Source organism: Panthera pardus, unplaced genomic scaffold (assembly GCF_024362965.1).
Source record: "Panthera pardus isolate Hobbes unplaced genomic scaffold, ASM2436296v1 HiC_scaffold_20, whole genome shotgun sequence".
Lineage (NCBI taxonomy): Eukaryota > Metazoa > Chordata > Mammalia > Carnivora > Felidae > Panthera > Panthera pardus.
The window spans coordinates 87,738,581-87,845,994 of NW_026526766.1; the positions used below are offsets into that span (position 1 = coordinate 87,738,581).

Sequence of the window (107,414 nt, forward strand, 5' to 3'; positions counted from 1 at the left end):
GCAGAATCCGAAGCGGGCTCCAGGCTCCGGGCTGTCAGCACAGAGCCCCACCCCGGGCTGGAACCCACCAACCCGGAGACCATGACCTGAGCTGAAGTCAGATGCTTAACCGACTGAGCCACCCAGGCGCCCCGTGTCTCTAGCTTCTTGATAAAAGGTGGTGAGAGAGGGAACCCACTACTGAATTCGCTATTGAAGATCTCCCTACAAATCCCAGATTGGAAGCAAAGAAAGTCTCCACGCAGAACTCAGGGACAAACGTTGACCCTCAGGCTCTAGCGGTCGGATGAAATAATGTGGGGCCATACAACACAGTACTTGGAAGTTTCCGTGTGATTCTCAGCTCAACCTGGAACAAACGACTTGATTTCTCAGAGCCTCGGTTTGCTTACCTGTAAAGTGGGGATAACGGTCCTGCCTACCTCCTACCTCGCCAGACTGCTCCAAGGGTTCAACGCAGTAATGCAACACAAAAGGCCTAAGCACCTGATAAGGGCTCAATAAATCGTCTTACTGCAAACATTTCGTCTGACACTTTAGTGTGAGGTGCCTCCACAAAACCAAGGGCCCTACGACAAGCCCCGAACTTGGTATTTTCCACCGAGTCCCCGCCGCTCCCGAAAGCAGGCCGATCGTCGGCGGGGCACGGTGCTGTGGCCACAGCGTAAGACTCCCCGCCCGCAGACAACCCGGATCCCCCTGCGGCCGCGGTCCTGCAGGCCCCAGGTGGCTTTCAAAACTCCGCGGGGCGGAGGTGAGGCCCCTGGGTGGGTGGGGGGGGGGGAGGGTTTCCTGCCCGGGGCTTTTGCCATGGCAACCGCCACAGACTCCTCCACGGGGGGAGGGGGAAACTCCACCTCTTCCGGCTAAACAGAGAGTCTGCGTCCGAGAGGCCAACTGAATCGCCCCAAGGTGGCCGCTCTCGGCCCCTCGGCGACCTCCCGGGCCGCACGCTCCAGGCAAAGGCCCACAAGCCCCCGGCGGCCGGCCTCCGAGCCCCGCTTCCAGGCCCTTCCGGGGGCCGCCGCCCTTTGCCCCCGGAAGTGGGCGGGAGAGGAAGCGGCTGGTGATGCTGGAACAAACATGGCCGCCCCGGCGCCCGTCGGCCCGTCGGGCTCCTGCCGTCCTCCGCTGGCCGCCGGCCTCCGGCTGCTGCCGCTGCTGGGGCTGCTGCAGCTGCTGGCTCAGCCCGGCCTGGGCCGCGTCCACCACCTGGCGCTCAAGGTAAGGCCGGCCAGGGCCGCGCGGGGGGCGGAGGCCGAGGCCGAGGCCGCTCTCCGGGGCTGGGGGCAACTTTGGCCCACGGTGGGCGGGAGCCGCTGAGCGCTGGCCCTCCGCCCCTCCTTGCCCCAGGCGCCGCCTCTTGCCGAGGGAGGGTTCTGCGGGGAACTGTGGTCACGGCGGGGGTCCTCGGACCGTCTGGAAGGGGCTGGAAGGTTGGAGCTGAGCCGCCGAGGGGAAGGGGCTGAACTGCGGCGTGACCCCAAGGACTCCGGAGGCCGCCCTTGCTGACTTTCCTCGCTTCCCGGCCGAGAGCGACCAGCTGTCCAACTGTTTTCCCCGATTCGCTTGTCCGCGGTGCCCACTCTTCCATCCTCTTGTGCCCCTTGAAGGGACGCGAAACCCTAGCCTCAGTTTCCCGGTTTGGCCTAGGGCGCTCCCTGGACTGATGAAAGCGGGAATCTCCTGGAGGAGTTGCAAATCGTTGTTTTTAAGGAATTTCAAATCTGGCCTGAAATACACGACCAGCGTTCAAAACGTGTTTCTGATTAGAGGGCCTGCCCTTTCTTCCCCTCGCTCCTGTCACTGTCAGTCTAGGGAAGAGACTTACACAGGCCTAGAATGATCTTACTGTACAGTTCACCGCTAAGAGTCGTCTGAGGCTAAAACGTGCCTCCAGGCGATTCAGCAGGTTAATATATCTGAGGAGTAGAAAAATAAATCGTTACGACCCACAGCCTTGTACGTTATTTTCACAACGTACAGTTTTCTAAGAAGTTGTGGGATTGTAAGCACTTTGTCTTATAAGAACACATTACTTGAAAACCACGAAGCATTGTTATATTGTGACGGTAGAGTTTGAAGAGTGTGGAATCCAGGTGAAAAAGCCTGGCCAGACCCATGCACCCATACTTTGGGTTATCAGCTTTTGCTGTTTGTTAAGTAAAAAGTATCCTGATTAAAATGGTTCCTAAGTGCAGGGAAATAGGTGAGTCTTGGCTCCTTTTGAGAATCTGTTGAAAACTATAGGACCTTTCCCCAGAAAAGTGCAAGAAGAAGTGTAGACAACACATTCAGGGGGAATTTCTGCGGCTTTATAAGCCCCAGATGATTATCCATAGGCCCTAGTCCCCAGGCTTATGACTGTGACTCCAGATGTACAGAATTCTTTCTTTTATAGTTCAGGATCCTTGGTGTTAGATTAAGTGGTGGAACTGGATTCATATAGGTTATAAATTGGAGACAAAGCTAGTAATGGCCGCAGTGGACCGTGGCTCTTGGTTCCCAATCCAGTGCTCTTTGTAGATGTTTGGAATTAAAGTGTCAGGTGTTCAGCACCATTGGGTAAATACTGACGGTATTGACGTAGGTGAAAACGTACACTAACCTCAGTGGTGGAAGCAAACCGAATTGGTGTGATCCTGGTGATGGGTTTCTTCCTGTTGTGCTAAATTACTTAATGTTTTTCATCCGTGTACGTGATTCGTAAGTACTGTGGTAGTTATTCCATAATAATACTGTAGTGGTTTCTTTCCTCTTTGGATAAATATTCTGACTTCTTCCCCCAAGGAAACAGAAATCACCTGAAGAGAGCCTTTCAGAGCAGCACCATTAGATGGTCTTGTTTTGCTTGAGACGGCATGAACAAGGAGACTTGATCAGGATATAGACCTAGAGTGGCAAGAATAACGTGAAGAAGTCACTGAGCATTATAAATATGCATTGATCTGTTTGAAAACTTCATGGAGTTTTCATGGGGAAAACTTCATGGAGAATTTCAAACAGACATCAATAGCAGCCAGAATGAACTCCCATGTACCTGTCATCCAGCCTCAATAACCATTAACCCGTAGCTAATTCTGCCCCATCCCCATACACATGACTTCTCTCTTGACATTCTTTTTTTTTTTTCAGTTAGAAATGAGTCTTTTCATTTTTTATTCACTTTTTTTATCCCATATTATGCTTTTCTTTCTTTTTAAAATTTTATTTATTTATTTATTGGGTGCGGAGGGAGGGGGGAGAGAGAGAGAGAGAGAGAGAGAGAGAGAGAAAGGGAATCTTAAGCAAGCTCCATGCTCAGTGTGGAATGTGATGCAGGGCTCGAGCCCACGACCCTGGGATCATGACCTGAGCTGAAATCAAGAGTCAGATGCTCAACTGACTGCACCTTTGGGCGCCCCTCTTCCTTCCCTTCCCTTCCCTTCCCTTCCCTCCCCTCCCCTCCCCTCCCCTCCCCTCCCCTCCCCTCCCCTCCCCTCCCCTCCCCTCCCCTCCCCTCCCCTCCCCTCCCCTCCCCTCCCCTCCCCTCCCCTCCCCTCCTCCCCTCTCCCCTCCCCTCCCCTCCCCTCCCCTCCTCCCCTCCCCTCCTCCCCTCTCCCCTCCCCTCCCCTCCCCTCCCCTCCTCCCCTCTCCCCTCCCCTCCCCTCCCCTCCCCTCCCCTCCCCTCCCCTCCTCCCCTCTCCCCTCCCCTCCCCTCCCCTCCCCCCCTCTTCTCTCCCCTCCTCCCCTCCCCTCCTCTCCCCTCCTGTCCCGTCCTTCATTCCTTCATTCTTCCTTCCATAGGCTCTAGGCAAAACCTGGGGCTTGAACTCATGACCCCCAAGATCAAGAGTCTCACGCTCTACCGACTGAAGCAGCCAGTGTTCATCTATCCTTTAAGTTGTTAATCGGATGTAGAGGCTTGATCATGTTGAGGTTTGATTCTGTCGGCAAGACCGCTTCATAGTTAGCGCTGTGTGCTTCCACTGGGAGGCGTAGTGTACGATTTTCTTTCTGTCACGTTTGCCCCATCGATGCCCGATGCTTATATCTCTGTGTTCATTTGTGTCTTAGTCTTTTCAAGCTGCTGTAACAGAATACCACACACTGGGTAGCTCATAAACAACATAAATTTATTTCTCACAGGTCTGGAGGCTAAGTCCAAGATCAAGGTGCTAGCTTTGGTGAGGGCCGTCTTCCTGGTTCCTAGCGGGTGTCTACTCACTGTGCCCTTAACGGTGGAAGGGGTGAGGGATGTCTGTGGGGTCTCTCTTACAAGAACACTAATCCCATTCATGAAGGCTCAGCCCTCATGACATAAGTACCTCCCTCCTAATACCATTACCTTTGGGGATTAGGATTTCAACATACGAATTTTGGGGGAGAACAAACATTCGGACCGTAGCAATTTGGCATTTGATCTTTACATTGTCTGGTGTCAAAGTGTAGGACTGTCTTGATTAAGTTATATGTTTTATTGTATAGTAGATCTGGTTGTATTTCTCAAATTTGGCACACAAGGCAAAGTGTATTAAGTGCAAACAAGTATTGTTCCTTAGACGTTTATTTGCTCGGGAAACATTTATGGATCACATGTATTAGGCGTAATCCCTACCCCCAGGCTGACCGGGCATGGAAGTTTCAGACCAGCAAAGAAAATAGATACGGTCCTCCGTATTCTGCGTTGTAGTATAGACTTCTCTATTGATGGAAATTTTTCTCAAGTATTTTAATACTTCTTGACTTCATAAACCTAAGATACGGGATAAAATTAGCTTTTCCTGGATAATGGGTGGTTTCCATTCATTTATTCACTAAACGTTTGTTTTCTGACTCCTAACTTTGAACAGATGGAATGTTTATTTAAAAAAAATTTTTTTTTTATTGTTTATTTGACAGAGAGAGAGACAGGGTATGAGTGGGGGAGGGACAGAGAGAGAGGGAGACACAGAATCTAAAGCAGGCTCCAGGCTCCGAGCCGTCAGCACAGAGCCCGTCGCTAGACTCGAACTCGCAGACCACGAGATCATGACCTGAGCCGAAGTCGGCCGCTCAACCGACTGAGCCACCCAGGCGCCCCTGAAGTTTCTTTAGGTTGGGAGTGACCGAATGTACATTTTAGGTAGGTTTCTGTGGGCACGTGATCGGGGGGCAGGACCGGAAGCAATAGGAGCCAGTGATGACTCTGGGTACAAGATTAGGGCTGAGCGTAGGGCGCTGTGGGGAGGAGGGGGGAGAGGGAACAGACCACTAGCCGTTGAGAAGGCGAATGCTGGGCAAATGTGGAGGTGAAGGAGGAGGTGACACCCAGGTTGCTCGCAGAGGTTATGAAGGTGGACACTGGTGCCACCACCTGACAGGCCATAGGAGGAAGATGAGATAACCCTGTTAACATGACTTCGCAGCCCGGCGGGGAACACGGGAGCGGCGTGCGTATTTATCCTCAGACTGTAAACACACGTCCTCTGCCTCCCACTCGAATTCGAGGTAGAAGGATTAAGTTTGGGGATCTGATGATCCAACCGGCATATTTTGCAGGGTGTGAAGGGCACTTCCTGCGTAATTACCCATTTGCGTAGCTGAATTACTCTTGTCCCTCCTATTAGACCAAGAGAGTGAAGCGCCAGTTTGGCTTGAGCACATGCCGTCCTGTGGTTCGTGGGCCTGGCCAGAAGGCAGCGGGTTCCCATTTCGTTTGGGCTTGGGTAATGCGAACATACGGACTGATCCGCGTCCCGTCCTCATTTTTCATACGTTCTCCTGCCTACTTTCATGCACCGAAGCGGAACGGTCTATAACACTCGGAAGGTTCTTTTAACACCGGTACCTGGCATTTTTAATTAGCCTCCTAACTTCAGTGTATGCTTTAAATGGCTTCTGTTTGTTTGTCTGTTTTTAATGTTTATTTTCGAGGGGAGCCAGAGAGTGCGTGGGGGAGGGGCAGAGAGACCGAGAGGGAATCAAGAGAATCTGAAATAGGTTCCAGGCGCTGAGCTGTCAGCACAGAGCCCGACGCGGGCTCGAACTCTCTAACTGCACGATCGTGACCTGAGCCGAAGTCACACGCTTAACCGTCGAGCCGCCCAGGCGCCCCTTTAAATGGTTTCTCACACCCGCCTCTCAGGGTTTCATCCCTTTTAAGTACAACGATCTATTGAGTATCTGTTCCTCGGTATGTGTGTATATGAGCACATAAGGTGCCCTTTTGCAGTGACTGTCGTCACTGCACGTGTGCTGGTTTGCTTTCTTCCGAGAATACTAGCACGGAAGAATCAAGTATTTGATCGGTAGAGTTTCTTAATAAGACAGCCCTGGAAAATTCTAGTGACCGCTTTGTCTTTTTTCCACTTTTCGTGCCCCTGCCCCTTCCACGGCTGCTGTTATACATTTTTGCTGCTGCTGCTGCTGCTGCTTCTTCTTCTTCTTCTTCTTCTTCTTCTTCTTCTTCTTCTTCTTTTTGGTCTCCCCCCAGTGCACCCTCACATGTAGTTTACTACTTTTTTAACTTGTAGAAAAAAAGTTGGGGTCAAAAAATACTCTCTGGACTAGCCAGCAGGTTTTCTTTTCCTTCACCTCTTTACTTGAAGGATGACATCTACATGGGCCAGGTAGGTAGGCGCTGAAACACTTCACTGTGAATGATTAGGAAGATGGATAGATATGCTGCGGTGACAAGTGTCCCTCCAGAATGAACGTCTACCTGGAACCTCAGAATGTGGCCTTGTCTGGAAATGGGGTGTTCGCAGGAGTGAGTGGTTCAGATTAGGTCATGCTGGCTTAGGATGGGCCCTAATTCCAGCACGACTGGTGTCCTTACAGGAAGAGGGGACACACACAGAAGGAAGAAGGCCATGTGAAGACAGAACAGAGATTGCGGTGAGGTATCTGTAAACCAGGAAACTCCAGGGCTTGCCAGCAGCCTCCAGAAGCACAGAAGACACGGGGAGGATTTTTTTTCTTAGAGCCTTTCCAGGGAGAACAGCCATGCCCAGGCCTTGATTTTGGACTTGTAGCCTCCAGAACTGTAGGAGTAGAAGTTTCTGTTGTTTTAAGCCGCCCAGTCTGTGGGTATCCTGACAGCAGCTCTCGAAAGTCATCAATATGTAGCAACCTTACTTCAAGACTCTACCTTCGTGGCAATGTGTTATTACTTTGTGTGTGCGTGTGTGTGTGTGTGTGTGTGTGTTTAATTTTTATTTATTTTGAGAGAGAGAGAGAGAATCCGAGCGCAAGCACGGGAGGGGCAGAGAGAGGGGAAGACAACAGAATCCGAAACAGGCCCCAGGCTCTGAGCTGTCAGGACAGAGCCCGACCGCGCGGCTCGAACCCACGAGCCATGAGATCATGACCTGAGCTGAAGGTGGACACTCGACTGACTGAGCCACCCAGGGGCCCCACGTTATTACTCTGTTTTTGAGTAATAACTTTCAGAGAACATCTTTAGCAGTTTGACGTAGCGGTGATCCCCGGTACGTAAGTCCAGTCCCTCTCTGTACAAATACTCGAGAACCCGGTCGCATTAGCCTTCTATGGTGGATCTTCCTTAAGCCAGTGGCTACAGCCCCACTGCACAGACTGCTTTGTGAGGCCCCCTCACCCCCAAGAGTTTCTGAAGAGTTTTGGGAAATTAAGAGAGCATCTTCCTCCTCCGTGCCATGCCCCATCTCAGGGCGGGGCCGTCCCGGTAAACCTCAGACCCTTCCCGGGCAGCCTCCGGAACCGTGGTCAGTATGTAAAATGAATGTGGGTAGCCTTGTCTGTCCAGAGTATTGATCAGGGCGGTATAGAAAAGGATGCAGTGTGTTCTTGCAACAGCAGTGTGAGGTCAGACCCGTTACGTGGGCCTTGTGAGCGTTGCAGAGAGCTTGGTCGAGGCAGCCAACAGCCCATCCAAGGCAACGCAGAGCGAGACACGAAGGAGCTGGGACGAACGTGACACTGAGGTAGATGCCGTTGGCACATTCATTGTTGTCTTAAATCTTTTTTTTTTTTTAAATGGTTATTTATTTTGAAAGAGAGAGAGCAAAGTGAGCAGGGGAGGTACAGAAAGAGGGAGAGAGAGAATCCCGAGCAGGCTCCACACTGTCAGCACAGAGCCTGACACAGGGCTCGAACCCACAAACCGTGGGATCGTGACCTGAGCCGAAACCAGGAGTCGGACGCTTAGCCGACCGAGCCCCCCGGGCACCCCGTGTCCCTCTTCAGTGTGGCTCCAGGGCTCTAGTATGTGAGACTGCCGTGTTCACAAGACGGTGGACCCTGCTCCCGTGTCCAATGTTCTAGGCTCACTTGGAAATCAGGTGTTCTACAGAATCTAAGTTTGAAGTGGTGGTGACAGCAACTCGGTATTAAAGTACCCCCCGTAAGCCAAAGACTGGGCTGAATATTGGATGTTTTTGCTCATTGACTCCTCATAACAGCCCTTTGAGGTAAACGTTACCGTTCCTACTTTGTAAATCGGGAAAACAGAACTTGGGTTACAGAAGTGGAGGTGACGGAATCTGAACCCAAGACCGGGGCTCCTCCCGTCTTCCCACTTGCACTGGGTGAGCAGCCCTCAGTGACTGTCCCCGAGGAAAGCCCTGGTTGCCAAGACCCCAGATTTCTGTGTTTCCGTGTTTCTGTTTTGCATTCTCTTTCAGCTTTTTGTGGTTTTTCTCTCGTGTATGCTTAGCTGTCACAATTTTGCTTCTTTGAGGAAATTGGACTGCATTCCTTTTGTGAGTTGCTGCCTAAATACAGTGAGCCAAACATTCAGATATTAAGCTTCTTACGGGAATGTTTCCTAGCCTTAATAGTAGGCAGGCAAGGGACGGGATGCTAGATGGTGTTATTCTTGTTTTTCTCTGGAGTAGAGAAATTGATTGTGGGTGCCTTTTGCTGAAAGGTACTGTGGCTTACCTTTGAGATGTGATGTTTGTTTTAATCTGAGGTCCCCGATTTAGATGCTGCTGGAAGCCAGCTAGAAACTGTGAGCAGGCTGGCTCCAGGGGACCCCGGGGGGCACGGCCGGCTGAGGGGCACCTGTTCCTTCTACAGGGGGCTGCTTCTCTGGTTTTGCTGCACTGGAATGTGGCCCAGACATAGTGGGTCTTGTGGGTTTTCTCCCCCCGCCCCCAAGAAAACCTAGAAATTTCGCCTTTTATGTGAAATTAGCCAGCAACTAATTGAAGTTAAAAAACCAAAAACCACCATTTTAGCCAAATAGAACACATTTACGGGCCCACACAGTCTTATTGCCAGTTTGTGAGCTGTTTAAAACGAAGTGGCCGGGTAGGTGACCTTGAGCCAGCTCAGTTAAGTGTTACTGTACTTACCCTCTCAAGTTCAGTTCATGAGAACAACTAAACTGAAGCATCATTATTCTACTTGCTTTATATGTGAAAACAATTTAATGTGAAATTGTTGAGGAAGTTAAAGCAAAAACACTGCTTATATCCTGATATTTAGTCCAAGGAACGGGATCGTCCGTAGAAAACAATTATTGTTACAGGGAGGAAAAAAGGAGAAAGCACACCAACATAGTAGTTTTCATTAGGGATTATGAGTGGCTTTTTTTTTTTTTTTTTTTTATGTTTATTTGTTTTTGAGAGAGAGAGAGAGTGCTTGAGTGTGTGAGCAGGGGAGGGGCAGAAAGAGAGGGAGACCCAGAATCTGAAGCACACTCCTGTTTCAGATTCTGTGTCTCTCTTTCTCTCTGCCTCTCTCTCTCCAAAATAAACATTAAAAAAAAAATTTTTTTTTTAATAAAAAAAGAAATAGGTGCCCCAAATTCCTGAAGTATCAGGAAATGCAGCTGAATTAGTGTCCGCAAAATGGAATGCCTGACGTCAAGGTTCGGTGAGGATGTAAGGAGGAAGCTCTCCTATACCTTGGAGATCCCTTTGGCAGTTTCTGGCAAATTGAAAATGTGCACATTCTGTGTCCCAGAATGTTCACGCCTGGGCGTATATGCATGTACTCCCGATCTCAGCACAGATATGTGTAAGAAGGCACGTACAGGGATGTTCACGCCAGCATTGTGATGGCAAAAGGTTGGAAATTCCCTGAATGTGCGCGGATGGGGAAATGGATATACCGATGTTCCTCGACTTACGATCGAGCTATGTCCCGATAAACCCACTGTAAGTTGAAAATGCCTTGATACGCCTACCCTCCTGATCATCAGAGCCTAGCCTGGCCCACCTTCAACTCCCGGAACACTTACATTCGCCTACATCTGGGCAGAATCACCTCACACCGAGCCTGTTTTATACCAAAGTGCCGAATGCCTCGTGTAATGTGCCGAATACCGTCCTGAAAGCGACAAACAGAACCGTCGTCCGTGTAGGGGTCGGTTGCGCTTGTGACCGCGGGGCTGCCTGAGAGCCGCGGCCGCTGCCACCGCCCAGCATCCCGAGAGAGGATCGTGCACACCTCTAGCCTGGGAAGAGAGCCAAATCCAAACCTCAAAGTCCGGTTTCTACCGCGTATGTATTCCTTCTGCACCATCGAAAGGCCAGAAAATTTGAAGCTGGACCGGTCTTCCTGTGATGTACGTGTGGTGAAATATAAGCCGGTAAAGTGGGACCCGGAGCATGATAAATGTATCAACACAGATGGGTCCTCACAAACAGCGTTGTCTGAAAATGCAAGTTACACATGTGCTTCTACGTTATGACACCGCGTATCCAGAGTTTTAAAACACTGAATGATACTGTATGATGTTTACGGATATGGATAGAGATATCTAGTAAAGGTACGGTTGTTATTTTTTTTTAAACGTTTATTTATTCTTGAGAGACAGAGAGAAACAGAACGAGCAGGGGGGTGGGGGGCGGAGAGACGGGGAGACACAGAATCGGAAGCAGGCTCCGGGCTCGGAGCTGTCAGCACAGAGCCCGATGCGGGGCCGGAACTCGAGGTGTGAGACCATGACCTGAGCCGAAGTCGCGCGCCTAATGACTGAGCCACCCAGGCGCCCCCGTAGTAAAAGTACTTTCAAAGGGAGAGCAGGAAGGCACCGAATCAGTTCATGAGCACAGGGAGGGGGGGATGAGAGGGGACGAGGGTTCGACAGAGGGACGAAGGCATTTTTCTTTGTCACCAGTGTTTTATTTTCCCTTCTTCACACCCTCCCTTCCTGTGAATCCAAAGCAGCCGCAGCATAGGCATCTAATAAGCCTGGAGAGCGGGGGAACTGGGTATTTGTTGTTACTCCTTTTACTTTTCTACAACTAGGAGGATGGGGAGGCTCTGGAGGCCGCAGGCTCGCTTGTCCGGCTGACCGCTGACGCCCAGTGCCCGACACGCGGTGGGGCTTCAGCAGGCGTTTGTCGAATGACGGAATGAGTGCATTTCTGTGTCCCAGTTTTTCTCAAGTGAACACTTGTTGCTAGAAAAGGTATCGTTGCCATGTTCGTTAAAGTAGAAGTTCTCTGGGTCGCCTGGGTGGCTCGGTCGGTTGAGTGTCCAACTTCTGCTCAGGTCATGATCTCATGGATCATGGGTTCGACTGCTCAGTGCCTGGAGCCTGCCCCTCCCCTGTTCGCGCTTTGTCTCTCTCTCAAAAATAAACAAACATTAAAAAAAAAATTTTTTTTTTTAAGTAGAAATTCCCTGAACCTGGGTGGTGGGCTTGTGAGCGCTCAGCCCTACACGCCTGATCTTGTTATGGATGCCACCAAACAGCAAGATTATACATTGTGGCTGTGCTTATACCTTTCTGACATGTGTGCGTGTGTGTGTGTGTGTGTGTGTGTGTGTCTACACACACACACACACACACACACGCACACAGAAGATTTGAAGCGGGCTCCATGCTGACAGCAGTGAGCCCCGAGGTAGAGCTCGAACTCACAAACCATGAGACCCAGTTGGTTTATTTATTTTTAGTAACCTCTACGCCCAGCGTGAGGCTCCAACTCTCCACCCCAAGATCAGGAGTTGTACCTCTTCCAACCCAGCCAGCCGGGCGCTCCTCTAACATGGTATTTGGTTGCTGAGTACCAGTTCAGAGCTCTGATATCTGAAGTACGTGTTTTACATTTTCTTAGATCAAAAGGAAAACCCCGAACCGTTATTATGACTTATCCCTGAGTGGTAAGGTTGCAGCTACTTTTCTACACGGTTCACTTACGTTTTCTCTGACCACGTACAGGCTTTATAATTCACAATAACTGATGGTAAAGTAGGTGAGGAGCTTCCGGGGTGGCAGGCCTGTGGGGGTGAGGGGGGAGTGGCGGGGAAGCTTTGCGCCCCTTCCTTCCCGCATTTCTTTCATCTGACTCTTGAGTTCTAGTCTTTTGTAATAACTCTGTTCTGCGGGGCGCCTGGGTGGCTCAGTTGGCTAAGCGTCCGACTCTTGATTTCAGCTCAGGTCATGATCTCACGGTTCGTGAGATCGAGCCCTGTGCCGGGTTCTGTGCTGACCATTGAGAGCCTGCTTAGGATTCTGTCTCTCTCTCTCTCTCTCTCTCTCTCTCTCTCTCTGTCCCTCCTTCCTTGCACGTGCTCGCTTGCTCTATCTCCCTCTAAAAACTAAACTGAAAACAATTTTAAAAACCAGTGAATTAGTGAAGTAACAGTACATTAAATTCCATTAAAATAGATTAGAGGAAAATCTCCAAATTCTGAATGGTTTTCACACATTGGTGAAACGGAGGTACCTTTTTTTCCTTTGGCTTTGGCTCTTTTTTTCCCTAATGTAGGGGAAATTTTTATATTTTTAAAAATATATTATTAATTAAAACAGTTGTTTTTAAATTTTAAGTAGGCTCCACACCCAACACGAGGCTCGTACTCACAACCCCAAGATTGAGAGTCGCACACTCTACCAGCTGAGCCAGCCAGGCACCCCTGTCATTTATAATTTTTAAAAGTTACATTTGATTGTAAAAACGATCCTAAGTCTCACTCAAAGGTAAAATAAAAATGATTTTTTGAATATAACGCTTCATTTTCGGAGGCATAGTTTATAGAAAACCAGATTTTCATTTGGGTAAGTACACATTAGAACAGCACAAGTTACAATTACCTTTCGTAAAGCATTTGAAAGAGGGAAATAGTTTTTAGCATGTGACAGGTGACCTTTTCCTTTTTGCTGATCCAAAAGCTTGTCTAACACAAGAGGATGACGGGCGTGGTGAAGAGTCCTCTCTTCTCCCCATCCCTGTGGGCGGGTTCCTCAGACTTAACCACTCTCACCCTCCGTGGGTCCTTCCACGTTTTTCTACGTAACTTTAAACATCTTCGTCTGCACATTCCCCACTTGTAGGTTTCTTTTTTTTCTTTTCTTTTCTTTCTTTCTTTTTTTTTTTGGCATAATCACACTTTATAAAAATCTAAGGTCAGGGGGCTCCTGGGTGGCTCAGTCGGTTAAGTGTCCGACTTCGGCTCTGGTCATGATCTCACGGTTTGTGGGCTCAAGCCCCGCGTCGGGCTCTCTGCTGTCAGCACAGAGCCTGGAGCCTGCTTGGGATTCTGTGTCTCCCTCTCTCTCTCTCTGCCCCTGCCCTGCTCACACTCTGTCTGTCTCTCAAAAAGTGAATAAACATTTAAAAAAAATTTTTTTTTTTTACTTTTTAGAAATGTATTTATTTTGAGATAGCACGAGTAGGGGAGAGGCAGAAAGAGAGGGGGAAGAAAGAATCCCCAACAGGCTCCGTGCTGTCAACACAGAGCCCGATGCGGGGCTCGAACTCTCATGAACCACGAGATCATGACCCGAACTGAAGTCAAAAGTCGGATGCCCAACTGCCTGAGCCACCCAGGCGCCCTGCCCTGCCTTTCGGTGACTTCTAAGCCAAAGTCCAGCCACAGCGGTGTCTTGTTGTCCTCAGTCCACCGAGCTCCGTGCCAAGGTCCAGAACATCCTTCCCGCTGACGTCTGCATGGCCTGTGCCCTCACTCCGGTGCCTTCTCAGTGAAGCTCGGACTGATAGACCGAGGCCTTCACAGTGCGTGTGTTCTCGTCTCCTCTCTCCACTAGACGGAAGCTCAACAAGGCAGGACTTTCTGTTCACCTCGCTCAGTGCCCCATTCTCACAGCCTAGGGCAGTGCCTGTTCAATGAATGGCCTTGGCTCTTTCTTTTTTTTTTTTTAATGTTTACTTATTTATTTGCGGGGGGCGGGGCGGGGGTGCACGCAGAGACAGGGAGACAAAGAATCCCAAGCAGGTTTCCACGCGTAGCCCGGAGCCCGATGCAGGGCTCGATCCCACGACCCGAGGATCATGACCTGAGCCAAAATCAAGAGTCAGACTCTTAACCAACTGAACCACCTGGGCACCCCATCTTTTTCTTTATTATATTACAGGCTCGCTTTATTTATGTATGTATGTATGTATGTATGTATGTATGTATGTAGGCTCCCTGCCCAACAGGGGGCTTGAACTCACGACCCTGAGATCAAGTGTTTGCTCTACTGAATAAGCCAGCCAAGCACCCCTCTCTTGCAGTCTTTTCTCAAATGTTGGGATACGCGGGCCTACATCCTTCTTTTTAACCACTATGATAATTCTTCATTGTAAAGAGGACTCAGCATTGATAGAAATCATTTGTTTGCTGACAGAAATGTATACTGCATTTTGACTGCTTGATTTTAGCTGTTGTAAACAGAGCTGCTTTGAATATTCTTGTAGAAATATCTTTATATTTCAGCTCTAGTATTTCTGTGGGGGTAGATTCCTAGGCATGGGATTACTTTAAATGGAAGGTACCAAAGAGCCCTGTGTGTACAAGGTTCTGTCAGTTCACGCTACCGCCAAGTGGCGTGTAAGTGTTTGCTGTTCATTTGCACACGTACGTCACAAGGCATCCCGTTGTAGGTCTTAACTTCTACCAACCTGATAAGAGAAAGGTGCCATTTCGTGTTGACTCCTGGTGACGCTCAGGATCTCAAGCGTGTTTATTGTCTTTTAGTTTCAGACTTTCTCTGTAAGCCAGAAATTTTAGGAAAACTTATTTCAATGCGAGTTTACTTCTCGGCGTGTATACACTCTTAAATGCGAGGAAAACTTTGGTGGTGGTAAAAATAAAGGTGTGTGCAAACAAAACAGGAAGAAGAGGGGAAACGTACGCATCCATAATCATGCCCTGAAACCACACATTTTAAAGTGTACTTTTTGGGTAAAGTTTTGGTTTAGAACTTTGATAGCGATACGATGAAGTTTTAATTTTACAAGTAGTTTATTGAAAATAGAGACGACCCATTTAGAATAATCTGAAATAACTCAGAATAATCGGCCGGTGCCACATTTTCTCTAATTGGATCCTCTGTAACAAATTAACTACCCGTTTTTTTAGATTGTTTCTTCATCACTGTTGTCAGAGTAATGCTTAGGTCCTTATTTGCTTTAGTGCCTTGGAGATTGTAATTGTGTTTCCACTGATTTCAGATAATAAAAGTCAACTAGGAGAGCAGGAGTTTACAACCAGCCATAGAGATAAGTACCTGAGAACAGTCCTGTGTTTTATGTTCCTGTAAACGTCTCGTGGATGAACAGTCTTGTTTACCTAACTTGATAAGCAGTTTATTGTGGTTAGGAATATGCCATATTATCATGGTTATGTTTTTTAAAGACGTTCTCATCAAACATACACTGAAATATTAATGGATGAAATGATAGCACATCTAGGATTTGATTCTGTTGAATCCAATCTATTGATTGGAGTGAGATCCTATTTAGATGAGATTGGGGGTGGGGAGAAGTACAGAAGAACAAAGTGGACCGTGAGTCGATGGTTTGAAATTTCCTATAATAAAAAATGCAAAACAAACAAAAGATAGACTGGTTGGTTGGTTGTAATAAGTATGAGGCGGCCAAAACCATAGGTTGGGGTTTAAACAAACCTGAGTTTGAATACTGGCTCTGTCGCCTACTGACGTTATGATTTTAAGCAAGTTTTACCACTCTGAGCCTCTATTTCCTTGTCTATAAAACGGACATAATAACACCTGCCTTGTAGTGTTGGCGATAAGAATGAGTGGCGGTAGGGGTGCCCGGGTGGCTCAGTTGGTTGAGTATCTGACTCTTGGTTTCGGCTCCGGTCATAATTTCAGGGTTTGTGGGATCGAGCCCTGTGTCAGGCTCTGTGCTGACAGCGGAGGCCTGCTTGCGATTCTCTGCCCCTCCCTCCATGCTCGCTCACTCTCTCTCTTTCAAAATGAACAGATAAACCTAGAAAAAAAAATGAGTGCTGGTAGATAAAGCTCTTAGCATAGTACTGGCTACAAGGTCAAGTGTTTGCAGTCTCTGAAATCCTTGGGGAAACAGACATTACTGCTGTGTCAGTGCTAACAGAATTAATGGGGGCGGGTGCTTCTGGCTGCCTTAGTTGGAGCACGAGACTCTTGATCTCAGGGTTGTGAGTTCGAGCCCCATGTTGGGTGTAGAGCTTACCTTAAAATCTTACCAAAAAAAAAAAGTGTGGTTGTTGAAAATGTAATCAAATCTTCTTTGTGTCTGATATTGTCATTCTCACCCTACTCTGGCACCCGCCCTGCCTTGTGTCTCCTGTTTGCTTCCTCATCCAGTCAGACTGACCTCGCTGCTCCTCCTAGGAGAGTGTCTGGAGGGAGAAATGTCACGATTCTGACTCACTCCTGCCTCCTCCCCAGACGCCGGCTGGAGCACTCTGGCATAGGAGTTATGGAACAGATGGGGCATTTGTCCCAGAGTACCCAGGTCTGGAAGGAGTGTTTTTTTTTGTATCCCTCTGCACTCAGAACCGACTATTGGCAGTTTTTTCTGGGACTGAGTATTTTTCACGTTTGGGGCCTCAGCCATTAGTGGTATCATGTGAATGTTGGTTTATTTACACTGCATCGAATCAAATGAAGTTGAATGAACAATTAGAATGGATGACCTTCCTGGTTCCTTCCAGTTTCAAAGTGTCCATGTGTCTACGGTTTGTATAGTAAAACAGAGTTTGTACAGTGCCTTCCACACACACCTTATTTGACACAGTGACGCGATAACTTAACACAGATGGGGGTTAGGTTAGGTGCAGGTTGTACACATGATACTGGCAAATGGTAATACTGAACATTTTTTTAATTTTTAATTTTTTTTGTGTTTATTTTTGAGAGAGAGAGAGAGGGAGAGAGGAAGAGAGAGAGAGAGAGAGCATGAGCAGGGGAGGGGCAGAGAGGGGGGAGACACCGAATCGGCAGCAGGCTCCAGTCTTCGAGCTGTCAGCACAGAGCCCGATGCGGGGCTCGAACTCAAGAACCGTGAGATCATGACCTGAGCCGAAGTCGGACGCTTAACTGACTGAGCCCCGCCAGGCGCCCCGATCCTTTGCCCATTTTTAAGTCAGGTTATTCGGGTTTTTTGGGGGTTTTTTTTTTGTTTTGCTGTTGAGTTGAGTTCCTCATGTATTTTGGGTATTAGCCCAGTATCAGATATATGATTTGCAAATATTTTCTCTCCTTTCAAAATGTTGTCTCTTCACTCTCTTGTTTTCTTTCCCGTGCAGAAGCTTTTCAGTTTGATGCAATCCCCATTTGTCTGTTTTTGCTGTTTTTTTGGTTGCCTGAGCTTTGGGTTTTACCCAATGAGTCATTGCCCGGACCAGCATCAAGAAGCTTTTTCATATGTTTTCTTCTACTAGTAGTTTTACAGTTTATAATCTTACGTTTAAGTCTTCAGTCCATTTTGAACTGATGTGTGTGCATGGAGTGGGAAAGGGTCTGGTTTATTCTTGTGCGTGAAGAGATCTAGTTTTCCCAACGCCATTTGCGGTGGGGACTGTCCTCCACTTGGTCAAAGATCCGTTGGACATACGTGTGTGGATTTATTTCTGGGCCCCTTGGGTCCTGTTCCGTCGGCCTCTGTTTTCGTGCCATTGTCACACCGTTTGGATCACGGTGGCTTCGCAATAGACTTTGAAACCAGGCAGTGTGATGCCTCCAGCTTTGTTCTACTCAACTTTGCTTTGGTTATTTGGGGTCTTCTGTGGTCCCATAGGAGTTTGGGGTTGTTTGGTCTACTTCTATGGAAAATGCCGTTGGCATTTTAGTAGGGTTGACGTTGAATGCGTAAGTTGCTTTGGATAGCATTGACATTTTTACAATCGTAAGTCTTCCCATCCATGAACACAGATTATTTTTCCATTGATTTCTGTCTTCAGTTTCTCTCATCATTGTTTTTATGGTGTTCAGGGTATATATAGATCGCTCACTTCCTTTGTTAAACTTATGCCTAAGTATTTTATTGCTTTTGATGCTTGTAAAATCTTTTTTCTCTCTCTCTCTCAGATGCTTTGTTGCTAGTGTATGGAGATGCCACTGATTTTTTTTTAAGTTTATTTATTTTGAGAGAGACAGAGACAGTATGAGTGGGGGAGGGGCAGAGAGAGAGAGAGAGAGAGAGAGACAGACAGACACTGAGCATCCCAAGTAGGCTCCGAGATGCCAGCACAGAGCCCGATGCGGGGCTCAAATGCACGAACCGTGAGATCGTGACCTGAGCCGAAACCAAGAGTCAGACGCTTGACCAACCTCAGTGCTATTGATTTTTGTATTCTGCAGCTTCAAGGAATTCACGTATTAGTTCTAACAGTGGAAGCTTATTGTTTTCTATATAAAATAGCATGCCATCTGTAAATAGTGACAGTTTTACATCTTCCTTTGTAGTTCGATGCCTGTTATTTGTTTTTCATGCCTGATCGCTCTGGCCAGGACTGCCAGTACTGTGTTGAATAAGCATGGTAACAGCGGGGAACCTTATTTTGTTCCCGAGCTTAGAGGACAAATCTTCTGCTTTTCACTGTTAAGGATGATGTTAGCTCTGGGCTTGTCATTTATACGGCCTTTTTTATACTGAGGTGCGTTCCTTCTGCACCTGATTTGTTGAGGGTCTTTATCATGAAATGATGTATTTTTGTTGACTACTTTTTCTGCATTTATTGAGGTGATCATAGGATTTTTTTCTCCCTTCATTTTGTTATTGTGATGTATCACATTTATTGATTTGCATATATTCAGCCATCCTTGCAATCCTAGGGGTGAATCCCGCTTGATCATGGCGGATGATCCTTCCGTGTGCTGTTGAGTTCAGTTTGGCGGTCTCGTGTTACGGAGTTTCTCGTCTGCGTTCATCAGGGATATTGGCCTCTGCTGTTCTTGTCTCGTAGTGTCCTTATATGGCTTTGGTTTCAGGATAAAGCTGGCCTTGTAAAATGGCTTTGGACATGCTCCTGCTTCTTCGGTTTGTTTGGAAGAAGTTGAGAGGGGTTGCTATTAATTTTGCCTTAACTCTTTTTCCTGTTTGGTCTCCTTACTCATTATTAGTTTGTTCAGATTTTCTCTTTCTTTAGGAGTCAGCCTTGGGAAGTTGTGTGTTTTTAGGAATTTGTCCATTTCTTCTAGGTTGTCCAGTTTGCATTTAATATCATGTCGTGATTACCTTTGCATACTGGGAGGCAGTAGGGTGAAAATGGCTTTCGCGTCAGATCTGTGTTGCAATCCCAGCTTTACCACTGATAGTCTCTGTTGTCTTGGGCCACGATTTCACCCCTGAACCTGTGTCTGCGTCTCTACCGTGGAGCTGCCGCCCTGAATTACACTGGGCTGGGTGAGGATGGGATGCCCTGGGAAAGCCCTCGGCCCGTAACCCGTTTCTCGAAAGGTGTGGAAAATGTGGAGTTATGATGCTGTAACGAATGTTTGAAAGGAAACTTGGAGATTTTAGAGGAGTATTTCTCAAAATGTGGTTTCTGCATTATAAGTAGCCATAGTGTATGTTAAATATGATGATTTGTGTATTTTTACCATAATTTAAAAAATAATGGTACCAGGGGCACCTGGCTGGTTCAGTCGGTTAAGCGTCCGGCTCTTGATTTCGGCTCAGGTCACGATCTCGCAGTTCATGGAATCGAGCCCCGTGTTAGGCTCTGTGCTGATAGCGTGGAGCCCGCTTGGGATGCTCTCTCTCCCTCCCTCCCTCTGGCCCTCTTCCACTCGCGCGTGCACACGCACGCTCTCTCTCTAAATAAAAAGCAAAAATAAAATGATTCAAAAACATGTATTTTGTGGCAGTGTTTTATCAAGTGAAATGCTAATATAAAAGTGAGAAAAAGCAATAAAGGAATGTAATGTTTAAATAGAAAAACAACTGTTCTAAGCTTGGTATTGAAACATTTTCCCCCAAATACGCAGAAAATATCTTTGGTGGACTGGATGAGTTAAGCATTTTTTTTTTTTTAAACCAGGCTTCCATTTTGCCACGTAGCATCTAAATGCTGGATAAATTAGAACAAGCATACTTGTAGGACTTAAACCTTCGTGTAGAATACACATGCTAAAAAATAGTCATTATTGGCTCATAACTTGGTGAATTTCCACAACGTAAATAAACACACTTGTGCAACCACAAGAGTGTCACCAAGCACTTCCGGAAGCTCCTTCCGACCCCCTCCTGTAGCCGCTGAAGTCTCTTCCTCCCAAGGATCCCCCTCACCTGACTCTGTTCCCGTAGACAATTGCCCTGTGTTTGAATGGATCGTACCTACGGCGGCCTCGTTTAGCTTAGTGTTCTGTTGTGAGGCTCCGCTCGGGGCAGGAATTTGTTTATTCATTCTGTCTCTGGGGATCCTGCCAGAGCCTGAAACCGCAGTGTCCTGAGGCGTCCGTCCTGTGGAGTTGAACTGATTTCTCTCCCGTGCATCTAGGACTGTGCTAGTCTTGTGCCTTCGGGAGCATTGAGAAAAGAGGCACTCACATCATTCTCTTAGAATCCTGAAAAAGGATGTGAGCTTTGGCATTTTGGGTTTTGTGGTCGAGCCTTCCAGCGGATGACTTCTAATATCTTCTCTGCTTCTCTTGTCCTCCCTGGGAGTTCCCGTGTGCCGCAGGCTACTCTGTCCCACCCGGGAGTGGGAGTCCAGCGACGTTCTCTAAATGCACCGCTGGCTCCTAGGAAAATTAGGGAAACTCCTAGAGGCCAAAAAAAAAAAAAAAAAAAAGTGGGGGTGGGGAAGCTGCAACCTCTGGAGCCAAAGCCTTGGGTGCAAGGAGGCAGAGGGGGTGGGGTGGTCAGGGTGTGGCTGGAGCTGTGTCCCTCTCCTTAGCCCCTAATATTATAGGACCCTCAGAGCTATAGTCCTTGAATTGATGAGTGGGCTAGGAAACATAACCCTCCTAATGGCAACAAAGTAAGTGTTTTAGCTATCGTGTAGGGGGTTACAGTTTATGATTTTTTGAAAAAAATGTTAATGTTTATTTATCTTTGAGAGAGTGCAAGCAGGGGAGGGGCAGAGAGAGAGGGAGACACGGAATCCAAAGCGGGCTCCAGGCTCCGAGCCGTCCGCACAGAGCCCGACGCGGGGCCCGAACTCACGAATGGCAAGATCGTGACCCGGGCCGAAGTCCGACGTTCAACCGACCCAGCCACCCAGACGCCCCCAGTTTATGATTTGAATGCTGTAGACTGATCCACAGCCTCTCCTCCGAGGCGTTTGGGGTTTGCGATTTTAGACTCCCTCTGATGTCCGGGAGACCCAAGTCTAGAGAGAAAATTAGCACTCACGCGAAGAAAGAGCCGGCTGTGAAAGCCCACAGAGAACACCGGAAGCAGAATTAGAGCCCCCAGAGCATCTCAGTGGATTGTAACGTAGTTTATGTGTAAAACTGGAAGAGACAAAGGGTAGAATTAAAAAACATGAGCCAGAAGCAAACAGTAGCAAAAAGGACTGTGCAGATTGGAGGAAGAACCGAATGCAGGATTTAGAAAAGTGCTCGGCTTAGTGCCTTGCATCTAGAAGCTTCCTAATTCATAACTGTTAGCTTCTGAAGGTGCTCAGATTTAGGCACGTGATTCTCAACATAAAACTCCTGACTTACCCAATATGCACTGTCTTCATGGAGCCTCCGTTTTAGAAGTGTTCCCTAGAGCTTTTGTTCTTTTGGCCTTAAAATGTATTGGTTGACATTGGAACCCCAACTTTGAGATGGCTTCAGGCGGCCGTGGTAGCACCTGCCCACGTGTCGCAGTTTCAGCAGATCTCAGGGCTGTCCTGTGTCCGAGACATCGCCCTCCACCCGGCCAGTGTCTGGATTCCTGCTGCATAAGGCTTTGTTTCCTGAAACCCCATCGTGTGTGACACCATTTTAGATGCAGATGTTAAAAAATTGTATCGTAGGTCAGAAAAATAATGTCAGGTGTCCTTCATCGTCCCGCAGTGGGAGGAGCCGGGTAGGTGCATAAAACTCTCATAGGAAGATTTATATAAATGAGTGTATTCTCGGAGCACCTTTGGCCACTTTTCCCCTCCCCCCCTCCCCTCCCCCATCACGTTTTGAGTGCCTCCTGATGCCAGGCCTTGTGGCAGCGGGAAGCTTGTGAGGATGACTAAAACATTGTTCCTCCTTCCCGGGCAGTCACATTCCGCTTGACCACCAAGTCTGCCCCTGGGGCCCTTACAAATGCACGGGGATGAATGGAATCTATTGTATGCCTCTTTCTGCAAAACTGTTGATATCTTATGAATCTCTGATGAGTCTGCTTCAGCTTTTGGAGCAGGAAGGTATATGTATTGTACATATTGCCAAATACATGGAAACGTGAGCTAGCTAGCTAGACACTGTAGTTTTTCAAGCAATAAATCGGTTAAATAAATCAAGTTAACTTCTCCCTTTGACTCATTCCACCACGGCAAATCTTTCTAGGACGATGTGAGGCATAAGGTTCATCTGAACACCTTTGGATTCTTCAAGGACGGGTACATGGTGGTTAATGTCAGTAGCCTTTCAGTGAATGAACCTGAAGGAGCCACGGACAAGGACACAACCGTAAGTGCCTTCCAGGAGGTCAAGGGCTTTACCCGTTTCCGTTGTGTAGATGAGAGCTTCACCACCCCCCCCCCCTTAAATATGAAGTATCCCAATGTAGAGAAAATTAAACTTGGGGGCGGGCATCAGATAGTTTTATTTTTTAACACTTAAGTTGTAATTCTTGAATAATTTTTCGTAACTGGGGTTGCTTCTTACAAAATGAATGCTCAGAAGACCAAGAGAAGGCTAGGCCAAAGAAGCGCCTTTTCTGCTCCTTGAGTAAGCAAGGTGTGGATGCCAAAGCTCTGCGTGGACACTTACCTCTGCCCTTTCCGCCCCCTCTTAGATTGGATTCAGCCTGGACCGTACAAAGAACGACGGGTTTTCTTCCTACCTGGTGAGCATCCCTTGCATGACCCGGTTCCCCTCATCACTTTGAGCCCAAGACGCTGGGCGGGAGCCTCCTGCTTTTGTCAGTGCTGTGCTCCTGGCGGTGGGGGCTGCTTTGACTCCCTGGCATCTCTGAGCACCCGCAGCTGTGTGGTCTGGGGCGGAGCACGGGTCACTTGCTTGCCTTGGTCCTGAAAACTTTCTGTTCTTGTTCTGACGTGAGTGAATGAGATGATGTACCCCCGGGGCTTCCTTTCTCAGGATGAAGATGTGAATTACTGTATTTTAAAAAAAAAGTCCATCTCCGTCACCCTTCTAATCCTAGACATCTCCAGAAGCGAGTAAGTAATTGCAGTGTTCCTTCAGTCCCATCCTAGAGGAGACTCAGGGGGAGTTGCGTAGCTACGCTGACGTTCGCGGAGCGTCTACCGGATACTGGGCCGAAGGCGGGACGTCAAGAACATGATGGGGGGGACAGAGGCGCCGCCCCCGAGAAGCGTGCAGATTAATGACGGAGACCCAACGGCAATACACGTGGTCACAGCAATAGAGACAGGAAGTAGGGCGGAGAAACGGGACTTAGAGAAGAGGAGGGAAGGCTTCAGGCAACCGTTGGCTCCTTGGCAGGACGGGGTCTGCTGAGCGGGGAGAAGGGAGGGGATGCACGTTCGGCAGGCCGCGCATAGTGCCCACTGCCCCTCACATGCCCTCCCAGAGTTCCCTTTAACATCTTACTTGGTGTTTTACCCCTCGCTCCACTTCCCTTGTGCGCCAATTCGTTGAACACATCGTAGACACTAAGGGGGAAAATACGTTCATCAGAGCCGTGTGGTCGCTAGGAATGTAAGCTTCGGAGTGAGAATGTCAGGTCCTCGCCCGGCTGCTTCCGGCCTCACCACTCTTGGGCGAGTTATTAACCTCCCCGAGCCCCCATTTCAGCAGGTGTACAAAGCAGACAGTAGAATCCACATCAGGGACCTCGTAAGGACTACCTGAGATGATGGGTTTAGACCCCGGGACAGTGTGTAACACGGGGCGCTCAAAGGGCCCTAGCATTCCTTTGAACTTGTTTACTTTTCTCTTATTTGAATTTAGGGTGAGAGTAAGATCTCCATCAGACGCTGGGACCCAGCTACCAAAGATCATCTTCAGCAAGGATGAGAAAGTCCTCGGCCAGAGCCAGGAGCCTGGTGTTGACCCTGTTCCGGCGGGCAACCAGACTCAGCAGAAACAAGGTAAACTATAAGGTGGAGAAGAGCATTTTCTTTACCACCCTGCTTCGTAGATTCTTCTTTGTCCCCAGGTAAAAACCACACACAGTCATAGCATTATTTTATTTTGGAGCTTGTCCAAAAATAAATAACCATCAAAGAAAAAGGTGGAAACTGGGGGAAAGGAGAAACAGAACAGTAATTTCTCTGATCTTGTTGTGTTAGAATTTTAGTATTTCTGTTTTCTTTTTCTTTTTTTTTTTTTTTAAGTTTATTTTTGAGAGAGTGAGAGAGAGCCCTTACACAAGTGAGGAAGGGGCAGAGAGAGAGAAAAACCCAAGCAGGCTATGCACCAGCCCAGAGCCCACTGCGGGGTTCGAACTCAGGAACTGTGAGATTGTGACCTGAGCTGAAGTTAGAGGCTTAACCGACTGAGCCATTCAGGTGCCCCCGTATTTCTGTTTTCTTCTGAGCTGTTTCCTGGGTGGGTCTAGAACATTTGATTTTTATTTCTTGTAAAAATTCTTTTAATGTTTATTCATTTTTGAGAGAGACAGAGTGCAAGCAGGGGAGGGCCAGAGAGAGAGGGAGACACAGAATCTGAAGCAGACTCCAGGCTCTGAGCTGTCAGCACAGAGCCCAATGCAGGACTCGAACCCACGAACCGTGAGATTGTGACCTGAGCCAAAGTCGGAGGCTTAACCGACTGAGCCACCCAGGCGCCCCTGATGTTTAAAAGTCATAGTCATGTTTGTAATTTCCTAAGCATCCCTGTTCACTCAACTTTAAGATAGTTCATTCTTACCAGCCATCCCATTATATGGATACTGTAACTTGCTCAAGCTTTCCCCTTAAGGAGACGTGTTTCCATTGTCACGCTATTATAAATATTGCCGCACTGGAGGTTCTTTATTTTAGAACTTTGGTCATTTCTAGAACTTTCTTTAGGATGGGTTCCCTGAACTGGAATATTCGGTTCAAAGGATAGGAGTACTGAGAGAATATTGGTACTGTTTTCAGCTCCTTTCCAAATGAGTTGTATGAATTGATACTCCTTTTGGAAAATATATAAGAATAGTGCCCACCTCACCTTGTCCTAGGCAGGACTGGGATTTTGGTGTGTGTTTGTTTGTTTTGGACCCAAAGTAAAAGGCAAAAAGGACTCCTGTTTGGGTATTTACTCTTAACTACCGAGGTTGCACTTTTCCTCCATATGTTGAGTAACCAGTTTATATTTATTGCCTCTTTTATTAACTGTCAGGTTTATCTGATAGTTTAGTTCTTAAAGAGAACTTACTCTTTATTATTGACACTTTTTTTTCTCAGTGTGTCCAAACTCTAATCCCAATTAAAACACATACAGAAACATTGCCTTTGCGTGATGGTGCAGTTTAGTGTCTGTGTACATTTCCTCCTCGTGCTGGTTTCTCATGCTCACGTACACATTCGCTGCACGGAAAGTATCCTTTTCCTACTGTTATTTGGAAACTCTCTCCCTATAGCGAGGTTGAGATCCTGTCTTCCCCATGAAGATATCTTAAATAAAAATAAGGCCCAGATGCCCTCTCTGTTCCGTGAAAGAAGCCATTAGCAATCTTAACACTCCCTGCTGTCGGGAAAAAGCATCAATTATGCTGCTGTTACTTGCTATGAATTTTTCCGTATGTGTAAATAGATGTCATACACACACACACACACACACACACACATATATATATACATATCTTGTTGTTTATTTTGAGAGGGAGAGAGTGTGTGTGTGCATTCAGAAACAGGGGAGGGGCAGAGAGAGAGAGAGGGAGAGAGAGAAGATCCCCAAGCAGGCTCCACGCTGTCAGCACAGAGCCCGATGTGGGGCTGGAACTCAGGAACCATGAGATCGTGACCTGAGCCAAAATCAAGAGTCGGATGTTAACCGACTGAGCCACCCAGGCGCCCCGTGTGTACGTATTTTGAAACAATGATCTGTTTTTAAATGTGATTACTTAGAAAATGAGGAAGGTCACTCCGTGTGGCATCTCTGGCAATAACATACACTAGATTATTCAGAGATGAGTTTCCCTGTTGGGACTGAATGTTATCCTTTGTTAGAGAGCATTTATGGGGCGCCTGGGCGGCTCAGTCGGTTAAGCGTCCGACTTCCGCTCAGGTCATGATCTCGTGGTTCGTGAGTTTGAGCCCCGCGTCGGGCTCTGTGCTGACAGCTCGGAGCCTGGAGCCTGCTTTGGATCCTGTGTCTCCCTCTCTCTCTGCCCCTCCCCTACTCGTGCTCTGTCTGTCTCTCAACACTAAATAAACCTTAAAAAAAAATTAAAAAGAGACCATTTATAAGCTCCAATTTGCTGCTTCTGCAATTGAAGAATCGTTTTAGAATCTGAGGAGTTGGCATTCTACAAGATAGCATACGGCCTCACCTTGTTTGTTTGATTTATTTGATACTAGACAAGCTAGAGCCTCGTAACGTGATACTGTAATATATCTAAGAGCTGAATCATGCAGTAACATCTTTTAAATGTTTCTGCTTCTAGACGGTGGAAAGTCTAAAAGAAGTACGGTAGATTCCAAGGTAAGAACTGACCACCCACTGCTCAGCTTTTCTGTGTGTATTTGTAGCCGTGTGTACATGTGTGTGGCTGTATATGTAAGTGACCGTATGCGGGGATACGAATGTGGGTATGAACGTATAGACGTACACGTAAGCAGGTACACACAGGTGCGCGTGCCTACTCCACGGGGCGTTGCTCTCTGTCGGGAGAGCTGTTACTACACTGGAAGAATAAGCATGACGGGTGCCGGGCGCCGGCCTGTGGGAAATAGAAGGTGTGCCTTGAGCGGAGAGGGGGATCTTAGTTAATGTAGGTCCAGACAATAGAGGCTGTTTATTGATGCACCCAAAATAGGAAGTCCTCAGGAGTTCTTGGTCAGGAGAGACTGATACGGACGGTGTTTGGGGCGGACGTTGCCCTGCAAGTAATGTGCAGAGGAGCCTGGGAGTGGGGGGGAGTGGAATCAGGAGGACCCGGAAGAGCGCCCGCCGTGATAACACACGGTGCCCTGACAGCGGCGCGAGGGTCTGCAGCCAGAGCAGAGCCTTGGAATGGGAAGCAAGGGCTGGGGGCGAGGCAGGGGAGGGAGGTGTTTATCTTCTACTGTTTGTAGTAGATGAAGAGATAGTAGAAATCGCGGAAGGAAAAACTGGCAGCGTTTGGGTTTGGGGTATCTTGAATTTTCTGCGAGGGGGCACCCGGACGGCAGCGCTTCGTCGGAACCGATGCGTCGAAGGGTGACCGTCATACGGTTAAGCGCACACTTTGAAAAGTTTCGCCCTAAGCGTCCACCTGTGAACCCGCCACCACGATCGAGACCGTGCACCCATTCACGGTCCTGCAGGTTCCTCCTCCCACGCCCGGCAACCGCCGGTCCGCCTCTGCAGATCAGTAACGCAGAGCTTTGTAGAAGTGCCTTATGCAGCCCGCGCCCCGGTTGTCGTCTTTGACTCCGCGTGACCGTTTTGAGTTCGGCCATGTTGTTGGCTGTATCCGGAGTCCCTTCCTTTCCGGTGCTGAGAACTTGCCGGTTGCGCCGATGGCAGTAGGCCGGTGGTTTGAAATCGGGAATGGCGTCCAGGTGGTGTGTCGGGGTGTGACCTGGGCAGGCATCCGTAGTCGTGCTGAAGCCGTAAGAGCAGAGATGTGCTCGGGGGTGGGGGTGGGGGCGAGATCGGGAGGGCGGGGCAGGGAATAGGGGGTTATCGGGGAGGCAGAAGAGACCGCAGAGAATAGGAAGTAGGTGAGGAGGAATTCCCATTCTCTGGGAAAGGGGATCTCAGACATCTTGAAAGGATGGTGAATTTTATTTTCAGAGAGCTTTTGAAGGTCAGCCAACTCCGGATTTTTTTTAAAAGGATGTGTTTTTGGTTTCGTTTTTCCATTTCCATTTTTATGAGCATACGTTTTTTGCCAGTGTCCTCCTAAAACAGGCGATTGTGTTTTGTTTTTTGTTTTTTAGGCCACGGGAGAAAAATCCTTTTCTGTTCACAATAGCGATGGGGCAGTTTCTTTCCAGGTATGTATTCTCTTGGAGTCATCTCCGTAGGATTTATCCCTACAGCGTAAATGGGTGAATTTGTGAAGGAAGTTTGAGTTTAGGAATGATAGTTTAGGCATGCTACACATCGGTCACTCGAACGCGGTAGCTCTTTCCCTGGCAAACCTGCAAGGTGGACACGGTTACCCACCGCTTGCCAGATCATGTCTCTGAGAATGAGCCACTTTGTGAATGTCCGGCGTGAGTGACAGGGTCCAGATTCCAGCCCACATCTGCCCGGCTGTCCCCACACCTCTGCCTCTTTAATCCCGTGCTGCCCCCTATTCAGAGTGTTCTAGAAGCACAGAATTCTGTACCTAGGAAGACCTGTGGTGATCATGGACGATGCTGGTAGGACTTGAGAGATGAATTCACCGGGGCCCCTAGGCCTTGAGTGACCGGCCCGGCCGGTCCCACTGTTCGGTGCACGAGAGCACGTGTGGCAGCCTTACAGCCTTGGGTGGGGTCCAGCGCCCACTTACTTACTAGGTGGTGACCTCAGACAACTCAGTTAACTCCTGAATCTTGCTCTCCAATCATCTGAAAGTGAAACATGATGGAACCTATCTCATAGAGTTCTTGTAAGTATCATTTTTAAAGATATAAAAGTGCTTTGTGAAACACTATGCAGATAATCTTTTATCGTGAATTTGTAAGAATCGCTGTCTCTTTTCTAAGCAGTTTTCATTAATTGAGCTCTAATTTGCTTCGAGTGAAACGCGCAGGGCTTACACACGCAATTTGATCAGTTCTGGCAAAGGCACGCACCCATGTAACCCACTCTCTGTGGAGATTTCCGGTATTTTTATCACCTCAGCGCCCCCCATCCCTGCATCCACTGTCCTGATTTCTTTCAGCATAGATCATTTTGCCTCTCTAAACAACTTTATATGTTCTTTAAATTTAGTACCCCCAGGTTTTAGTAGCTAATTGAGAGCCCGTGGACGCTCGTCTGCTCAGAACCCTTGGCGGCTTCCCATCTGCCTCAGAGCAAAAGCCTCGAGCCCTTCCCGGTCTGCAAGGCCACGTGGTCTGGCTGCCGTCTTGTCTGTGACCTCGGCTCCTGTTTTCTGCTCCAGCCGCGGAAGCCACCTTGCTGCTCCCTCCCAGAACCGATCAGGCCCGAGCCTCTGCTGTGGCTGTGCCCCCTAGTGGGAATGCTTGTCCCTCAGAATCCACATGCTTAACTTCTTCCTCTTTCAAGCCTTTGCTCGAACATCATCATCTCACCAAAGCTTCCTCCGTTCGCCCTGTTTTAAACACGGCTCCCTTCCTTCCCCTGTCCCTGCAGGCTTCCCCTTAGCACTTCACCTTTTGCCAACCTGCTGTGTACTCTGCTTATTTATTATGCTGATGTTCTGTTGCTCCCGTTAGAAGGTAGCCCTAAGGGAGAGGTTCTTTTAAATCTGTTTTATTACTGATGTATGTAAAGTCCCTAACCTCGGGCCCGGCCCATAATAGGCTGTGTCCGTTAGTAATCATGGAGCCGAGTAACTGGGTCCCAGGCGTGGCGCTGAGCACTTACACGTTGTCGTTACCCCAGTTCATCCTTCGAGCACCTCTGTGAGGTAGGCACTGTTATCATTCCCCTTTTACAGATGAGGAGACTGAGGCTCAGAGAGGTTAAGTAACTTGTCCAAGGGGAGGATTCAAACCCAAGTTTGTCTGACTCCAAGGCCCATGTGTTTAACCACTTTGTTCACTGCCTCCTTAAGAAAATACAAAAGGTACTTTCCTCTTTTCCTTCTCTCATTTTAAAATGCTTGCTAATACAGTAAGCTTTTTGAAATTTCTTTAAGCCGTTTCTTTTAAAATCACCAAGGAAAGAAAACGTGGTGGGATTTACACATTTGTCACTTACTGACGCTCTGTGTCAGGGTGGGTGTCGTGGGGAAGCAGCTCGTGTGATGGTTAAGAACGTTGAGATAGCCAGTTTGCAGGGTTCTCGGGATCAATGCGACAGGCAGTGGATGGCCAGTCTGCCTTCTCTCTGGCTTCCCTTCTCCTCGTAAGAAGTCGGTAGATGACCCCTTGCCTTGCTGTTCGCTAATTTTGGACAAGGCAGTCACTGTGAGCCTTTCTACCCCATCCACGGAGCAGGAATGATAGTTTATCTGCCTAAAGCAGGAAGGGGACCGTTAGGCCTTATTCCTACTCTAGAATGTACATTCGTGCTTGATTTTGTTTGCGGGTCAGGTGCCTCCTGTGATCGGCCATGATATTTCTGCTGACTTTTTTAGAAATTTCTATTTCTTAGAATCTTCATGGGCATCTTACTTTTGGAACTAAAAGTTACCAAGACGTTAAGAGTTTTCTGGCTACCCTGCGTGGACTAAGACATACACTCTGACGTTGACAGCTGAGCTTGGGAGATGATTTAACAAAGGAATAATTCCAGCTTGAATACCTTCGGTCTCTTATTTCCGTCTTCTTGTCAGATACCTGTTTTTTCCCCTATCCTGTCTAAGTGGACCTTTGTAACCATCAGCGGGGGCCAGAAATAGAACAGTGCCAGCACCCCAGAAACCCCGTGTGACCTTCACATCCCTTCCCAACTGTTAGGAGAGATGTTATAGCCCCGTCAGTTCCTCGCTTCTCCTTATGGTTTATCGTGTATCTGTGTGGCCCTTCAAGAATGTATCTTAGGCTTGTAGCAAAGTGCTTTTGACCAAGGAGTCGTATTTTCTAATCTTATCTACAAAATGTCTTTGGATTTACGTTAAACTCTGTTTGAACACCTGAAACATGCAAGAAACAGGAAAGTGTGCAAATGTAGAAAATACGGCCTGTGTCCCCGTTGTCTGAAATCACAGGTACACATTTTAACGAGGGAGTGTTGGTCCCCTGCCTTTTCAAGTAGCAGGCGGGCCTCCTTCCTTCTTCGGGAGTTTTTTGTTTGTTTGTTTTTGTTTTTAACCTAAAAGAGCAAGGCGACACGTCGACTGAAAAGTAGGTACCTGCATCGTAGGTCATCCCTGCGGCCCCCAGCCACACCTCCCACAGCTGGGGAGTCTGTGACAAAACCAGGGTGGTGGGGAGCGGACCGTAGACCCCAGGTAGTGGGCACGCGGGTACTCACCAGCCACTCCCGTCCCCTTTCCTGTCGCCTGGACAGAGACCGAATCGCAGAGGAAGAAAACACCTGTTTGGTCTCTGCCCTGGGGGAATTCGGTTAGGTAATTCGTCTGTCTGTGTTTGTTTCCGCCCTTAGCATCCCTGATCTCTTCCTAAGATTGAAACACGTCGCCGGGGATCTGGGCACATTCTGAAATTTCTGTCCTCTCCACTTACAGTTTTTCTTTAACATCAGCACCGATGACCAAGAAGGCCTCTACAGTCTTTATTTTCACAAATGCTCCGGGAGCGAACTGCGGTCTAGCGACGAGCTCTCCTTCAGCCTTGATGTGAGTACTGCGCAGAAGGTGTTCCACGTGGGTTTTGTCAGCCGCGTAAAACGTGAGGCATTTGTTTCTTTGTAAGAGTGGGTTTTAACAACCCTTAAAACGGAGTCGGAGAAAAAAATGGCCGGAATCTCACCTCTGCAGAGGATTCCTAAGCTAGAAAATACAAAGCAGTTTGGGGTGTTTTTACACTTTACGCCGTGCGTTAGGAGTGTGGCTATCTGCCGGTACTTTCTTCGGCCCGAGCGAAGCAGCTGAGGCGACAGACTTCTGGCTGTGGGGTGATCTGTTCTTGAAAAAGAAAAAATTAATCTCACGTTCGTTGCAGATTGAGATCACAGAGAAGAACCCTGACAGCTACCTCTCGGCGGGAGAGATCCCTCTCCCTAAATTATACATCTCTATGGCCTTTTTCTTTTTCCTTTCTGGGACCATCTGGATTCACATCCTTCGAAAACGACGGTAAATTGTTACTTCTTGAGCCATCCAGCTTAGAGTGTGTTGCGATGTGTGTAATTTCACCTTTTGCTGGCTTCTGTGCCTGGGGGGCATTGGCTCTAGCGACCCTGCCCTCCTCAAAGGGCATCTTCCCTGAAACAGGGAGACTTCGCAGCGTGTGGAGGGGCTTGGCATGCCGTGGTGTTTTCTTCCCCTTGCTTTGTTTATTTCTTTATGTTTAAGGTTTGTTTTTAACATTTTCATTTATTTTTGAGAGAGACAGAGCATGAGCAGGGGACGGGAAGGGACAGAGGGAGACACAGAATCTGAAGCAGGCTCCAGGTTCTGAGCTGTCAGCACAGAGCCCGACGTGGGGCTCAAACCCACAAACCGTGATCTGACGTTCTGAGCCGAAGTGGGGCACTGAACTGACTGAGCCACCCAGGCGCCCCCCTCCCTCTTTGCTTTGTTTAAACAGCAGATCCAAGTATTTTGATGATTCAGGGGCTGTTTGTTCATGAGGAGGAGGAGAGTGGCAGGGAGCCACAGCCTGGCTGAGAGCGTAGCATTACTGCCCGGTGCTCGATATTGCCCGTCTACCGGGCAGAGGTGTTGGCTTCCAGAGACTTGTCACTGGAGGAAAAACTTCAAAGCCCACCTGCCCGGCTCTTGGCCTCTCTTCTGAAACCCGAAGGCTTTATCTGCCTGTACTCGGTTCTTGAAGGGAGCAGCTGCACGTGTGTGTGGGACCAGCGTTTAATTCTGTCTCCTTTCCCCCCAAAAACAGAATAAAATACTACTTTTCAGTTAGAGAACAGTATGAGCATTTGTTACATAAGATCTGTAAACTAAGTAAAGGACGGTATGTGCATATGGCGTTGTAACGTGGCGTCATTTAAATTCATAAGATAATTAGGCGTCCCAAATACTCAATACCTCTTTCTGTGGAGCATTGGGCAGAAATCGAGACCTCTTCAGTCCCCGGGGGCCTGTCTTCTGGCAGACATGCTCAGCTGGGGTAGCGAGCTCGGGCCGGGGCAGTGCAGGCTCCGGTTTGTTTTAAGATTTGGATTGATGGAAAGAGCCACTCGTCTACTTGTGAAGGACCGTGCACGGTTGTGTTTGGGGTAATCAGTCAGGTGGCCATTCATAAGAAAACAAGAATCTTAACCAATTCAGGCTATAAAAAGGTTTTTCAGTGAAGTGTTGATTCTTCCTTTATTAGAAAAACCAGGACTGGGACTCAGAGACCCAATTCCAGGTGTAAACACGGGCCGCTCCCACCTCTGTGTCTCGCTTCACTCCCTGGGCCACAAAACTGGGATGGGGTCATTGCCCTGCCTTCCTCTGAGTGTCTTAGAACCTTAGGTGTGTTGTGTGATTCCCCCCCCCCCCCCCCCCGCTTCCCCCCAAATCCTGTGCGCCAGAGGACTTTGCAAATCAGGGCACTATGCAAATGCGAGGTGCATACGAAAGACCTGAGCAGACAGGTGCTCAGGGGTATTTCAGTTTCTGTTTATTTAGCGATGAGACCGTCCCTGTCGCTGGTCCGCTTACATGAGATGACGGTGAGTTTTAACTGTGGTCAGAAGAGGCGCACCTGCTGCGCGTAGCACGTGTGTAGTTCACGGCACTTCGCGTGGAAGGGGAGGACAGACAGCCGCTCGCTTTCCAGTGCCTGCTCCCTGCCCAGTCCAGCGCTGGATGCGGGTTCTGTCCGCTCACTTTCCACCTCCTGGAGGTGGGCGATGCCCCATCTTCAGCAGAGGTTACTGGGGGCCGAGAGGGGTGAAGGTTGGCAGGGTAGAACCCGTGTTCGAGCCAAGTTACTGGGGCTCTCTCTCGAGCCTCTTATCCCTCCCGTGTCATCACCGCCCCGGCCGCTGGCGCTTCGAGCAGGATTGCAGGTCGAGGGGGCCGGGGTGTGTGAGCGAGCGGTTCTGCGCTCTGGTGTAGGTGTCGTCGCCACGCTGGAGTGGCAGACTCGTCTGGCCTTGACTTCCTTTTTGACCTTGGAGTAGGTAGGCGTCGGAAGGGAAAGGAACGGGGGGAAATGGGCCGGAAAGGGAGCGTGCGTCAGTTTGTGACACACCCTCCTTATCGGTCTGTGCCAGGCCCCTGTTCTTCATTTCCCCTTCGTCCCGACCCCCGACCCCTCTCTCGTTCCTTCCCGGCTGCTCCGGTGCACGTGATGTGTGTTGTTGGGCGTGGGTGTGTTTACTGTTCCTGCATGTTTGTGACTTTCGTAAACCATGCCAGCTCTAGATTGCCGTTCGTACCGTTTGTCACGCAGTAACAGCTGTTTCAAGGCCTGGTCACACTGCCGTGTGTCCGTCCGGTTCGTTCATTTTTGGCTACCCCATGGTGCGCATCCCCACGTTTTACTCACCCATCGCTTCGGTGAGGGACCCCTCCCTCGGCCTCCCACCCCCTCCCTGGCCTGTCCCCTTATGGCTCCGTGCAGCCTCTGAGGTGCGCTCCCAGAAGGAGGTGCGCTGGGCAGGGGGTAAAGTCTTCCTTGATTTCGTTAAGCGCCCGCCACCAGATGGCCCGTACCAGCTTCTACTCCTGCCAGCGGTGCAAAGGGTCCCTGTTTCCCCAGACACCACTGGCATCTTATTTTTGGGTATAAACTGGAGCTTCATTCTATTTTGCATTTCTCTGACCACTAGTGACGTGAAATCTCCTTCCGGGGCCCTGTTAACCATCTGGGTTCCCCTCCTTGTGACCGTCTCTATGCTTTGCACATTTTCTTTGGGTTTTCTGTCATTTTCTTGTCGCTTTACATGCGTTTCTTGCATAGTTTGGACATCGATCCTTTGTCTGTCCCAGACATGGCAAATTTCTTCCCCCAGTCTGTTAAACCTACCTGTGGTATTCGTTGTTGAACGGAAGTCTTTCATATTAACGGAGTCAAAGCTGTCTAATCTTGGGCGGGGCTTCTTGGAAGAAGCCTTTTCCTACTCCAGGGTCACAAAGGATGTAAGTTATGTTTGGCAGTGAAATCCATCTGGAGTCCTTCTTTATGTAAACGTGAAGTGGGGACACGGCTGCACACACACACACGCACGCACACGCACACACAGGGTTGGGCGGATTTTCCCCATGCCAGTTATTAAATGGTCCATCCTTCTCCAGCCGGTTGGCTGCCCCTCGTCTGTCGTAGGCCAAGCCTCCATACACGCAGGAATCCGTTTCCAAGCTCTCGGTTCTGTTGGCTTATTTGTCGGACGCTGTACCCCTTCCACACTTTTTGCTGCTGTGGCTTCGCAGAATGTCTTGCTGTCTGAGAGCGTGACTCTCCTCCGTAGCTCTTACTCAAGTCTCCGTGTACTTTCATAGTTTTAAATCTGTCTCCAAAAGCGTCTTGTGTCCCATTAGGTTAGTTCCTAGGGTGAGGTCGGAAAGGGTAGAGGAGTTGAATGGCTGGCAGCCCGAAGGTGGGCGAGTACCTGTGTAGGCCTGGTGGTGGGAGCGGGCGCTTCTCCCCACTGGCCGGTCCCAGCCCTGAGGGCGAGGGGACGGGGCACCACCCCAGGGCTCTCCTTTCCGCCCTGCCCCCCTCGCCCGCCCCTACAGCTGCGCCCGCGCCCCTTCTGCTCTCCCAGGGAGAGCTCTCGCCAGGTCCCTAGATCCCGCCGCCTCGTTCTCGCCTCTCTGGCCTTTCCAGGGTGGTTTCTGGGCACGAGGCTGGCCAGCTGTGTGGATTTCCGTCTTCTCGGGAGCTGGAACTCGTCCTGTCTGGCTTCGGTGCCTGACGCTGCTGCGGTCACAACAGAGACCTGTGGCCTTGGTGCCTGACGCTGCTGCGGTCACGGCACAGACCTGTGCGCGAGAGGCGACTCTGGGGCTCCGTCGGGTCTGTTTCTGCTGGTGGAAACTAGGTCTCAAAAAAGGCTTCGTGGGGCGCCTGGGTGGCGCAGTCGGTTAAGCGTCCGACTTCAGCCAGGTCACGATCTCGCGGTCCGTGAGTTCGAGCCCCGCGTCAGGCTCTGGGCTGATGGCTCGGAGCCTGGAGCCTGCTTCCAATTCTGTGTCTCCCTCTCTCTCTGCCCCTCCCCCGTTCATGCTCTGTCTCTCTCTGTCCCAAAAATAAATAAAAAAAAAAAAAAAAAAAAAAGGCTTCGTGTTTCTGGTTTGCTTAGGTTGTATTTACTGCTTCCTTGTAAATGTATCTGATGACTGTCTTTTAATTCTTTCTTTTCTGTTTTTATAGGAATGACGTATTTAAAATTCACTGGTTGATGGCAGCCCTTCCTTTCACCAAGTCTCTTTCTCTGGTGTTCCACGCGGTACGTATTAATATTTCGGGTCATTCATGAAATGATGTGCTGTGCCTCTAATCAGGAAAAATGAGTTGGAAGGAAGGGGGGAAACAGTAGATTAAAGAAGTCCTTTTGTCACGGAGCCTCCTTTGGTACGGGAGGGACCATCACAGGGATGAGTCATTACACCCTTCCTGACCTGGCCCGAGACCTCTTCTAATACTGCGTACGTTCCCAGAGTTTTCCTAGAACGCTTCCTTGCTTCCTTGCTTTTATTCCCCCCCTTTTTTTTTAAGTCCTTTCTTGGAATTAGAGTGCCACCTGCTGAATTATTTCCACGATTTTACTTTTCTAAACATCTTTCCATGTTCCCGTTTGATTTGAAGCCCAGTGTTAGCATAACTTCCTCAGGGGGAAATGATGCCCTAAATACTGAGGCGTGTGAATCGAGCTCGCACTTTGCATAGTTAGTCCAGGTGCGAACTGAAGCGAGCCTGCCCGAGGGAGGAGTGCCACAGCCTGCCGGGTTTCTAGGCCCATGAGGCTCCCGCGGCTGCGCCTTTGAGGGCGACAGTATCCAGACATGCGCTCTCCTGCAAGTACAAGGGTTGTCGTAGGCGTCGTGATGTGTCCACTTACAGTCTCTAGAAATGACAGTCGTTTGGATAATTTCCCATTTGGATCTAAGTTAAGAGACTCTTTCTGGGGCACCTGGGGGGCTCAGCCGGTGAAGCGTCCGACTTCAGCTCAGGTCATGATCTCATGGTTTGTGAGTTTGAGCCCCGCGTCGGACTCTGTGCTGACAGCTCACAGCCTGGAGCCTGCTTGGTATTCTGTGTCTCCTTCTCTCTCTGCCCCTCTCCCGCTCGTGCTCTGTCTCTCTCTGTGTCTCTCTCTCTCTCTCTCTCTCTCTCTCTCTTTCTCAAAAGTAAACATTAAAAAATTTTAAAAAAATTCTTTCTGGAACCTTCTAGATGATAAATGGCAGGATCCTTGAGTCACTTTAGTATCTAAGTAGCCATTTGTGATAGAATGAAGAAATTGCTGTCAGCGTTTGTGAGTTGTGCCAGGAAGCATTTTGGGTGTGCTTCTGAAACCTGCCACTTTATTTACTTTAAAAAAAAAAAAATTTTTTTTTAATGTCATTTATTTTTAAGAGAGAGAAAGCAGGCACATGCCAGCTGGGAAGGGGGCAGAGAGAGAGAGGGAGAATCCCAAGAATTGCTAACAGCGCAGAGCCCGACTCGGGGCTCCGCCTCGCGGACCCGTGAGATCATAACCTGAGCTGAAAGCAAGAGTCGTTGCTGAACCGACTGAGCCCCCCGGGCGTCTCTGAAACTTGCCACCTCAATTAACATACATTGGTGGCTTTAAGTAGCTCTAAATTCACAGATTTCTTCCAAACGAAAACAGCTGAACCTAGATAATTCCACATGCCTTTTTTTTGCTGACCGGCTGACTGACGTATGGAATAAGCAGCTGGGGTAGGCAAGGGGAAGTTCTCAGCTGGGATCCCATAAAAACCTGTGGCCTTTGGGCGGTGGAGATTTTAAAGACCAGAACAGGCAGCCGTTTGCCCCCCGTGAATCCCCTGCCCCAGAAGAGGGACCTGGCCTGCGTGTTGGCGTTGAAACCTCGTGGCTGGTTTCTCATGCTTCCTGACGTTCCTGTCCTTAACCGTGGATAGACGAGTGAGGGATCAGGGCGTGAGATGGAGGGGACATCCCCCGTCGTGAGGTCCTGTGATGGCATTTCCTGTTTCACTGTGCACACGAAGACGCGTGGTAGGTGGACCTTTCTGAAAGACACTTCTCTGGTTGCAGATCGACTATCATTACATCTCCTCCCAGGGCTTTCCGATCGAGGGTTGGGCTGTCGTGTACTACATCACTCACCTGTAAGTACGCAGAGGGACCCGCGAACCCTTGTCGCGTGAGATGATGCGCAGGAGAAGTTGGGGAGGCCGTGGGAGCAAGAGCCCTGCCCTCCCGTGGCGGCCTCTCTGGGTTCCTGCCGCGCCAGGGGTGTGTGGCACGCGGGTGGCTGTGCAGACGACAGCCCGGGGCCGCTGGCCTGCTCCCGGGAGGGGGCTGCCTCCGTGGGGGGATGGGCTGCTCAGGTAGTGGGGTGCACAGCGAACTCAAGAGGCGTTTCCTGAAGTTGGCTGCCTCTCTTTTCCGAGACACGCACGCAGTCGCGAACGAGCTGTGCGGCGGAACCGGCAGAGAAGGTCTGGAGAGACCGTTGGCATCTGAAATGCTTTCTTTTCCAGTTTGAAGGGGGCACTGCTGTTCATCACCATCGCGCTCATCGGCACCGGCTGGGCTTTCATTAAGCACATCCTCTCCGACAAAGACAAGAAGATCTTCATGATCGTCATCCCGCTGCAGGTAAAGGGACCCGAGTCCCGCGTGTCCTGGTGGTGTCCTGGCGCTTCTCAGGGCTCAGCTCCCGGCCTGTCCGGGAAGAGGGCGTCGGCTCACCCAGAACCCCAGCTCGGGCCCCTGGGGCTTCTCCGTCTGCCGTCTGGCCGACCCGGGCCTCGGGTCGTTGCCCCGAGAGCTGTCCGCCGTCACTCAGCTGGCGAGCGGTGTGTGGACGCCTGTGCCTTGAGTAGGGAGCTGCTGGGAAGTCCGGGAAGCTGCCGCCTGCCTTCCTGCGCCAGGCTCCCCTCTGACAGAATGGTCCTCTTAGCCTTGCCCAGGCACGTAGTGATTTTATTAACAATGATTTTAAAACCGTGAACGACACCGGTGAGGCTTCACAAGGTAGAATACTAAGCGGACCTCAGGACAGCTGTTCATCAAGCCCTTCCTGGTTCGGGACCCTGGGCTGAGGCCAGCCTTCCCCGGTCGTGAGCCCCTGGGGACAGGAACCTTGTCGCCTGCGTAACAGTCTTATTGGAGGCAGACACTGGGCTTGGAGAACTCACGAGAAGCAGAGAGGGCCTGGCAGGGGTGCAGGACTGCTCTGCTCGACCGAGGAGCGTGCGTTTGGTGAAACTGTTCTCGGCCGCCCTCCCTGGGGAGCACGGTGTGGGTGTGGCGGGCGAGGGGAGGGCGGGCACCTCCCTGGGCCCCCAGGTCCGCCTCCTCACCCTGGCGACTGGTGCTCTGGCAGCATTTGCCCCAGAGCCACCTCCACGTTGATGACGCGGGACCTGTGTTCGCGCCAGATGAGTGGCGCAGACCAGTTGCTGTAGATTTCCCAGGAGAGACTCATCACCCGAGTCGGAACGATCTGGAAGGCTGCAAGGTAGAGAAGGGCCTTGCCTAGACATTTAAGGAGAGACCCGTGGCCGGCGGAAGAGGAGCAGTGGACGCGGGTGGTCGGTTGCCGAGCGAACAGAGAGGCTGAGGATCTGTGTGGGTCTCGGCTGTGGAGCTCCCAGGGCCCCCTCGCCGGCCCCGGGCCAAGTTGCAAGCGCTGCGCGTGGCCTCCCCCCGTCTCCCCCCGCCAGACTCCATCCCTCCAGGCCAATCTTGCGTCCTCACCCCACCCGAGCCGGGATGTGACGGGCGCGGCCTTCTGGCTCTCGCACCCCCAAGGGAGCTGAACACAAGGTTACATGGCCGGCCCCTCTGAGGAAACGGCATTTAAAGAGTTGAACGTAGGGAAGTTAGGCATCGATAAGCACGGAGGCCAGCCTGGGAAGGCTTTGAACGGCAGCCGGAAAGCTAAGACTCTTTCTTCGTGGCCACGGGGAGCCGGTGCACAGCTCTGAGCGAGAAGGGAGAGGTGCACAAAACGTACGCACAGACCTTGAGGGACATTTTTGGCACTTCGTGCCACACCAGGGAACGTTGTGTCGCGTGTCAAGAGTGTCGGCTGAGGACGGAGGGGAGTTAGGGATTTAAGGTGAGAGGGAAAGCCTTTGTTTCCACTTTGTCTTCAGAGGTGGAGTCCCACGTGCAGGTGCGCAGGATAGAGGAAGGCCCGAATTTCAGAGTAATTTTTGCATTCGTACCAAGTAAAGTATGGCTTCTGCGACCATGTCACTAAAAGCTCCTAGAAAGGAAGACCTTACTTTGAGATGTCCCAAATAGCAGCGTGGCAGATTTTGCACTCTTTGTCAAAGTGTGCAGGGTGACCTTTACGGCAGGCGAGCACAGTGTCTGGGACAGAGGACTTGTGATCTGTGCATCCACACCTACCGGAAGTCCCCCAGAGAGCATCTCCTAGGTTCTGCAGGGTACTGCCGTCCCAGGGTAGCCAGGCCCTGGGGCCTCTCGCAGCGCACTCGTGCCGGGACTGAACCCCCAGGGCCAAGTGGAGCGGGACGCGGTCGCCGGTGCCCCTCAGGGGGAAGAACTGAGCCATGTCCCACGTGGAGGGGACCTGGGTGGGGTTACTTCTAAGGAAGAGCAGCGTGGCCTCCCAGGCACCGGGCCCAAACCTGCCATTCTCGTCGCCCTGGTCTCTGATAACACCCTCTGGTACTTAAAAGCCTGTCTCTGAGAAGCGGCAGCAGCTGCCCAGGGAGAACCCGGGCCTGAGGAAACTGGGCGTCGTGGCTGAGTGCGGTGCCACCCGTTCAGGCCACCGCCTGGCCCTGCTCAGGGGGCCTGAAAAGCAAAGCAGAGGGTCCCAGTGGTCTGTGCTGCGTCACAAATCCCCCCCCAAACACGGTGGCGATAAGCATGTATTCTCTTCGTGTTCGGTGGGGGTCAGGAACTGAGGCGTGGCGGGTCCGACGGGGGCCCTCGCGCAACGAGTGAGACCGTGGCTGGGGTGAGTCACCTCAGTCTTCACCTGCCTCCCCTGGGTCGGGAAGACTCGATGAGGCGGGGCGAGAACAGCAGGGGCTCCTCCGCCTTTTTTCCTCTGCCTGGTCTCTCCACGTTGCCAGCCTCCGGGTTGCCAGAGACAGACTTCCCCCGAGAGGCCCAGCCAGAGGCGGCGTCCTTTGTGCGACCTACCTCGGAAATCCCACGGCCTCACTCGCGCCTGACTGTCGCTCAGGGCAGTCGCACGCTCAGGAGGAGGGCACAGACACCGCTCCTGGATGGGAGGGTGGAGTGTTCTGAAAAGCATGTGGCCCTGGAGGGAATGCGGTGGCCGTGGTTGGGGGCCCGCCAGCCCGAGTGCCCACCCCCCTTGGGGCCGCTGTTGTGGAGGCCTGCCCTTGCCTTAGGGCCTCAGCGACTTCTCGTGTCCGTAGGTTCTGGCAAACGTGGCCTACATCATCATAGAGTCCACCGAGGAGGGCACGACGGAGTATGGCCTGTGGAAGGATTCTCTGTTTCTGGTAGACCTGCTGTGCTGTGGGGCCATCCTCTTCCCCGTGGTGTGGTGAGTACCCGCAGGAAGGGGGGGGCCGCGGTGCACCCCGAGGCTGTGCATCCGCCAAGTCCAGACCCCCGGATCAGCCGTTCCCAAACCGGTCCGAATCACACGGGGCATCGGTTTAACAAATGAGCTTCCTGGGTCCTCAGGCGGACCTGAATCTGCCTCCAGGAGCAGGAGCCTGGAGTTCGGGTGTTGATCTCGTCCCTCCGTGGAATCCGATACGGCTGATCTGGCACCTTGGCTTTTAGCACAGCTTGGATCATAGAGAAGGGTCTGGAAATGAGAACTCAGGGGCGACATAATGGCAGCACGAATTTGGAGGGAGGAGAGTTGAAGAAATCCTGTAAACAGCTTTCTTGCCAGGTAGGCGGAAGGTGAGGAAGTGCGTTAACGTAAACCAGCGAGAGTTCCCAACGTGTTCTCATGTCAGAGGTCTTCAGAATGGCGGGCTTCAGACGCACATGTTGTGCTTTGATCATGTGTGAAGAAATGTTAGTGCCAGTGGCTGTTGAGAGAAGATATCCTCATTAAATCTTAATGCCACGTGAAGGAAATTACCGGTTCAGTAGGAAGCAAGGAGAGGAAAAAAGGCTAGCAAAAATTAAACACCCTTACAGTGATCTAGGTCCGTGGCTGTTTGAAAGCGGTTACTCCTTTTGGAATAAAGTCTTAAAAAGTGGACTTACCTGTGTTGTGTTAAAGGTAAAGTGGTCCACGCTGCAGTAAACTCCTATTTTTCAAGATCCTGGGGCTTATCAGCTTATTCTGTCACTCCGATTACTTAGAATATGGTACCAGCGGAGGGTCATCCTCATTCCAGCCGGTCAGACTCACTCTTGACCCTTATTCCATCGTACGTGACACATTGTGCATACATCAGTGTAGCCGGCAGCTTCCAGAAGATGGGGGGGGGTCTCCCCGATCTCCCCCACCTCCCTGCGTCGTGCCCGGGACCAGGTAGCCCAGGCATCCGTAGCGGGATGACCAGCACCGTCTTCGGGTAGAAAGAAGCGTCTTTCTGTCCGGAACAGAGTGCAAGCCCTCCTCTTCGTCTGCCGCCTTCAGCAGAAAGAAAGGACCTGGAGGTTTGGGGAAGACGCAGGGGAGCGATAGGGCTGCGGGTAGTCATTTCCCTCGCCTCCTTCGTTGTGGCGCGAAGGGGCAGATGTCACACGGCGATACTCTCGAGAGTGCATCTTCTGAAAGTTGCCGTAAAACGAAAAGCGTCGAGCACTAGAGGTAGCTTCAGGAGCGGCACCGATGACTTGGGAGCTGGCTTTGTGCTGGCTCACTTTTGAGTGGTGTGCCATTCAGATCTCCCAGGTGCGCAGGTGAGGGGGCGGGCGCAGAAAGCCCTCAACCGGGGTCAGGTGGAGGGTGGGTGGCCCCATCTGTGAGCCCCCACCGCCCGCCTCTCCCCCCAGGCCGTCCTCATCCTTTGAAGACAGACCTTCCCGTAGCGCCTTTAATAATGTTCGTGTTCCCGTCCGAACAGCGATGATGGTAATTAGTTACCTGGCACATCGCAGCAAGAGAAGAGGCTCCCTGGAGGCTGCCACTTGGCAGCAGAATTCCAGACAGTGAAATACTGAGTTTGCAGGAAGCCATGTGCTCACAGGCTCCTAGACCTAGACCTGAGAAATCAGCCTCCGGCCTCCGTGTGCGGGGGTCCGTGTTCTGTGGGCAGCAGGTGCGCTCCAGGGCGGTGTCAGGGAGTGGGGGTAGTTGGGGAAGTGAGAGATTTTAGGTGGAGAGAGAGGTCAAGAGCGTCGAAATGATCGCATTTTGCTTTTTCTCCTCACACCCAGGCCCCTGGCAGACCTTCCTCAGCCATTAGAGGGCGTCCTTAACGCTCGGGCTCGAGTACCGTACGCGGCCAGGTGCCGGGTGTAGAGGTCACGTTGATTCGGGAGAGTGCTCCGAAACCATCTAGTCCAGCCCGTCAGCTTATGACTGAGGAATTCAGGGTCTTGAGTTACTAGTGTTGGAAACACAGAAGAGTGCAGATTGGTGTGAGCTAACCTTTTGTTCTCCAAATGTTCATTTTTAGGTCAATCAGGCATTTACAAGAAGCGTCAGCCACAGATGGAAAAGGCAAGTTTCCTTGTGCCCCTTTGTGCTGCTGGGCCTTCCCTGAAGCCCCTGCCCGGGCGCTCCCGGGAGGCGGAGGGGCCGCTGTCTCTTGGGGAGGAGTCTGGGGGAGCCCCGGGGGCTTTATGAGAGCAGCCGTTGGGGGGGGGGGGTTGTTTGCTGGAGAGGCAGGTGGTGAACGTTGCGGAGGTCAGTTGTGTAAGGAGGCGTGGGGGCGATTGCTGCTTGCTGAGATGATTCATTGCGTTTCCACGTGTGAACGTGGTTTTCACCTTCTCCGAACTGAGTCAGGAAGAGAAAATCTTGTCTGGGAAGGACCGGATAGCACTTCGCTGTGAGAACAGGAGGTATGATGGATTGGGGATGGCTCTGTGTAAAGCACCCCTTCCTGCTGATTTAACACGCTTTCAAAATAGACGTGTCGGTATTAATTTAAAAGGAGGCTGATGCCAGAGAGAAGCTCTGAAGCTCTCTGGCTTTTAAACGGCTGTGCCATCAGAGCCTTCTGTAGCTCCTCGCTTTTCCAACCGAGCCTCCTAAGAAAAGAAGCCACAAAGAAAATGTTTTGTGTGGTTCTGCGCGTATGTGAATAGTACCCGGCCACAGGCCGCTGTGGCATAAAGGGGGAACCTCAGGCCACGGGGACCACGGAGCAGTGCTTGCTCTGCTCTGAGCTGCCTCCGGGTCTGGGAAATCGTGTTCTTGAAGGCAGATCATTCCTTTGGTGGCGTCCGTAAAGTTTTGTCGCCGATCTGTGTTTCTTTTATTATAAAAATAACGTGGATGCATCTCAGGAAAATTGGAAATCGAGTGATAGGTACAAATCTTATTTCATACTTGCCATAAAATTAATACTGTGTTATTTTCTTTAAGTTGAACTAGACCCGATTTCAGGGCTTCACCCCCGGGTCCAGAGAGATCCCGGGTTCTTCTGTGGAGCACGCCCCCCGGGGCATCTGTGGCTCCTGCAGTTTGGGCCCACAGTGGTTGCTGGGGAGACCCCCGCCATCCGGCCCGCGTAGCGCTCTGGCTCTGGGCGGCCTGGCGTGTGGGGGTCCTGCCTCGGCTGGGAGCCCCAGTCAGTGCGGAGTCCAGCCTCCCCAGCCCGCCCGGCCTCTCGGTGGGTGCAGGCTCCACTCGCAGAACATGCCAGCTCGTGTTTTCTTTCTAGGCCCGGGAAATAGCTCTGATTTTCTCCCCTTTTTTCTTCAGAGGAACTGGGTTCCCTTCTCCCTCTGGGACAGATTCTTGCTAGTGAGTTTCAGCTTGAACTTTGCCTAAATGTGTCGCTTTCAGCCTGACTGCAGCGCCCTTGCCCTGAGCCAAGGAGCTCAGAGAGCGCTCTGCCTTCTTGGAGTGGGGGAAAGGGAAATTACAGAGAACAAAACACAAACTAGAATCTTCCTAAAGCGCCCGCCGTAGACGGAAAAACCCAAAGTAGAAAATGAAAACTCACCTTCTGGGAATAACTGTTCTTTGGGGATAGCCTTGTCTTTTTCTCCTTTTTCTGTGCCTGTCATAGCAAAAGGTGGCTTTGTTATTTTTTTTATAACAGCAAATTGGTCGTTCTCTTCTTTTTAACACATTGAGGGCACCTGGCTGGCTTGGTCTGCGGGGAAGCGACTCCTGATCCCAGGGTTGTGGGTTCGTACCCCACATCAGGTTGTGGGCAGTACTCAGAATTTTTTTTTACACACTGAGATGAGACATTCTACTTTTTCATCTTGATGCATTTCAGTATTTCTGAATTTGTTTTTCTTACTCCTTGGCTGAAATATGTAAAAATTCCAAGGGTGATGTCTTTCGGTTGATGAGTTTTGTTAATACTTTTCTTCCTAGTCTCGCCTTTTCCCCTTGTGGGTTCCTCTGGCCCTTCCTCACCAGCTCCCTTCCCCCCCCCCCCCCCCCATCATCCTGCATCATCCTGATCCCTCCAACTGCCTCTCTGCCTTCTGCGCCCAGCTCTTACCCCCAGTTTGGGGGTAACCGTGGTAATGAATTGCATCTGTGACCGTTTATTCCCCGAGCTCTTCATCAGGTATTTTGCCTGGGGTGGATAGCACAGCAGGTGACGCCCAAGATGGGGTTGGAATTGTCCCCAAGCAAGCATCTGTAGTAAAGGGAAACCATCGAACTGGAATGCTCTTGTCATCGCCTGGTTCACACGCAGTTTCTTGTTTTTTCCACCAGGTGACAGCATGGGACCTCTTCAGCAGAGAGCGGTCCCATGAGCACACCAGGGCTCTCCTTCTTGGGATGGCAGACTGTTGAGAAAGCACCCATTTCTCATCAGCAAACATCACAAACCCTTTGAGGGGGGACAGAGTAGGTTAGATGGGGGGGTGCCTTGATCCGCATTCTTTCCCGGAGTTGATCTGTAGGCGGTGGCTGCTTTTTAGCTAATCTGCAATTGTGTATTTCATTCGGTACTTTGAGAAATGGTTACACCTGTAACAGTTCTGGAGTCAGGGCGGCCACGTTCCCACGGTCAAGTCCCCCCTGCAGAGAACTCTCAGGAACAGCATCCCCCCCACCCCTCCCTGGCACGCCACCCAGGTGTGACTGCAGAGCAGGCCAGGTCAGAGCTGGGCAGAGGCTGGAGTGGGGACACGGGCCACCGCCCGACCGCAGCTTCCCGGGTGCTCTGAGTGACCCCCCGTGCTCCTCAGTCTGCCCTTCTGAGATCTAGCCCGTCCCAGAGGCAGCTGGCAAAGTGAAGGCCACGGGCAGTAATGTCTCCTGCTAGATTTGGAAGCATTTTTGCTGGATGGAGGCTGAGGCTCCGGGTCCTGTTTATAGGCTTGTTAGGCCATTGACTCAACACACAACCTTGACAGTGACTTGGGCGTAAGACTGTCCGAGTAAGTGCAGTTCGGGCCGACTTCGGCGGAGGGAGCGCTGCGTGTGGGCCGGTGGGTGGCTTTCGGAGTGCTTGTTTGGGTGGTGGTTACTTCTTCGTCTCTGGAGTCCTCCTGACTGAACCGGGGGGGAAGCGTTAAGGATGCAGTCGCCCGCTGGCCTTCAGCTGTGTCTTTGTCCCTCTGTCACACGCTGGTGCTTCTCTCCACTCCCGTGTCATTTAGAGCCTCTGCCGCGCTGCTGCGCTCCCCGAGAGGAAGCTTAATTGAGTCGCACGCAGACGCCCGAGCTCGGATTCTACTGTGTTCTGCCTGCCAACATTGACTGGCTGTCACTGCCCTTGAGCCTGGACCTGCTTCCTTCTTTCTCCAGCGTCCTTCCCTTAGGGGACTGGCCTGGGGGTAGATGTTGTTCACTGAATTAACAGTCTCTGCTGCTACTGCTCTTATCCGCGCACACCCCCCCCCCCCCCCCACTCCAGGTTTCTAAGGAAGATTCAGAGGAAGGGTTCTGAGGCCTCTGGGCTTTTATGTGAGCTTCAGAGGCCTTTAAACAAATGGTGATGGGCTAGCTGTAGGGCTTGTAGAGGAATGGCTTCATCCTGAGCTGCTGCCATGCTCGGGAAGTTGCTGTGGCCGTGGGAAGTGTTTTTCAGGGCAGCCGTCCTCAAGAGGGCCCTCAGGGTCAAAACAGTTTTCATCACCGGACGCGGTCATCCTTTTTTGCTGTTGATGTTTGCACTTGATGGTACAGGAGGGACGGTGGGTGAGACAGCTGGTGCCTTAGCGCGACTCAAGGCGGTAGCACAGGACTGTGTTAGTGGCCGTTGCTCTCGGCATCAGTGCTGCTCGCAGGGGGTGGGAGAGGCTCGTTCCACTTAAGAGCGGCCTCGATGAAATAGTAAAAACGACTGGTGTTATTAAACCTCAACCCTTAGGGACGCCTTGGTTCAGTCGGTTGAGCATCCAACTCTTGATTTTGGCTCAGGTCATGATCCCAGGGTCATGGGATCAAGACCCACATTGGGCTCCACAGGAGTGCGGAGCCTGCTTAAGAGAGGTTCTCTCCCTGCGGCGCCTGGGTGGCTCAGTCGGTGAAGCGGCCGACTTCGGCTCAGGTCATGATCTCGCGGTCCGTGAGTTCGAGCCCCGCGTCGGGCTCTGTGCTGACAGCTCAGAGCCTGGAGCCTGCTTCGGATTCTGTGTCTCCCTCTCTCTCTGACCCTCCCCCGTTCGTGCTCTGTCTCTTTCTGTCTCAAAAATAAATAAAGGTTTAAAAAAATTCTTTTTTAAAAAAAGAAGCTACTACTTGTCAAGTTTTCATGTGGAATCCAAGACTATTCACAGTTATCTGGAAAGGCCCGCGTCTGCACAAGGCCGTATTTTCTTCACACCCTTCAACCAAAACAGCTCTTGGACAGCACATCGACTGCAGAAGCAAATACCAGAGTCCAGCTGTGTTCCATTAAGCCAGACCCTAAAGAGATTTACAAAAACAGAACACGGTTCCATGCTCCTCGTAAATTGTTTTTGAGTGAGTTATTTTTTATTAAAAAGATATTTAACATGAACACGTACTGAATTCCTTCTTTCAATTTTGCATCGATTATGAAATACTTCGAAATTTGTTTCATTTTCTAATTTGGTGAATAATGACAGACGTTACCAAAAAAAACGTTCTTTGAGGTCCTCAGTAATTTTTAAAAGCGTGAAGGAACCCTGAGGTCAAAAGTTTGAGAACCGTGTGTTAGAGATGAGGCTTGTTGAATCTCTCGTCACGACAGTCACGACCGAAAAGTCTGCCTGGTTCTTTTTTCCTGTGCCTACAGAGTTTATTTCAGGCTTGGCCAGATTCTTCGTTCTGGGCCTCTCGTGCCAAAAAAAAAAAAAAAAAAGTTTTGTTGGGTGTGTTCATGTAAACAGACCTAATGAAAAACCCATTGATGAGAAAGGAAGAAGAATTCCCCTCGCCTGTTTTTGTAAATAAAGTTTTATTGGAATGCCCCGTGCCCACTTGTGGAAGCATCGCCCGTGGCCGCTCCCTGTGCTTCACTGGCAGGGTTGAGTGGTTGGGGCAGAGATCATCTGGCCCACGAGGGTGCTCTCCAGCCCTCTGCAGGAAAAGTTGGCCATCTCCTGGCTGTTGGGGACATTGAAGAGACACCATTTTTAAAAATCCTAGGTGTAATACGATGACGTTGATACACTGACTGCTCACTCTTTACTGGGTGCTGTGAGAGCTATAGAGCTCGCAGAGGTCTAAGAAATTACTGTTTTTAAGTATTTACCGAACTCCGTCTTTGTGTCCAGAACGGTGTTCTTTGTTGCTTGGGGCAGTAGCTTTTGCATCATTATCCACTGTGATCTTTTTTACCTTATTACTCTGATGGGAATCTGTGCTTTTCTCTAACAAGATGGCTTTTAACATCAATCACCCTCAGTTCACCAGCAGGGCTTTGGGTTAGACGTTTCGGCCTGGGCTGATGTTTACGAGCACTGTCTTCCCTGACTGCTTTGACCCGGTTCCTGGTTATAACTTCAGGTGCGTCCGATCTTTATTTACGTTTTCCAAGCAGAAACCAAGGTGCCCTGCGGCCCACTGATGCTCCAGGCAGTGAGGATTACTATTAGGTTAGACCTGGGGACCCTAAGTCAGAAGCCCTAGGCTGAGGAAGGAGGTCGGGAGAAAGGGGAACTTCCCAGCTGCACTGTGATCTCCCTTCCCCAGCATGCGGGGATGGCTCTAGGACCGGGTGCAGCCTGGGAAGCAAGGAGCTCCCCTGGAATTACACTGTGCTGTTGTCTGCACTGCTGTTGAGGACGGCATGGGGATTACCCCCCGTCCGGAGCACTCTTTCAAGATGATAAGAGTGGAGAGGCAGAAAAAATGAGACGCCCGAAGTTTCATCCTTCCCTTTGTCCCTGGGTATGTAGCTAGAGCGTAAGCTCGTAATCGTCTCCTGTCCCTGAAGCTGTGGCAAGAGTGTACCGTAAGCAAGTCTTCTGCTCCAGGAAGGCGCCTTGCTGGCAGGCGGAGAACGCTCTCTCTCTGGCTGGTGTGGTGCAGGGGCTTAGAGAGCTCATGCATCTCAGGAGTGAAATAAAATCAGATAAAAACAGAGAGGGAGGCAAGCCGTAAGAGACTCTTGACTATAGAGAACAAACGGGGGATTGCCGGAGGGAAGGTGCATAGGGGGATGGGCTAAATGGGTGATGGGGATTAAGGAGGCTACTTGTTGGGATGGATGAGCGCTGGGTGGTATATGTAAGTGATGAATCACTAAATTCTACTCCAGAAACCAAAAAGAGAAGGAGAGGGGGAGGGAGAGAGGGAGGGAGGCTTGCGCATCTCCTAGGGCACGAGGTAGGGTGGCATTCTGTCCTGCACTCAGGGCCACCTTAGGTCACGTATGTGTGTGGCCAGCCATCTAATTGGCATGTTTTTCACGGGGCATTTGTGAGTGCGTCACAGGAGGGGGTGTGTGGTCGCCAGAAACTTGGTGAGATTTTGTGCCTGTGTGCATTTACCCGGGGAGAGGGTTCATGGCCTTCAGCAAATTCTCAAAGCTGTCTGTGACCCTAGAAAGGCTAAAACCACACCTAAATAGACTATTATGAAGAAATAAAGAGAGAGAAAAAGGATCTGATTAGACTGGCTTAATGCAATGATTCTTTATTTCTTTTAATCACCAGATTCCCTCTCTTCATTACTTTCCCCTCACAGATCACCCCAGATCACCCCTTTAATGGCATCAACATCACAGCTTCAGCTCAACATTTCAAAAGAATCAACCTTTGTCACCACCCCGAGTTAGTAGAGTCTATAACCAAAAGCAATGAGGCCTCTATACGCCCCGGCCTGAGAAACAGCCACATTGTGGACACATGCCGTTTTTTAAAATTAAGCCTTTAAAACATTCGGCACCTTGCTGTCTGGGGAGGCCCTTGGCCGCCCAGCAGGCCTGGTTTGCGATCTCAGTTGGTGTGCCCTCTCTGCTTCTGGACGTGGTTCTCCTGCCTCGTGGCCTTGGCTTGCATTTGACCTCCGTGAGTCCTGAGACAGCAGTGGAAACCACGTCTTCCTGGCTGATGACTGCGGTATTTAGGGAGACCCGGGTCCCTTAGGGAGAAGGTGTTGTCTGCTGTTGACCAGGCTGTGGCATAAAGCCTGTGACCAAGCAGTGGGACGTCGGGCCTTCTTCCTCGCCCAGCTCATTGCCGGCCGCGAGTCTGTGCCGTGGGCAGCTGGGGACAGCCGGGGGCGGTGTGCTCCTTGGCCAGGCCCAGCCTCAGCCGTGACGTCAGACTAGCGAGGCTCCCGGTATCGCGCAGGCTGCAGGCTGGCCGAGAGACGGGAGGGGAGTCAGATCAGTGCGGGTCTTCAGCGCCCCACCCCCCCGCCCCCACAGGGCCTCTGATGTGGTTCTAGAGCCCACGGGCAAAAGCAGAGGCTCAGCAGATGGGACAGCAGAAATCTTAGAGTTGTTAGCCTTCCCCTAGAGCGCCGTGGTGGTCGGCCAGTCCGTTGGGCTGTTTCTGCTTCTTTCTTTTTGCTGTTGCCGTACGATAACGTTTGCTTCCAGTAGGACGCAGAGCCCTTAACCGTGCAGTCTGGTGAGCTTCGCCCACTCCTGGATCACGGTTTTAAATGCATATTGGAAGCATGTCCTGTACCACTTCTCACGTGACCCTCAACAGTTTGAAAATCAGGGTGTCCTCGTCTGCAGCGTTCTTGTCTTATCAGGGCCGTCCCCATACTTGCTCCCGATACCGTCTGAGACGGATTCGTGGGATCTCCTCTTAGGGCAGGCCACGGGGCGCCTGGGGAGCCGCTCTCTCCCCCAGATGGATGCTTTCAGACCAGTGTGGGCCCGGCTCAACGTGCAGCCTGGCTTTCGGGCCTGGGAGCGACCACGAAGATGGGGGCCGCTGCTGTGCCCTCCCCTGCAGAGGGACTTGGGCTCGGAGCTGAGGCAGACTGTGGAAATGCTGAGCTCGAGGGTGAGTCAGAGCGACGCCGACACCATCCAGCCTTCGCCATCATCCTTATTTCTTTAATTTTTATGTTCGACTCAGAATCCCCCCCCCCCCCCCCCCCCCCCCCCCCCACCGAAGCACGCCAGGGAGGAAGCAGGAGAAAAGGGCGTGGGGCAGGCGGGGATGGTTTTAAGCCTCACGGCTCTCCTTATACCCAGGGAAGGGTCGTTTGGGAAATTTTTCACCCTTTAAGAGACTGTCATGGGCCTTTGCGTCTGTGTGTCTCATAAATCCTCTGGCATTAAGTTCTCGAGATGGACTGCTGCGTTTCCTGAGCATTGCCGAGCATTTTGAGCCGTGGGCTGCCAGGGGATCCCAAAGCTGTGAATTGCCTTTCTCTCGGTGCAGAGCGTGGGCACGGAGAGCACGGTCCCTCGAGAAAAGTAGACTGGGTTGGGAGTCCTGGCCTCTTCACCTACGAGCTGGGTGACCTCGGTAATTTGCTGGACTTCTCCAGGCCCCGAGGCTTTTCCTCTGTGAGGCAGTGGTAACGGCAGCTCTTCCTTCGTGGAGGCCGTCGTGAGGTTTGCACCCGGCGAAGCGTGAGAGGTGCCTGGTGTGTCTGTGATTCCCTCTCGGTCGATGGTGACGACCAGTGTTACGGTTCCACGACCCCCCAGGGGAGTCCCCTGGGAAGGAAGGGGACCGTCTGTCTCCTTGCCGGCCTCTTAGTTCCTCTTGGGTGTACAGAGGCGAGGTAAGAGTCTAGGGAAGGGACCGCACCTCCTCGAGCCGGGCACATTTGCTCTCGTTCCTGGTCACAGAGGTGGCTGCCTTGGTGAGCGTTTCAGACAGCTGGGTGCTTCCTGTCTCCTGGCACCTGTTCCAGTCTCATCGGTAGAAAGTAGTTGCCAGCATCGGGTCCCTGGTCCTCCGTCCCCGGGAGGTCCTTCGGAGTCCTTCCGGCCAAGCCCTGTTCCGTAATAGGGGCGGCCGGGCCTGGGCACCGGGAGAAGCCCTCAGGGTGATTCCGATGCTCGCCCCGGCGAGAACCCCTGCCACGAAGACCTCCTCCTGCCCGTGAGCAGACCGGGGCCCGGGAACGGAGGGACGGGCCACGGAGGTGCAGGGGCCGGAACGCAGGGCCCTGGACTCCCGTCCGAGGCTTTTTTCCTCCCGCCGGGCTCGCTCTCTGACCGTCTCTGCCGTTTGTCGCGGTGGGGCCGGAAATGGCCAGCCCGGGCTTGAGGAGCCCCAACTCCCGGGGAGCCCGGCCTGCTGCGGCCGCTGAGCGGTAGGCTCAGCAGCCTGCTCCGCTCCAGGGGACAGCTCGTTTGGAGCAGAGCAGGAGGCGACTTGGGAGTCGGGGCTGTGACCTGTGCCTCTCTGCTCGTTGCGCAATTGCTGGTGAGGTTTCGCCGTCCGGGGCCGGCCCCTCCCCGCTCGGTCCACTTGTACCCACCGGGGCCCGGGCTCCTGGCAGCCGCCGCAACCCCGCCGATGGCCCGCTTGGTATCGGGTGGATACTCCGTCATCCTAATCCTGGGACCTCAGACATTGAGTGCTTGCCGGCTGCTCTTTGCTTTCCGACGGCTGCCTCGTCAGTTCTGCCGACAACCCTAGGAGTAGGTGTGGTTATCCCCGTTTTACAGACGAGGAAACTGAGGCCTGGCAGCTCTTTTCAGCCCACGGGTCCTGCCCCCGTGCTGTGATAAAGCCACCTTTTTGCGCCAAAAGGAAAAAAAAAAGGGGGGCAAAAAGAAATGGAGGCCCAGAGAGGCTAGGAGGCTCCTCTGAGGTCACACAGCCAGGACGCAGCACAGTTGGGATTTGAACCCAGACGTTCAGAGCTGCACTGCCCTCGCTTCTGTCTCCCTGCCTTCGCCGCCTCGGCTGTGACTAGAGCACGCACGGGGGGGGGGCCGGCAGACTTGTCACCAAATGTCTCCCGTGTGACTGGCAGTGGTGTCCGTCGTGACCGTGGGTTTTGCAAACAGCCTCGAGCTTCGCTCTCTGTGGCTGCATTCCCTATCGCCGCTTGTCCCCAGGTCTGTTTGTCCGTCCTAGCGAGTGTCCTGCTGTGGGACAGTGCCTGGGCACGGGCTCATCTCTGAAGCACCTCGTGGCCGGCCTCGGCCCAGGGTGTCTTAGGCGGCAGGGGGGACGTTAGAGCGGCGTCTTCCGCGCCCTTCTCACACGAGGGTCCTCGCCCTGCAGCGTCCTTCCCCCTGTGCTGCCTCTCACCCGACCCCAGACTCTTCACCCTGCTGGGAGGGAGGGGTCGTCAGACTTCCCTTGTCCCTCCCAGGCGGGATCTGCCTCCCCCCTCTCAGGGAGACCTCCACCAACTCGAGGGTTTGGGCCTCAGTTGGGCTCTCTTTCTTGGTTCTTAACATCCTTTCTCCAGAGAAGTTGTTCTCGAATGTGGATGTGACCGAGGCAGCCGCTGCTCCAGACCCTTCGGGGGCTCCCCGAGGCCCTCGCCACCGCCAGGGAGGAGAGCCGGTGGTGTCTCTTTTCGGCTCTCCCCACGGCCCGGCCCCCGGCCCCCAGCCTCTCCACAGTGCGGCCTGCTTCCTCCTCCCCGCGTGGTGCTCTCCCCCCTGAGCCGTCGTATCTGTTCTTCCCGAGCACTCTGCCCGCTGGCTTCTCCGCTCTTGCTCCCTCCCAAGCCCCGCTCAGACCTCTGCTGCGACACCAGCTCCTGTGGGAACCCTCTCTCTCGCCCTCGTGCCCCTGGTCTAAGTTGGGAGCCCTTCCTTGGGCGGGGCCTCCACAGCCATGGCCTGTCGTGGCCCCTTGGAATCTAGGACTCAAATCTTGATGCTTCTGTCCATCTGGCCGACGGTTCTTGCCGAAGTGAAGGCAGGAGTTTCATTTGTAGGATTTCTTTCAGCCAAGGAAATTCGCAAGACACTTTGCAAGCGTTCTTACTTAAGTGGTCTCCTTGTTAATACTGTCCTTTCTCAGTGATTCCCAAGGAGAATCGAGCATTCATATTCCAGAACTAGTTGGCTGGTTTGGGAGGGCGGCCATCCCCTTGCCCACGTGAAAAAGAAATACAGAAGCAATCCTCGTTCACACAGACGTGCGAGGCTTTAAATTCGTGGTGGTTTAGCCTTCTGACACTTCTTAGTCCTAACGCTTGGTCCTCAGCGAAACTCTGCCAGCCTCTAGCCGGGCAGGGGCACCTGCTTGCGTCACAGGCTCGCATCACACTCGCTGCCCTCGACGCGCCTCGCATCGAGTGTGGAGCTCCTCTGTGCTGCGAGAGGCTCGGGGCCTCTCTTTCCCTGAGGGACAGCAGCCGCCCTGGGGACAAAGGCCACAGCCGCCCCGACTCGGCCTGGCCCAGAGACAGAGTGAATGGCAGAGTGGGTAAGATTTGATTTTAAAAACAAGACTGCCAGATAGGTTGCTAGATAAGAAAGCTTTTGCTGATCAGCCTGCTTTAATGTAGCTTCTTTAAAGGTTGCGTGCGTACGTGAGTCCGTTCCAGCTCGAGACGTGGATGTCATGGCCGCTCAAATCTAACGTGGGGTTAGATTTTCTGTAAAGATTTTCTGATGCTCCCGTGAGGGAGGCATTCGGTTCCTCCCAGGAGGTTCTCGCAGATACTGTTCGTTGGTAATCGTGTTGAAGGTTAGCATTCCAGGGATTTCTGTTGGAACCCTAAGCTTGACTGCCCCCCACTAATCATGAGCCAGAGGAGGGGGGAGGGGAAGGGGAGCCTCCTCCACCCACGGTGCCATTGTTAAACGGAACCAGTAATTGAATGCTATTAAGCCAAATTAATTTGCCTCCTGCAGGAAGGTCTATGATGAATGAAAGGCTTGCTAATCAGGGAGGGAGCCAGGCTGCCCTCTGCGGTCATCAATATTTCATGGCCGTGGGCGGTGGCAGGAAGTTAGCTGTCCTGGCTCCCTGACCTTGAGCGATCCAAAGGTAGGACACGGCCAGCAGGGTTGTATTTAAAGGGCTTGTTACAAGTGAAATTTGCAAGATGCGCCCGTGGGTTCATGGAATTTATACCCTCAGCTAGTGGGAGGTGCGGGGACCCACCCGAGACAGGCCCTGGTCCCTAGTGGGGAGTGCAGCCGTGTCGACCACGGTGGCAGAGCCGAAATGTTTAGCAACGGCTTTGGGGGGTAGGGGCCGATCTGTAGTGTCTGCCGATTTCTGTGGTGTCCGCACACCCCCAGCTTGGCGAGTTCAAAGCTGCTGAACCCAGACTGGGGAGATGTACACCAGCAGACTGCCGGAGCTGGGGACCCCAGCCTGCTGCTCCCACAACTCCCTGATCCTCCCTGGGGACCGGGGGGAGAGCCTCCCAGGCTGTTGCGGCTGCAGAAATGTAGATGTGCCCCCGGCAGCACTCACCTGCATTGGATTTGGCCTCTTGACAGAGGGCACTTAAATGTCACTTGCTTTGAAAGATGAGAAAAGAAGTTAACGTGCCTTTCATTTTGTTCTTTCTTCTCCCTAGCTGCTATTAACTTAGCAAAGCTGAAACTTTTCAGACACTATTACGTCTTGGTGAGTAAAAAAAAAAAAAAAAAAAAAAAAAAAATCCTAGATCTGTAAATAAGCCCAGGACAAGGAGTAGAGCAAACAGACTTCCCAAGAATTGGCAAAAGCCCAAGAAGTGCTACCTGGAGCCGTGTGGGTTTCATTTTATCCAACCGAACTGTGTCTTTTGAGAAGAGAAATTGAACAGCTGAGTCACTTCTTTTTAAATGTTAGTTTTCGGGGCGCCTGGGTGGCTCAGTCGGTTGGGCGACTGACTTCGGCTCAGGTCATGATCTCGCAGTTTGTGAGTTCGAGCCCCGCATCGGGCTCTGTGCTGACGGCTCAGAGCCTGGAGCCTACTTCGGATTCTGTCTCCCCCCCCCCCCCCCCAACCCTCCCCTGCTCACGCTCTGTGTCTCTCTGTCTCTCAATAATAAATAAACATTAAAAAAAAAAATTAAAAAAAAATGTTAGTTTTAAATTTGGCTTTAAATACTCAGAGAAGTAACACATGCTTGATGTTTTCCTACAATGCAGGGACTATAGAGACAGAGCAAAAGCCCTTTCTGACCCTGACCTTCTCTCCCTCCCCTCCCCTCCCCGTAGGTCATGACTGGTCCCAGTTTGGTGGTCATTTCTCTAGCTGCTCTTCAGGCATATGCCATACACGGCCGTCCTTTGGCTTGCTCGTTTTATCCGTTTACAAAAACGAGATCACGCCTACAATCTGGACGTGAGAAGTCCCTGTGAGCGGACGCCACAGGCGGGAGTTGCTGTAACTTCTTAGGATAACAATTTCTTGGAATATACGAGGCGTAAGCTCGCCCGGTGTTCGCTTCCTGACTCGGAAAAGAAAGTTTCTGAGTCGTCTTCCACCTGTGGTTGGACCTTTCCTTCCCTGCAAGCGCAGCCACCCCGGGCGAGGTCCCAGTGGCCATCTCGGTGAATCCTTGCCTCGCTCTCCATCACTAGAGTACTTAGTGTTACTTAGTGTCGTTGGTACTTCCTCTCCGCGTGGGCCTCAGGCGCTCACAGCGTCTGCTCAGGAGGCTAAAGCAGCGTTGCCATTACTCCTCAGAAACATTCCTCAGAGCCTGGGAATAAAAAACCTTCGGGGATGGAGATCAATGGGGTGTGTGTGTAGAAAAGGCGAGGGAAGGGTGACTGGGGAGTTCAGAGCAGCCACACCAAATGTTTTGTCCCCCCAGCGTTGGGTGGGCACCTGGCGATGAGAAGCCATCTCTGCCCACGTGTTTCTTGGTTTTGGTTTTGGTTTTTTTTTTTTTAATGCTCATTGATTTATTGTGAGAGCGAGTGAGCGGAGGAGGGGCCCAGAGAGGGGGAGACAGAGGATCCCGAGCAGGCTTTCTGCTGCCGGGGCAGAGCCCGATCCCGGACTCAGTCTCACGAGCCGTGAGATCGTGACCCGAGCCGAAATCAAGAGTCGGACGCTTAAGCGACTGAGCCACCCAGGCGCCCCTCTGCCACGTTTATTCATTAGCCTCAAACGGTTGTGCTCGGGTAATTCTGTTTCTCCTCTGTGGTTCCTTGGCGAAAGCCAGTTGCTGGAAGAAGTGCCGTGATTTCTGTGTTGATTTGATTGCTTATTTCTTTTTTCTCCTCCTAGATCGTATGTTACATATACTTCACCAGGATCATTGCGTTTCTCCTCAAACTGGCCGTTCCGTTCCAGTGGAAGTGGCTGTACCAGGTGGGTGCACGACTCGGTGACGTGGAGACTTCCTAGAGCCACTCGGTGCCAAAGGGCGCTGTAGGAAGCGCAGGGATGTGAGGGGCTCTGAAAAGATACCTGTGACAGCAGGTTGAAGCAGGGCGTCGTACGTGTCCTCTCGGGGCAGCGTGCTCCTAGCTGGGGCGCGGCACACCTTCCGGGGAGACCCTGCCCTGGCGTTTGAGCGGCCGGCGAGCCGGGGGTCGTGGGGGGGCTGGGCTGGTTCGTTTCTAGTTCCACGGCCTTCCGAAGAGCAGCGTGCTGATCCCTTTGTGGGGGTGGGTTTTGATTTGCAGCTCCTGGACGAAACGGCCACGCTGGTGTTCTTTGTCCTAACGGGATGTAAATTCCGTCCGGCCTCAGACAACCCCTACCTGCAGCTCTCTCAGGAGGACGACCTGGAAATGGAATCAGTGTAAGACATCTCCTTTCTCGCGCCTCCTCCTTTGCCTGGGGACCCGACGTAGCGCAGAGCAGTGCGGTGTGACCTGGGGCAGCTTCTCCGTGCGTCGTGTGGCCCCAGAGACGGTGCCTCTGTATTTAGCAGAAGGACGTGGACGCCTAAGCCCCGGGCTCTCCCACTCCTTGCTTGTTGACCGACGAGCTGTGATGGGCCAGGTCCCTTGAGGTGTTTGATGATTAGCCTGAGGCCGAGTTTCAGGGGTGCTCCCTCCAGCCAGACAGGTGGCCTTTCGACTTGTCCCGGTTCAAAGGCTGAGCCTCTGCCCGTGCTGGGCCCTGCTGGGCCGTCAGGCAGCGTAGGACCGCTGTGTGTGCTCAGCCCCCCTCTGCGGGAACAGTGACCGGAAGGCAGATCCCAGACGGGCCCCAGACAACAGCTCTCTGTGGAAGAAGAAATACCTTTTTACAGATAGCAGAGGGGAAAACGGTAGGACCATCGGACGTTCTAGGAAGAGCAGAATCTGAGCAAATAACTTGGCCGAAGGGGCCCAGATGAAAGTCCCGTGAGCGGCTGCGTGACCAGCAGGCCGTGGTGGATTCATCCGTTCCCCTCACGGCAGGGCTTCCCCGGGGGCCACAGCTAGAAGCTGAATGGCTGGGTCATTTGATGTCCCCCCATATCCTTTCCATCAGCCATTGCATCGGAAGCAAGGATGCACTGTGAAGGTATTTTTGATTCGTGGCAAAAAAAATTTTGAAAGAGAGAGAGAGAAACCGCACATGCAAGCAGGGAGGGACAAAGTGAGAGGGAGACACAGAATCGGAAGCGGGCTCCGGGCTCCGAGCCGTCAGCACAGAGCCCGACGCGGGGCCCGAACCCACGAACCGCGAGACCGTGACCTGAGCCTAAGTCGGACGTTTAACCGACCGAGCCACCCAGGTGCCCCACATGGTGGACGTTTTTTTAATTTTTTTTTTTTTAATGTTTTATTTATTTTTGAGACAGAGAGAGACAGAGCATGAACGGGGGAGGGGTCAGAGAGAGAGGGAGACACAGAATCTGAAACAGGCTCCAGGCTCTGAGCTGTCAGCCCAGAGCCCGACGTGGGGCTCGAACTCACGTACCGCGAGATCATGACCTGAGCCGAAGTCGGCTGCTTAACCGATTCAGCCACCCAGGGCGCCCCACATGGCGGATGTTTTTTTAATTTTGTTTTAGGTTTTGTTCCTCTGTGGCAACACGTGATGGCGGTGGTGACCGTTTTGGCAGAGGGGTCTGTGTGTGTTCAAGTCGGGGCAGGGTAGTGGGGACAGGGGGCACGAGTCAGGTGGAGCCTGGAGAGGGTGTGGCCTTTATCCTGGCGGCTTTGGGAAAGTCGGGATGTCGAGGGTTGTCCGTTGGTTGCCTCAGCTGCCGCTGGCGTTCTGAGGGAGGACCACTCTGATGGCGCCGTCTTCTGTGGCCGGCCAAGCGTGAGCCGTCCTGTCGTCGTGAAGGGGGCTGCTCTTCGGTGGCCGAAAAGCCAAGTATGTACCAGCCAGAGAGTCAGACCACAGAGGGAGGTTTCGTTGAGGGTGGTGCCCCTGGAAAGGAAGTCGGGGAGCCGAGTGAGGCCAAGTGCCTTTAAGTCAGCAGAGAAATTGTCCTGGGGCTTCCCTTTGGCTGAGAGAAAGTTCTGCCGGAGAGAAAGCCCCGTGGGCTTAACACGATGTGACAGAGCGGAACGGGCCCGAGGTGGAGGGACGCTGCCGTGACAGCCTGCCGTCCGCACTCACCCGCAGCTGGGTGTGAGGGCCGATGGCAGCTTCTCGGGGACACCGCCGCGCCCCAGGCTGCCCGCTCCCTCTTCTGCTTGGAGCTGCTGTTCTGAACGGCACCTCTTGAGTCTTCCAGAAACAACCGAAGCCAGAGGCGAGCAGAGCCACTGTGTTTTCTAGAAGGTCAGGAGCTCTCTGCCATCCCCCTCGGAGGGTGTTTCCTCAAGAAAGGAGCTTGCTCTGATCCTCACCACAGAACAGATATCGCTTCCTCTTGGTGGGAGGGACTACTCCCTAGGCCCTCACACACCCGAAACCAATCCTCCTGACGAGTCTTCCCCCCTGGTGGCACACGAACTCTGCCCTGGGCCACTCACCGACCTTATTGCCTTGCGATTCCGGGTAGTTTCTTTTCTTCCTGTTTTCGCTTCCTTTCTCTGAAGTGCGGTACATCTGGGAGGTGAGTCTTGACGGTTGAGCCCAGGACAGGCCGTGCTCCTCCCGGGGTCGAGTGCTCCCACCCTTCCTCCGGCTCAGGCCTCGTCCGGCTTCTCCCGCTGAGCCTGCAGAGTGAGGGTGCAGTGAGAAGTAGCCGACTTTCTGTCTTTTTGTCCTTTTACTTCTGTGCACACCTCTCACTGGGCTAACCAGAGCCTTGCCCATTTTGATAAGAGAATTTATCCTAAAAAACTCAGGTTAGAAAGAATGGCGTGCGTGTGGTTTTCGGCGTTCAGACTTGGCCACAGCCCCCTGTGCTTTGCATGTCCTTGAAGATCTGAATTATTTTCTGCTGTCTTGAGAAGTCAGAACGGAAGAAACATTTGGTGTGGGTTCCAGGGCCGGGAAGCTGCCTCTCTGGGGTTCCCATTGCAGAATGCTGGCCTCAGGGTTGCGGCCAACCTTTTCCCACTCAAGTGGGTATGTAACAAAAGTGGAAATGGGAATTCGAGACTAGTAGAATTGTTTCTCGACCAGTCCTCCCCACGTTTCGAGTCCAGAAAAGAGTTTTCAGTTGGGTTGTACTTTACAGTTGGGTTCCAGAAACGGATGTGTCCGGGGGCCACTTAGGCCCAGGATCGCGGTCTGGTGCAGCAGAAGGGGCAGCCGGTGCCCGGGGCTCCCTCTTTTATCTTGCTTGTGTCCAGTAGGCCTGTTCCGCTGCAAATGCAGATAGGGTTCTGCTAGGAAAGGAGATGTAGAAGGGAAGTGGGAGGCGGCCGTGGGACCATCCGCTGTCTCCAGCTCTGTTACACTCCCCTGCTCCTTCTCTCAGGCACATCCCTGCCCCACTTTCCTCTCTGTCCTCCACGCCTCTCCCGATCCCGCAGGGAGCACATCAGCTGGGCTCCACACCTGCCACCGTCACTCGGGCCTTGAGGCCGGTGGCCTCCCCGAGTCAGGAGTGGCCACTTGGGCTCGAGGAAGTGCTTCCCCGAGCAGGCACCGGAGGCCACGACAGCTCCGGGTGGCTCCGTCAGCCCTGCAGGCGGTTTGGAGCCCTGCCCCCAGGGAGCTCCCGGTGTCCCTCGGGAACGGTGTGCCGGGGCGCAGACCGCACCGCCACAGGGGGGTGCGCCCGGAGCCCAGAGCAAGGGCGACGAGGAGCTAGTGAGGCAGAGAAAGAGCGAGCAGAGGTGAGAAGGACAGAGCCCGCCCTCTCCCGACCTCACTGTCCCCGTTTGGGAAGTGAAAGGTTACGGGCGCGCAGCGGCCCCGGAGGCTGAGCCTGCCTTCCCAGAGCTGCTGTTGGGGCTGGAAGTCACTGCGGCCCGTTGCCTGACCTGAGCTCGGAGGGGCCTCTCCTCGCCGTGCACCGCGTCGCCGAGCTCTGCCGGCTGTGCTGCGGGTGCTGCTCCGGGGGCCGGTCACCTGGTGGCTTTTCTGCCGTCGTCCCCCCTTCGGCATTTGCGCTCAAAGTGGGACCCGCAGGGAGGTGCCCGCGGAGCCCCGAGGTGGCCGGAGCCTCACCTCCCGTCCCTGCGTGCGGGGCTTTCGGGCGCCTCCTTTCTCCTGCCGCAGCGTCTGAGCCCCAGTCGGCGGGGGCCGGCCAGTCTCGCCTGCCGCACCTGGGCACCAGATGTCCTTCTTGCTTCCCAGCGGTTTGCTGTGCGACAGGACACGGAGGCCCGCCGGCGTCACTGCCATCCACTGTCTTGACCTGCTTCCGCCCGCCTCCCGTCACCTGCTCTCGTTCCCCCTGTGCCGGCACACACCCCGATTCCTCCGGCCTTGGGGCCTTTGCCCTCTTCTCGGCGGGTGGGCGCACCCGAGCCCAGGGTCGCCTCGGCCGTCTCCCCACTGACCACTCCCCAGTCCCCGGCCCCGGCCACGTGCCTCTGGCCGTCTGCCCCCCATCACCCAGGCTTGCGCCCCCTGCATCCCTTAAGGGCCTCAGCGGCACAGCCGGCCACCCGGTCACCACCGGCAGAATATGGCGGTTGACCTCAGCACCTACCTCTTCTCAGCCCACCTGGAGTGAGTGGCCACTTCTCGGGGACCCGATGTCGTGTCTCCTCCCCCCGCCCCCGCTTACCCCAGCAGCCCCGCCTTCCTCCGGCCCGCACGACAGAGCAAGGGTTTTCTCGGCTGGTTCACCAGCCAGAAAGCTGCATCTGATGAGGGAAAGACAGGGGGCAGGTGTGTGTCCCAGGCCGCAGCCCGAGCCCCACTCGGGTCCCGCGAACGGGCTGCGCTCTCTCTGCAGCCAGGGCCGTAGCCCCACGCGGCTGCTGTCACCTCGAGCAGCTCTGGGAGACACGAGGCTGTTTCTTGTCAGACCTCCGGCGTTTGGAAAGGCCGTGCTGGGTGTGGAAAGCCTCTGGTTCCCCTGGGCCTGCAGCCACTCCCCCCGTCCGTCCCAACCAGAGACAGCCGGTCCCTTGAGGAGCAGCCGTGCGCGCGCGCGCCTGTCGCCGGGGAGAGCCGTGCCCTGCCTCCCTGGCCGACGGGAAGTGACGCTGGGTCACGTGGCCAAGTGAGCCGGTTTCCTTTGTCCGGGGGCCGCATGTACACTCACTGACCGCCTCCGCGGGAACCCCCCGGTTCCCCCGAGGTCTGCGTCTTGGCGGCCCGCCTTGTCCTGACTTTGCCAGAAGTACAGCCAACCCGTGAGTCTGAAGGACTCTTGTCTGAGAAAAGTCCCAACTCTGGGGACGACTGGATGGCTTTGAGGCTCGGTCACAGCAGCAACATGGTGGCAGGAATGAAGGGTGGGAAAGGGTGGAAATTTTCCCTTCCCCCGTAAAATCATTTATTTGCCTTTAGCTCCAGCTGGACCGACTCTAGATATGCCACGTGTAGGGCCACCGAGTTACCATTTGTAGGTGAGAGGATTTGCTGGCTGGTGGAGGGGGGTGGGGACGAGAGTCCTTGGACAGACTGAGTTGCCTGAATTTATTTTACTCACTGGGAAATTCTCGTTGGTCTGGGCACATAGGTGCCTCGTTGTTTTCTAGAGTTCCCCTAGTTTCTTCAGCTTCCAGAGGTTTCCTATGTGCTCCTTGCCCCCCACACGTAGCCTCCTGGGTTACCAGCATCCCCCTCTAGAGCGGTAGGTACGTTTGTGATAGTCGATGAACTTCAGCCTGACGTGTCGTCGTCACCCAGAGTCTGTCACTTACCTCAGGGTTCTCTCCTGGTGGTGTGCATCCCGTGGGTTTGGACAAACGTGTCATGCCATGTATCGGTCTGACGGACTTCGAGTGGTTTCACTGCCCCGTGACCCCTCTGAGCTGTGCCTGCCACGTGGAGCCGTGTCTCTGCGTGATGTCTCCTGCTCCGAAGCCGCCCGGTCCCTTCCTGGGTCCAGAGAGCATCAGAACCTGTCCAGCTCACAGACTGTGAGGCGGGGGGTTGTCCTGTCGTTGACCCCACCCTCTCGAGAGATGCCGTGACCCACTCCCTGGAAAGGGCCGCTGTGCTTGGCTCGTCACGCTCCCGAAGCTGATGTTCTTGCGTGTCTGACCTATGCATTCGGCACAGGGCTCCGTGATGCCTGCTCGCCTCTAGGCACCGGCAGAGATGAGGCCCCTGTCCTGGGGTCACAGCGGGGAAGCAGAGCCACGTGCTTGTTGAGAGCCGTGCAGCCTGGCCCCCCAGGTTTGTAGGCAGCCGCCGGTTCCCCATCTCTGACGGCCAAAGAACCTTTGGGCCAGAAGGTTCCTCTGCACCCGTGGTTGTGTCTCATGACTCAGAAAGGATCCGCGTGGCCGGTTGTTCCGAATGACGACACCTGATGAGCTCTGTGTTCGCAAAGTTCTGATACAGACGTTGCTCTCGTCATCCGTGTAGATCTGCAACATAAAAACTCGTGGAGGCCGCGACAGGGAGAGAGAAGGAGAGAGGCCGTCACTGACCGTAGTAATAACAGCTGGTGTGCATTGATTGGGTGCTTTGGACAATCTCGTCTTTCTCTGATGACGGTTCTGAGAAGCGTGAGTCATTTCTTATACTTGAGAACAGGGAGGTCAGATGACTTGGCAGAGGTCACACAGCCAGCCCGGAGCGGGGTCAGGACCCAAACCCAGGCCGGTCTGTTTCTAGAGCCGACACACGTAAACCACCCGGCTGTGCTGTGGTGACGATGGCCTTTTGCTCCAAGACTGAGATTTTCCCAATTTTTTTTGTTCTCCTCATTCAGAGTGACGACGTCAGGGGTGATGGAGAATATGAAGAAAGTCAAGAAGGTGACCAATGGCTCGGTGGAGACCCCAGGCGACTGGGAAGGCACCGCGTGATGGAGCAGCCTGGCGGCGGGGACTGTCGAAGAGAACCTTTAATTTATTAATAGTCCTAGTGGTGACCCGGGGCGGTCGGCACCTCCCGACGGTGACACCACAGAGCACGTGGCCGGGAACAAAGCGCCACGGAAACCTAATTTTTTACTCTCTTCTATGGAAACTGGACCTGTGGCTGGTTATAGGCAGCTAGAAATCTCCTTCAGGTGGGAATGGTTGGGGGGGGCAGTGTAGCCAGGAGGAGGATAAAAGGAAGACTCTGTTTTTAATTTATATTTCTTTCTTTTTTTCACCGGGAACTCTCCGGAAATAGGTAGTCACGCCCCAGGTGTGTCACTGCAGAGACCTTGGGGGAGGGGGCAGGGGGGCGGCGGTGCGAGGCCGGAGCTGGTCACGGCTCGGGAGCAGGGTCGCAGGAGCTGAGCACGGGCTGAGGATACAGGGACAGAGAAGGGAAAGAGAACGTATCGTCGCAGCTTTGGGGGACAAAAAGGAATGAAGTTAGGTTATTTTAGAAAGCAAAGCCCAAGCCCAATTTAGTTATATGGAGCCTGCCCCAGGATTCCTGGCCCTGAGTGTCGCCCCAGACCTTGATCCCAGATTCTGAAAGTGACCAGGAACCAGCAGCTCTAGAGGCCCGGTGGTCGTCTTCCCAAAGGGGCTCTGTCGTCTGAGGGCTGAGTGTCACTGTTAGAGTCACGGCTCTGGGACCGTGGTGGGAAGTGCTTTTCTTGATTGAAGGGTGTTTAGTGTTGTCTGACGGGTGGGCAGAAATGTATTTTTCAGCTCAAGAAGCATCATCCAGTGGGGTTTCCTCAAACAGCTGGCTCCTCTGACCGCCCAGAGCAGGGCCACCTCGCTTCCCTCTGTGCTTGTGTTCGCGTCTGTCTCGTGTCATCAGAACCCGGGGAGAAATGGGGAGGAATCTTCCTTAAGGAGCAGCTGGGGGCAGAAAACGTAGTGTTTAAGCAAGTACTTAAGTACAACTAAGTCGTCATCGTTAAAAAGCTTTTGCTGTAAACCGGGTAGGCTTTCTAACAGGAACGGAACAGACTCGTGCCTGTATCCCCGGAGCGTGCATGCGAAGAGAGCAGGTGTGGTTGAGCAGAGCTTTACCCTCAGGGACTGGCGATGGCGATGGCGATGGCGAGTTCTTCCTCAGACCCCACAGAGGGCCCCTCCCAACTCCCAGAGCCTAGAGATGGACACAGGTAGCCGCTTCCCGGGGGGACCGATGGTGCAGCTGGTAGCGAAGTCATTTGGATAACGGGACAGGCTCGGAACGTCCGCTGTGACGCAGGGAAGGAGGGCTTGGCAATGATTTCCCAACGTGGTTTTGGTCGCACGGGCCTGGGGCAGGAGGCTGAAACGCGGCCTCGTCGGGAATGCTTCCGGGGTACCGGGACCCCTTGCCTGCCTGGGCCTCTCGGGGGTGGACAGCGGCCGTCTGCCGGGGTGGTTTTCTCACCCCTGGCTTGGGGGAGTCCGTCAGAAGCCGCAGGACTTGGGGGTGGCACTCAGGACCCCAGGCTTGGGCACCTGAGCAGAGTCCTCAGAAAGCAGTTGTTTTCCATCTCCTGGGCCGCTTTCTCTCCCGGATGAAGGGGCAGGAGAGTTTTCACGTGCTCACTTTAGTCCCCTCTGTGGTCTGTGAGGCTCTTCCTGCTCGAAGTTCTGTCGTGGCCAGGCCTGTGGTGCAAGGAGGCTCCTTCCCGGGCCGCTGCCGCTGCTGACCCTGCCACAGATTATAGGGAAGGGGCCATGTGTCTCCCCACCTTCAGGAGTGAAGAAATCTGCCCGAAGTATTTACTTAAGGGACCTTTTCTCTTTTGCTTCCTTCCTTCCTCCCTCCCTCCCTGCCTCCTTTTCTTTCTGTCTCTGTAGTCAGGTTGGGGCTACAGGACAGAAGAAGCAAGTTGCAGGGAGGACGGGAACATTAAGACTTTGCTTTCGTGGCATAAACACGGTTCCAGTGCTTCTGAAATGTGTCTTGTGCTGTGGCCCAAACCCCCGTAGGCGCTTCCCTCTGAGGGACGCGTCCGCTGTTTGTCCTGCGAGCAGATGTTCTGGAGCAGGCCGTCGTAGACTTCTTGGCAGGACCCAAAAGTGCAATGAAAGCTTCCCCCTGGAAGGGTCCCCGTGGAAGCGAAGCAGTGAGGGAGCGAGGGAGGAGGAGAGCGGCCGTGGGCACCGCCGACCTGACGGCCGTCCCGGAGCCGGCCGTGGCGCCCGCCTCCCTCTGGCAGAGCCCGAGCCTCAGCCACCACGGCGGGGCGTGAGCCAGCGCGTTGGGCTTCTCTGTGCGACACGTGTGCCTCTCGGCTCGTGCACACCGCAGCTGAGTGGCCGCACGTGACCACCTGACCCCTCCGGAACCGGAAGGTGCAGGCGAGATAAGGCAGTGATTTAGGAACAAAGGCTGACAAGTGGGTCGTCTGCCCGCAGCCCATGTTGTAACTGGCAGGTGTGAAGCGAGGCCAGGGATCAAGAAGAATCAGAACCCCCGCCCAAGATCGGGAAAACTGGTTCTCCCGCATTTTTACAAGTCATTTGTGCTCTCCATCCTGTTCTGTAAAAATATCCTGTCTTTGTCCGTCACGTAGTAGCTGTGGCCGGCGTTCAGCTCTGCCCCCGAGGGAAGGGCACCGACCGATGGGTTCCAAGCCAGGCAGGTGCGCCGGCCCCTCCAGCAGCCCGGGATTCTCGGCTACGCGGGCTCCCCGGGACGCGGGGCTGCAGCGGTTAAGCCCTTCGGTATTCCAGGGATCGGGCCGGAGGGACTGGGTGCACGTCGTGGAGTGATCGGCAGTATTTATAGCTTTGTTGTGTGCTCCCGCTGCCCGTTTCTGCCCACGCGTGCTACCCGTGCTTCCTTTGAGAGCTCTGCTGTGGACGGGAAGTGCGGCCGGCCGCGAAAGTTCAGGAAGGAAGGGGGTCTGTTTTCCTCCAATGAGATGTGTGCGTTTTGCTAGAAAGCTACTACTTCGATGATAAGAACAGTCATCGATCTCTTAGTCCTGGCTCTTAACGGTGGCCGGGGACTCCACCAGCCTCCTTGTCGGTTCCTTGCTGCTTTAAAATTTCAGTAGCAGCGCACTTGAACCTGCCGAATGCAACTCGAGTGAATCGGAGGCCCATTCTCCCCTTAGGAGGTGCTTCCTCTAGTGTAAAAAATGGTTTCTCAGGTCATAGCCTGAGTCCGTTCCGTTTTCTTCCAAGAAACCACTTTGGAGTAAACTATCCAGGTTTGGTTTGCTTTCGCCCGGACACAGCCAGCCAGCCAGCCCCAGCAGCGCGGTCTCGTCGTAAGTCTGCTCCGGGCGCCTGTCGAGGCGAGATTTCTGCGCCTGCCTTACGATCTCATCGGGATATCTGCTCTGTCCTGTTCCACAGCTGCCCTCCTTCCTCCCCCTCCCCCTCCGCCTCCGCCTCCCCCTCCGCCTCCCCCTCCCCCTCCGCCTCCCCCTCCCCCTCCTCCCCACACCTCTCTTCCTCCCCCCTCAGCCCACAGCTATCAATTCCACAGAGGCTCCGTCTGCGAATACGGGCCGAAGGCTTTGGTGCATTGCAGCATTTGCTCCCGGTAGCTGTGTGAAGGATGTACTTCCTGAGCTAAGGAGAATTTTGTCCAGAGCGTGGGTACTATGCTGTGTTTTATGCTTTGGACCCCTGCGCTCAAATGTATGCTTCTTTAATGCTGAAGAGTCTGTTACCAGGAGCCAGTCCTTACGGACCAAGAAGAGTGTGAAAGATGCCTGTTTGAACTGCGAGTGGCGTTCTGGCCGTCTCCCACATCCTGTGGCATCTTCTCCGAGGAAGGTCCTTAGCACGTTCGGCGGTCCGATGACGTGGTTGGTCCTGCTCCGTAGCGCCTGTGGAACAGCGGAACCAGTTATGGCTCATGCTGACAAGGCGCCGAATTTCACGGGAGGCAGACCCCAGCCCCCTCCTCGGCCCATTCCCACACTCCATGCTCCCCGCTTTGCTTCCCCCTGACCCGCCCCGGCCTTCTCACAGACTGAGAGTGTGCTGAGTGCACGGCGCCCCTGGCCTCCTGCCCGTTCCTCCTGTTCAGGATTCCGTAAACGAGTAGCTTCCGCACGAAAGACGTTAGGCTTTGACTTGCTCCTTCTTGGTCTGTTGGGAAGGTATTCATCTGGACCATACCGTATGTTCCAAAAGATCGCTCTTTACTCCAGGTTTCTCCAGGGTGTCTTGGGCTGGAGGTCTTTAAAAGAGACCCGCCTGAGTTGATGCTAATACTTGGCACGCCTGGAGTGTGGTTCCTGATTGGCGTACTGACCACTCCAGGGTCCACAGGGCCCTTCTCTTATAGCCTGGCGTTGCAGCTGTGCCCCGCTGTAGGGTTTGTGCTTGCAAAATGCTTCTCGGTGGTTCTCTGCTAGGGTATGGGACATGTACATCCCCTGAGGCACCGTGTGAGGGAAGCAGGCTGGCAGAGAGGGACCAGGCGTTCTGGGAGCAGGGATCTGGTCGGGCTGCACCAGGGACTGTTGGAATTCTGGGGGCAGGAAGTCTGCAGGCAGGCCACCTGGGAAGGAGGAGTGCTGGACAAAGTCAGCAAGGGTCAAAGCGAGACAGAAAAGCTAACTCACTTCCAAAACAGTAAGCGGATTTCGAGGCAAGCCTTGAGGTTTTGCGGTGGACAGCCAAGTCAGACGGGCGGGGGGGCGGGGCAGAGAGTCAACCTTCTTAGCATTTAAGACACTTAACACAAAAGGATCCCCAAATCTCGTCCACGTGGGGGCGGTTCTTGACGCCCTAAGCAGCTTTTGCCCACCGTCATTTGGATTTGCCTGGTCACGTGACCCCCAAAGAAGTCAGACACATCCAGTCCAGAAGTAAGTTTCATTTGGGGGACAAAATGTCTGTAAATATCATTTGCTTTTCAGGTTAGATTGGGATGCAGGAGTTTGCAGTATTTTTTTTTTTTTTTTAACACTGCTGATCACGGAAAAGTATTTATGTAAACACGTAACGGGTGGGGCTTCCAATCAGGGTGACGTCTGGGATGGATTCTCTTGCTGTGATGCAAACATAGTACAATAAAGATTCTCTGACGGAAAGGTACGTTTGTAATCCTGGAGGGAGTCGCTGACTCCTGGCTGCTGTCTCTCTTCCTCCCCCTCCCTCTCATCATCATTTTTTGGGATTCTTGTTCATTAAATTAGTTAACTGCCTCCCACCTGCTCGCACCGCCAACAGTGACTCCTACCAAGAGAAGTTCCATGCACCTCAGCAGACCCCGCGGCTGTGGTGAGACGCAGACGTGTGACTGCAACCCCAGGGGCTCGGTTTCGGAACAGGCTAGAAATCCCTTGTAGTTTCCGGGACGCCCCTGCCTCCACGGGGCCCGTGAGCGCCTTCCAAATCGGGCCCTGCGGCTGCTGCCACTGGAGGGGAGGGGACCGCGCAGCCTGGGGGCAGATCCCTCACCGCGACGGCCTCCGGTTCGCCCTTCCCCGCACAAGTTATCCCACGGCAGGATCCCAGAAATCCAAGAGTTTAGACTCAAAGTGTTTTTGTAGAAGTCGTGCCCTTAGTTAACCACAAATGTTCTACGTTGAGGCGTGACTTAGAGTAAAATTCACCCTTCAAGCGTATGGTTGGAGGGATTTTGACAGGTGTGTATACACTTCTCTGGCCTCCACCGTAATCGGGATGGAACGTTCCCTTGTGCCCCTTCTCGGCCGGAAGCGCCTCGTCTTGGCCACTGCCACACCACGGCTTTGCCTGTCCTGGAGCTTCGTGTGAATGGGGTGCGTCCGTCTGTCCTTCGTGTCCGGCTTCTCCACGTGGCACACTGCGTTGTGATTTATCCATCCAGCGCCCTGGCTTTAAAGCCACAAGAATTGGGGCCAGAGAAGGCTGTGCCCCCTCCCCACGCCTCCTGGCTCCGGCCTCGTTGGGGTGGTGAGGATCACGTCGAGGGCTCGGCCCAGTAATGGCTCTGTTGGTTTCTGTTTACAGGAACGTGAGAGTGGTCCTCATTCACCTCGGCGGAGACAGAGACAGGGGCCTTAGAATCAGTGTCATTGGCCTCGGTTTTCCAGTTAGCGGCCACGCTTCCCTCCCCGCTCTCGTTCCTGATCCCCTGGGGGGCTTGGCTCACCAACAGCGGGATGAGCAGTAGGATGGGGCCTCTAATGGGGGTCCCAGGAATCGGGCAAGACTCTCAAGGATGAGCGATGCCGGGGCCACCCGGGAAGGGGCAGCCGAGGGGAGGCGTGGCAAGGACCTTAGGGACCACCCAATCCAGGCTTCTCATGCTTGAGCAAGCATCAGAGTCCCGGGGTGGGGAGGAGGGCGGGGGGCAGAGTCTCCCGTGGGACCTGAGAAGTAACTGCTGGCAAGCTCCCAGGTGAGGCTGCCTCCGCCGGTCCCAGATCACACGTCGAGAACCGCCACGGCAAGCCAGCCAGCTCCCTCCTGGAGACCTGCCTCCGCCACGGGTAGGAGCAGCTCTCGCACACAGCCCCGGCTGCAGGTGCAGTCAGCAGCCAGAGCGCCCCGGGCCCGGGCCTGCCGGTGGGGCCGCGGCGGTGAGCACGGAGGGGTACCGGCAGGGACTGACAGCCGTCAGCTGGTCAACATCGGCTTCCTCCTCCCCGGCAGCCAGGCTGGGGCTTTCCCGGTTGGAAAAGCAGCCGTCTAGGCCGGAAGCCGCAGAGCCTGCAGCTCGGGACCTGGGCTCGGCTCAGGAAGGCCTGTGCCCGCGCCCTGTTCTGATGAGCCGCGGAGCAGGCTAAGTCAAGAGCCTCCTCGCTGCCTCCCGGGCCCGGGACCCTGGCGAAGCCCTCCCAGGGCCCAGGTGGGCCGCCTCCCCTCTGCAGCTGCCGGTGGGTGACCTGTTCTTCCCGGGGACTCGGTCGGGCCCTCGGATGGATAGCCACACATGCCCTCCAGCCGCGGAACGATGAGGCAGGTAACAGGTGTAAGGAAAGTGCGGACTTCCCTCCTGCAGACCTGCTTCTCCTGGCATCACGCGCGCGCACTGGGGCACTCCTGAGAATTCGCAGAGCCCCCGGGGGCACCTGCTCGCACCCACCCGCCCGCCCCCACCTGCCAGGAAGCCGAGTTCAGGGGGCTGGGGTGACCTGCTCAGGACCGTGCCTTATACGGGGGGACGCTGACCTTCACGGAACGAGGAATCCGCTCACTAGAACGGATGTGCAGGGACGGAGCCCGAGGCTCCCAGGCTGTGCACCGAGAGCAGCGTGAACGACCCTCGGGGCTGAGGGTCGTTCTCCCCACACCGCTGTTTGCAGGACACCCACGGGGAGAAGCGTGGGCCGTGCCGGGAGCCCCCCCCGCCACTTCCTCCCTGTCCTTTGGGACAGGCCCCTTCCAGTCTGCAGCACAGCTCAGGCTGAAGTCTCTCCACCCAAAACGCGTCTCCAGCTCGAAGGCCGAACCGCTCAGGCGTGCCTCACCTTCCAGTTCTCCCAACTCCCCGCAGGCCCGTTTCCACTGGCCTAAGTCACCTACAACCCCTTGGGGCTCCGCTACTCTCTGCAGCGACTTGAGCAGCCGGTGAAAGGTAGGACTCCTCCCCTCTTGAGCTGCACCCTCGGCTCCCTGTGCACCTGCCAGGTTCGCCCTCCTGCCGGTTCCCTTCTCCCTCCAGCTGGGCGCCCACAGCACTCTGGGGTCCTCAGCCTGTCCCCGAGCTCCCCCTGGCCATCTCCTCTGCGCTCCCGCTCTCCAGCGCCCAGGAGGTTGTCTCCAGCCTGGAGCTGCTCTGGGCCCCTGGTGGCTTGTCCTGCTGTCTCCCGGGCTGTTTTAAAGGCACCTCACGGCCACACGTTCCAAATGAAATTGCCACACCTCTTCCTCAGTCCAGGCCCAAAACCCGGGCCTGACCCTTGGCCCTTCCCTATCCCCCAACCCATTCCTGCATCCACCTGTCTCCCCACTGCCCCCGCAGGGCCCCCTCACCCGCCCCCGGATTACACCACCAGGCGCTGCCTTCCAGCTGGAGGCCTGGCCTCCAGTCTGGCCCCACTTGGCTGCCAGCCCTGTGCCATGCCGCAGCCCAGCGACCTTTTAAAAAGTGCCCGCCTACTGGTTCAGCAGAGAGACACAAGCCAGCGAGGAGGATACAAGATCAATATAAAAAAGTTAACCACATTTCTATGCACTTGTAGCGAACAACCCCAAAGTGAAATTAAAACCATTCCATTGGGGCGCCTGGGTGGCTCAGTCGGTTGAGCGTCCGACTTCAGCCAGGTCATGATCTCACGGTCCGTGAGTTCGAGCCCCACGTCGGGCTCTGGGCTGACAGCTCAGAGCCTAGAGCCTGTTTCAGATTCTGTGTCTCCCTCTCTCTCTGGCCCTTCCCCGTTCATGCTGTGTCTCTCTCTGTCTCAAAAATAAATAAACGTTAAAAAAATAAATAAAAAAAAAACTGTTCCATTGACATGGGCGCCTGGGTGGCCCAGCCGGTTGAGCATCTGACTCTCGGTTTCAGCTCAGGTCATGATCACACAGTTCATGGGTTTGAGCCCCATGTTGGGCTCCACACTCACAGTGTGGAGCCTGCTTGAGATTCTCTCTCTCCCTGCCTCTCCCCTGCTCACATGCTCTCTCCCCTCAAAGAAAGAAAGAGAGGGAGGGAGAGAGGGAGGGAGGGAGGGAGGGAAAGGAAAAGAGTCGTATAAAAAACCAGTTCCTTTTATAGTAGCATTGGAGAGAGTAAAATACTTAGGAATACACTTAACAGAAGTGCAAAACTTAAACTCTGAAAACTGAAACATTGAAAGAAATTCAAGGAGATCCAAATACATGCAAAGCCGTCTATATCTGTGGATCAGAAGACAATATTGTTGGGGCACCTGGGTGGCTCAGTCAGTGGAGCATCTGACTTCGGCTCGGGTCCTGATCTCACGGCTCGTGAGTTCAAGCCTCGCGTCAGGCTCTGTGCTGACAGCTCAGAGCCTGGAGCTGCTTTAAATTCTGTGTCTCCCTCTCTCTCTGCCCCTCCCCCGCTCTCTCTCTCTCTCTCAAAAATAAACATTAAAAAATGAAAAAAAAAAAAAAAAGATGTTCAACCTCACTGGTCATTAGGGATATGCAAATCAAAACCACAATGATACCAAATCACAGCCATTTGGAGAAATTGCAACCCTTGTGCACTCACTCCTGGGGGGATTATAAAATGGTGCACCCGCTATGGAAAATGGTTATGGCGGTTCCTCAAAAAATTAAACACAAAACTACCATATTATCCGGCAATTCCACTTCTGGGTATATATACCCAAAAGAACTGAAAGCAGAGACTCGGATAGATATTTGTACCCTCATGTTCACAACAGCGTAATTCACACCAAAAAGGGGAAGCGATCCAAGTGTCCATCGGTGGATGGATGAATAAACAATGTGGTCTATACGTCCAATGGGATATTACTCAGCCTTCAAAAGGAATGAGATTCTCGTACATGTTGCAACATGGATGAACCCTGAATATGACGCTAAGTGAAATGCCTTTTCAGATCTTTTGCCCATTAAAAAAAAAAAGGTTTATTTTTGAAAGGGACAGCGGGGGTAGAGGAGGAGCAGAGAGAGAGGGAGACAGAGGATCCAAATTGGATCTCAAGTGTGCCGACAGCAGAGAGACGGATGCCGGGCTCACACTCACAAACGGTGGGATCATGACCTGAGCCAAAGTCAGACACTCAACCAACGGTGCCACCCAGGCTCCCCCCTGTTGCCCATTTTTAAAATGGGTTATCCTTTTATTGAGTTGTAACATATCTTTACGTATTCTAGAAATTTGACCCTTATCACATACGTGATTTCCAAATAATCGGGTTGTCCTTGCACTTTGTTGATATGTCCTTGAAGCACATAAGCTTTAATTTTGATCAAGTCCAGTTTATCTATTTTCTTCTTTTATTGCTTATGCTTCAGTGTCATATCTAAAAAACCTTGCCTAAATACAAGGTAGTGAAAGCTTAGTCACTTCCTTCTTAGAGTTTTATAGTTTTACGTGTATGATCCATTTTGAGGTAATTTTAGTATATGGTGTGAGGTAGGGCTACATACTAACTTTCTGCATGTGGATGTCCAGTTATCCCTGCACCGTTGGTTGAATAAAAAGATGATTCTTTCCCCACTGAATTGTTTTGGCATCCTTGCCAAATATGAATTGACCATGAACGTGTGGGTCTTTTTTGGACTTCAATTCTATTACATTGAATAGAATTCTATTCAATTCTATTACATTGAATACTATACATCTCTACTTATGTCAGTACCACATTCTCTCTCTCTCTCTCTCTTTTTTTAATGTTTATTTTTGAGAGAGAGAGAGCCAGAGCATGAGCAGGGGAGGGGCAGAGAGAGAGGGAGACACAGGCTCCGAAGCAGGCTCCAGGCTCTGAGCTGTCAGAGCCCGACACGGGGCTCGAACCCATGAACTGTGAGATCATGACCTGAGCTGAAGGCGGGTGCTCAACCGATTGGTGCCCCTTGAGGTTGCATATCTTTTTGCATGCTTATTGGCCATCTGTATATCTTCTTCAGACACATGAATATTCAAATTCCTGGCCCATTTTTATTTTAGTTCAGTTTGACTTTAATTATGGCAAAATACCCATAACATAAAATTTACTATCTTAACTATTTTTTACTGTGGAATTCAGTAGTGTTCAGTACATTTGCATTGTTGTACAACCAATCTCTAGAACTTTTCATCTTGAAAAACTGATACTCTACACCCATTGATCAACAACTCTCCATTTTTGCCCCGCCACCCCCACCCCTCCAAACCCTGGAAACCACCATTCCAGGTTTTGGCTGTATGAACTTGACAACTAGGGGTACCTCCTATAAATAGAACTCTACAGTGTCTGTCACGTTGTGACTGGCATGTTTCACTCAGCATGATATCGCGCCTTTGCCCATTTTTTAATTAATTAAAAAAAATTTTTAAGTAGGCTTCACGCCCACCATGAAGCCCAACACAAGGCTTGAACTCACGACCCTGAGATCAAGACCTGAGCTAAGATCAAGAGTTGGACACTTAACCGACTGAGTCGCCCGGGCGCCCTTGAACTGGATTTTTTATTACTGTTGAGTTGTAAGAGTTCTTTATATATTCTGGTTATTAATCCCTTATCAGATAGAGAATTTGCAAATATTTTCTCCCACTCTGTGGGTTGCCATTCATTTTCGATAGTTTCTTTGATGCACAAAAGTTTTAAATTTTGATGAAGCCTAATCTATTTGTTTTTTCTTAAATTGCCTGCGCTTTTGACATCATATACAAGAAATCACCGCCACATCCGTCAGGAAGCTTTTCCTCTACGTTTTCTTCTAAGGGTTTTATAGTTTCGGCTCCTGGGTTAGGTCTTTGATTCATTTTCAGTTAATTTTTGCATGTAGTGTGAGACAAAGGCCCAACTTCACTCTTTTGCATGTGGAGATCCACTTTTCCCAGCACTGCTGGTTGGAAGAACCGTCCTTTCCCCACCAGATGGTCTCGGCATCTGAATTGGCGGCCGGCAAGCACAAGAAAAGATGCTCCACATCATTACTCACCAGGGAAATGTAAGTCAAAATTAGTGAGACACTGACTCACACCCACTGGTGTGGCTATTAAAAAAAAAAAAAACATAAGAACAGGTACTGAGGAGGATGTGGAGAAGTTGGAGCTCTCATCCATGGCTGATGGGGACATAACATGATGCTCTGGAAAAATCTGACAGTTCCTCAAAAGATTAAGCATAGTCACCGTGTGACTATTCCACTCCTGGGTACACAGTCAAGAGAAATGAAAACAGATGTCCACCCAGAAACTTCTACATAGTTGTCCATAGCAGGATGATTCCTAGCAGCCAGAAAGTAGAAATCACCCAAATGTCCATCACTGATGAGTGGATAAAAAGAAGCGGTCTACCCAAAGGATTATATTCTTCATCCATAAAAAGGAACGAAGACGTGACATCTGCTACAACTTGGATGAGCCCTGATAGCATTATATGAAGCAGAAACAAGCCAGACGCAAAAGGCTACCTCCTGTATGATTCCATTTATATAATACATTATATATCTCTAAGTCTGTAGAGATAGAAAATACGGGGGAGGGTGTTGTTTTTTAGTTTATTTATTTTTTAATGTTTTGTTTTTGAGAGAGGGGCGGGGCAGGGAGGGGCAGAGAGAGAGGGAGACACAGACTCCGAAGCGGGCTCCAGGCTCTGAGCCATCAGCACAGAGCCCGATGCAGGGCTCAAGCTCACAGACTGTGAGATCACGAAGCTGAAGTTGGATGCTTAACCAACTGAGCCATCCAGGCACCCCTAGTTTAGTTATTTTTGAGAGAGAGAGAGAGCATAAACGGGAGGGGCGTAGAGAAAGAGGGAGAGCGAGAAGCCCAAGTAGATTCAGTGCTGTCAGCACAGAGTCCGATGTGGTGCTCGAACCCATGAACGATGAGATGACCTGGGCTGAAACCAAGAGTCAGATGCTTAACCGACTGAGGCACCCCGGTGCCCCTGAGACAGAAAATAGGTTAGTGGTTGCCAGGGAGAGGGGGTTGTGAGGGGTAAGTGCTAAAGAGTACAAGGTTTCTTTTGGAAAGTGATGAAGATGCCCTAAAATTGTGACACTTGTGCAACTCTATGAATTTACTAAAAACCATTAAATGTACACTTTACATGGATGAATTGTATGTGATTTATATCTCACAAAAGCTATTAAAAAATACAAGGGGGGGCACCTGGGTGGCTCAGTTGGTTGAGCATCCGACTCTTGATTTCTGCTCAGGTCATGATTCATGGTTCCTGGGTTCAAGCCCTGCGTCAGGCTCAGCACTGACAGTGCGGAGCCTGCTTGGGATTCTCTCTCTCTCTCTCTCTCTCTCTCTCTCTCTCTCTCTCTCTCTCTGTCCCTCCTGGACACTTTCATTCTGTCTCTCTAAATAAATAAACTAAAAAAAAAAATACAGTGGGGGCTCCTGCCTGGATGGCTCAGTTGGTTAAGCACCCAACTCTCTCTTTTTTTTTTTTTTTAACGTTTATTTTTGAGAGAGAGGGCACGAGCTGGGCAGGGGCAGGGAGACAGGGAGACATAGAATCAGAAGCAAGCTCAAGGCTCTGAGCTGTTAGCACAGAGCCCAACGTGGGGCTCGAACTCATGAACTGAGAGATCGTGACCTAAGCCGAAGTCGGACGCTTAACCAACTGAGCCACTCAGGTGCCCCAAGCATCCAACTCTTGATTTTGGCTTAGGTCACGATCTCACCGTTTGAGGGATCGAGCACCAAGTCTCGGGCTCCTTGGGATTCTCTCTGCCCCTCTCTCTGCCCCTACCTCTGCTCATGCTCGCTCTCTCTCTCTCTCTCTCTCTGAAAATAAATATTAAAAAAAAAAAAAAAAATGATCCAAGCTGAGAGGTGTCTGGCGACACAGAGCCTGGGTCCCCAACCCCGGCTAGGTCAAGCAGAGCTTCAGGGAGGAAGTACCATCCTGTATAGAATGAATTAGCTCCATGAAGCCCGTGGTGGTGGACAGGTGTTCGGGCAGGGGGAACAGCATGTGCTAAGGCCCGTGATGAGAGAGAGCCTGGCCTATTTGGACAAATCCAGTAGAGCTGGAACCATGATGGGAAGTAGGGAGCCGAGAGGCGAGGCTAGAAAAGCAGGCGTGGCTTGACCGCAGTAGGCTGCTCTCTGCTGGAGTTTGGACTTACCCCAAGGGCAGTAGGAAGGCACTAGGAAGCTTTAACAGGGAACGGGCCGGGTCAGACGGCACCGTGACGGGCACCCTGGGAACTATAGCACCAAGGAGAGATGTGGGGGGACATCTCTTGGCTGCCTCTCTGGCTCCTATCCCCACTTCTTTATCCCAGACTGGACTCCTCCTTTCTCAGGATTCTGGGTTGGGGGGGACTGACCCCACATTCCTGCCTTTAGACTTGAGCCCTGATTGGTTTAAACGGATCAGTATATATCCCTTGTCCCCCTGCCCCACTACCTTGATTGGAGACTAGACCCATGACCTCCTTCCAGCCATCTGAGACCATGAGGCATCATCTTAGGGTCGTGGTTGGCAGGGTGAGGAGGAAACGGGTCACTTTTACCAGGATGTCCTTAGAATGGCCCCTGTGCTGAGGAAGCAGAGCCAGACATGGAGAAAGGAAACCCAGTTCCCGTCATAGCTGAAGCCTGGATCGAGCCTTGCCTGAAAGCGGAGACTGCTGGACTCCTGAGTGACACGAGTCAATAAAGTTCTCTTTTGCATTCGTTTAGGTAGGTTTTCTGTTACTACAAAGCGCTGGACAGAAGAGACTCACAAGGCACAGGTTGCCCTGGAAAGTCCCAGAAGACTGCCCGGAAATGCTAGGGCAGAATTCTGAAAGAAGAGAAGGAGGTAATTAGCAAAGGAGGTGGAAAGGCTGTCATGGAGAGGAATGGATCATTTGTACGGTGTCTTTCCTGAGAATCTGCTAATGACATTCATTCATCATCAATACCCGGAAGGCAGGTGGCCGGGGGTGGATGTCATCAGCCCGTCAGAGGGGGGCCCTCACCCCCGACCCACACGGAGCATGAGAGGGCCCTAATGGGCCCTGCTGCCGAATTAGCTCATCCTCCCTCGCTGCTCCTCCCCATCCAAGGCGAGGCCCCAGGGGGCAGATGATCGGCCCACGGCCACACAGCAAGTGCTCGGACCTGGAGCCCAGGCGTGCTGTCCCCTGGGCTGAGTCCTTTCCACTCACCAGTCCGGAAGCCACGAGCCTTCCAGGGCCGAGTCTGGGAACAGCTGATGTCATTGCTTTTGAGACAAAGCTCATTTACCCCATCTGGAATTCACACGCAGGCTCCTTTGCCCCGCTCCTTACCCGTGGGGCCCCTGGCTGTGGCTCCTGCCTTTTCACTGTCGCGGCCTCATCAAACCCCGTCAGTGGGTGGCCTCGCTGACTCCCAGCCGGGCTTGACCTCCACGTAATGAGCCTCTCCAGGCCCCTAGGAACTACTCTTAACGCGGATCATCCAGAGGTTCCTGCACCAGGCTCATTCAGAGTTATTAACAAGGCTGTGTTTACTCCCCCGGAGGGGCTGGCTGGGGACCGTGACCTTGCCGCAGAGCAGGCGAATCGGGGGCCACTCGGGCAGTAAAGGGCCGAGTTATTATAGGGCTTCCCCACCCGCAGCCTCAGAGACCAGGAGGAGACAACCCGGAAGGGGCAGGGTGGGGCGGGGCTTGGCCTCCCCCAGGCCATGAGTTCACGGGGAAGGAGCCCAAGTTGCACTTGCCCCTCACTCCGCGTGCGTGTCGTCTTGCGTCTCTTCCCCGGCCCGTGAGGGTCACCGAAGGGCACCCGGGCGGGCTGCTCGGCGTCGGTGGGCTTCCTTCCAGGGGAGCCGGGAGCAAAAGTGGCTGGGGCAGGAAGCCCCAGGGAGATGGGGGCTGTGAGTCCAGGAAAGACGTTTCGGGAACTCCACCCCCAAACTCAGCCCTGTGCCTCCCACCTACCGGTGGAGCTTTTCCTACGTCCTCATCGACAACATTCCCGGGACCCACGGGAAGGCCCAGTCTGAGCCCCCACAGCGGGCGGGTCGTTAGAGGGCGGGAATCCTGTGCTTGGCACGGACTTCCCTGGGCCGGGGGTGGGGTGGGGGCGATGGGGTGCCCACCGTCAGCAAAGTCCTGTTTGCTGGGCTGTCAGGCCCCATCTGCAAAACTTCGGGAGGCGAAGAGCAGTCCCCACCCCCAGCTCCCCCAGGGCTCACTCATCTACACAGCAGTAAGTCCTTGGTAGCCCCAGATCGTGCGGACCCCCACGTCTCTCCGTAGCCAGATTCCGGGATGTCTCTGTGCTACAGAGTGAGCTCCCAGGCTGCGGGTCAGACAAGCCTGACTTGAATCCCTAGGGCCGGTCAGCAGCTGTGTGGCCCAGGCTCGGCCGCTCAACCTCTCTGGGCCTCACTGCTTAATTCACAGGATCCTGCGAGAGCTCCGGGGCCGATGGCACGAGAAGCCCTCGGCCCGCCGCCAGGCACCCTGCGAGGGTGCCGGTGAGTGGTGGCTGTGGCGGTTCCCCGGGGACCTGCTCTTTACCAAGTTCAAGTCTGAAAGCAAGAGAAGCTGAGGGACTGCAAGGGAAGGAAGGTGTCCTGCTTCCATCCCGGTCGGTTCTGACCCTTCGAGACTGGACCCCGACCCAGAACCGTTACAGCACCCAGTGGCCCAGCTGGAAGGAACCTCAGAGCCCCGCACTGTACAGACAGGGAAACTGAGGTCCAGCGGGTGACAACAGCTGTCTAGGTCTGCACCGGAAGTTAGTGGACCTGGGCATTATGGGATTCTGTGTGTGGCTGACCTCAAGGGGGGTGGATGGACTTCATGTCATGGCCAATGAGGAGGTGAGGGGCTGGGGGGTCACCCCCGACCCATTTATCGCTGTTGTCTGAGCTTCCCGTCTGGGTTGGGCCCAACAGGGTGCGTGTGGTCCAGCCTTCCTGGGGCCCCTGCGTTGGCTCAGGGGTAACTGACGTATGGGGGACCAGCCCCCTACATCGGGGGCTCTTCGAGGAGCCACCCCTTGGATCTGCCCAGGGGAGCCCATATCCTGTTCCCTGGCCCCGGCACCCCCTGGGATGAGGAGGGGCTGGGCCCGGCTCAGAAACCAACAGGCATCTCGCTGATGCCCTGGGGACAGGCCAAGTGGCGGGCAGCTCCCTGGCACTGAGGGTGGTGATGGGCTGCTGGCCTTGGGCCTCCAGAAGAGCTGCTCCTCCGCCCCTGCCTCCCCCCCCCCCCCCCCGCTCTGATCATCTCTGAGCTTGACCCTGGGGGAGCCCGCTGCTTCCCGGAGGCTTCACCCTGCATCTGGCAGAAGCCACGGGAGGTGGCATCTCCTCTCTGCCATCTGGAAGGGGGGCACGTTGAGGCTTCCCGAATTGTGTGGTTGGTGATATTTGGCGGGTCAACCCAGCTCCCCTTTCCTGAGCGCAGACCTCGGAAGCCCTGAGCATGTGACCTGCCCCTCGTTGGCCAGGGCTCGTCGGACCCGGGCGAACACCTGACTCGCGTGGGCCAATCAGACCCTCTGTCCCAGAACCGGTCCCTGTGACTCACCAGTCGGTCTGGTGGGCAGGTGCTGGAGAGAACACGAGACCCAGGCTGGGGCAGGAGGCGCCGGGGAGGCTGCCTGAAGACAGAGAAAGTGCCCGGGTGTTTTATCGGATCCCACCTCAACGCCCCAACCGTCCCTCCCCATCCTTCTGGAAAAAGCACCCGGTTCCTGGGGGGAATTTCCCACCCCACGTCCGGTGTGGTCCCGAGACCCCGGCACAGCCCAGACAGTCTCTCTCAGGACTGTACTTCGAGCACAGACAGGGCCGCAGAGGGGGAGGCAGGGACCCGAGCTGATGGCTGCCTGAAGACACTGTTTTTCCTCGTTTTTGCCGGCGGGTCCCACATCCTGGAGATCGGGGGGACCTGCCCCTCAGTCCCCTGACGCTTCTGTGTGCCCCTTCTGCTGCCATCAGCTGCTTTGGGCTCTGTTCCCTCCCAGGGGTGCCCTGACCCTCGGGTGCCCTGGCTTGTCTCCTGTCCTTCTGATGAATTGGCCCACGCTGAGACAGCAGGCGACGGGCGGCCAGCCGTCCACTTGTAGGAAGAGCTTCACTTTGAGAGCCTCGCCGAAGGCTGCAGTGGGGAAGGTGAAGTTCAGAGAGGGTACGTACCCCCGGGCTCACGGGGCAGAGAGACTGTGAGGACCGGAACAGTCTGCCTGTTAGGGGTCGTCCTTCGGCAGGATGGCCGCGAACTCCCGGAGTGAAGAGACCTCCTCTCTCTTCCGGGGCATCTGAGAGAACCGGGGTGGGGGAGGCCTTTACCCCCGGGCCAGATGGGCTCGGCACCTGTTTCTTGTTCCCGAATGTGCCCGCTCAGCTGTTCCACGCCTCCTGCCACCAGAGAAAGCGGCTCCAACCCGGGGCACCGCGGTCCCCACTCACACATGAGGACACCGAGGCCCAGAAAGGCCACGTGCCTGAGCCCGGGTCCCGCAGGCAGGACCAGCACGCGGGCTGCTGGTTTCCGTGCTTTCCACAGATGGCTCCATTAAAGCATTGCTTTTCCCCCTTTGTCTATCACAGTGTGGATATTATTATTTTTTTTAATTTTTTTTAACGTTTATTTATTTTTGAGACAGAGAGAGACAGAGCATGAACAGGGGAGGGTCGGAGAGAGGGAGACACAGAATCTGAAACAGGCTCCAGGCTCTGAGCCGTCAGCACAGAGCCCGACGCGGGGCTCGAACTCACGGACCGTGAGATCATGACCTGAGCCGAAGTCAGCTGCTTAACCGACTGAGCCACCCAGGCGCCCCAGTGTGGATATTATTAAAATAAAATATTAGTCATCAGTAACAACAGCCGATCTTTACTGAGTAGTACGAAGTATTTTACACACATCACCTGACTTGATTCTTTTGTCAGAACTTTTAAAATTTTTGTTTTGTTTTGAGAGGGAGAGCGGGCACGCCTGAACGTGCCAGCAGAGGAGGGGCAGAGAGAGAGGGAGAGAGAGAGAGAATCCCAAGCGGGCTCTGCACCGCCAGCAAGGAGCCAGACGCGGGGCTCGAACCCACGAGGCGCACGATCATGACCCGAGCTGAAGTCGGACGCCTAACAGACTGAGCCACCTCAGCCTCCCCCACGCTTGATTCTGATAATGGCTTTGTGGGGGAGGTGGTATCTTTGTCACGCCCATTTTCCAGGTGTGGAAACTAAGGCTTAAGGAGTTTAAGCAACTCGCCTCAGGCCACATCACCAGTAAGTGGCTTCGGGGCTGTGCCAACTGCTTCCCTCAACGGAGAGGAAGTGATTGGCCCCTTCCCCAGGCCCCTAAAACACGAGGCTGGCCAGAGGGCCCTCTGACACGGGTGGATGGTCCTTCCTCTCTGAGCCCAGAGTCCCCTGGTCCTCTCCGACTGCCATTTCCCCTGAGTGGGTATTTACTTAGGACTAACGATGCAGCAGCTCCCCGGCAGGCAAGATGGGCGGGTCAGACCAGAGAATTCTCCCGAGGGAACATCGGGAGGCTCGCGGCCCAGGCTGACCCTTCCTCCCGTGACCGTGACCCACAGCACGGGGGTTCACGCCACTCTCTCCAGCCACGCCCACCCTGTGAACACACCTTCTGAAGGTTGACTGCTTTACCTCCATCCGTCTAACCCTCGTGGAGGCTCAGTGTTGCCCCACTTACCTTGAGGGCATGCTCTCCCCACCATGTCTCCCAGGGGGGTCGGACCCATAAAGCAGTGGGTTCCTCGTGGTTATTTATTCCACAGGACACCAATTTTTCAAATGCTAATGGGAGTTAAGGCGGGGGGGGGGGGGGAGGGGGACAAAAAGGTGTGCTGGCCAAATAAGTTTAGAAAATACTTCAATAGAAGAGATTCCTTCCCTGCAGGACTTCTCAGAGCCTTTATGGTACTAACCTACACCCTGACTTCTGGAGGGAGGGGGTTTATAGCATGGCGATTCCCCACAAGCAGGGGAACCCTCCTCTTCCCGTGGGACGCATATACCGCACAGACTGGTGTTTTAGGAGGCACTGAATTACATACATTTAACAATTCTTTTTTACTGGAGAAAAATATGTTAAAAACTACTTAATTAAAATACTCAATGACGTACATACGTTTTTTTTCCCCCTCACATAGTTGGGATCATCCTGTAAGTTTTTGAAATCTGTGTGTGTGTGTGTGTGTGTGTGTGTGTGTGTGCTGTAAACAGATCTACACCATGTGAATAGCTTTCCAGCCATGCTATAATATGGTGTAGAATTCCACGGTTTGGTAGGTGAATGCCTCCTTTGGGATATGCAGATGACTTCCGTTTTTTTTACTGTCGTTATTATAAACGCTGCTGCAGTCACATCTTTGAGGCTTGACATTTGTACGGATCTCTAATTGGTGGCTGAGGATAATTTCCTAGAAATGGAAGTGCTGAGTCAGAGAATATGGATATTTATTGTCAAACTGTTCTTTAACAGGACGTACCAACTTGCACCCTGCTTGGCGATGTCTGGATGCCCATCTTCTGGCTCCTTTGCCAACACTGGGTACGATTATTAACTTTTTGTTTGTTTGTTTGTCTTGGCCGATTTGTATTGTGCTTCTTTGATGGCTTGTAAGGGACAGCTTTCCTGTGGACTGGCCACTTGCATTTGCTCTCGTGTTGTCTAACCGGGTTCTTTCCCCAACTTTCTAATGAGGGCTCATCTTTTTCTTGGTGGCTTAGAAAGTTTTTTTTTTTTTTAATGTTTATTTATTTTTAAGACAGAGACAGAGACACAATGCGAGCAGGGGAGGGGCAGACACACACACACACACACACACACACACACACACGCACACACACACACAGAATCCACAACCCCAAGGACCAGGGGGGCTTGAGTTCACCCGGGGGAGCCAAGGAGTCTCCACGGAGGTGATGTTTACGTGGAGACCTGAAGGGACATCAAGGAGCACTGCTCATCACGTGCAACTTTTAAGTTCCTAGTAGGCACTTAAAAGTTAAGATACCGAGGGGCTCCCGGGTGGCTCAGTTGGCTGAGCGTCCAACTGTGGCTCAGGTCATGATCTCGTGGTTCGTGAGTTCGAGCCCCGCATCCGGCTTACTGCTGTCAGCGTGGAGTCCGCTCTACTTTGGATCTTCTGTCCCCTGGTCCTCCCCCGCGCCTGCTCTCTCTCTCTCAGAAATAAATAAAGCATTAAAAAAAAAAATTAAGATAGTGAAACTTTATATCCAAAGTATTACCAGTTCGATATGCAATTACCTTTTGAAAAATAGGAATGAGATATTTTTCATTCTTTTTATTTTGTACGCACCTTCAAATCTCCTTGGGATCTGGCGACCTTTCACGTGCTCAGTGGCATTTGCACGGGAGGGGTCTCTGTGTTGGACACTGCACGTCTAGGCGGTCGCTACAGCACGGGAGGGGACAACAGCCCTGGCGGAGCAAAGTCGATGAGCGGCGAGTCAGGAGAGAAGGCGGCTCAGAGAGGGCAGTGGCTGGATTAGCCTGGCTGGGGGTGGGGGATGGAATAAAGTGTTCAGCCTTGAGGTCTATTAGGGAGTGACATCCAATGGCCGAGGTGCATTGGACGGTTCTAGAGAGTGGGGTCCCTGGGAGGGCAGGGGGTCTAAGATGTTGTACATTTCTGGCTAGAGCCAGAGTATAGGAGAAGCCTTTTGCCCCAGGAGAGAAGATCCTTTTCTGGGGGTGGGGCGATAAGTTATGTTTCTGGCCTGATGGATTTGGGGGACACTCAAATGGACACGCCCTGTGGCACATCAGATACGCAGGCTAAGGCTCGGAAGAGACTGGGCCGGAGCCGGGAAGGTCACCGTCGCCCAAGATGCAGTGACATAGGGAATATCTGATCCAGCCCCTGCCTACCCCATGTACGTCATTTTTGTTCCCCGAGGGCTTTCTGGAAGAACTACTGAGCAAGCTTCTGGGGTCACACTCCCAGGCCAGCTTATAAAACAAGACCAGGGATTCTCTGCTGAAAGGCAGGGGGAGATCTAGAGGCTGGGTTAAGATGTGGATTCTCAGGCCACGCCCCCATCTCGTTCAGTCCCGCCCCTGTCTGGATGGCGTCTGGGCATCTGGGTCATGGATAGACTCTGGCAGGTGACTCGGGAAGGCACCTTCCCTGGGCCACCTGCACGTGAGCAAAATGACTTGACCAAATGTTTGTCTTATTCAAAAGCAGTATGTTTAATTGCAGAAAACAATCTGTCTAAAATACACGGGAGTTTCTGAATTTAGTAGTGGCGATGGTCGCACAACCCAGCAAATATGCTGAGACCACACAACTGTGCGCTTTAGAATAGTGAATCTTATGTTATGTGAGTTACATCCAATTTTTTATTTTATATACTTTATTTTTATTGTATTAAAAAAATTTTTTTAATGTTTTTATTTATTTTTGAGACAGGGAGAGACAGAGCATGAGCAGGGGAGGGGTAGAGAGAGAGAGGGAGACACACAATCCCAAGCAGGCTCCAGGCTGTCAGCACAGAGCCCGACGCGGGGCTCGAACTCACAGACTGTGAGATCATGACCTGAGCTGAAGTCAGACGCCTAACCGGCGGAGCCACCCAGGCGCCCCGTTTATATACTTTATTTTTAAAGAACGTGAGCAGGGGAGTGGGGCAGAGGGAGGGGGAGAGAGAGAACCCTAAGCAGGCCCCCACGCTCAGCGCGGAGCCCATCGGGGGTACTCGATCAACCCCGGGATCATGACCTGAGCCGAGATCAACAGTCGGCCGCTCAACCGACTGAGCCCCCCAGGCGCCCCCAATTTTTTAAAATACAAGGAAAAATACAGAAGAGAACAGAAAACAAAGTGATCTGCATTCCCACCTGTGCTGGTAACAACTGAGACAACACCCAGGGGGTGTAGCCTTCAGACTGCTTTTCACAGGGGTATGTAGTTAATTCGATTATACTATACGCACGGGTTTATAACCCTCAGGGAGCCGCCCTTGACCCCCTTCCCCACCCAGGGACCCATCCCTGTTTCTGAGGGCTCAGTCCTCATGCTCCCTCCTTAGCGACCTCATCCTGCCACACAGCTCTTGATTCCATCTGTCCCAGGACGACTCCCCAGCTTATCGCCACAGCCTCCGTGACCCTGAACCCCAGGTGCCGGCATCACCTGCTTCCTCGGCATCTCATCCAACGCGCATCCATGCTTCACACGGCCAGAGCCGGACTCCTGCTCTGGCCGCCTCCACACCTGTCCACTCCCCACCCGAGAAACGGACAACCTGTCCTAACAGTGGCTCGGGCTCAAATCCTTGGCATTGACCTTGACTCCCTTCTCCTTGTCCCCCACCCAGTCCATCAGGGGATCCTACCGTCTCTGCTCTCAAAATATAACCTGAGTCTTAACTAGTCGACCCCACGTCCTCACCTGCCTCACCGGACCGGCCACCGCCACCCTGGCTGGCCATGCGGCGCCCTCCCATGGGTCCTGCCTCTGCCCAGGCCTGCCGGGAATCGGTGCCCTGAGCAGCAGCCAAGGAATCCGGTTAAACGTCCACAGATCCGGAGTCGGACTCCCCTCCCACCTCCCCCAGGCTCTCTAAGCCCCACCTCGGCCGTCACCTCCTCCTTGCCTCTCCCTCCCGCGCCGTCCACCCCCAGGCCCCTGGCACCTTCTCATCACAGAGGTTTGCTGAGTGACCACTGCAGAGTCAGGTGCCTTGTTGTTGGAGCCGCAACTACACAGATGAAACAAGAACGCTGCCCCCGAGGGGCCTGGCGCTACGGGGGAGGGGACACACGCGACAGAAATACAACCACCCAGTGACACAGACAGTCTGTGATGGTTGCTAGGGCATAAAAGGATAAAGCTGGTTAAGGGACAGGAAAGGTCCCAACATGTTGATATTGTAGCTGGTGTGGCCAGGGACGGCCTTGTGGACTCTCTTCTCTTGCCTCTGTCCGTCCAGGTGGAGCCCTGGCCACTGGCCTCAGCCTCAGCTCCCACCCGGAGCGCCCCTCCACAGGGGGGCCACCCCTCTGCGCGGAGGCTGGAGAAGATCTGACCCTGCCCCCCCTCTGCTTAAAGCCCAGAGGCCCAGCTCTTTGAGGAGGGGTCACGCCTGAGCCCACGGGCCCTGGTCCTGGTCTCGGGCATCAGCTCGTACCCCCCCTGCGCCTGGGGCCCTGTGCTCCGAGAGGAGCGCTCCCTGGGGTTCAGGCCTCCCCTCCTCCAGGTTTTCGGGGCCTGGAACGCGGTCCCAACCACCCACCCCTCCCTCCCCTGGCCTCGGAGGTCACCTTCCCCCGGGCCGCGGCAGGTATCCCCCATCATACATGTGACATCCCGCAGTGGCACCCCCCGCCCCCCCCCCCCCCCGCGAGGGCTGGGACCGCGCCCGTCCCGTTCCACGGCGCGTCCCCAGCGCCCGACAAATCCGCGTCGAATGAATGAGTTTCGCCGCGCAGAGAGACTCGGCCTCATTCGCGTCAGATCTTCCGGGCCCTCCCCCACCCCCCACCCCGGCCGCGCCGCGGGGGTGGGGGTGGGGGGGGCCGGAGCGCGGGAGGGGGGCGGGGTGACCGTCCCCCTCCCGCCGCGGGCCCGGCGAGGCCGGGGTGGGTGGGGGGTGGGGGGCGCCCCGGCCGCCGGCCGCCTCCGTGGCCGCGGGGCCGCCGTTCCGCGGGCGCAGGCCCGGCCGGGCGGGTGCGGGGCGGGAGGTGGCGCCGGGCGCTGAGTGGCGGCTCCGGGTCCACCCCTGGCGCGCCGGTGCGAGCGGGAGGCGGGAGGCGGGGAGCGCAGGGGCGGCGGCGAGAGGGAGCGCAGCAGCGAGCATGTGCCGCGGAGCCCAGTAACCAGGGACGACCGCGGCCACCCCGCGGCCCGCGTCGGCGCCCAGCCCAGCGCAGCTCCGCGCCGCGGCGCCCGGAGAGGGCGGCGGCCGGACGGCCCGGGCCTGCGAGCGGCCCGCCCCGCGCCCCCCGGCCCCGCGCCGCACCCCGGGGGGGGGTGGGGGCCGAGGCGCCGCCAGCCGCGCCGCGCCGCGCGCCGGAGCCCCCGCGCCCGGGCCCACGCGGGCCCGGCGCAGACAAAGGCGCGGCCCCGGCCCCGGCCCTCCGCGCGCCCCGCCCGCCGCCCGCCCCGGCCCGCGCCGGCCGAGCCGCTCCCGCCGGGCGCCCCGACGGGGTCCGGCCGGGGGGCGGGGGGCCGCGGCCGCCGAGGATGGGGAAATCCAACAGCAAGTTGAAGCCCGAAGTTGTGGAGGAGCTGACCAGGAAGACCTACTGTGAGTGCGCGCGCTCGGACCCCCGCCCCGCGCTCCGCCTCCGCCCGCTGGCGCCCCTCCCCCCGCGCGCGGCCCCCTCCCCCCCCGACCTCTCCCCGGACCCCCGCGGCCCTCCCCCCTCCCGGCCACTCCCCGCCCGGCCTCGGCGCGCGCCCCTCCGCAGCCCCCGGCCGCGCCCCCCGGCCCCACACCTGGGCCTATTGTTCTAGGGCACCCCTCCCCCCCCTCCGCCCCCCCCCTCCCACCCCCCCCCCCCCCCCGCGCCCGGGACCGGTGCCGCCTGGCCGCGCGCGTGGGGCCACCCCCAGGCCGGGAGGGCCGGCTCCAGCCCACCCGCCGCCCCCCTGTCTGCAGAGCTGTCCCGAAGAGCCGGGGTGTGCCCGGGCGAGGGGCGGTGGTCGGGGAGGGGGCTCCCGGTTGCGCGGTGGCTCGGACTGGCACGGGCGCAGCGGGGTGGGTGATTCATGCATCACGATGCCTCTGCCGTTGCCGCCGCCGCCGCCGCCGCCGCTGCTGCTGCGAGGTTGGCCTGTCGCCCCCTCCCTGGCCCGGATCGTGTGTGTTGGGGTGGGAGAGGGGGGGGGGGCGAGGCTTGTCAGAGAGCTCCAGGCGGCGGCGCGGGGTCCTGGGTGCCCTGTGGGCTGCAGGCTTTACGGGGTGAATTCTCCCCTGGCCCTGATCCCACCTCCCCCCCCCCCCCCTTTTTATCCCTTGTCTGCCACACCGGAAAATGGGTTTATACAGCGGGGGAGGGTGGGTGATCTGGGCGATCTCCACAGGTAAGCATTCGGGGCATCCCTGGGACCCCCCTGTCTGCCGATTTCGGACTTCTCTAGAGCTGTCTCCGTGTCTCTCCACTTGGCCCAACTTCACAAGTGTCCTGTACCCTCGGATCTTCGGTGTCTCCATGACAGACCTGTCCCTTCTCTGCAGCCTTCCCCCTCCCCCCACCGGGGGGGGGGGGACACCCCAGCTTGCCAGGGGTTAATGGTGCTGGGTCCTGACCGCTTGCTCTTTCATTTTGGGGACGGGGAGAAGAACCATTACATGGTCTGGAAGGGCTTCTGCCTGGGTGTCTGACACGGAAGGGGGCCCTGGCCCTGGGTATGGGTTGCAATTCGGAGCGGGCACCTGGGCAGCAGCGAGGGTCTAGCCCCTCTGCACTCTTCCGGGAGGCAGCAGACTGACTGCCAGCCTCCTGCGTTGATGGAGGCCGGGGAGGCAGCTTCTGGTGGTGCATTGCACAACCTCTGCCCCCCTCCCCCCTCCATCGGTCTTCTGGGCACGTTTGCAGGTCTGGCCAAGCCCACGGTTCAGGGCCAAGCCCACGGTTCCATGCCCCTCGCCCCCGTGTGCTGGGAACAAAGGGGGCTCTCCTGAGTGGGTGCTAGTCCGCTGAGAGGCACTGGTCCTTCTCCGGTGGAATTCTCCAGCAAAGAGCTCACATCCCAGTAGCTTCTCCTTGAAGCGTGGAGGCTCTGGGGACCGAGACTCAGTCCCTTACTGCTCTTACCCTCTTTCCTGGGGTGTGTGTGTCTGGGGGGGGTGCTTTCCAGTTTGGCTACTGTTTTGTGACATTCGCTGGGCCTTCCCTCAGGCTCTGTGCAGGTGTGGGCCGCAGCTGTCCGCAGGCAGGCGGCAGGTGGGGCTTCCCAGGTTCCTGTGCCCGGGGAGGCAGAGGGCACCACAGGCTTTGCCAGGAGTGGTGGGCTTGGGTTGCACCGGGGCGTCCCCGTCGTGGTGGAGCCTGAGAGCCACCTGCGAGCTGAATGAAGCCAGGTTGCCCGCTATGGAGCATGTGACATGCCAGCCTCTTTGCGTCACCAGCTCATAGGATCGTCAACCGCCCTACACACGGTGGGCACTGTTACCAACCTCATTTACCGATAAGGAAACTAAGGCTCCCAGGGGTGAAGTCACGTGCCCGGGATCCACCCGGGACCGTGGGTGGCGGCAGGACTTTCAAAGTCCAGTCTGCCTCCAAAGTTCTGCCCCTTAAAAGACCTCACAGCTCAGGCCCAGAAGTCCGGAGGGGGTCTTCTTCTGTGTGTCCCTGCCCGGTGGCCGCCATCCGGCAGTGATGGTGGATTGTGGATGGGAAGGGGCGTGGGGCGGTCATTTTGTCCACCCCCCCCTCCCTGGGGACATCCGTCAACTTTGGGAGAAGTTGAGTCAACAAGGCTTTGTTAGGAAGGGGTCTGGTGCTGCTGGGCTGGCCTGGGCTATTTTTAAAGGCCTTTGGAGACGTGGAACAGTTTTGATCGGAGAGAGCGAGCGGAGGAGTCCTTTCCTCGGTAGAGCCCTTATTAGGCGTGGGCTGGGGGAGGTGGCGGTGGGTTCATTTGCCTCCTGTCCGTCTCGCTCCCCGATGCTTGGGTGTGCTGGCACTTAGTAGGTCCACAGATATTTGCTGATGAAAGGCCTCCCAGCAGGAAGAGCAGAGAAAGCCTCCGGCTTGTTCTAGGGCCCTAGATGGACTTCCTTCTGATGGGGACTGGAGTCATCTGCTCTTTGTTCGGGGGGGGGGGGGGGGGGGTGGGGCGGGGAGGAGGGAGGGTTCTATGTGTGAGGTCAAGAGAGGAGCACTTAGCAAGGGCCGTCAAATGTCAGAGTCTCCTGGAGAGCCCGTTAAATACCAAGCGCCCGGTAGCTTCGCTCTGAGTTCTCGCGCTTAAGGTCTGGGCCGGGTCCAGGGCCTTGCATCCTGACGGGTGTTTGTCATGCGGATGTGGGTTCCCAGGAGCCCCAGTTGGAGCCCAGTACTGGTTCTGGGGGTCCTGGCATGCGTAAGCATCGCCCGGTGTCCTAGGCCACCTCGGGATACCGCAGCTGGCCACAGCGCCCGGAAGGGAGCCCAGATGTTCGCACCTGAGTCATTGCTGGCTGTCGCCCTTGGTGGTCATTCTCCTGCTCCCTTGGGAAGGACTGTCCTGGTGGTGTGTGTGTGTGTGTGTGTGTGTGTGTGTGTGTGTGTGTGTGTGTGAGGAAGTCAGAGAAAGTCTACGAACACATCTGGATTCAGCCTAGCTAAAACCCTCCGTCTTTCAGGCTGAACACTGCAGAGGCTTTTTCCGCCTCTGCAGATAAGATTTTGTAAATCATCCTGCTCCATAACCCAGTCCTCACCCTTCCTGGCACGGCGCGTATCCAGAAGCAGCAGGAGGGGCTTCGACACTGGTGGGGGCCCCCCTGCCCAGAGCAGCAGTCAGCCGGCAGCCCGGTTTCTTTGAGGTCTGGCCCGCTTTCTTCCGGCTCGTCGGTGGGGCTGATCCCTGCGTGCCCAGGCTGTGGCACAGGCCGGCCCCTCTCCGAACCGCACCTCGCTTGCCTCATCCGCCAAATGGGTATGTCATGGCTCCTGGCTCCCCAGGGGATGTAAGTCGGCAACAGGACAATTCCCTTAGAGCCTGATTCGCGGCCTGTGGCATAAAGGGTCCTCCTGAATGCACGACAGCAGTTGTCACGGAGGCACGGGGGCCGTCATTCCTGAGGTTTTGACTACACAATTCAACTTCATCTTGAATTGGGCTTAAAGGTATCTCGCGGGCAAAGTTCGTCTCTCCCCAGAGGAATCCTCCCTCGGCCCTGGACTTGGTGTCTAACACACAGGAGGCATGGAGAGGAAGGGGGGGATCTTTGGTTCTCCCGAATTTCAGCAGCTTCCTGTTTTACCTGCAGTGGTCTCCCCACATCCCCGCTTGTTAATTCTCGGTCTGCCCGGACCTGCCGTCCCCTGAGCGCTCGCTCTGTGCCAGGCGCCGACGCTGAAATGTGGGGAGAGATGTGGTTCTTGCCTTCGGATGGAAACCAGCCAGATGGCCCCAAACACCAGGCTTACGGGGCTCGAGGCGTTGGTTGTGGCCTGAGATGCATTGGTTTAAAGGCTTCTGGGCCCCAGCCAGGCAGCCCCAAGAGGCAGACCCCTCCACCCTGCCTCCCTTATCCTCCCCAGGGGAGGCCCTCCCCTGGGACCCTCTGCCCAGGGCCCAGAGGAGGTCACCTGCTCCTTGTCGCTCTCGGTCAGCCCAGGCTCTGCCTTGACCTTGCTTGCCAACCTTGAGTCTCTGCAGCCTTTTTCCTGATGCCCAGAATGGTGCCCGACACGCGGCAGCTTGTGGAGGGGAGGGGCCTCCAAATGGGAGGTCCGGGGAGCCGGCGGCTAAAGCCTCTGCCACCTGGGGCAGAGAAGGGGACCCTCGTTCATGGTCAGGAGCCTGGGGTGATGCTGGGTGTCACCATGACCCTCTGGCTTTGGGAAGCGTCCCTTCGCGTAAGATGAGGAATATTCTCTGATGATCACTCCCCCCACTCAGTGCCGCTCAGCCAGAGGGGGCAAGACATCGCCGGGGGCGGGGGCGGTATCTGGTACCCAGTTTGGGACAAATAAGGGGCTTGGGGTGTGAAGGGCCCCACGGCCAGGCTAGGAATAAGCCACCCAGGAGAGGGAGGGCCCAGAGGGAGGAAGGCGGCTTCTGTGATCCCTACGTGTCCTGGGTACAAGAAGGGAAGACCGAGGAGCCTGGCTCCCTCTGTGTCCTGAGGGTGAGACACAGCGGCAGCCACAATTGAGATCGGGGTCTTTACGCCAAGGTGGGCATCTGGGCAAGAAACGCCAAGTCCGCTGTTAGGAAAGAACTCAGCATCCTGGAGAATGGAGCTGGGGCCTCAGTCGGGCTCTGTGACCTTGGGCAAGTCACTGACCCTCTCTGAGGCCCAGCTGGCTCGTCTGTAATACCTGCTCACGTGACTCCGTGGGTCCAAACGGGAGGGTGCTTTGAGGTCCAGAGCGTGGGCCAGAAAGGGAAAGGGGGTTGTTCAGCGGCAGGGTCTCGGGGCGGGGGTGGGGGGTGGGGGTGGAAGGCCTCTGGGACCAGATGTGTGGGTGTTCTAGCTCCTGTCTCCTGCAAGCTTTCTCCCAGAGTTTTCCTTTCCTCCCGGGGAAGACGGGCATCACAGAGGCCCCAGAGTTGGATTCACGGCCATGTGAAGGGTTTAGCCCGGTACCTGCTTCTGAGGGGACCCTTGAAACTTCTGGTGGCACTTGGTCCTGGGATACATGTCCTCTGTCTTCTAGAACAGGACACGCCGAGTGGGGGGTCTGCAGCCTGCCCCCTTGTTGTGCAGAGAGAAGCAGAAGAAGCCAGGGAAGGACGGGACTTGCCGGGGGTCCCAGAGCCCAGGCCGCCTCCTCACACCTGTTCTGGCACTTTCTTTTTTTTTTTTCTTTAATTTTCTTAACGTTTATTCATTTGTGAGAGAGAGAGAAACGGAGTGCAGCCGGGGGAGGGGCAGAGAGAGAGGGAGACACAGAATCCGAAGCAGGCTCCAGGCTCCGAGCTGTCAGCACAGAACCTGATGCGGGGCTCGAACTCATGAACCGTGAGATCGTGACCTGAGCTGAAGTCAGACGCTTAACCGACTGAGCCACCCAGGCGCCCCCCTGAAAACATTATTTTTTAGTGGTGTACCGTGTGAATGCAACATTTCATTTGATCCCCAGCCATTGGACAGTTAGGTTGCTTCCTTCCTTCCTCCCTTCCTTCCTTCCTTCCTTCTTCCTTCCTCCCTCCCTCCCTCCCTTCCTTCCTTCCTTCCTTCCTTCCTTCCTTCCTTCCTTCCTTCCTTCCTTCCTCTTTCTTCCCTCCCTTCCTTCCTCCCTTCCTTCCTTCCTTCCTTCCTTCCTCTTTCTTCCCTCCCTTCCTTCCTCCCTCCCTTCCTTCCTTCCTTCCTTCCTTCCTTCCTTCCTTCCTCCCCCCTTCTTCCCTTCCTTCCCTCCTTTTGCCAATATCAACAGTGCTGTGATGAACATTCTTGTACTAAATCTTTGTCAGAACAGCTTCGCAATAAATTTTGCACCAACTCTTCCTGAAGTTAATGCCCCAGAATGAAGCTGTGGCATTAAAGCCTGGGGACATCTTAAAAGGCTTCTGATGGAAAAATTGTTAAATCACTCTCCGGAAAGTATGTTCCCATTTACATTTGCAGGGAACATGGACGAGAGGGTGCCTGTTGGCTTGCATTCTTGCCAGCACTGAGTCTTGCTGCTTTTCTGGATTATTGCTGATTTTGTGGGGGAAGAAAGGAGTGGCTCGCTGTTTCAGTGTTCATTCCCTTGATTAGGGGAGGGGCAGAGAGAAAGAGGGGGACGGAGGATCCGAAGCAGGCTCGTGCTGACCGCGCAGAGCCGGACGCGGGGCTCGAACTCACAAACCGTAAGATCGTGACCCGAGCCCAAGTCGGGCGCTTAACCCACGGAGCCCCCGAGGCGCCCTTGATTACTGTTCGATAGAAATTCTAGAATCTCTGAGCTAGAGGGCACTTTGGGGTCATGTAGTCCAGTGCCCTTTTTTACAAATGGAAAACCCTAGTCTCAGAGAGGCGAGGTGTCTTTCCCAAGGTTATGTGGCAAATACCAGGCAGAAACCCAGGACGGCTGGCTCTCGTTGGGGGCGCCTCTGGTGAGGTCTTGCTTTTTTCTGAGATGGTTCGTCTTGTCCTAAATATCTCTTACTCTCAGGGTAAGGAGAAAACCGGCATCCATTAAAAAGAGCATCCTTTTTACTGCATCGTGAGATGAAATGCTTCGCACGTCCTGGGTGTGGTCTATTACCAGGGCACAGAACCTCATAAATTAAATGTGCCAAGTTTCCAGGTAGCTTGAAATCGGGGTCAGATTCCCGGCTGAGGGCAGGACAGCAGTGTGTTGAGGGCTTGTGGGCCAGCTTGCTGTCTTGTGGCCGTGGCCGTCCAGCCCCTGACCCCTCTGAGTTCTGGGTGTGCGTCTGGTGTGTGACACGGGATGGGCCGCAGGGTTCTTCCCAGCGGGAGGACACAGGGAGCGGCATGTAGTAAGTGCTCAGTAAATACCGTCACAGGAAAGAGGCCGCATAGCTGTTGGTGTCAGGGGACCGCGGTCCTCGGCCCCTCGCCTGGGCGGTCACAAGCCCTCTGCTAAATTGGGAGGGAGTGGCCAATAGGAGGGCCTCTGGATTTGGCCTCGCTGGCTGGTGGCAGGATCATTCTGAGTCGGGGAGGGAAGGCCTGCTCGGAGACGCTGGCCTTTGGATCCCTTGCATGGACGTGGCCTTGGAGGGCCGGAGAGACACCTGCCTGGGCTCCAGTCCCAGAACCCTCGCAGCCTGGACAGTGACTGTGGAGTCACCAGCGCCCCCCTGGGACTCAGTTTCCCCTTCTGTGCAATGTTCACATTGCCAGCTGGCGAGACTGTTGTGGGGCGGCTACACTGGGCCCCGGGGACGGAGCGCGCCCCGTGTCTGCCTCTGGTGTCTGCCTGGGAGAACGTGGCTGTCGCGGCCACAGGCACAGTTCTTAGTTTCTCGTGCCTTGGTTTTTCCCATCTGCGGGTTGGGTCCGCTGTGGGTGAGGTTAGGGATAGCGGAGGCGTGAATTTGGTGGCTCATCAGCGAGGGGGGAGGACCCGTAATCAACAACGCACGAGATCAGTGGCCGCTCTGCAGTAGGTTCGTGTGAGTGGTGGGGGGGGGGGGCGGCTCAGGACTCCCATGTGCCCATCACCAGCTCCTCCCAGGAGTCCCTGGGGCGGGGAGGAGGGGGTCCTCGCTTACAGATGAGAAACCGAGGGCTCACAGGGATCAGGGTTGGCCCCAGGCCGCCCGTCGCCGCCGAGTGAGGCAGGTGGCCCTTGATCCCGGGCCAAGTGCGGGCCCTCGTGGGCGGGGTGCCGCGAAGCTGCCGTGGCCGCGTGTGCGGGGCGACCGTGAGCAAGCGTGGGCGCCTGGCGTGGGTGTGGGCGGGGCGGGGGCTGGGATCACATGCGCCAGCCCGGTCCCCGTGGGCGTGCTCTGGGTGTGAGTGACGGGGTCGTGGCGCGTGTCAGGAGTGGGCGGGCTGGCTCGTCTGGGCACGCGCGTGTGCATGCTGGTGTGCGTGAGGGCAGCTCCGTGCAGGTCGTAGATGTGGATGTGCACTGGCGCAGGCGGGGGCGGGGGGGGGGGCAGCCTGGGAGCCTGAGTCACAAGCTGATGCGCAGTTGCGGCCCTGGGACCTGGCGACCTGGCTGTCCCCTTCTCGGCCTCCTTCTGCCCTCCCCACCGTGGTCTGTGGGGGTCCGTCTGTCCTGGGGCAGTGGGGGGGGGGGGGGGGAGGGACGTGAGAAGAATAACAAAGGTGACATCCCCCGTTTACCAAGGGAGCATGTGGTGCCCTGAATCCCGAGTACAGATTTATCCCCGCTGTGGTGTCACCGCGACCCGGGGAGGAGGGGACTGTTGTGCCCACTTTACAGGTGAAGAAATAGAGAGGCCCGGCAGCAGATTCAGAGACATGCCCCAGGGCCTCCCCGCCGGCCAGTGGCCAAACTGGGGCTCAGGCTCGGCTCTTTGTCTGACAAAACAATGCCCCCCACCACGTGCCTGCCTCCCACGGTCCCTGTGAGCCTTACGACCTTGGAGCTGCTGAGGAGGGTGGTGAACACCCCCCCAGCACCAGAGGCATTCAAGCAGCTGTTGGACATCAGATGCTGGCCGGGCGTCCCAGCTTCCCGGGCCGGATGTGAGCTCGGACAGCGGGTGGGATCCTTCTGGTTCCGTAGCCTCACGCACGGCCCTGCTGGTTCCAGATGTTTCGCCTCCTGCAAGGGATCTGGGGCAGCCTCGGCCTTGGCTGCCCCTGGGAGTCGGGCCTCTCTCTCGGCCTCTGCCCATCCCCGCGGAGGCTCTGGTGCTCGCTAGGTGCCCAGTGCTGTGCTTGCCTCACGGAGTCCTCCCGGCCCGTGAGCTCAGGAGCGGCGTGTCCCCTGGTGCGGTGCTGGCCCATCCCTGCTCCCCGGGGAGCCTGCGGGCTGGGGCCGGGAAGCAAGAGGCCGCCAAGGATACGGCCGGCCGTGGAGAGCAGTGGTACCCCTGGAGTGCCCCCAGCTGTCCTGACCTGCCAGTGCCTGGTGCGGCCTGGGTACCTCGAGAAAGGTCTGTTGGGCGAAGGAGGAGACCACAGGTGCAGTGTGAAGCTCGGGGACGTAGCAACAGAGGGGGACCTCAGAGGCCAGAGGTCTGGTAAGCTCCTTGAACGCTGGGACAACGTGCGGTGGAATTGTTTTTGTGCAGTGCCCAGCCTGGAGCCACGCACAGGGCAGGCCTGTGAACACCTCCGCGTAAGTAAGGCTTTGGGCTTCCCAGAGTGTCCGTGTGTTGCTTTGTTTCGGTCGTCCCCCCGGCCAGGGTGGGACCTGACTGTGCTCCTGACCCACAATCAGACGAGGCCCGGGGAACCTCCAAGGGAGTCGGGGTCTGGGGTCCTGGTTCCAGCCAGACTTGCTGTGGCTTTTGGCTACCCCCTCAGGGTCTCCATTTCTCCAGCGTCCTGCTGTCTGTGTGATGGGATGTCACCTTTTCTTTTTTTTTTTCTTTTAATTTTTTAAAATGTTTATTCCATTTGTGAGAGACAGAGTGCATCCGGGGGAGGGCAGAGAGAGAGAGGAGACACAGAATCCGAAGCGGCTCCAGGCTCCGAGCCGTCAGCACAGAGCCCGACGCGGGCTCGAACCCACGGGCCGCGAGATCGTGACCTGAGCCGAAGTCGGAACGCTTGACCCACTGAGCCACCCGGATGCCCCTGGATGTCACCTTTTCTTAGCCCAAGGGTATCCTGGTGGGGGCCACCTAGGGGGCAGTACTCCCCAGGTTGGGGGTGCCCAGAAAGGGGTGCAGGGCAGCTACTGGCTGTGGCACTCCTGGTCTCATGCGGTGGCACCGGGAAGCTGGCGGGGCGTCCAGGCCACCGGGCCACCGTGCTCTGGCAGGGGAGAAGGAGGAGGGCGGGAGGAATGTGGCTTTGAGGAATGTTTAACCCAAAGCAGAAATAGCACTCTGCTTTTTTTATTTCAGGCTTGGTTTTCAGAGCTAGGAAGTGGGCTCAGAGTGCGCCTCTCTCTCTCTCTCTCTCTCTCTCTCTCTCCACCCTCCCCCGGCTTCCCTACTGCTCTGGCCTTTTGGGGACAGAAGGTGGCCTCTTTTCTTTTTTTTTTTTTTTTTAAACGATGAAGCTTCTGCGGGAACCAGAAAGGGCCCTGGATCTGGCGGCCCCCAGAGCCGCGTTCACTTCCCATCCCTCCTTCTCCACCTCCCAGCCCCGACTCCTGACTCCGCTTTCTCTTCTGCGGAGCAGGGGTGGGAGGGGTGGGGGTAGGGGGGTGGTGGGGGAGGACGACGGCAGCTGAGATGGCTTGTGCGCAGTGGGGCGTCAGGCGCTCCCGGGCAGGGTCCTGCCGGGCCTGCGGGCGAACCCCGGCTCCTCTCGTGAGCTCTGGGACCCTCGGCCAAGCTCGTTCCCTCGAGCCTCCTTACTTCACCTGTGAAATGGGCAGATGATGACGGTCCCACTTCCCAGGATTGTGGCCCGAACGAGTGTGAAAATACTGGCAAAGGGGCCTGGCCGGTCCCAAGTTCCCGTACCCCTTCCTCTGAGCCCCGGCGGCCTCAGGGGACGGGAGATGCCTCTTGTAGGCTCGCTGCCAGGTTGAATGAGGGTCCGTGCCCCGGGCGAGGGGTCGCTCCGAGGCGCTTTTCACCCTCCCCTCCCCTCTGGTTCACCCTCTGCTTGTGCCAGCACCCAGCGGCCCCTTTACGGCAGGTGCCCAGAGACCGGCCAGTGGCCTCCCCGGATCGGGTGGCGGGGACACCTTCAGCTCGGCCCCTTCTCACTCAGCGATGAGCACCGTGAGCACGGACTCGTCTGGTCACGGGGGTCACCGCTGTCCGCCCCCCCCACCCCCCCGGCTCCCGGAAAGAAAGGAGCCCGGCGCGTAACTGTTGGAAGAAATGAACAAACAGGAAAACGCACAAGCTAACAAGTGAACGGAGCTGCTTGTCCCCCCCATCGGGTCTTCACCCTCCGTTCCTGTGTGGCCCCCTCCGACCTCCTGGGCTGGGGCTGGGGGGCTGACCCTGTCTGGGGGGTGGGGGCCCTGAGAAGGCAGGCCTGGCGAGGACCTGGGCCCCCCTCTCCTTCCGGGGCCGGGAGACGAGGAAGGGGTCCAGCCGGCCCACAGGGCCGCTCCTTTCAGCAACCCCCCCCCCCCACCCCGCTCCTGTCTCTTTGTTAGGAACCGAGAGATTCCTGTTCAAAGGCAGGAGATGGGGCTATTTTTGGCACTGTGGGGGAAAAAGCGAATGCTTCCCTTCTGTTCAAAAATACATGGTGTGTGTGCTGGGCAGACGAGGCTCGACAGAGCTCAAAGCCCGTGCTGCCTGGGCCTCTGCCCCCGCGGCCCCCAGGGTCCTGCCTCCCTCCCGTCCGTGGCTCAGTAGCCCCCACGGCCCCATGGGGAGGCAGTTATTTCCAGACATGAGGACGCCCTTGCTGGGCCGGAGCGCAACACGATCTTAATTAAAACTAACAGCAGCCGTCAAAATACAGAAGAGGGGCCTACGAGCCGCCCTTACCTGGATTTGTGTTTCCTTGGCCCTGGCTCTGTGGAGCCGGGGGCGGTCGTGAGAAGTGTTCTGGGCGCATCTCAGGAGAAGGAGGCCCAGCCAGCTGGGAGGGAGCGGCTGGAGGGCCTGGGTGCCCGTGCGGGGCGAGTTTGGCCAAGGGTATTGCCGGGCCACCTTGCCACCCTTCGCTTCAGAGACAGAACACCTCTGCGGATCCGCTGTCTGATGCCAGGTCCTGGGGGCGCCAGGACGCAGGGCAGTGGGATGGACGGATGGATTTCTGGTCTTCGGCATTCGGAGCCGGCCGGAGAAACACGAGGCTAGGATAATCGTCAAGACAGGACGTTCTGCAATGCTATGGGAGGCTACCAGGTCTGGGGTGGGGTGGGGAGGGGCATCTGGGAGGGCTTCCTGGAAGAGGTGATGTTTCAGTTGAACCCTGGGGATAGGGTTGCCAGCCATCCTAAACAGTTGCTCGTTGTTCACCTGAAATCTAATTTTAATCAGGCATGCTATATTTTTATATGCTGAATTTGGTGGCCCTACCTGAGGGAGAAGTGGAGAAGGCACAAAGAGGTCTTGGGGGGATTGGTTTATGGGGGGTGGGTGTCGAGAGTGTTTCGGGCAGAAGGAGCGGCGTGTTCCAGGTCTGGAGGCATCTGGGTATGGCAGCTCTGAGGGGCTAGGGAAGGTGTAGGGGCCAGAGTGGAGGGGAGGCATGTGGGAGGGCAGAGGCCTGCCTGGTTAGCCCTGTGGAGGGGGGTCGACCCCACCTCGGGGGGAGCGCTGCTGGGGGCCGGTCTGGGGACCGAGGTGAGCCACGTGAGGCCCCAGGCACGCCTGGGGAGGTGGGCGCCCGTCTGGCCTCCGGTGGGTTCTGGCCAGGCCGACAGACGTGTGGCTATGCTTCTCTGTGCCCCATGACTGCTTGGAGTCCCAGTGCTGGGGTCCTCCTCCTGCCTGGGACCAGGAGAAGGACCAGGGTGGGTCACTTCTGTGAGGAGGGCCCATCAGGGTCAACCTCTGCCCTCGGTTCTTTTATTTTATTCGTTTTTTTTTTTTTTTTTTTAATATTTTATTTATTTTTGAGACAGAGACAGAGCAATGAGCAGGGGAGGGGCAGAGAGAGAGGGAGACACAGAATCCGAAGCAGGCTCCAGACCTTGAGCTGTCTGCACAGAGCCCGACGCGGGGCTCGAACTCACAGACCGCGAGATCACGACCGGAGCCGAAGACGGACGCTCAACCGACTGAGCCCCTAGTTTTTTTCTTTTTGTTGTTATTTTTTGAGGCGCGAGCTGGGAAGGGGCAGAGGGTAAGTGTCTGAAGCTGGCTCCACGCTGGGGCTCGATCCCGTGAGCGTGAGATCATGACCTGAGCCGAAATCGAGAGTCAGACCCTCAACCTTAACCGCCTAACTGAGCCACCCAGGCACCCCAGCCCTGGGTTCTTAAAGGGCCAGAGCCAGAGCTCGCAGCGCTGCTGACCCCAGGGTGCCTGGTTCCCATTCCCGGTACAGCCCCTGCTTAGTCTCAGTATCCCTGCCAGTGCTGCCTTCAGCGACCTGGTATGTGAGGGGGGGGTGGGGGGGGCTGTCACCTTCCCTGGGTCTCTCAGCCCGCCCCCCCTCCCCCCCCCCCCCCCAGCTGGGTTGGGCTCCGTTTACACAGATCATTAGATGGCTGTGCTGTCGTGTGCTTTAGGTCTCTCCTGTTACATCGGAGACTCGCGGGGCAAGGACCTGTGTCTGGGGGCCAGTGCCGTGTTCCAGCTCAGGGCCTGGCCCATACGCTGCTCGGCAATTCGTTATCGAATGCGTGAAGGGGGGAAAATAATCCCATTTGTTCTTTCTAACTACCCTGTTAGGAAGGTTATCGTTGCCACCATCGCCCCCGTTTTACAGACGAGGACACTGAGGCCAGAGAGGTGAATTCCGTTTCCCAAGGTCACAGTGGGGCTAACGAGTGATTCCGCTCAGGGGCGCCCGGGGGTGGCTCGGCCGGTTCAGCGTCCGACTCTTAGTGTCGGCTCAGGTCACGGTCTCGCAGTTCGTGGGTTCGAGCCCCACGTCGAGCTCCACGGAGCCTGCTTGGGATTCTCTGTCTCCCTCTCTCTGCCCCTCCCCGCCTCAAAATAAATACATAAACATTAAAAACAACAAAAAAGAGAAGGATACAGTGCAGAAAAAGACCCCTCCTGCCGACCAAGCACCCCGGTGCCTCCCACAGCCTCCGGTCTCGGCAAGTGCTTGGAAGAGGTTAGTGGACTTGGGCCGAACTGAGTCCCTAAGCACTTGGTTTGGTCCTCCACGGGGAGTCCTGAGAAGACCCTGTCCGCCGACCTTCCCCGGGGGCCTCGAAGGAAGCAGGAGAAGGCGTGTGGTTCACCTCCTTCAGGACCGACTCCCGTGGGAGATTCAGAGATCCCGGGTCTCCTGACGAGGAAACCGACGCTCAGAGAGGTTAACTGACGTGTCTGAGGTCGCCCGGCTGGAACGCAGGGGAGCTGGGGTTGGTGGCTGCGAGCGGGCCTTGGTCTGGATCGCTCAGCCAAAGCGAGCTGTTAATAGATCAGCAGATTTCGAGGACCTTTGCTTCCCAGCCCGGGCGGGGAGTCAGAGAAGCCGGGGACTCGGGGCCTCTTTTGAGGAGCACCAGATGAGGCAGTTCAGGAGTCAGGCGGGAAGTGAAGAAGGGGACCCCCCGAAGGCATTCGTGGGATGTTTGCAAAGCTGTACTTCTCCGGCAAGTTCGGGGAGTCACGCGGACCCTGCTTCTGGTCCCAGCCTCCCTGCAGACTGACTTTGGTCCTTGGGCAGGTGGCTTCGCCTGTTTGTGCCTCAGTCTCCTGATCTGTAGAAGGGGGGTACGAAGTCCTTGTCGGGCGGCGTCGTTCGGGCACTGCTTGTGTTTAATGCCTGCCAGGTGTTTAGTGCGGGTGGGTTCGCGGAAAATGCTAACAAATGGAGACGTTCCGCACGAGACAAAGTACATCTTCCTGCAGTTTTGACAGTTTGTGGGGGGAGGGGGAGTTATTTAACTTATATAGAAATTGATAGATTTTATGACTTTATTTTTAGGGTAAAATAACTATTTATAAATGATGACGCAGAATGCAGACCTTGTGGAAATAGCTGAGCTGGAAAGTAAGATTTGTTTTTTTTTTAATGTTTATTTTTTTGAGAGACAGAGACAGAGCACAAGCAGGGGAGGGGCGGGAGAGAGAGAGAGGGAGACGCAGAATCCGAAGCAGGCTCCAGGCTCCGAGCCGTCAGCACAGAGCCCGACGCGGGGCTCGAACCCACGAACCAGGAGACCGTGACCTGAGCCGAAGTCGGACGCTTAACCGACTGAACCACCCAGGTGCCCGTGGAACGTAAGATTTGAGCCACACCTTGCTTTTGGTGGCTGCCCTCAGAGGCTCTGGCGAGGGTGCCTTCGGGGAGCCCCTGGACGCCTCCGGCAGGCGGCCCTGCCCCGGGGACCAAGCACTTTCACCCCGCGTGAGCCGGTTGGAGCACACATTCTCACCCCGTTTGTCAGACGAGAAAACAGACGCGAGAGGCGTGACACAAACTGAGCTTTATCTGGAGGATGTAAATGTGGGGAGGGTCTCAGTGCCCAGGAGAAAGGTGGAGCCGGGAGCCTGGTTCTCAGGGGAGGGAGCGGCAAGGGCCGCTGTGACGGTCGGGAGCCCCTGCTCCCTGCAGGACCATGGAGCTCACACTCCGTGCACCCCGTGCCTGGCCGCCGCAGGTGCTCGGTGAGTGCTGGCCTCAGCGGGTGGCCCCCTCCCTGGGGTCAACCGTCTCCAGGCTGAAGCCTCTTTGAGCACGCGGGCGACCAAGCTGGAGGGACCTGGGCGCCCGCCTCTACTCCTCCGCCACCGACTGTGACCTTGGACGATTGCCTTTGCTTCTGTGAAGCCTCAGTTTCTTCACCAGCTCGGTGGGCCGGCAGGGACCCCCACGTGTCAGCACGGGGCCTGTGGCAGCGGGAGGGCTCAGCCAACTGAGCCGGAGCCTCAGCCACCTGGGGCTCGGGAGGATCCTGAAGAGCCGGGAGGGAACAAGGGGCACCTGAACTGGGATTTGAGCGGCCCTGAGCAGCCTCTCCTCCCACACCTCGGTTCCCTTGAGGGCTTGGCTCCTCTCTGTCTGGGTCCCATCAGCCCTGCCCCATCTTCTGCCGCTGCCCCCACGGCAGTGAGACCCCGGACGTCTTATTCTGATACCATGGCCGTCATCGTGACGGTCCGTGTCCCCGTGTCCCTCGTCACGTGCCGGGCCCGGTGCTTTTGGCCTGCACCCTCTTTTTTGGCTCTAACGGCGGCTCCGTGAGGGAGGGGGGACCAAGGCTCAGAGAGGGGAGGCCGTTGGCGGAGGTCACGCAGCCGCGAGAGTGTGGCGGGCCTGTCTGCGCGAGGCCCGTGGTGGGGGAGAGCCTACCTGCTAGGGCTACGGGCAGGTCAGCCAGAGGCGGTCCCAGCAGCCGGGGGAGGGGGAGGGCCTAGAAGGCGGGGGGTGGGGGGGGCAACTCACCTAGTGCTGGCCAGAGCTGTGACCCCTGGCTTTACAAAATCCTGGGTGCAAAGGGCTTGGTGACGGGCTAGACAGCTCGCAGATCTGGCCGCGGTGGGCCTGCGGATGCCCGTGGGTCCCCGCAGGCGAGCCGGCACCGAAGGTCCGGGGTCCGGTGTGAACGCGTCCCCGCAGGGGGCCGTGGGCCCCAGCCCACGCGGGTGGGGATAATGCAGAGGAGGCTGGGCGTCCGTCACCCCGCCACCAGTGGGGAGAGGGGACCCAGAGGGGCGGGCTGGGGGGTAGGGGGGAAGGCGGGGGGCCCAGGGCTCGGGGGGGGGGAACTTGCTCCTTCTGGGTCAGCTAGAGGGGCTTCCGGCTCAGCCTGGAATGCCCTGGAATTCTGGGCGGGAGGCCAGGCGCCTTTCTGATGAACTCAGGCTGGCTCCCTCCAGCTGGGCATTTATGGAAGCCAGGAGAGGGGCGGGCGGGGGGCTGGCGGTCTGTCTCCCCGGCCTGGAGGAGGCGTGGAGCGAGGGTCAGCACCAGTGACCTGTGCGTGTTGTCGGCTTATAGCTGATCTCTGAGGCAGCCCCCTCTTACAGATGAGCCCCCCCCGCCGCCCTCCCCCCCCCCCCACCGGCCAAGGGCACCTAGCACCGTGCCTCCGGGACCTGGCCCGGGTCGTCTGGCCCCGGGCATGTGCCCCCCTCCCATTTCCGTCACGCTCCTGGTGGGTGTCCACAGCCTTCTCCCCGGGACACGGGGCCTGTGGGGTCCACCGTCATCGGCTTACTGCCTGCGGGTCACTTCATGGGGTGCGGAAGCCGGCGACTGGAGGTCTCTGGCGACTGTGTGGCTGAGGGCGGCCGAGTCCCTGCCCCCGCAGGAACACGAGTGTATTTCCACGCTGGCTGTCGTCTGAGCTGAGCGCAGGGGCGGTGGGAAATGACTTGGGGCTGCGGGGAGGCGGGGAGTTGAGGCACCTGGACGCTTGGGGAGTGTGGGTGTCTGCTCACCCTGCCCTCGGGTGTGCCGGACCCCAGGGAGGGCGACTCCCAAGCATTTAACTCTTTCTTGTCTCCCCACCTGCGTGTGTGTGTGGCCAATGTGCGGGTGGTCCGTGTTTTCTGCCAGGTAGAGCAGGAAGAGGGGTGTCCCCAGGAAGGGGAGGTCCAGGGGGAGGTGCGGGTCCTTATGGGCCACGTGGAGCGTGAGGGGCCCCTGGGCCACCGTGAGGAGCGTAGACAGGGGCTGAGCTAGAGGGGGGTGCGGGGTGCACAGGCTGTGCCCCCGGACAGCCGTGTGAGGAAGGGGCTCAGACGGACCCCGGTACTTGGAGGTTGAGCAAAGGAGAGGCCGGGGGCCCGTGGGCAGGGTGCCGCCCTTCTGGAAGCTGCCCTTGACTTCTGAGCACTCTGTCCGAGTGCTCAGAGGCGTCAGGACGGACGGAGTGTCAGATTTAGTGACAAGGGGCTGCCGGTGGCCAGGCCCGAATTTCCCCACTTCCTCTTTTTTGCGTGAATCGAACCAGAGAGGCCTCCTGGCTGCCCTGGAGGTGGGAGGTGCGGGTGACCCTGGCCCTTGATCCAGCCTCTGTCCCTGGAGAAGAAAACGGAGCCTGGGGCGGTCACAGGACGGTGGCCGAAGGGGCCCAGGGGAGCGTGGTCCGCCCCGCCATCCCTCCAGGGCCTCTGTGGGGGCCGCCAGCCCCTGCTTTCCGTTCCCACCGTGTTTGAGCTGAGCCTCAATCAGCTGAGAGGTATTTTGCTTTAGG

At 54.6% G+C, this 107,414-nt stretch overlaps 2 protein-coding genes across 3 annotated transcripts in view; both read left to right on the top strand.

Moving 5' to 3' along the window:
- Positions 1–899: 899 nt before the first annotated feature.
- Positions 900–69,968, top strand: GPR107 (G protein-coupled receptor 107). 2 transcript variants are annotated; one of them, XM_053908427.1, is made up of 19 exons: positions 900–1,224; positions 22,634–22,756; positions 23,085–23,135; positions 23,390–23,469; positions 24,224–24,363; positions 26,868–26,905; positions 28,348–28,404; positions 31,719–31,829; positions 32,155–32,288; positions 36,481–36,556; positions 38,353–38,426; positions 38,802–38,919; positions 41,691–41,821; positions 43,869–43,912; positions 46,100–46,131; positions 56,191–56,280; positions 57,881–57,964; positions 58,282–58,400; positions 64,785–69,968. In XM_053908427.1, exons 1-19 carry the CDS (start codon positions 1,084–1,086, stop codon positions 64,879–64,881), a joined length of 1,740 nt encoding a protein of 579 aa, XP_053764402.1. In that variant the 5' UTR covers positions 900–1,083; the 3' UTR covers positions 64,882–69,968. The 2 variants fall into 2 exon arrangements, with proteins under 2 accessions (XP_053764402.1, XP_019276346.2); XM_019420801.2 differs by lacking the exon at positions 46,100–46,131 and having other exon boundaries at positions 905–1,224; positions 56,231–56,280.
- A 19,235-nt stretch (positions 69,969–89,203) lies between these two features.
- Positions 89,204–107,414, top strand: part of NCS1 (neuronal calcium sensor 1) — a 46,459-nt gene continuing 28,248 nt past the window's right edge. The window contains exon 1 of the mRNA XM_053908428.1: positions 89,204–89,707. Coding sequence (XP_053764403.1) covers positions 89,644–89,707 — 64 coding nt within the window. The 5' untranslated portion in view covers positions 89,204–89,643. The remainder of the gene's footprint in view (positions 89,708–107,414) is intronic.

Coding starts and splice junctions, on each gene's coding strand:
- GPR107 (XM_053908427.1), top strand. CDS start 1,084: ATGGCCGCCCCGGCGCCCGTCGGCCCGTCGGGCTCCTGCCGTCCTCCG. Junction 36,557..38,352: donor TTTCTCTGGTGTTCCACGCG/GTACGTATTAAT, acceptor CTCTGGTTGCAG/ATCGACTATCATTACATCTC. Junction 41,822..43,868: donor ATCCTCTTCCCCGTGGTGTG/GTGAGTACCCGC, acceptor GTTCATTTTTAG/GTCAATCAGGCATTTACAAG.